The following is a 144,179-nucleotide window of genomic DNA, read 5'->3' on the forward strand; positions in this document are numbered from 1 at the left end:
ACTCCCTACGAGGTTCTCTAGGGTCTCCTTTACCTTTATATTTGTGAAACTTAGGGATATCAAAACTAGGTGGATAAGGAGCCACTGAGAGTGATGGATCAAAATGACGAGGACATATTTCTGCAAAGGTATAAGACTTTTGTGGGTCCCTTCATTTAGGTGTTTAATCATAGCTTTCATGTCTTGGATTTCTTTGTTTAGTTCAGGTGGTTGAGGTTCAAAAACATTTTAGTAATGGATTTGATAGTACCCATAGTTCACATTGGATGTAACTGGGGTTTGTGTAGATATGGGTGGAAGGACACTACTAGTGTATTGGTAGGCAGATGGGGCCACTTGTGAAATGGTGGGAGGACACGAAATGAGTGTGACACTAACAGGTGGCATGCTAGCCTAGATGTAGTGAGTGGAATTTTTCAAAGGTACAAAAGTTGTGGGTGGTTGAATAGTGGGATTGGTGGTTCTCGAAGGTATGGAAGTGATAGGGTTGAAGATTGTGTCGAGGATCATCTATTGACAAATTGCCTTCCACGAGAGTCTTAAGGATATAGCTATCAAAGTCTGGTGGTAGTTTGGCTCCATGTTTTATGAGCTTTGTTAAGAAAGTTCTAGGATCGATTTTTATAATTTTTTCTAGCATCTCTCTATTATATGGATCCTCTATGAAAGTTTTCACATGAGGTGAGTGTTCAGGTTGGTCAACAAAGACTTCCTCTTCTTGAATCTTGTGTTTGAAATAGGCTTTGGGATCGAGAAGCTCATCTCTTTGGGAAGCCATCTTTTTCTTTTGGGCACAAGTGTAGACCATGTACATGTAGTAACTTCAAAATGGTGGAAGGATGGTTGGAATTGATATGGATATGGAAATGCTAGATGGAGGAATATGCGATTTGGACTTAAGACTTAGTGCTTTAATTGAAAAATCTAACCTTTGGGCAGGATTGGATTGTTGGATTGGACTGAACCTTGGTCCTTAGAATAGGATTAGGTTAGATTTGATTAGATTAAAACTCTTTTCTCACTTCAAATAGATAAATTTTCCAAGTGAAATTAGATGAGGTGTAGGGATCAATAAATAGGCTATGAAGCAAGGTAAAATCTAGCTAGGTTGAATCTAGATCCTTTGATTAAGATTGGATTTGTATTAGGTCTTTTCTAAATTAGGATAGGCTCAGTTCCTAAGCAGGATCAGACACTGATAAAGGTTTTGGATCAACCCCAAGTGATTAAAGCAAATTAGGAACAATAATTGAGATAGATAATTTCTCAGGCACTATGCTAATTAGGGGTTTTTTGAAAAGATAAAAGATCTAGAGTATTTTTTGCAAAGTTTTGATATTTGTTTGGGGATTAATGATGATTGGATACAATTTGGTAGATTAGGATCATAAGGTCGATTTTGGTTAATTGCACTAAGTCCACATGGATCATGGAAGATTGGATTCAGAAGATGATGGTCTAAACAATATATTGATAGCAAAAGATGACATGTGATAGATGACTATTAGGTTATCTTTGGATTAGGGAGATGAGATGGCGAATGTGACGATTTCTGTTTATGAATTGAGACAAGACTAGCCTTTGATTGTGGGCTTATGTTCTTGAAGTTTCTAATTCAAACTCATAGGTAAATCAATGGATAAAGTTGTGATATTAGTGTACGAATATGCGATGTTTCAATAGGAGGTTACAGTTTTTGTATATGAAACTTCTTTGCTCTTGGATGACCTTAGGACCAAGCTTCTGCTTTTTGAACTGACACTAGATGAAATTATTGATATGTTTGAGTGACTTGAGGATACGAGGCATTGAAAATAAGGGATCTTGATGTTCAAATTACTAAGGTGGAGATGGTGAAATCACGACAAAAACACTGTTTGACAAACGTAGATAGTGTTTCAAGATCAAAGGTGTTGAAGGACAGGTGAAGACGCTGAAGGATAGTTTGAAGGCACAGATGAAGTGTTTTTATCAATATTATATTTTTTCTCTAAGCAAGAGATATCAAACAATAAAACACATTGGCTAAGTTTAACGCTTGAGCAAGCGCGAGATCTGGCAGGGCCTAAATTAGTCTGATTGTTGCATAACTAGTTTTAATGTTTGCAAGCACTTGAAAATATACAACTTAGGCTATAAAGTGGTTGATATTGCTAAGGCCCTTTCACTATAAATAGCAATACCTTAGACCAAGCAGACACAGAGATATGGTGACATTGGCTCCCCCGCCATGATATTAACACAACAAATCTCTTATGTCAAAGGTTTAGAAACCTTTTGACCGTGTAATTTTGTGTCTCACAATGAAGGGTAGATGAAGGGTTAACTTTAGGATATTATTTACATTACCTCAATTAGAAAATATAGGATTTTTGGCCTTCTAGAACGAAGGTGTTTGGTCAGAATCCAGAGAATGCCAATACCCTGCATGCGCCAAGCCAATCATACTTTCAGTATAAAACTTGTTTCAGATTGACAGAACAATAGAAGCTAATGCCAACGGGTTATGACTTTCGTCTCACCCTTTTTTATATAGTAAACCAGATTAAAGTACCACTTAGATCGTTCCCTCTCACTTGCATAAATGCTTCTTAAGGCAGGCTTGCTAAGGAAATATCATGGTTTATCTTGTACCCAACAAAGGGGAGATAATACCTTCGCAATAATTTGGTATTTAAACCAATAACACAAGGATAGGTTTGTTTTTTTGATAACCCAATCTTGTGCTTTGGGAGAGCATATACTTACTATCCACAAGACACAATGGTGCAATCATGGTTAGGAGGGACCTCAAGGAGATCAATATGAACCGTGCAGTAGGAGTAAAATACAACAAAAACAAGACAAGATGATGGAGACAACGCAAAACTTATTGAATTATATCATGAAAACCAATTACAATCTATTGACAACATGTGAGCTACAATATTCAACTCACTGGCCTGAACACATACACGCTCTAATTACAGTATCGGTCAACTTCGGACCTCTCAATCTCAAGATACATCTTCTATGTTCTAAAAACCTATTTCTAAAAGCTAAATTACAATGATTTATATGATCTGGAGGGATCCGCATCAGCCCAAGAAGAATCAAATACCAATGAACAAAATGAAACGTGTAAACCACCAGGTTGGCCTCCGCCAAAGAAAATCCTCCAGAAAATCCAAAGGATGAAGTGTAGATAAAAGGGAAGGTTGAGCACATGCCAAGGAACATTGTAACAATGCATTGAGGCTCCATAGGCAATGGAAAGGATCCGCAAGATTCACCAATAGCCTGACAGGTCTAAGTTGTTCCAAAGTTCTAAGCCAGAAAACTGTCTTGGAATTCAGAATCAATAAATTGCCAAAAAAAGATCCAAACGTCCCGTGGACCAAGAAAAAGGTAGATGATTATGTCCTTGATCAAAATCCAACTCATAAGAAAATGAAGAAAGAAATGTTGAACTGCAAAACAGGAAATAAACTGAAAAGAAATGTTTTTGATTTATGCAAGATTGCTAAGAACCAGGGATGCTCCTGCATTAGACATCTAGGGTTGATGAAAAAAGTGAGTCCCTCACTTTGTTGGGGTTAGAGGATAACCAAAACAATCTGCCTTTGCCTAAGAAATCCAAGATGAATCTTCCACTAGTCTATTCTTCCACTTCACAAGATACTCTTTGTACTGGTTGTTCTGGGTGTTGCACCCAATCCTATTGTCCAAAATGTCTTCAATCTGATCTGGCTACTTCTAGGGCATCTTCTTCTCCAAGTCTGCAACACTGTCTACATTGAATTTTGATTCATGATACTGATGCAAGTCTGCAATATTGAATATAGGTGAAATACCCAAACTATCCAGTAACTACACTTCATATGCATTTTCGGAATTGAATTTCCTCAAGATCTTACAAGGTCTAAACTTTCTCATCTACAACTTGTTATAAGTTCCAACTAGACATCTTTATTTTCTTAGATACACCATCACTTCATCACCTACATTAAATTTTGTATGTCTCCTCTTCTCATTTGCTTTCTCCTTATACTTGTTGTTCATGTCCTCCAATTGTTGTTTAACCTAAACATGTAAGGTCTTTATATGATTCATAAATTCTTTTGCTTCTGCACTTGTCTTATCTTCACTACTAATATCTCTCAATTCTCATATACCTCTAGGGTGTACTCTAGTAACAATCTCAAAAGGTGTTCTTCTGGTACTCTTGTTCACTAAATTATTATAGGAAAACTCGTCTTGTGTAAGAATCAAATCCCAACTTCTGGTCTTCTCTCCAACTAAGCATCTCAAAAAATTTCCCAAATTCCAATTTACTACCTCTGTCTGTCCATCAATCTGTGGGTGAAAAGTAGAATTGAATTTCAAATCCATCTTCATCTTGTGCCAAAGTGTCCTCCAAAAATAACCAACAAACTTATTGTCTCTATTTGAAACTATGCTCTTAGGCAATCCTTGCAATCTCACTACCTCCTTGAAAAATAAGTTAGCTACATGCACTGCATCTGATGTCTTCTTACAAGGTATGAAATGTGTCATCTTCTATAATCTATCCACTATCACAAATATAGAATCATTTCCTCTTTGTGTCTTAGGCAATCCAAGTATGAAATCCATGCTTATGTCCTCCCAAGGTCTCTCTAGAACTGTCAAAGGCTTATACAATTCAACATCCTAACTACTACCTTTTGCAATCTGACAAAATCTACAACTATGCACATATTCCCTAACATCCTTATGAATATGAGGCCAAAAGTAATATTCACTCACCAATACCATTGTTTTGTCAATGCCAAAGTGTTTGGCTAACCCTCCACTATGCTTCTCTTTTATCAAATTCTCCCTCATAAAACTCTTAAGTATACACAACTAAACTCCTCTAAATAATATCCCATCATGAATGAAATAATCCAACCATTGACTTCTATCCACCATAACCGGTTCTCTACATGATTTCCAAGGTGCTGCAAAATCTGGGTCATCATCATACAAGTTCTTCAATTCCTCAAATCCTAACACTATCACTCTCATCTTTGTCAGCAAATTCCTTCTTCTACTCAATGCATCAAAAACTTTGTTTGACTTCCCTCTTCTATACTTCAACACAAAGGTGTAACTCTGAAAGAACTCTACCCATCTCATACGTCTTTGATTCAACTTACTTTGACTATTCAAATACTGCAAAGCTTGATGATTAGTATACAACATAGACTCCTTAGGCAACAAGTAACATCTCCACTTCTTCAAGACTTGAACTATGGCATAAAATTCCTTATCATACACTGAATATCTCCTTCTTGCATCGTTCATCTTTTCACTGAAATAAGATACTACTCTTCCTTCCCAACTTAACACTACTCCAATTGCATTTCCACTTGCATCACAATCCACTTGAAATAATTTACTAAAATCCAGTAAAGCTAACATAGGCTTCTCAGTCACCTTTTGCTTCAACAATTCAAAACTCTTATTTTCTTTTGTTGCCCATTTGAAATCCTTCTGATCTCCTCTCATTGTCTCAATCATAGGGCTACAAACTGAATTGAAATTTCTGATAAACTTTCAGTAGAACCTAGTCAATCCATGGAATGATCTTTACCTCTCCAATGCTTTCTAATTTAGGCCATTCAACAATTGCTCTTACCTTCTCAAGGTCCATCTTCAATCCATTTGCAGATATCACAAATCCAAAATAGAGTAACTATTCCTTCATGAAACTACACTTCTTAAGATTTACCAACAACTTCTCTTCTCTCAATCTCTACAAAACTTGTTTTAAATGCAACATATGTTCCTCCTTTGTCTTACTAAAAATCATAATGTCATCCAAATACACAATAACAAACTTACCCAAGAATTTCTTCAATACCTCATTCATCAATCTTATGAAAGTACTCGATGCATTACTCAACCCAAAAGGCATCACCAACCATTCATACAATCCTTCATTTGTCTTGAATGTTGCCTTCCACTCATCTCCTTCTCTGATTCTGATATGATGATATCTAGTCTTCAAGTCTGTCTTTATGTAGTATTTGGCTCCACTCAAACAATCCATTATGTCATCCATCCTAGGAAAAGGAAATCGGTACTTCATTGTGGTCTTGTTTATTGCTTTGGAATTGGTACACATCCTCCATTCTCCTTTCTTCTTAGGTGCTAACATTGTTAGTACTGCAAAAGGAATTGAATTCTCTTTGATCAAACCTTTCTTTAGCAATTATTGTACCTGTCTATTCAACTCTTAATTCTCTGTCGGTGTCATTCGGTGTGCTTCTTTATTAGGAAAACTAGCTTCGGGAATCAGGTCCATGCAATGAATGATGCTTCTTACAGGCAATAATCCATCAGGTACATTATCTGAAATGATGTTTTCATATTATGTCAGTAACTCCATTATCTCCTTTGGTTCTTCTTCTTCATGCTCCAAATTCTCAGTCTTCCCAGGAACTAAGGCAAAACACACATTCTCATGTCTCATTCCATCGAGGAATCTCCTTCCATCAACGAAACAAATTCTTGCATTTGTACAAACTTCACTTTTTAGGGGCTCCTCTAATGGTAACAAGGTTTGATTTATCCCATTTGCAATAATAGTGTATATGTTCTTTCTCCCATCATGTATTGCTTGTCTATCATACTCCCAAGGTCTCCCCAACAAGATATGAAAAATATCCATAGACATAATATCACACAAAACTTCGTAATGATAATTCCAATTTTCAATTTCACAAAACATTGCTCACTTACTTACCTTATGATCATTCTGAATCCATGCTATCTTGTAAGGCTTAGGGTGTTTCAATCTTTCCAACTTTAACTTATTCACCATCTCTTCTGAAACAAGATTATCCAAACTACCACTATCAATAATAACTTTACAACACTTACCAGATACCTTACATCTAGTCTTGAACAAATTTCTGCTCTACAAAGACTCTTCATCCTCTCTGGTATGACACAAAGCTCTCCTCATCACCAACAGTTCCCCATCTTCTAGTTTGTTAGTTGATTTGGCAGGGTCTTCTTCTACCAATGTCATTCTCCTATTTTTCTCTGCCTTCCTAAATTCAAATGAATGGCGTCCTTCTCCTACGCACTTAAAGAAAGTTCCTTTAAACACTCTCTTATCTAGTATTCTGTCATCTTTTCCATAACCCTCATTCCGATAGCCATCAAGTTCTCTTCTCCGATGGAAATTTTTGTCATCCTTTTGGTATGAACTATCATCCTTGCTTACTTCCTTTTCCTTGTTATGATCTGCACAGGTTCCTCATCCTTTGAAATATACTCTTCCTCCTTGAAATCTTCCTCCGAAAAACCTTCCACCTCTACCTCTTTATCTCTGCTCATTTCTTTTGTTCAACTTCTCTCTAGCTTTCAGGGCATATTGGTAAGCTTCTTCAACACTCTGCAACTTGATCAAACTGAGCTCGTCTTGTATAGACATCCGCAACCCATTCAAATATCTCACAACTTGTTTAACCTCATCATCGACATGTCTGGATCTGATACTCAACTTGTAGAACACTTCGGTATACTCCTTCACACTAGATTCCTTCTGCTTCAGATTCTGTAATTTCCGAAACAGGTTCACTTGATAATCAATTGACATAAACTTTGATTTCAACTTGGCAACCATCCTCTCCCATGATTTGATCTTTTCTTTACCTCTTCTTTGTCTATCAACTAGCAAATGTTCCCACCAAAGAGACGCATGACCCTTCAACCTAGTATAGGCATATTTCACTTTTTTGTTCTTCCACGGTATTCTCAAAATTGAAATACTTCTCCATCTCTGAGATCCAATCCATAAATTCATCTTAATCCAACTTGCCATCATATTTTGATGGGGTAAAATGTGGTTTGGTGTTTGCCCTACTTAAAACCCTCAAGAACCTCTCTTCATCCGGATTGATTGGCGGTGGATTTGCTACTTGTTCCGCTGGTGCTTCTTCTTCTTCATCTTCACTCACATATTCAATATGTCGACCTCTTCTATGGGTTGTTTCAACAACTTCTAATCAGGGATGCTCCTACATCACATGATGCAAATAGGTTTCTTCAGTCACTATTAAAAATTTAAATGCAGTTAATCATTCACTTAATGATCAAATAATGTCTTGGACAATCGAACCTGTAGGGAAAGACATTAGTAGTTTGCAAAAATCAGTCTTGAACGATCAAAGTCAAGCTGCACAAACAATATTGTTAGCAAAAATAAAAAGCTAGTTTGACTAGGCAGAGATGCCATTTTACTCGACATAGACGTCGGGGTAGAGGCATAAACACCATTAGGTAGGTGAAGATGTTGTTCCAAGAGCACAAAAACTATTTCTTTGGCACATATGCCAATTTAGAGATCTATGAAAAACAGTGAACCTACAAAACAGAATGTTAAACCTTGTAGCAAACCAAAAAACTTGTCAGGTAGAGACGTTGAATTAGAGGTGCAGACGTTGTTTTACAAACCCGTGGAAAATGCTTAGACTCAAAAATTTGAATGTTCAACAATGCTACAAAACAACTAGTTGTTTAAAACACAAAAGTTATTCTATAATTATGGAGATGTTGTTTAAGAGGCAGAGATGTTGTTTCTAGGGAGCAGATGCCATTCCGCACTTATGAATTTTAAAAACACCCAAAATTTAGTGAGTTTTAAAGACATAGGATCCCACCGAGCATACCAAAATGTGAGCTATACAAGGTTTACCAAATTAGTTAGCATGTAGAGCATGCAAATAACACAAAACAATGCAAATAAACTAACAAGCTTATACCTTTCAAGACCGCATCGATAGAGATATGAAATGGAAGTGCCCAGGCTCCATTTGATTTAGGTTTTCTCTTCTAGTTTAATGTGGGATGCTCTCCAAATACACAACAATAGGAGATGGAGATGATTTGATCAAAGATGATGGACTATGATGATGGATTGAGAGTAAATTTGGGCATTATGAGGATGTAATGAAATGGATTATGGATTCAAAATTGACAACATGATAATACAAAGGAAGTGGATGATTTGTGAAGGAGAGGGACTCCAATTTATAGATTTTTAAATTTGGAATGGATTGTTGAGATCAAAAGATGATGAAGGGCCAAGATTGAATGCAAGAGGAGAGGACAAGTGGGAGATCCAAGAGATTTTACCATTTGAAGGCATTCCTTGTCTCCACACTCCTTGAGGACGTAGGGAAGAGGGACAAAGGACACTGGAAAGAGGAATAAGGAATTAAAAATTCCTTGGGAAGAGGAGCAAGGGGATAATAAAAGGATTAAGGAATTAAAAATTCCCTGGGAAGGAGAGCATGGGGAGAATAAAAAGATTTTTAAGTCTCCTTGGAAAGATTAAAGTGGGTAGCATTTAAGGTTGGGAAGTGAGATGAGAAAGTCATTTATGGTAAGGAGTTGATTGATCCCTAACCTTGGAGATTAGGAATGTGCAAATGATTAGTGAGAGGATTAGATGAAATGATGAGAGATTGAGATGCAAGTGGACAAGTTAGGAGGATGTGATGGGTGGAGAGCGAATGAGTGGAGAATTTTAAATTGAGAGAAATGATAATGATGATTAGGCCTAGATTAATTAGGCTATATGACAGGGATTTGGAGGAAGATTTGTAGGAACTAGGATATTAGCTAATTAATTAATTAGGCTTAGAAGAAATAATGTGGAAATTGACTATGGTTGGGGAATTAAATCAATTTTAGAGGAAATGGAGAATTATATAATTAATTGATAAATTAACCATATGGATGAGATGATAAAATTAGTTAAATATAATTAAATTAATCTCAAGAAGAATAACAAACTATCACAATTATTAGAATTAATTATGCGAGACTTGGATAATTAATTAAATTAATTTAATTGATTTTGGGTGTCTACAATTGGATTTGTCATAAGTCAGGGTTCCTATCAATGGTAAAAGTGTGAGGTTGGATAGAGTGAAAAGGTCTCATATTGTAGTTGAGGATCATAAGCTTGTAGAAGTATGTTTTCTTGATGTTGATATTGACAATTTGAAAGTTCAAATCCCTCAATTAGATGTAGAGTCGAAAATTGCATACCTCTTTGCAATTCCACCTACACTTTTGTAGTCACTTTAGTGTCCATTCCTCTATCATTTGAGTAGGTTCATTTCATCCCTTTCATCAACCTTTTCACTCTCAAGATGCTCTGGACACTTTTTTGGTATCTATTCTTCAACTTCTATATTGCGTTAGCCATGAATTTCTCTTGACACTCGTCATTTTTTTAGCATTTTCATTTAGACACTAGCATGCCACACAGATATACGCACATTGTACATTCGTCCTATGACATCTAACGTTCAAATGTTGGTTTTCACATTTTGTCACTTGTCACCTATCTTGGTTGGTGGAAATGACTTAGAATCTTCTAAAACGGCTTGACAACCCTCTCTTTTTCCCTCCTCTTCTCTCTTTTAAATATATCTTTTCTCTCCATCCAATCTCTCTAGATTCTGGACACAATCTCTCTTGTTCTCTCGGCTCTCACAACTTTCTCTTTCTCTCTCTCTCACTTGCTACATAGTCTCTATTTTGTTACAACACTCTCAAGCTCTCGCAATAATCTTCCCAACTCTCTTGGCTTTTTCAAGCCTTGTTGGTAATATCTTTCTTGCATCTCTAAGCATCTTGGGGATTGATCACATCCCTTATCTATCAAATCACTTATCGTTTCTATTTACATTTTTATCTATCTATTTATCTAATTGTTGTGGAGGCAGAAACACCAAGACAAGGACTTGACTGAGGCAAGTCTCCAAACAACCCCAATCATTTTTCCTCTTTGTCTCATGTGTAGGTTTTGTTGGAGGCATAAATTATGGACCAGTTGTAAGATTATTTCCTCACTCTCTTTCATTTATCCTCTTACATTTTTGTAGTTGTTTTTTGCTACATTTTCATAGTTATTTTTTGCTTTTCATTATATGTTCATCTAGTTTTACTTCATTTGGAACACATATCTATCACCCTGAGATATCTATACAAAACTTTGTACCCTGTTCACAAGGACGCTAGTACGTTGTGTTGTCATTTAATACCCGTGCATGCATCCTCAAACAGAGAGTTAGCAGAGGGCATCAAGAAGCCTCTATGGTGCATTTAGTGTTATGTATGAGGTACTTGACAACCTTAGGATTTGTACTCATCTGGAGTGGAGAGGTAGATTAGTAAGTCCTTGAGAGGTTGTTATTTACCCGTCAGTGTGGTTTATTTCCCCCCCTCTACATTAGATAAGAAAAAGTTGGAACCATTGAAAGAAGAAGTTCAAATATTTGCTAAAAAAGATGGTATATTATTAATGCACTTTGATGGAGCATGTTCCAGGGAAGGATCAAGACTAAGAGTAATCCTTCACCAAATGGTAAGTCTTTCAAGCATTTCTTCTCCTTGAAATTTGAGTGCACAAATAATGTTTTAGATTATGAACCATTATTGCTTAGATATTTTTTTTCTAAACATGGTGATTAGAGTTTTAGGTGACTCCGAATTAGTAATCCCATAAGTTAAAGAAAAATATGCATCTAAACACAAGAGACTTAACAAATACAAAGCATTTGTATGAGATATTATAGAGTTATTTGATGCATTCTACATTGATTAGGTAGAAAGTGGAACAAATTCAATGAAAAACTTCCTAGAAAACATAGCCACAAGGGAAGATGATTTTACATTGGTTGGGATTTCCAAGGTAGAGGTAAATACTATACCATATATCCCTAATAACACATGTAGTTGGCAAGTATTCAATGATTACTAGGACTTCCTTAAGTTATTGCATTATGTAGATGAATACTGTAACTAGGATATCGATTTCCAAATTTTTCTTGAAGTTATTGATGAAAAAGAAACAATATTTTGAAATGAGGTAATCTAGTTTAAAACTAATAAACTTCCAAAGGGGATAGTAGCTTTATAAAGAGATTTTGATAGTGTAGATAGATATGTTGCTAAATCACCCCCGTACATGAGAAGGGTATATGGAGGAAATTGATTTGGGTATGCATCCCCTAAAAAGGCGTGCATTAAAAAAAAGTTGAATTCAAAAGTGATAACTATGCTTGTTTCTTTATTTGGGAAATATAAGCACGTGTTTGCTTGGTCCTATGATGAATTAAAGGAATGTAGAGAATATTTATTTCCACTTGAAATCCCTCAAGTAAGCTAAATTCCAAGCCTTTTAATTAAAAATAAAGCCATATAAATCTCACATTGGCACCAAAGATGCATCAAGAACTCATGAAGCTCGAACATGGGAGAACCATCAAACCAAATAGACATTCCACTTGGGTTTATAATTTACTCCCAATGTTGATGAAAATGAGGATATCACACTGTGTGTAGTCTTAAAAAGTTGAATGTGCCATCTCTAAAGGTAAATTATCATTTACTCAACACAAAGGATATGTTGTTGAAAGTAATTGGTTGTGAGTTGTTATCTATAATGGATAGATTCTTAGGATACAACTTGGTGAAGGTAAAGGAATATGAAATGTATAAGTATACCTTGACAACACTTTGTGGTGCATATGTGTATATCAATATTCCTTTTAAACTATCAAATTATGCAGATAAAACTTATTAGAGATAAATGGATGTTGCCTTTTCTAATTTGGTAGACTCTATCATGGTGGTGTATCAAGATGGCATTACAATATTTTCTAAGAAAGTTGAATACCACTGTATGCACATGGATAAAATCTTTACTATAGCTATAGAGTATGGTGTATCCTTGAGTCCCACTTAAAGTGCATGTTTGGAGTGATAAAGGGTGAATTGTTGGGGGGCATATTCTCCAAAGATGGAATTAGAATTGATCTTGAAAGAGTTGCTACTATTAATACAATTCCACATCCTAAAACTATTATAGTCGGGAACAGATGCTTCAAATAAATATAACGAGGATCTAGAAGAACTCTAACAAGCATATCAAACAAGTTTAACACACAACAAACTAAACTAGAAAGAACGACTATGCAAAATTTACATGTAGTGCACCATGAATGGAAATGACCCATTTAAGAAAAATAAGGTTTTAGGAATGGTCCATGTATAGTAGAAATTCTAGAATTTCATCATTCAAACTTTTCAAATAGTATAAATGTTCTTCACGAGTATTACTAATAATCTAAGGATCAACCCACAAAGGATTAAACTTACTATGCTTACCTTTGTCTTGAACTTTGACATTTTACATTGACACAAGAATACCAAATTGAAATTTTGGTCTACACTTTTTTATCAAAAAGATAGCTCATTTGTTGTTGCTTCTTCATGTTGACCTTTTGAGCTAATCTTCTTGATTCATTAAGTTCATCCAACAAGTTATTCTTGCAAGTCATGGCATCACCAATGTCCTCATCATATTTATAAATAAATTTATAAATTGACAACAAATTATTCATTAGCAACCTAACATCGATACCATATACCAATTCATATGGAGATTTCTTAGTGGAATTTTTTATAGCAACCCTATTAGCTTGTAAGGCTACTCTCAACTTTGAATCCCAAAATTTTGGACTTTTTCCTATCATTCCTTTTTACGATCTTCATTTATCTCCTACTACTTGATTCAAAATTTCCATTTTCCTATGGATGACGAGGGAAAAAATGATAGGTTTATTGCATAATCAACATAAACATTGATGAATTCTCCAAATCTGAAACACATTGCATTGTTAATTATCAACTTGACTGGGACTCCAGATCGAGTGATAATATGCTCCATGACAAAATCCATGAGTACTTTTTTTGTTTCCTTTCTAGTTGGAATTGCTTCAATCCATTTATGAAGTAATCCATAGCAACTGGAATCCATTTAAATCCTCCACTAGACTTTTTATGCAATTTCTCCTTTAAAATCAATACCCCATGTAGACACTTAAATTCAGTTAATTAATTTCTCACCAAATTTATTTCGCTTAGCTACTTGTATTAATTAAATAATCAATATTATTTAATTAAATATAGCATCCCTTTTGGCTAAATTAATTTAATTAATCAGGCCATGTCCAATTAATTGGTTAATGTTTTAATTAATTAATGCTCCTTGTCCTTCTTCTACTAAATAAAATAAGTTAATTATTTTATCTAGGTCATGTCATTCTCTTCTTCTTCTTATTTGAATTTAAATAATTCAAATAATTTCTTTTAGTCACATGTTTCCTAACCTTAACTCTCATTTAACCCTTCCTCTAGCCTAACCCACTAACAAATCTGGGTTCCTAACCAACCTCATCCTTCCAACCTCCCTTGTCACACGTGTGCACATTCCTAATTTCTTAAATATTAGGAAAATAAACTAATTTTGGGTGGCTACTTCCCAAAATTGACATGTGTACTTGTTTACACTTGTCATTCCTTGCCATGACATTTGCCCTTTTTGAGGACACTTGTCAATCCTCCCATTGCCACTTGTCCTCAATTGAGACAAGTGGCATATCCTCAAGCATCTCCCTCATCCCATCAAATCCTATTTATACCCCTCATTTTTCCTTCACAAATCATCCACTTTTTCACTCTCATATTGTCATAATGTTAGTTTAGCTACTCACATTCAACCATATTGCATCCATTTTTAGCTTAGTTTATTGCATAAATAATCATCACCGAGCATCTTGGAGCACCCTTGGAAGCATAGATCGAGCACACATCAAAACCAAAGGACAACCAAATCAAGGAAATTGGGTTTGCATTCTATTGTTTTATCATTTGATTTCTTAATTTCCCTTTTTAGCGTCCTAATCATGAGTACAAGCTTGATAATGGTGTAGTTTTTTAGTCTTTGTCCATCTTTTTATATTGGAACAATTTCTTGCTTACTCCCCACTATTGAAATGAAGCTTCAATAGTTATAGTTCTCAAAGGTAATACCTCATAATACTTAAGTTTACTAAATAACCTTTGACATGCATCACATTTCCTTACCATTTTTGTGTGTCAACAAAAAAGGTTAGCCATTGGTATCTTGATCTAAGGATCTTGTGAGAAGTTATTTTGGTCATGAGGTGGCATCCACAAAATCCGCTATGCATTTATCTTAATATATTGCAAAACTATTTTTCAACTATGCATCTTAGCTAGACACCATCTCATTTCTTCCAGTACAAAACACCTTGCAAATAACACACTTGATAGCTTGTAGCTTCAAGGATCTTTTTGAATTTTCACTCATATCTTCAAGCAAGAAATGTCATATTTTTCATTACTTTGACCAATACATAAGCACGTTTCTCCATGATGTCATATTTGATCTCAATTGCTTGAACACATTTGTTGAAGAAAGTAATAGGCTACTCATATATTTCTTCATTCTTATGTAACAAAACAACAACAATAGTGTGGAAGGAAACAAAAGAGAATAATTGAAAAGGCTTTGAAAAGGATATGGATTTAAGCATAGGAGATTTCTTAATAGCATTCTTTATATTCTAAAAATATTATATAACTCCTCTTTCCCAAGAAACCGTTTCTCCTTTATTTAACAACTTAGAGATTGACTTGGTTATTTGAACAAAATTAGCAAAAAACCTTCTAGCAAAATTTAATTGTAAAAAAATAATAAAAAATTTGAACATATTTTATTATTTTCTTTCTATAGATATATGCGACTTCTCATTTTCTATTTACATAATTGCATTTGCACTAGGCTTCTTGGCGAATCAAATCTTTCTATATGCTTTGTTTTTATATAAATAAATTAATTGTTTTTGCTATTTGAATAATATTACTATTATCACAATGTTAACAATGTCACAATATGATTCTTGTTTTAAATATTTTAACATTTTTTAATTAAAATACATGATAACATGTTGAGGTTACTATTGTAAGATTTTTATTCTAAGAAGGGAAACAATATATTATTTCTTTAAAATTTAAATCATAATGTCACTATTAATACTAGAACAATATCATCAACTCAATTTGATTTCATCTATTAAACAAACCCAAGTAAAATGTGAAATCCAATCAACAAAAGATAAATTAAATTATTTTTGAGTGAACTCCCCTCCATAATCAATCATAGATGTTTCAAGAATATAGATCCTTTATTCCAACCTAAACTTCAAAATTGACAAAAAACCAAAAACTCCATGTTTTTCATAAAATAGAACTACATGTTGAAAATAATCATGTATAAGTGCTGTAAGGAAAAAAAATAAAAATGAATTATTGAATTTTCTTAGTCAAATAACATCGATAAATTTTTCATAGGGTGTTCCCTATAACACTAGTATTAGCAAAATGAGGAAATTGTGGGGCATTACATTCTTGATCCCTAAGGAAGTTTTGTCCTTGAATTTTGACTCAAAATATACTTATATAAATATGTTCCATTTCACGTGCACATTTTCATTTTTCTAAATTCAAATTGCATTGCCCCATAGGGCTATAATTTGTTTGATATCACATTATCGATGTAAGATTGTGCTTCAATCTTAAATGTTGGTTGGTTTAGGTTTAAGATATAATCATAATTTCAAGTCTTCTTTGTCCAATTCTAAATCCATGGAAACTTATTAACCAAATTGGAGGCATAAATCAAGTTTGAGCTAGGGTTTGTGTAGCACATAGAATTCACTAACCCACTCTCTATTCCGAATACTCAAGACTTTGAATTTTAGTCAAGCATCCATATTAATTAGCTTTTGACCTAAAAATATAGTTAAACACAATTCAACTAATTTATTGAGAGAAGGTGTTTTAAAATTAAAACCTTCTTTAAATTTTAAATTATCTTCCAAAATCTTCTTAGATGCATAAAATTAGAGCTATGCCAATGTGTCATCATCTTCTCTTTCACATCTACAATAAGTCTAAAACAAAGAAATTGATTATTGCCTCCACTCAAAATAATCAATATAGTAATTATGTATGCATTAATGACCATTGGATTATGTTTCAAATTGCATTTGATTTGAAACTATCAAACACAACTTATATTTAAATCTTATAAGCTTAAGAACACTTTTGATAGACTAATTTAATGTCTCACTAGTAAGAAGGCTTTCTACAAAATCAAAATTTTGTGAAGACAATTATGAATGCAAGGATTTTAAGTATCTCAGTTGTGAGCAAATTAATTTTGAAAAACATAAGCAAAAAATAAGATAAGTGAAAATAAACACATTACTAATCGTTAACTAGAAAATGGTTAATGATTTCATGTTCCAAGTTTGATCAAAGTGTTACTCTCAATTTATTTAGATATCAAAAATACAAAATCATCCTACCAAAACTCCGTAAAAATGTGACCTTGTCATATTATGCTATTGTAATAAATAATGACTTAATGATTATTATTTCAACTTTTTATTTTGTTGTCTTTTATAATTACAATATTATAATAATGATTCGATATTAATAACTATTTTTTAACCTTTTAATGCAAACATGATTTTAATAATTTATTAATATTTTGTTAAATAAATAATTACTTTAGTAGTAATATCTATCCAATTTTTAAATTTAAAAAAAATATAAATATGCTAGTTATATCTCATTTATATTGCCCTTCTTTTAAGATACCCATTAGTATTGAAATGTGATTGCTTTGATATATGCCATAGGGAAGTTTCACCACCACCACCATTCTAATCTACTTATAACCACACCTTATGTCGGGGAAATTCTCTATTATTCCTGTTTTACCATTTGTATGGGGCCATTCATATGTTTTTGGCGCACAGAAAGCGAAATAACGAGGCCAACAGTTTCAATTTCTTACCACGATCTTGACGACCAGGCCTCTACGGCTGCCATGGAGGTCGACGACGGAGATCCGCTGGAATTGATGAACGAAGTGCTTCCTGACAGCAAGCCGTTCGATGCAGTTTTCTTCAATTCATTTGAAGATGATTTTGACGACAATGATATCGCCTGATCAGACCATGCATGGTATGTTCTTGTGATTTTGTGGATACACATGTTGAAATTCTACCTGGAGTTTAATTTAACTGATTTTAGGTGTTAATTCAAGCCTGAACATTTGGAATTTGTGCCATTTACGCTGAAATTTAAATGCTGAATTGGGTTTTTATTACTTTTTGGATTTTCTAACGCCTTACATATATATTTTCTGGCTGCACATGTTGAAAGCTTAATGTTTAATCGAGTTATTGTTCTGGTAGATTGGACAAGGTGAAAATTAGATGGTGAAATGTATCATTTGATTTCGGCATTTGTTGCTTTCCGAGTTCTTAATAGCACGCATTTGTATATTGTGGATATCCAAGTTGAAATCCTCAGCAGGGCTTGCCTGCATTTTAATAATTTTTAATTTGGCATTTTGGAGGTGAAAGGTATACACTGATTTCGTTTTCCGTTTTCTATTACTTTCGAAAATTTATATATTTTCTGCATACTAAGTTTAACCCCTAATTAGGATTTAATTGAGTGTTGGTGATGTGATGGGTGGACGTTTGTGACATTTGGATAAGAAATATATAACTCTGATTAGGTTTCTATTAGTTCCCCAATTCTATAATGCCATCTAAATTTTCTGGATAATTAGGTTCAAGCCCTAACTAGTGTTAATTTGAATTTTAATGTTGTGTTATAGTTTGGAGTCTGGCCCTTGTGACATTAGTAAGTGAAATGTATGTTCCTCTGATTTGGGTCTCTCTCTCTCTCCCTCCCCCTCTCTCTCTCTCTCTATATATATATATATTCTGGATTCTTATATAGAAGCCTTTAGTAGGGTTTAATTGAGATTTAGTGACGCTCTTTGTGAAAAGTGGATCGTGAAACGTATACTCTGATTTAGGCATTTACTACTTTCTGGATTCTCTAATGGCATGCATATATATTGTGGATATCCATGTTGAAATCATAACTAGGTTTACCTGGATTTTAGTATAAAATCAAGCCTAATAACATTTAAATTTGTGGCATTTGGATGCTGAAATGTATACTGTGATTTGGTTTTAAAATTTTTAATGACTTTCATAAATTTCGAATGTCTCATATATTTCTTGCATAGCCATGTTGAAACCCTAAGTAGGTTAAATGGAGTGTTTGTGGTGTGATGGTTGATTGTTATGACCTTTGGATAGGAGTAACTTTGATTTAGGTTTCTGTTACATTCTGAATTCTGTAATGCCATCTATATTATCTGGATGACCATATTCAACCCGCAATTGAATTTTTATGTTATTTAGTTTGGACCTTGTGACATTTGATATGTGAAATCTCTTCTATTTTTTTGTTATGTGGTTATCATATAGATATAAATTTTTGGGTTATGTGGTTGTCACATATGCTTTGATCAAAAAGACTGTTCGGGCAATTCTCTGCATGATATGAAATATGAATATCTATCTCGTTCAAGTAATTTTGGCATTTCCACTATAATAATATATTTTCATGCATTTGAAACTCTAGGATTCATAGTATTCTACAAAGCTACATTGTAAAGCTATTGATTGGTAACTGCAGAAGTGAAATGCTACAATTGATTGTAACCTGCACTATTGCTAAAAGCATTTCACAACAAGTTGTATTTTATTAGTCTTTATTGGTTTTGTCCTTGTCACCCTTAGTTCATCTCTTATAGGCAGAGATTAACGTTTATGCTCTTAGGACTATTTTTTTGGCATTCGTAATGATGTAACATGCTTTTCCTGTCAACTCTTCCACTTCAATATGTCGCATTAGAAGGAAGCAATGCATTTGATTTGCCAACGTTAAGGGCAGATTGGGGTTTAAGGTTTACATCTTGGATGCAAACCAGAATTGATGTTCATGCAGTTTTGTCTACATATTTTTTAACTTTTTTTGTATTTTTTGGAGATTGTTCATGTCTTTCTGATTTGAATACATCATCTTTACAATTCTAGGTATACACTTATATGAGACATTATTGATTATTCTACACTGACATTATCCCTGAATTTATTCTTCTAGTTATCAAACCCTTTTCATTTTACCTAGCATAAACAGCAAGTTGGAGCTATTATTAGATGTCTTCATAATATATTCATGTCGAACATTTTCTCATGTTGAAATTCAACAGTCTTATAAGCTAGTCTTATTACTTGCTGTTCTTGCATTTGTTGAATTCGAAATTACAAATTTTGTTTTCTAATTTCTTAATGGTCCTAATTTCAATGTTTTTTCTTTGGGAATAAATTTTTTTTATAAAGGAACTTTGTAAAAGCTTACAAATCACAGTATTTGAAAATAATTCGACATTCTAAAGATACAAATGCCTAAGAGATATTTTCAAAATTGTGGCTAGTTAGAATTCACTTTCAAAGGAATATTTCGAATGTGGTATTCCAACACATTTTACTCTTGCATAATAATCGGGCTGGAAAAGCATGCTGATGTAGTTAAATGTTGAGCTAAATGAAGGTTGACCACATGCTGGTGTCAGCTTGCAGGGCGTTCAAACCCATGGGCAGGAATACCAAAATTGAAATTTTGCCTCTCAATGGAAAAACTGATTTGACAAACTAAATAACCTATCAATTTAGTTTTCAGCCCTGATTCTCTGATATTTGTAATTTTTTGCCTGTTGCTTGACCTGCATGATCACATTACATGACCAGCAAGAATATGCGTGTAATATTGATTTTCCTTTGAGGAACCATTTGAACTTCTTCAATTGGTCACCAAATTGCCCTTCAATAGCAAATATGTCTTTTCTTTTTTCAGTAAAAACGAAGTGTCTTGGAAATAAGTTGCATTTGCAAAGAGAGGGAGGCATCTTGGAAAAGGAATACCACAGAGAGCAGCAGATGCATTGTGCCCATCATATCAATTAGGTTGCCTTATCAGGGCTTAAGTTTTTAAAGCTCAAAGATGTTATGGACATTTAAAAGTTAATGCTTTTTAACTTTATGAGAATGTAGCAACCTTGTCCCAGTAGATTGCCTTTTCTTACAACATTAGAGTAAGTTTACTCCTGAAGTGTAATGGCAGGTGGAAGTCTAAAGGAATCATATGATGCAAATCAGGTCTGCTGACTGACATAAAAGTGAATCTATAAATATATGTTGTGAGGTAATATTTGGCGCGTTATTTGGACATACAAACAGACTAGGAGAACCCACAAAAGATGCCGTAGTGAAGAAGTGATACATATGCATGTTAGCAGTGGAGACACGGTGAAACATGTTTGCAAGTGGTTACACCTAAAATGAAATTGATTCCATTGCATAGAAAAATTATAAGCTAGCAATATCCATTTGGATTCCAGTTTAAAAATCCTTTGACTGCATAATACATTATCTTTAAAGTTTGCAGCCTGTCTGGGATATTTCAGCCTGAAATAAAATCTTCTCTTCTTCTCCTTCTTCATAGTATGCTTGTATCACCTAATTAATAATATGTTGGTCTTTTTCTCATTTTAATTTGTAATTGTCAAGAATACCTAATCTACAAAATCTCTTAGGTTGTTTATATGTTACATCATAATATATTCCATGGAGTTTCAGAACAGGGGGATAGTATAGACTTGTTGATAAACAGATTTGTCATTGTAGATATCAAAGTGACTTGTCCAACAGACAGTGACAAATGTCCCAACAGTTGGATAAGTTGTTACTCAACAAACAACTTTTCTTTGCATTTGAGAAGGGCAGCTCCCTTGTATGATTGTGTTTTTAGGGCTTTTGTGTACTTTTAATTTGAAAGTAAGAAAAAGGTGAAAAGAGAAAACAAAACAAAGCTGATTAACAAAAACCCCATTGTAGACAAACGAATACCAACTAAAATTTCACAATTTATAACAAATTACAAAAGGGGTTTTATCATCAAGTATGTTTTAATATGCAATGAGGATTGTTGGCAGGAAATAGGGCTGTGAGGCACCACAAATGTCATTTGGGTCATTTATAGACCCATATATCCATTATGTAACCCTTAAGTAACCTTAAAACACCTCTAATATACCTAAATAAGCTGTATAAGTATAAAATATAATAGAATAAAAGGCAAATTCTTGGGAATAAGATAATTAAGAGCTATCATGGAAGGATATGATGGAAAGGCATTATGAAGAGGCATAAAGAAGCTATATAAAGAGGGAAAAGTGGGAGATAAGAGTGTGGAATAGGGTGGAAACATATGTGGAATAATATGAAGTAAATTTATGTGAGAATAAGGAAGTGTGAAATGTATATGTGATATATGTATATATGGATGAAGAATGATGAATGAATTATAAGGCATTGTAAGACCTTAAAGCATAGATGCAAGACTTGCCGAAAACTTGGCAAGTTTTAAAAAACTCGCGAGTTTAACTCAGTAAAAACTCGCATGAGTTACTCGTAGGGTTTTTGGCGAGTTTTTTTTTTGAAAAACTTGTCTGCAAAAAAAACTCAGCCATAGTTGCATAAAAGGCCTGAGACGTCAAAAAGTCAGTTTTAATTCATTTTTTTTTGCTTCTATTTGCTCCTCCAGTGCTAGAGATATGTGTAGGAATTGTTTGTAGGGTGATTGCAGATAATTGGAGCTAAAAATTGAAGATTTGAAACGGATTTGGTTTGATTTTGAAGAGAAAATTGGATTTTCAGGTAGGGTTTTTGATTTTTTGATTTTTAACATTTTGGTTTGTTTTGCTACTTCTAGATTTAACAAAAAACATCAATGCCATGAAGTGAACACTCTAAATCAGATTTAGATTGCAAACAAGAAGATTTTCCACCATTTTTTACAAGTTTTTGCTATTTTTTTTATTGTTTTCACAAATTTTCAAAGTTTCAAACCCTACCAATTTTTTATAGTTTGAATCCTTTTTTTTAAGAAAATGTTTAGAATCTTGTAACATGTATAAACTAGCATCTAAGAATTACAACATTGAATCTAAAAATTAACACTTGAGAATTAAGACAGCATTTTTTTTTTCAATAATTGAAATGAAATTATCAAGAAAGTATATATAACACTTATTCAAGACGATTTGCATAATCATAACAAAACAAAATAAGAAACATAACTGATACATTACTAAAAAGTAATTCAAGAGAAGTTTAGTGTTTACAGCTTCTTGGATTCATCCCGAACCTTTAGATAATCTTTACAGTATTGATAAGAGGGAAAGTATCATTAGGGTGCTTTTTCACCTAACCACGGACTTACTAGTCCCCCCTGTGCCACTTCCAATTGGAAAGGCTTGACCCTTTGCAGGGAAGAAATAGACGTTGGATCTAATGCCATTTGAGATCAGTGTTTGACCCTACACAACCCTAGTTGATCACGCACCATAGGCAACTCCGAACTAGTATGACCTCTGTTTGGGTTGCATATCTGGACCAAATGAACTGACTGCTGCTTACACTTTGTAGTGTCACCTTGGCCAAAGGTTTTATAAGTTGGCAACACGTCAATGCGTGAAGTCAATGTTCATCACCCTCCTCGGCTAGACTTAAGCAAGTGAAGGTTTCCAAGCCATCATATTTGCCTCTTTGCTAACTGCATATTGACTCATTTGAGGCTTACTGGGCTTACTCATATGTTTTAACTTAAGTAAGTATATTGAACAAGATAAGCTCATAGTTTATATTGATTCTTTATGGAGTCACATTTCATTTATTTAATTACTTGGTTGATTTTATTGCTGATTACATACTTGTGCTCATGAGCTAGCATCCTGCTCCCTCGTGTTCACAAGTATGAAATCTTGACCTGTTAACTATGCTGAATTACCTATTCCACATAATTGTGTTTCAGATTCCTCATCAAGTTAGAGTATTTCAATTGGTAGCTGTTATGGTATTTACAATTTTGCAGCAATCATATAACCTTAGATTGTTTTTTAAAGAATTCATAGCTGATAACTGGCCATTATTAAACTATTCAAATTTGATGAATATAATTATGGTTCTAACTAAGGTTAAATTTTCTAAGTCTTTCCTTGCATATATTGCTGTGGCCTCCGCAATGAGTCCTAGCATCTATTTGGTAGAACAATTCTTGTTTTCCATGTTTCTCATTCTAAAATGATAAGTATTCACTCTTTTCATGATAATGAACGATGTTCAATTCATAAGCTTCTCATATATTTCAGGTTTAATGTATTGAATTCCTTAACAAGGAAAGAAATCACTGCTATATTGTCTAACACATTTCAAAGTTACATATATTCAGTCTATTTTCTCAAACTTAAAGCTTTTAGCTTGCATGAGTTATCATGCATATTATCGATTTTGTAAAAGAACTTTCCTTACTATTACTGCATTTCTTTATAAAGAGCTTCAACAATTCAAACAGAGCTTGGAAAATGTAACCTGGCAAAAGATTGCTTAATAGTTGCAGTTGTAAAGAACTCTTCTTGCTTGACTGGAAGCTATGCCTCCCTCTTCTATTGGCTATGGTTTGGATACAGCTGTATGTGCTCTCAAAGCTTTTTACTGTTATACCATGAAGATAATTGAGAACTTCTTCACCTTTGTATATGATAAAATGAACCGTGTTTTTCCAAACTAAAATCCCTTCTGTAATATATCTACGGACTCCAAAATACCCTTCAATTAGTAAATGGAAATCGATTATATCCATTTTGAATTTGTCAAGGCAAATTTAACTTCATTAGCACTGAATTTCATTTTCTTCATCGGATTCTAATTCCGTTCTGTGATACTTCCGATCCCTTATTGTATGAAGAAGGTGATAACAAATTCGGTTTTTAAATAATACTAATTATAACCCACTCATATCAGGTAAGAGCCGATGGCTTTTACTACGCTTGCATTTAAACTTTATTTCAAAGTTTGAAATGTTGATATTATTCAAACTTACTAACATAAAGTAAAGTCCACTCAAGTCTCGGCATGGTTATATTACTATACATACATGTTTATGTGTGGGTAAAATTAGAGTCACACACACACACACATATATAGGCACGTATATGTGTGCTAATTATTATATTGCATTACACACACACATATAACTACATTTCCACATTACTTACATGTAATCATGTATGTATTCATCTTATCATATGAATCATTAAGATTTAAAATAAAGGATCATAATTATTTGTTCGAGTGTTTTAAATTTATAATTTGCTTACAAATAATAACATAATCTAGACAAGGATGAAACAACCCTAACAACTAGATTGACCATCTAGGTTTAACTAGGATAGACACTAAGCCAAAGACACCACTCCCTAACTCATCATAACAAGTCTAAAACTTGCAAGATAGCGTTCCAGATAGCATTAGGTCCTTCATCTATTACCTTCCGTCTTTGATGATACTTTCCTTACCTTCTTTAAGGATGATGATTTCCCTACGTCCACTAAGTCAAAACCATGTAGTTAGTCTGGAATCTTATCATAACTCTAGCATTTGCATACATGATAAAAATTAGCTCATATAAACATAATGATTTAAAACCAAATGATTTGCAAAATATTAGGGCACAAGTGGGATGTTTCTAATCTTAGATTAGAATCAATAGATTAAATTTTTCCTGATTTCATCTCATCTATAATCATTTAAAATAATTTGGTTTGTTTGTTAAATTTTATTAAAATATTAACTTATGCTTGGTATTTGTATGTGTAGGTTAATAGATTTGGATGATATAGATCCTTACAGTGATTGGACAACACAAGATGAGCTTCCATTGTTTACCGATGATGACATCTATGAGTTGGAGAGTTAGGCAATGGAGGAGGGGGGTGGATTTGGATTCACCTTGGATGACATTGAGGAGCATGTGGAGGTTGATGATGATGGGGAGTCATTGCTAGTGCCAACAACATCTGCATCCAAGATGGAGGTCGAGCCATAGCCTGTCATGCCAAGCAAGGTAGAAGAGCCATAGTGGACTCCTAGGATTAGAGATACCTCTCCCCTAGTTTTTACTAGAGCTGGGAAGAGGAAGATGTAAATTGTTTTGATGTAGTGTTTACTTTTAGTTTTATAAGGTCAATTTGCTATTTTCATTTTGTTCAGACTATCAAACATCAACATTCCTCATGAGGATGTGATTTTGTACTCAATTTGCATTTAAATCAATCAAAGATAACTAGACTCAGCTTGTTTCTTTTATCTACTAATTTATTTGACTCATTGGATGCATCTCCTCATTGAATTTTGCCAAAAAAATGCATTTCTAATGAAATTTAAGTAGTTTTTTAAGTTGTCGAGTTTTTTTTTGATTTTTTGCCGTGTTTTTGCCCAGTCGCATTTTTGGGCCTTGGCAAGTTTTTGCTGAGTCTGAGAATTTCAACTATGCCTAAGTATATGAATATATGATGTAATCGATGTGTATATATGAAGGAATGTAATTTATTATAAATTGATTTATACTTATTGCATATCTAAGTTCTCCCTTTTTATTGCATCACACCAAGGTTGACTACACATGATAGAATATTAAACCTTACACTTGGGTCAAGGTTTTTTTGTCAACTTTGGTTTTGTTGTGAGACTTCGGTTGTTGCGTGAGGGAGATTATAGTAAGAAGAAATTAATGTTAAAAATTTGAGAAGAAGTGAAAATTTTGGATTTGTTTTTTCAAGTAAATGTCTTAATAGGGAATATTCAAGAATGAAAACGAGTGTTTAAGGTGTGCAAAAGATTTTTTTAGAGACAAATTGATGAAAGCTAAAAGGTCTAATTCAGAATTTGTAGCAAGGATAGAAGATAATTGCATAATGTTTCTCGATAAGAGCTAGAAAAGGAGAAACATGAATTATTATGTGAAAATAAAAATCTAGAACAAGAATTGAAGGAAGTTAAAATACACAATGAAGAACTACAAGAAAATTTGTATTCACATATTGAGTTGGCTAAAGAGACAATAGAAGTTGTGGTAAAGAAAATGAACATGATTCAAGAGAAAAATTGTTTTTTTAAGGACGAGGAATTAAAATTGAAAGTAGAAAATAATAAATTGAATCTATTGCTTATAGCATGTCAAAAGGAAAATCAATGCCTAAGGTCTAAGCCTACACTATGTAATGCCTCACGTGATACAAATGACTTGTGTTATTCATTTAATGAATCATTTGAGCAACGTGATATAACTAAAACTTCTTTTGATAAAAAGTGCGAGGTTGAAGATAATGATGATTTTGAATCTACAAGTTTTCATATTCATTTAATGAATATCAAAACTTCTGTTGATAAAAAGTGTGAGGTTGGAGATAATGATGATTTTGAATTTACAAGGTTTGATAGTTGTGATGATAATGATAAAGGATGTTCTCCAAAGAATGTTGGTTTTAAGATGATGATCTTACAAGTAAAAATAATGAAGTACATGTAAATGGAAAAGACAATGATCTTACAAGTAAAACAAGTACAAACAAATCTATTCAAGAAATGCAATGTTCTCAAATGAACTCCTTATACAAAAATCAGACTTGGAAATTATGTAAGTTGCCTGGAGGTAAAAAGGATTTACAAAACAAATGGGTTTATAGGTTGAAAGAGGAAGATGAGGTAAGCATAGATTTAAAGCTAGGTTAGTTGTTAAAGGATTTGCAATTTTGCACAGAAAAAGGGCATTGTTTTTGTTGAAATTTTTTCTCTGGTTGTTAAGATGACTTCAATTTGTACTGTTTTAAGTATTGTGGCTGCTGAAGATTTTCATTTGGAACAGCTAGATGTGAAAACTGCCTTTCTCCATGGTCATTTGGAGGAGGAGATATATATGGAACAGCCCCAAGGATTTGAGGTCAAAGGTAAAGAGAAATTGGTGTGTAGATTGCAAAAGAGTTTATATGGCTTGAAACAAGCACCTTGGCAATGGTACTTGAAAGTTGATAGTTTATTGGCTGAGCAAGGCTACAACAGGTGTAATTTTGACCATTGTGTTTATTTTAAGAGGTTGGATAAAGACAGCTACATTATTTTGTGTTTATATGTTGATGACATGCTTGTAGCAGGGTCTAACATGGATCACATTCAAGAGTTAAAACAACAATTAGCAAAATCTTTTGCTATGAAGGATTTGGGGGCAGCAAAACAAATCCTTGGTATGAAAATTTGTAGAGATAGGCAGAACAAGAAATTGACTCTATCACAGGCTGATTATGTTGAAAAGGTGTTGCAGAGATTCCATATGGAGAATGCAAAAGCTGTTAGCACACCTTTGCCTAGTCATTTGAAATTGACTAAGGAGATGTGTCCAAAGACACAAGAGGAGAAAGACAAAATGTCCAAGGTACCATATGCTTCAGTTGTAGGAAGTTTAATGTATGCCATGGTATGCACGAGACTGGATATTGCACATGTTGTTGGAGTCGTAAGCATGTATATGAGTAATCCCGGATTGGAGCATTGGAATGCAGTAAAATGGGTTCTCAGGTATTTGAGAGGTACATCCAATAAACATTTATGTTTTGGGGGCTCTAATATTGATTTAGCAGGTTATGTAGACTCAGATTTGGCAGGGGATATTGATACCGGGCAAAGTACTACAGGTTATGTCTTTACTGTCGGTGGGATAGAGGTGAGTTGGCTCTCCAAGTTGCAAAAGGTGGTTGCTTTATCCACCATAGAGGTTGAGTATGTAGCTGCAACAAAGGCAAGCAAAGAGATTATATGGCTGCAATCTTTCATGGAAGAATTGGGAAAAAGACAGGCTAACAGTTATTTGTTTACAGATAGCCAGAGTGCCATCCATCTTGCAAAGAATTCTGCCTTGCATTCAAAGACAAAACACATACAGTTGAGGTATCACTTCATTTGGTCAGTGTTGGATGATGGACAATTAAGGCTGGAAAAGATACATACAGATGAAAATCCAGCAGATATGTTTACAAAGGGAGTGACAAGGGAGAAGCTGAGCTCCTCTTTAGCTTCGATTGGTCTTCAAGACTAAAAACAATAAAACAAAACAGTAGAGTACAGGGTGTTTCATTCTAGTGGGAGCTACAGGGTTAGCAGTGTTATGATCAGTCTCCAAGTGGGAGATTGTTGTTATATGGAGCCTAATTAGACTCGAAGGTTAAATTTTCTCTACTTCTATCGACGCTGTTTTCCCCCATATTTTTTGACGGGGGTTTGGGGGCAACACCCCAAGGTGGGGTCAAGGGGTAGCGGTATTGAGTTGTAAGGGATTGTTGGTTGTAATCGGTTTTGATTTTCTGGATAATAATATTGGACTCTCTGTTTGGTGGATGTAGCCCGAGATTGGGTGAACCATGTTGAATATTGTCTCTTTGCTGTTAATATTTCTGTGTTTTTCATTCCCTGTGTTTAATATTTATCTGCATATAATTGATATTTTCTGCATGCAATTCCTAACAACAACATTAAAATCTCCCCCAAATACCACATTGCCTAGAAACAGGTTCTTCCTCCCTACAATGTCCTGCCAAGTGGCAAGTTTGTCTTCGTTTATTATGGGACCATACATGTTAAACAAGTCAAATTCCAAATCTTCCTGTTTATTATTCACCTTACACATCATCCAATAGGAAGATGAGTCTATGATAGTAAGGTCTACCTTGTCAGGATTCCAAAGAATACCAAGGCCACCAGCTCGACCCTGGGCCTCCACAAAATATCCCTTCAAAATCTTCAAATCAACAACAAACTTAGTACCAATCTCTATAGAAATTTTGGTCTCCTGAAACATGAAAATTTCCGTCAACATTCTAAACAAATAGTGCTTGACTAAGTGCCTTTTGTTAGGGGCCGAGAGGCCATTGACATTCCAAGAGGCGGCTCCTCTCCCTTGGATCTATTCAGAAATTTCTTAATACTCATGAATCTTTTCTCCATTGCCTCTTCCTCTCTTTTTTGTTTATTGGTTGTCCTCCCTTTATTCTTCCCTTTCTTTTGAAAAAATGATCCTGCAGACTGACGAATGAATCTAGGCTCCACAATATCCAATTCATCTCTACTATCGAACTCTTCATCGGAATCCCATTCCGAGTTGGTTTGTCTATGAATTTCTTCCTCGGATGGCATTGCTTCTTGATTGTTGATGTTTGAAGAGGATGGCTTTGTTTGAATGTCTTCCTCCTTACCCTTACTCTGTTTGGGTTGCTCTGCGAACGCTGGTTCTCTCACATCCTCTTTTCTATCAGTAACCATTTTAACAGTTTGTACATTCAGTTTGGGAATCCATTTTTATTTGGTTTTGGCCTTGACTTCTTGCATTGTGATTCCCAATGATCCTTGGCCCTACACCTCATATGGATCAAAACGGTAGGGGTCAAAATTAGGATGCCATTTCCTCATGTAGACTGTGCTCCCTGAACATTTCCATAAACCTCCCTGTAGAACCGACTCCCAAGATTCCACATCTTCAAAGGTAATAACAAAGAAATTTTTGGGGAAGAATTTAATATTGAAATCTCTTTTCCAAGACTCCCAAGCCCATTTCCAAATGGAATGTCTATCACGTCTTGGGCTGATAATTCTACATATGATGGACAAATGTTCCATAAGATCGCTGTCTAAAGATATTTCTTCAGTGACATCGATCGATGGTAGGGATTTTGTCACAAATCCTTCTCTTCCATCCACGCCAATCTTTGCAACCTCTTCCTGTTCTGCAACTACTCCTCCCTTCATTTTTTTCATTGGGGGTTAAGAGAAAAAGTAGTATAAATTGGTTTATACTTATTACATATATAAGTTCTCCTTTTTTATTGCATCACACTAAGTAAGGTTTTCTATGTATAACAAAATATCAGACCTTACACTTTGGTCATGGTTTTTATATCAACAATGATGAAAGAAGGATAACAAACCTCAACATACAAGGAGATAAGTTACTTCGACGCATTCAAACCAAGATACCGAGACATGAGTGTGTTCATTACACATCAATTGCATGATTGACAAGCATTTCAACATATAATAGATGATTTCCACCAAGACAAAATGGATTACCAATTTGACATATGGAAAATCAGCAATAATAACTCGGAAACACATCTAGGACATATGAACCAAATGCATTCTTTATTATTTTTATGAGATTTTACGATCTCAAAAACACTTTTTGTACAAATGTAACTACAAAAGTCATCAAAAAGTCTCTTTGAAAATTTCTGTTGAGTTTCCCTGTCATGTCCCCTCCTTGATCATTATATATAGCATAATGAAACGCTTATTATTATTAATTAATATGATAATTATTAACGAATGATTATTTGAAATTATTAAATATTTATTTAATAATATTTTTTTTAATCATATAAATGAAATCGGAAAATTGATCATTATATATAGCATAATGAAACACTTATTATTATTAATTAATATGATAATTATTAGCGAATGATTATTTGAAATTATTAAATATTTATTTAATGTTATTATTTAATAATATTTTTTAATCATATAAATGAAATCGGAAAATTGTCTCATTTATGAGACTTCACGATTTTCCTTTAAGGTTGAAGGACGACAAGTAAGGACTTACATATTTATAAATTAGTCTTTCGACCATCTTTAGGGAACAAGGTGATTTCCATGGACTGCTCAATGATCATTGACCAAGAACGTGGTTAGACATAAGAACATTGAAATCAACCAATTCGATCACCTTCATCTACACTAGGAGTGACTACAACAGCATGACCATATGATTATTGCACCAGACGTACCCCATGATGATTATTCGAGGGGTTCCATGTTTCCACCAGGCAATATAAGTCAGTGGCCATTACCACGAAGCATCCAACCAACAATAAGCTTTTAGAGATTCAAGACAATCGTTTATTATTACTTAGCAATCAACATGATGTCCTTAATAAGACCGCCTCCATGGAAGAATGACCATGTATAACTAATCATAAATTAATTAATAATTGGGGTGCGATTACACTATAAGGTGCGATCTCGATTATGAAAAAATGATTATTAACGGATGCAACTCCTTGAATAGGCGCCTCCCTCCATATAGTCGCCACTCTCCAAGTATATGAGAGGATATAAAAGCAAGCATTGAAGGGGAATGAAGGGGGAGATTACTACGGATTATCATAAAGAGTGTAGAGATTAAGGGTTGATACTTGTCAAATCAATCATTATATTTATATACATATTTATGCTCAGCAAGATCAGACAAACATATACACAGATCGAACAGGGAGTTAATGTGACAGTAACACTCTTCACAAGGAATCGATTAAGGGCATAATCTGATATTAAGGGATCAAGGGGAAGAAAGGGAGACGGGAGGATAGCAAGCGAACTATAGTCTAGGAGCTTCAACAATAGACTGCAAACTGTGACAGGTAAGTGATGTCTGCGGTTCACAAAGGATATATATGTGTGTGAACGTGTGTGCCACACACACACATATATATAGTAATGAATATTTTAATACATGTTAATGAATAGTTCTAGATATATGTTAATAAATATTTGTGAATATACATTAATGAATAGTCATGAAAATATGTTAATGAACTTTCCTGAGAACATGTTAATGAATATTTTCTGAATATATGTTACCGAATACATGTTAATATAGGAATATGTAAGTGTAGATTATGGAATGAAAATGATAATGAATTGTAGAATGTAGTATGAATGATGTGGCTATATGATGGAGGCTATTGGGAAGAAATTCCCTTAGTCTAATGCAGGGGTTATGATAATCCCTGGTAGGCAGTATATACTGAGAATCTATATGCATATATGTTATGGCTTGGTTGACCAAGTTCATCCAAGAAGAGACGGATCTGGCCGGTCCAATTTGGTAGACTTGGATGATGAGATGCATCATCCAAGGCAAGGAATTGATCATATATGATGGTCTTCCTTGGTATGGCTTGGGTGTAAGAAATTACATCCAAGACAGGAATTGAATTAACTTTCGATTTCCTGGTATGGCTTGGGCGTAAGAAATTATATCCAAGACAGGAATCGAATTAACCTTCGATTTCCTGGTATTGCTTGGGCGTAAGAAATTACATCCAAGACAGGAATCGAATTAACCTTCGATTTCCGGGTATGGCTTGGAACCAAGATGGGTTCCAAGAAGGCGAGCTTCACAGCCGCCTAAGGACATGTCCCAGTACTGCACTCGTATCCTTTTTATTAAATAAGAATTGAGATTAGTGTTAATTAAGTAATTGAAGTTTAATTGCAAATTAGATTAGTTATATATATATATTTTTTGTATTCTAACAATCTGTTTTGCAGGGTAATGATCTCTAACTAGTAGGGACATTACATTCCCCCTCTATAAAAGTCTATTTTCATTACGAATAGCCTTGCATTTATAGGCTTTTTAGTTTTTTGGATAACCACCTTGTAACTACTCGATAACTACATCCCAATTATCTTGAAATGTAGTAGTCTTAATCAGTTAGGATTTACATCAGTTTTTTGGAGAGAAGATCTATTTTCTAACTTCTAGTTACAATAAGTGACACAAGTCACTTTTACAAAATGAGAATTTGAAATTTGTAACTTTTGGAAGAAAGAACAAGTCATTAGTTTAGTTGAGGAGAGCACTCTGTCTTATAATACCTTATTTCCTTCCATAATGAAATCTTTTGGAAACCCTATGAATTTTCTTGATAAATTTGCCAATACCTCAAATGAAGATCATTGCATAACTTTTAATTGGATCAATATTTTCTCATGAAATTTGGCCACATTGCCAATAATGTTGCCAAAAACCTCCTTGCAAAACCATTTTGTTCTAGCTGCTATGAAAATCTGAATTTAATTATTTCTATAAATAACCTTGCTGAAAAATGAAGTTTTAAATAACCTTGACATGAAAATTTGCCACGTTGGCGGAGATAGCACTAGCAACCTCCCTATAAAAGAATTTTGTATCATCTTGCATTGATTTTGAGATTTAAATTTTTTTGTAATTTTTTTGCATTGTGTGCTAGGAGGAGCAACCTTATTTGTTGTCTGCTTGGCTGCAAAGTGCGCTCATGGTTTATCATGACATTTTGGAAGGATGTTAAAAACTTCATCTTCACTTTGTAGAAATTATATCCTCCTATCCTGGAGAATGGTTTGGTGTGCTGGATCAACCTTTGAGAGAGGTGTTATGGGAGTTTCCTTGCAACAAGAAAATTACCAATATCAACATACTACAATTTTTTTTCAGAAATTGTGTGTAGTGTTCATTTGGAAAATATCTTCTACAAGTGCTCTCAATTCCTTTGATTGTATCCTAGTCAAAAAAATCGCAACAAAATTCTCTCAATCATACTTATTAAGTATAGTTATATAGAACTCCTACAATAAAAACAACCAACAAACTATCCTACCATCTAAAACATTTTTGTCCATAAGATATCTGATGGTAGAACGATTGGTATGTACAAATAATATTATGTTACAAGTTCTTCACAAAATCCCTTATATCTAGGTATGTTTTGCTCTTGGTTCATTTGAAGGTACAGTTCGATTGCAATGTCGACTAGGGTTTTGGTTTCTATCTATGGATATCGCTTTAACAAATCGACAAAATCCATGTTGAACCCAACCAAGTTTTGTAGAATCTCTAGTGAACCCAACAAAAATATACTAGTTTTTGAGGAAAATTGAAATGTTTTTTGACTTTTTTTTTTGCTTTTCCTTGCTACAAACTTTGGCAATCCTAATTTTTTAGGGTTTTTCTTTCTTTGTTGGCAATAATGTTCTTGGGTTGTCTATTGGTGATAGTTGTAATCAAAGCTACATTAAGAAATGCATCGACTATTGGTGATTAGGATTTATTTTTTGTTGATATTGGCTACAATTTCTTGATAAAATCTGATTTGTTGCTTCAAGGAGTTGCTAATTGTAAATATTTATACATTATTGATATTATATTATATTTATAATTGTTTTTTTTGGATATGTTTTGCCAAGGGGACAACTCCCATACATACTAAAACCAAAATCTTAAAGTACATCTACTTTAAGAATGAGCATGCCTCATACATCATGATTATTCAGCTTCCGATAATACATTAGGAAGCGAAGACCCATAGACACCTTAGGTCTGTTAAACTTGTTGGGGAAAAGAATTTTAGGATAATGGTCAATGGAGAAGTTGAAGACCTCCATGTTATTGCAATTGAGTTCTTCTTTGAACAAACATATAGCTTCAATGGCATTTGAGTTTGACTTAGTAGAGTATGCATCAAGCACTGAGGCCAACGAGCCAACATTTGATTTCTTGTTGAAAGCAGAGGTAGTAAAGTAGGCTTGACCTCTTAGATCATTTTTTATGAAAGCATGGGCAAAGAGCTTCCCCTAGCATTTCTTTCCCACTATCAGCACCACATGAGTTAAGAATAAACGATTTCCATGGAGGTGGATGCAAATGAACATGGTGGATCCAATTGTTTGTTTTAAAGCATTCACCATCCCTGCACCCTCAATGTTGAACATTTTTTGTATCTGTGCATTTGAATCCTTAAGAGAATACTTGCAATCACATTTGATATGAATTCATTGTGCTAATTTGAGTGGAAATACTTCCGTTAGAGTTAATATGGGAATAATTACCAAAACAAGCCCAAGAAAGATGAAAGTAGGGGATGCATCAGCAAACCCCATCAGCAAAAATCTTTGCAAATGATTGCAATTCGTCTCATTCGGAGTGGAGATGTCTATTTGCCTCCAAAATAATGTTGAGGCCTGACCGTTGTAGAATTGCAAGAAACTTTAAGTACATTAGTTTGGTCGCCACCTTTGTTAGTCGGAAACTTTTAGACATGGTTAGATTCTCTAAAATTGTGTGATGAAGTATAGTTCTCTAGTGTGTTTAGGAGAGGCCAAATCATATCCACCCATTCTCGTAATATCTAGTTTGATATATTTTTTTTTAATAACACTAATACATATCATCAAGTCTCTTTTGATGTTTATCACATTGGAGTTCTTTTGTTCACATAATTTGAGCCCTTCATACTGTTATCTAAATTTTGAACCATCAAAATTTGATAGGTCTATGATTGGCCTTACGCATCAAATGAAAGAAAGGTACACAATTTGTTTTCTTTATACTTCATCATTTATCAGATTTGAATGTACAAATGAAGAATTCTTTTCAGAATGCAATGTATTTTAGTAATATACTTCTAAAACTTCATATGAAAGAAGCTTTTTCATTTACATAAATGTGTAAGGACCCACACAAGCTGTGGGAATGACTAAGAATGTACAATAAGTAGAATGATATATAAATGTATAAATAGAAAAAAGAGAAAAGGGGATCCGTCATTGCCTTTCAATGACGAACCGTTGATGTAATCAAGCTGCATCTTGTATCTCCATGCTCCTAGCGCTCCTAGAGTGCCTGCAAGAGGTGAAGGACATGCGTGTTAGAGCTCGGGATCTCAGTTTCTCTAACTAATCTACTCATACACATGTATATCAGACTACAGATGGAAAGAATCAAAACAGAACTGTTGGTTGAAAATTTTGTACATTTGGGGAAATATACAAAATTGTGGTTTCAACCACAGCGTGTGAGTAAAACTCTCCTAATTAAGGGAAGGCTCCCCCTATCTAACTACAACTTTCAAAATAAAATAGGATGAGACAACAATCTTTCTTCTTCTTTCAAGAAAGACAATATACAACAATCTTTCTTCTTCTTTCAAGAAAGACAATATCCTTTTCTCTTCACAGAAAATGATAGCGATTTGATATAAACAACGGTAACCACTTTCAAAATGAAATGAGAGAAAGGAAATGAAGTTTCCTGAAAGCGCAAAGACTTCCGTCACTTCCTTCGGGATGGGACATCAATATCAAGCTCAAAGACTTGATTATGTGAAGTCCTATCTACCCTTTTCTATACTAATGCTATAAAGAACAAATTATAACAGCTCAAAGACTGGAATATCTTATTCTTTTCTACTTAAAACAATGGGAAGTAGTGTAAGCTCAAAGACTCACAGCTATTTCTCACAAAATCTACTCCTAAATTTTCCTAAGAACAAGTGAAAGCACAAAGACTTACAACTTCTCTCAACAAAATGTTTATTTTAATCTATATTAACCTCAACTACTTGTAGCACAAAGACTGCAAATCAGATGTGATTAAGCTCTTTAAGAAACACTTGCAAGAAATATAATATAGAACACAAACTCAAGTATGTAGCACAAAGACTCAAAGCTTGAGCAATTTCCTTCTATTCCTTTCAATTCTTGAATTTACACATGAAAGCTCAAAGACTTATTTGCTGTAAATTTGGTAGAGGTTTTGCTTGCTTTCCAAAAGATAAAGATTACAATAGACCCCTCAAGTATTTATAGAAGAGGAGCCATGAGAAAAAGGTGGGAGGATCCTAACTAACTTGAGAGATTCTCTCAACCACCAAGACTTATTCAATAACTAACTAAGACTTCAATAACTAACTAAGACTTATTCCAACTACAGGCCTAATTGAACACAACTTGTAGTTGCTTTACATGTAATTACAAAAGTGCAAGTAATGAGTTAACTTGCATTTTACAAAAAGACTTTTACATGTAACTTGTCAAAAGAAAAACTACAACTAAAGATTACAAATATGGAAAATATACAACTAAGCGTTAAAAACAAAACACTTAAGTTGTAGCACGTGAAGACACGAATCCTTCAAACTTCTGGATGATCATTTGTAGTTCATCGGGATCCGGTTCATGGGTGAACTAAGCGTTAAAAACAAAACACTTAAGTTGTAGCACGTGAAGACACGAATCCTTCAAACTTCTGGATGATCATTTGTAGTTCATCGGGATCCGGTTCATGGGTGTTCTTGGCAACAACCACAGTCTTCACAATAGTATCATGACATCGGAGGAGCGCAGAGCTGTTTTTATCCAGGATGGACTAGATTTCATGCAAAAAGATTTGGTGTTTCATCAACATTTGAATTGAAGCGGCCGAGAATTGTTCGCTTCTCCATTCATTATGTATCCTCATCTGTAAATCAGCAAGAACTTCTTCTTCTGGAATCAGCTCTCCATCCCGACTTAGTATGTTGCAAGAGGCTTTTTCATGATGAGAGACAATATCTCGGAAAACTTCACCCCGTAATCTCATTGTATCACCAATCTCCTCAATGAGGGATTTAAGAACAACGGTCTTATTTTCCAGAAGCTCTTCAAATTCCAAGTACATGACCCTGGAAGAGATGATGGCATGCTCCTGTAGAACACTCAACTGTTGTTGGGGCATGGTACGCCAGATTGTCAAACTATCTTCAACACTTTCCAGATTCTTTTTGAAAGTATCGGAGGTCTGATCCAGTTTCTCTTCAATGGTTTCCAACTTAGACATCATCTGAAAAATGTCTTTCATCACTTGTGCACATAGATCATGAAGCCGATCAACCCAGGAATCCAATGCTTGTATCTTCTGAGCAGCCCTTTCCACTCCACGAATTGATTCTTGGGAACTAGAAGAACCTATGGAGTTACTCCCTTCAGCAACAGGTTTTGTGATTTTATGAACAACTGCCATAAGTTGTCGGTTTTCCTCTTCTAGCTTATCTTTCTTTGCTAGAAGTTCATCACACCGCTGTACCAGTGAAGCTACAGAAAACTGAGCATCATGTTTAATCACCTCATGCGTTTGCTTACCCAATTCTATCCTTGTAACTTTGTAATCAACAACTGACATTTCTTCAAGTGGCTTATTTGCAATGGGTTCGACAATTTCAGTTATCTTCATCTTGTTGCTGTCAACAGTTACTCTGGAGATAGTCTTGGCCTTTTTAGCAACTTTGGATCTGGACGGTTTTAGTTGCTGATAATCAAAGGCATCAGGTGAGATTTCTTACTTCTTCCTCTTTGGAGTAAAAGAACTAAGCCATGGAGGTAAAGCCATCAACTCTCCTTCTGTAGCAGCTGTAGGCAAAGGAGAAGGAGTTTCTGTTTGTATAACCGTGGTCATCCTGGGAGGAATATTTGTTTGGATGGCGACCACGGTTTGCTCAGTAACCAATGGGCATGAAGATTGCCTCATGAATTCTTCAAAACTAGAAGTGGAGGTATCAATTTCTGACAGTTGGACACAAGTAGGAGTATCTTCAGGAACTTCCTGCACATTCTCTTGTTGATGATCAGGAGGTGGCTCGTATGCCGAAATAGGAATGGCATTCTGAGGAGATTCATCAACAAGCAAGTCAGGAGGAGAAAGGGGTGTCTCAATGGAAACTGGGGGAATAATCTCATGAGGCGAATCTGATGCTGAAGACTTGGGAGCATCATTAGATTGCTGCCCTTCTTCTGGATTGTCCAGATCGATCACCTGAACATGAAACCGTGATTTTCCTTCCCACGACGTGTCGCTTCCTTAGGAGGAAGCACTACTGCCCAACAAACTCGCAATTTGATCCTTGTATCCGAAGATGATGCGCCTTCCTTGTTGTCAACCTGAATCTCAGACTTGCGTCCAAGAGGCCCCGTAGAATCATCTTCTTTTCCAATCTTGATTTTTATGAGTCTAACAACATTACTTTTCAGCCAAGCGTTGGTGTTAGCCAAGATAGGCTGAAATCTCTCAAGAATGGATATGCACTCCTTGTGTGACCATTGGATTAAAGGAAGTGGAGCTTCCTCAACTCTTCATGAAATATATTCAAGATCAAGTACGTGCCCATCATCAATCATCCCTTGTGGAATATCCACCAAGTTCAAATTAACAACTTGCTCAACAGTGAGCCTACAGTAATCTATCTTTAGAACCTCGACCTCTGTACGAAGATCTACCCACATATCCTCAATGCGATGCACGTGCACGAAAGATTTTTTGATCTTCTCCTTCATACCCCGGTAATCAAAATCAGCTCTGGACTTAAACCTTTTGAGCTTAATTTCTTGCATTTCGGTCTCCATGGCCTTGGCTTTAACGGATGTGACAAGAGAATACCGGCCAATTTTTAGTGGGTTTGTTGTAGAGATCCCCATTCCAACCTTGTGTCTGGCAGACTGATGAGTATGGACAGCCATGATTTGTTTTCCCAACTCCATAAGAATGATCTTATCAGTTGGGTATCTAGGAAGCATGTATGGCTGCCCACTATAGCATCCGATTCTCATATAGGTGAAGGTAGGGAACTGTAGAAACAAGCATCCATACTCACTCACCCTTTCCCATGCCTCATCTGATACCCTTTGTTCTTCAGAGTTTTGACATGTCTACATGTCCTATCTCTGTATCTCTGATACGATCCAAAGGAGAGGAAACTTGGGAAGGCGCAACTTCGTTTTGGTACTTGTCATATTTGTACTTCATCTTTTTTTGGAATTGGAGATGATGGCAAATTTGACATTGATAGACAACCTGGAATACTGTGATGAAGACTTAAAAGCGTTAAGGCAACATCATATTCAGGTGCAAATAACATTTTTCCTTCTTCAAATGGGAAAAACTTCGACTCTTGAACTTCACGACTTTGTGAGAGAAAGAGGGGAAATAAATGGAAATGGGAGAATCTTGACTTTGACCAATTTCGGATCTTGGGGAAATTTTTGCAAGTATACAAGTTGGAAAGGGCATACATGCAATCGGATTTTTAAAACCTGAATGCAAGTACACTTGTAAATTTGCAAATGGAGAAATGGATGGAAAATGAGAATTAGACTTGCGGAAAATGACGAAAATGGAAAGTACGGATATAGGTGACATGAATGGATAAAAATGGGAAAATCCGGGAATGTCATTTTCATGAAAATGGGAAGAACTTTTCAGCATGTAATCCGGTTCTTAAAACCTGATTTTGAAAGGAAGGGTATTTCACATTTTTTCAACTTGGAATTTTAACCAAAAATGGTTAAATTCTTTAACCGTAAGGGAAGAACAAAGATTTCCAGCCAACTTGTAATCGGGATTTAAAATCCCGAATACAAGTAAAGAGGGAAATGGGGAAGAACAATGCAATCCAAAAATTGCATATCAAGGGTAAAAACTCTCTCACAAAACCAATTTTGGGACAAGAACAACATATTTACAAATTTACAACTAGAAAAGAAAATTAAGAAAACAAGAAAATAAGAAAATGAGACAAGGAAAGAAAAGAAAACATACCTTGTTTCAAATTGAAAATGCCTCTCCAAAAGATGCAACAATCTTGGAATGAAGAAGACAATCCAATAAATAGAGACAATCCACAATGCCAAACCCTAGCTACGTTTTATAAAAACGCCATTTGCATAAAAACGTGGTGTCAAATGCAAGAGAAATGGCATGAAAAGTGGCCAAGACTCTTTCTAACCTCAACGCCTTAGCATACCAAGCCAAAACGATTTAGGAGATTGCTGATTCGTGGCATCCTTGAAGGAGAAAAACGCTGTTTTTGGTAAAAACGTGTTTGCTGTTATAAACCAAGAAACCAGCAATCTTAACCTCCAAATGGCGTGAAAGATGTCTACAAATGCATGAAAATAGGAAGGAATCCTAAACGCCTTCTTCCTTCAAAAATTTCTCCACAAAAACTTGCTTAAAATCCTCAAAAAACATTTTTTTCTTGCAAATCGGGTTTTTTGGACCAAATAGCAAGTTCGAATTTGCATGAAACAATGAAAATCGGGTTTTTTGCATGAAATAACAAGTTTAAAATGCACTTTTTCAACTATAAGGCAAAAATCGGGTTTTTTAGACCAAATAGCAAGTTTAAAATCTGGCTGTTTGGACCAAATAGCAAGTTTTAAATGTCACTTTTCTCATTCTTAGGCAAATTTGGGTTTTGGAGAGAGATGTGCAAGTTTAAAATCACTTGTAAAGGGAAAATAAAATCCCTACAACAAGTTATAATTCACTTGCACACATGTAATAGAGGTTTAAAATCCCTATTACAAGAAAAAACCATTAAAGTAGGGTTTTTAGAAAAGAATTACAAGTTTACTTGTAACTTAACCAAAAAATCCCTATTTTAACTGAAAAAGCCAAAAAATATCAAGGGGGAAATAAAAAACAAATTACAAGTTTTTATTTTTCAATAAAGTGCACTTGTAATTAGCTAAAAATTTCCCTACAAAGACCAAAACAATGGAAATCATTAAAACTTGCAGTTCAAGGAAAATTCTCCACCTGCAGTCAGGGAGAAAAAACCCGAAATTGAAGGAAAGACATAGCAAACGAATCCAGAATGACGAAATTCGAAACGCAGTTCGAGGATAGATTGAGGATTAAGCCAGTTCAAAGATTAGTCGAAATTCTGCCTCGGGAAGCTTGTCATAGAGTAAAATTATCATTTTTTACAAAATTTTTATGTAATGGTCCTTCCTTTTTGAAAACAAAAATGAGGACAACAAATGGCTCTGACTGGGGAATTCTTTCATTTATCCTTCAAGATAGTGAAAGAAAAGAAACCAGAACTCTAAGTGCCTTCCTCTTATCCATTGGGTCACAGAGTCAAATAACGCAAAGACAAACAAACAAAAGACAAAAATCAAACAAGAAAAAGACATTATTTACAAGAAGTTACCTCGAACCTTCATTCAAAGTAATGCTTCAAATGCTGACCATTATAGGGCAGTGCAAGTGGTGTACCATCATGATAAGCCAAGATAAAATTATCTTCTTCAGCAATACGGTGAACAGTGAAGGGTTCTTGCCAAAGAGAATCAAATTTGCCATGTAAACCTTTTGGTTCCCTTCGCTTATCCCAAAGCAAAACACGATCACCAACTTGGAATCCTCTTTGCTTTGCTTTTTTATCAAAAAGAACTTTGACTTTTTGCTGATGCTGAGCAATCCGATCCACCACTTGTGTTCTTTGTTCTTCCAGTTGAGAAAGATACATAATCCTCTTGTCTAAAGCATTCTCAAAAGTTTGATCTTCAATTGCTTTAGCCAACTTAAGAGCAAGAAGTTCCAAAGTGATGGGTTTTTCTGCATTGATCCCATAAAGAAGCTGAAATGGTGACATACCAATAGCCCTTTTGGGTGTGATTTTGTTCGCCCATAAAGCATCAAAAAGAACTTTATGCCAAGACCTTTGATTTTCTTCCACAAGCTTGCGAATAATTGTAATCAAATTTTTGTTACTTGATTTCGCTTGACCATTACCTTGGGGATAATAATCGGATGAATGAGTTAACAAAATACTATATTCAAAGCAAAATTGTGAAATTTCAGAGGAAGAAAAGGTGGCTGCATTATCAGTCACGATTTTGAATGGAACACCAAATCTAGAAATAATATTCTCCTTGAGGAATTTGCACACTATCTCAGAAGTAGCGTTCTTTACTGGTATTGCTTCCACCCACTTGGTGAAATAATCTGTAGCAGTAAGGACATACGAATGACCTGCACTTGAAGAAGGATTGATCACACCAATGAAATCAATGCCCCATTGACGGAAAGGTTCTTCAACAATAACCGACTTCAATGGTAATGCTGCAAGCTTTTGTTTGCCCACAAACTGTTGACAATGTATACATTTACGCACCCATCTAAAAACATCTTGAAAGAGCGTAGGCCAATAATACTTAGCTCTCAAAATTTTGTGAGCAGTCACTGGTGCAGAAAAATGTCCACCACAAGCCTTGTCATGGAAAGATTCCAACAATTTGGTTTGTTGTGCTTTGTCAACACAACGGAGGAAAGTATCATCAATTGCTCTTTTGTACAAACTACTATCTCATAATACAAAGTTCGCAACTTTCAACTTGATACTTCTTTTTTCCTTGAATGACAAATGTTGTGAACATTCACCATAAGTCAAGAAAAATGCTATATTAGAGTACCATTCATCAGTAGTACTTACAAACAACACCTTGAGAAGATCTTCAGAATCATCCAATTCTCGCTCCTCTGGAATCCCTTCCGCCATCAGCTGACAGAGTCCTTTTCCTCGAACAAGCTTTGTAGGCTTAATTTCCAAATCATACTCTTAGATTTTAGCAATTCAATTCCCTCTTTTTGTGCCAAACTCTTGTTATGTTAAGATAGACTTGACTGATGTATTAGGAACTAACATAACGGTATGAGAATTCAAGATGTAAAAACGGAAGTTCTTGACTGCTTTAACAACCGCATAGGCATTCTTCTCAATAGAGGAATACTTGAGTTCATGAGACTTTAAAGGGCAACTCATGAAAGCAATAGGAGATTCAATCTCTTCTGAGTTCTTCTGCATCAGAATAGCCGACATAGTATGTTCGGAAGCATAACTATACATGATGAACTCCTTGGTGTAGTTGGGACATACCAACACAGGTGCATGAGCAATTGCATCTTTGATATCATTGAATGCAGCTTTGCCTTCTGAATTCCAATGGAAAGCAGTCTTTCCTTTCATCATATCCACAATATGACGAGTCTTTTCTGCAAAGTCAGGAATGAATCTCCGTAGAAAATTTACCTTACCAAAGAAGGAATGAACAACAGTCTTATTGGACGACAGAGGAAGAGTTTGAATAGATTTTACCCTTTCAGGATCAAATTTTATTCCTTCCTTGGAAACAATATGACCAAGGAGTTTTCCCTCTGTCACCCCAAAAACTGACTTTGTGGGATTAAGGGAGATGCTGTGCCTGCGACATCTTTCAAGTACATCTTTTAAGTGAAAAAGATGATTCTCACGGTCTTTAGAAAAAACAGTGAGATCATCAAGATATACTACAATATATCTTCCCACAGTACCACAGAAGGCCAAGTCCATAGCTCGTTGGAAAGTAGCTCCTGCATTGATCAACCCAAAAGGCATTCTACGGTAGGCAAATGTGCCCCATGGAGTAGTAAATGCAGTCTTATGTTGATCAGATTCACTAACCTCAATTTGATTGTATCCCGAAAATCCATCTAACATAGATAACATTTCAGAACCTGTCACTGTTTGTAAAACTTGATCCATGATTGGCAATGGATAATTGTCCTTGAGTGACAGTTGATTAAGATTTCTGAAATCAACACATATACGTATTTCTCCATTCTTCTTACACACCAACACTATATTTGCCAACCATGTTGAATGATGGATGGGAAAGATAATCCGGGCATCAAGCATCTTTTGAATTTCAAAAAGAATGGTACCTAAAATTTTTGTTCACTGTGCAGATATAAGACAGGGTTCCATCTCATAAGCATCAAGTATGTGGGTTAAAATGGGCTCCCACAAGGGTTGAGCTCAACATACTAGTCATCACTCACAAGGTGTCATTAATCAGCTACCAAACATGAAACATAGCTGCATCCACAGTCCCATATATTGGCATTCAATGACAGTTTAGACTGCCATCCAATGTCAATACATACAACGATAAATAAAACCATGTTCCCTGATCAATAGGTGACTAAAGTCATCACATGAGCAAAGGCAAGTATACCAACTCAGAATTAACATTATGACAAATAGAACAAGGTAGCAATGTATAAGGACAGTCCTACTCGAGTTACAGAAAATATAAGAGGCAAGAATGATTGATAAATAGTGAACAGAGCATTCAAAGCAAAATCAACATATGACTGTCATAAAGGTGACTCTAGCAATATTGGAGTCTTAGAATTTGTTGTTCAGATAAATACACAGAGCATCGTAAGGATAAGCTTGTGTTTCAAAGGCCCTATGCATTGGAAAATTAAAACAGCCATACCTGTAACATCATTCACAGAGTACTTCTAGAAATACAACTATAACAGTGACAACATTTCCAAAGTCTTATGGTGAGCATTCATAATCAAGCCCAGATACAAGGAGTGCCAGTAGTTACAGCCAATAGATACATGAGCATCATGAGAATCAGGGATTACAGTGATAAGGACAGTGAAAAAACAAATGCCATTCATATCACAGTCAGAATACCCTAGGTTAGAGCCACAGAGAGAGAATATTGAGCAACATCATAGTATCATGTGCATACCTGAGACAGAAGTATACAGTAAAAGAATATTACTGTCATATTAGAACAATTATTCTCCAGCAAGGATGCTCATGAGTACAAAGGAGTATCAGGCCGAAGATCAATTACAAGAGATAATTTAACAATGATCATTAACTAGAGATAAGTGCAGTCATCTCTTAAGAGGTCACAGTCCTCTTGAAGATTCAGTGACCAATCAAGATGCACAGATCATTAGGGATATAATATCCACCTTCTGATGATATTTCAAGAGACAAAAAGAACACTAAGGATAGTGGACATTGTCAAAGGTCATGACGATGCCAGTCAGTTTGTAGCAGTCCTAAATCAATCACAATGGCAGACTTTAGTAAAGTCACAGATTTGAAGAAAGCCGCAATCAGTATGTGACAAGGCTAAAAAAGACATTCATGATCACACAAAGCAGTGAATAAACCTTTGCCATTCACAAGGTCAGTCAAATGACAGTGAGCTTGTAATGAATATATTATGGAGGCATAAGTGCAGTCCAAAGATATCAGCAGTCATGCTAGAAAAGATAGAAACAGTTTAAAGCACAGAGGTTTGCAACAGTGTATAAAGGAGTATTAAGGCAATTATATTTAGCATAAGAAGCAGTGATCAACAAACTTTAGATTTAAGGTATCAAATCAGTATAAGAAGCCAAGAGTAGAGATCACCTTTGGAATCCTATGGACAGCCTAAGAAATAGTCTAGGGTAGCAAAGATCAATCAAAATGGGTATCAATAACAAAGGGCAGTGGTAAAGTGAAGTCATATGCAGAGTCACAGTCTGCTATAGCCACAGTCAGTCATATATAAAATTCTCTGAGGCACCATGATAATGCTTGATAAAAAACTACTACAAAGGCACAAGATCCTCAACTCAAAGTTAGGTATAGAACATCATTGCCTTATATTACTGTCCAAACCAATGATCCAGATGACTGTCATAAGCTTGACAGGATACTAAAGGACAGTGAAATGACTGTCATATGGTAGTGCATGAAGGTCCATCACAAAAGGATAGTCATCAAGATCTTGTCATTAAGTGCAGGCTCAAATAGAAGACTTTTCACAGTCTAAACCAAGGGGATATCTGTCAAGATATAGTCCAAGAATTCACGAGGCGAATACAATCAACTGTCATTAAATGGCAAGAAAGATTTTTTGATAAAGTGCAGAATACAAAGATAGTCATCATCTTGTCACCATTGTTGGCTTGATGATAATTGTAATGTATTCATCACTTGTTGTCATTGATGAAACACTCTCACACACATATATGTTTACTTTGACTATTGGTGTAACTTCAATTGGTTTACACTACCAACCGGTATGTTTAAGGTCTATCTCTAACTGGTACTTTGTGTCAACCGGTATGTGCCTAAGAGATAACTTGTGGTAACACTAAGTCAGCATCAAAGTGAAGATAAAGTTGAAGGTGAAGATCAAGTGGAAGATTCCTGGACAACGATTCACTAGTTTTATTCCAACCGGTATTGATTGCTCTAATCGGTATTTGATTTTGTGATGAGTTACCAGCACCGTTTGTTTGGCGGTCATTTTTGTGATGAGTTATGTTTACTTGTCTAGATACACTGCACCTAGGAAATTGTGTTCCTATGGCCGACATAAGATATGAATGTCTATTTAAAGACATCTTAGTGAATCATTTGAAAATAACACATAGAGAGTTGTTATGTGAAAAAGCTTTTGTTGAAAAGCGATAAGTGTTTAGATGGAGAGCAGTGTTGAATGTACTTAGAATGATCTGATCAAGCAAGTTTGTGCTACTTAGAACATATCAAATCTTTCTTGTTGTTTTCTAATCATTACAACAGAACTAAATCCCCTGACCGGGTAAGCTCTAACAAGCTTCATTGTACAAATCCTCTAACAAGGTGATCCATTAGTTTGGATTCTAAAATCCTCCAACAAGGTTACTCTTAACAGGGTAGTACTCTTAACAGGGTATAAGCTTCTAATCAAGCTTGGGATCTCTAACAAGATTCGCTCCTAGCAGAGCTCTTTGTAAGACCTTAACCGGCCAGTTATCTATTACTGCAGATAGTCAACTTGTGAGTTCCATCTCACTGTGGTTTTTACCTATTTGGGTTTTCCACGTATAAACACTTGTGTTATGGTGGATGTTCTACTTTATGTGGATGCTGTTATTTCATTTTGGATAGCATGTATTTTGTTTAACTGCTTGGTTAAGTTCATCTACTGGTTAGTGTTTAAAGTAGTGTTTGTTTTGGTGTCACTGATTCACCCCCCTCTCTCAGTGCTTTTTAAGTCCATCAATTGGTATCAGAGCCTAACTTCTTTGAAGCCTAACCGCTTGGAAGGAAATCTTGAAACTGCTATGGGGGACAAAAGTTACTTCGAGATGGTTAGAGAGCTAGATGCTAGCAGAAACGAGATTGAATCCCTTAGGGGCAAACTAAAAGTTTCTCAAACCAAGAGGAGAGAGCTATCTGAAAAATTGTTAGAAATATCTGACAATAGTTCTTCAGATGAAGCTAATATTGATGCTTTATCAGAAGAAGTTGAAAAGTTGCAGGGTGAGAAACTGAATCTAAGAAGAGAGCTAGAAGGTCTCACTATCCGCATGAGTCAGGAACTGGAAGCCAGAAGAGTTGCTGAAGATCTTATCAAGGTAAGAGATCAGGAAATCATAAAGATCAAACGGGAAAAAGATACTATACATGAGGACTTAATTGTTGAAACAAAAGAAAAGGAAAACCTAAAGCTAGATCTTGAGTTGGCATCGTCTCTGCAAGAGAACCTGTCTAAGCATAATGAAGATCTTGTCAAAAAGCTTATTGAAGCCAATGAGAAATTGGAGAAGTTCGTCAAAAGTTCTACCATGCCAGAAGAACAAATTCAATCACAAAGAATGAAGGGTGATATCTCTGGACTTGGTTTTCATACAACTGAAAAAGGTGAATCTTCTGGCACAAAGAGCAACAATCCAAAGAACAAAACTGCTTCTAAAGTCAATAAGACTATCGGTAAGAAGGATTTTAAACCTGTCTGCTTTGTTTGCCATAAGCCTAGTCATATTGCAAATGTTTGTAGGAACAAACCTAACAAGAATGCAAGTTACAATACTAATGCTAGGTATGTGTCTAGAAAGTTTGAAGGACATTGCTACACTTGTGGAATGTATGGGCATAAACATATTGAGTGCAGATATGGATTAAACCATATGGTGACCGGACAAGAAATTTTGATAACCGGGTAAACAGGAACTGGCAAAGATCCTATGGCAACCGGTTTAGTCCATTCGAAATGGAAAAGGTAACAAATGTTGTTTGTACCTTTTGTAATAACCTTGGTCATGTGGCTATGAACTGCAAAAAAAGAACAGGAAGAGGAAATGCAGGACCCTGGAGATCATTAGGTATGGTCTGTTACCACTGCAACAAACCGGGGCACCTGACAAAGTTTTGCAGATCAAGGAACAGTAAACTGGTCAACTCTTTCAAGGATTAGAAAGGCAAACAGAAAATTGATGTTGAGGAAACAAGAGAAGATATGAACCGGACTTGGAAGAAGAAAAGTGAACAATTGCCTGTAGAGGAAATCATTCCTTCACCTAGTGAAGAGAATCCAGCACTGATGACTTAAGCCTGTCTAACATGGCTAAGGGGAGCGTAACGGTAAAACTTTTCCGGACCCCTTTTGTAAAATGAGTGGGAAAGAATTTTTTTTGAATTTTGAATTTTGGTGATTTTTGTTGATGTGTTATTAACCGGTATTTCACTTAAGCGGTGAAATTAGGGTTTGTAACCTAAAAGTATGAGCATTTATTGCGGTTGGTAAAAAGGATAAAAACAAGTTTTACCTTATCATTTTTACCCTAACTCTTTCGAAAAAAGAAATTGAAGCGATTGTAGAGTAGAGCAAGATTGTCTTGGTGCGAATTGGCGAATTGCTTTGTGATTAAGAGAAATCAAGTTGAATCGGAAGCTGCAGAGAAGCGAATGGGAGTGCATTTGAACAGTCCAACTGGGAAACGGAGCGACGTGCAAGATTCTAGGTTTTTGTTTGTATACTGCCTCGAAACTTGTTTATGTAGAATGGCATCTACTTCTAAGTCTGTAGGGAGGTTGATGATCACTGCTGAGCCTGAGGAAGCTCTAAAGGCGGATGAAATTATGTCTTATAATGCATTGTCGCAAGTCCCGAGTGGTGTTGTGGTCAAAGGTGATTTGTCCAGCTATATAGATTGCAAAATTGAAGATTTGGGAACTCTTCACATCTATACTCAGTTGAAATCACTCTGTAATAAGGATGGAAAGATTGAAGCTAAATATGCTAGGGTTTTTGAAAAAGGGTTTCATAATGCCGCCTACTTTCTTGAAGACTTTGAGGATGAACACATAAGAATAAGTTTGAGTCGAGTCCACGGTGAAAATATGTATTTGGAGAGGACTCACATAATAACCAAGGAGGCTATTAGGGCTGTAATGGGTTATTGCTCAATCGGTGAAGTTCCTGAGTTGAGGAAAATTTCAAAAGATACTGTCTTCAAGTTAACCGGTTCTACCTTTGATAGGCGTGCTTTTTCTGTCAACAATATTAGAGACCCTGCGGTGAAACTTGCAGTAATGGTGATAGGCTACTGAGTGTTTTACTCCAGTAGACTTAATAGTGTTCCATCCGCAACAATTCATACAACACATAGAATGATAATTGATAATACAGACTATGATATTTGTGAAGCTATCAGAGTCCAGTTATTTCAAAATTTGAAATCCATTAAGAAGGACAATACTTAGAAGTTCAAATATGGTCAGCTGTTAGCTGGGTTATTTTTCTACTTTCTGAACTTTCTACCTGGTATAGGTGACATTGAATGGTCCAAAGAACAACCGGTCAATGCACAGATCAAGAACAACATTAAGGCTGTGAAGAATACCTTTTCAGCTGCCACGAACAGGTACTTTAATGAATTCCAGAAGAAGATGAGCTTGAGAATGAGCTTACTTGAAGATGTGGTAAAACACTTTGAAAAAGACATAATCTTCACGGTTACCACTGACTTTTGATTGATGTAAGCAATTGAACCAAGGAAGGAAGAGATGGAAGATATGAGCTACGAGGTCAATCATGACTTACTGGTTGGCTATGCTAATACTCTGTTAGCATCGTCCAAAGACAAAAAGAAGGCAAAATTGGACATCTTAGTAGTCCAAGCTGCACCAATTGAAACCGGTAGTGCACCAGTAGCAAAAGCCAAAGGAAAGCAAAAGAAATGTGATGAAAAATCTCCTGTGAAGAAGACTACAAGGGTGACTCGGAGTGTTCTAACCAAGAAGTAACCGACACCTAAAATATCTGAGAAGGAGAGTGCACCAAAGAAGAGGAATAGGAAACTGATTTTACAACTAGAGTCTGAGGGTATAGATTCTTCTGAAGAACCTAAGAAGGAAAAAGCAACCAATAGAACACCTAAGAAGGTAAAGGTAGTGCCAAAGGCAACTACACCTATAGACATTGCCACCTACAAACTTGACACAACATTTGAGAGAACAATGAAGTCATTGGGAAGAAACAAGTTTGACAATTTCAAAGAACATTATGATTCTTTTACTGAAGATGAGCAAAAGCAAGTACTTCAACAGGTAATAACCTACTTGGGTCATTACAGTAGATTTCCACATGATTTGGAGCAAGATATTTCAGTCTCTTTATATAATACTTTGTTAGATAAATGGGAAGAAGCCATTCAATTAGAAAAGAAGATTTTTGATGAAGTATTTGTACAGTATTTTCCCAATCTATCATCAAATGGAATTAGTGCTTTAACTGAGGAATACAAAGCATATTTTGATTTTAAAGTAAGAAGACTGAAGCTTCTAAATGGAAAAAGGTCAGTTGTTGAGTCTGAGACACATCAACTAGCCTGTATAATCAAAAAGAGGGAAGATGTCATCCACTCAAGCAGTAAGGATGATACCACAGAAGATGTTCCTCGACCAGAAATGGATGAAGAGGAAATTGTTCAAGCTGACGTTGTCTATCCAACGAAGAAGAAGGATGATTCCATTATTCTTGTTGATGAAGATATTCAGGACACAGTAGACCTATCTGAAGACATTACTGCACCAGATACAAATCCTCCTACAATCATAGAAGTACAGGTTATATCAGGTGATCAACCGGGTAATCAAATAAAAGAGGTCAGTGAACCAACAACTGAACAACTGGAGAAACCCCAATCTCCACCGGTCATTAAGACTACTCAAAAGGAGTCTACTAAGGAAGCCATTACTCAGCAAATAGAAGATACAATGGAGAAGAACACAAAAAGAGCCATCATTAAGAGTACACCCCCTGAACCGGCAAAGCCAAAACTACTTGATGATGATGATGAAGACTCTTTAAGTATTTCAGGACCTATTGACATGAATACCTTGAGTGCATCTGAAATGATGAAGATTGCTAATGTTATGCAATCTCGTGCACACAAGAAGAGGTTGAAAGAGCAAAGAATTGAGGCAAAGACAATCCAAAATGCAATAGAAATTTTGTCTAGATTACTACCGGAAACCTCTGTCGCACATCTTCCTACTCCTATCAACAAACTTGGTCAGTTAGTTGTAGATGCATCTGATCAAATCAAATCGCTTGAAGATGCTGCTCAAATATCTGCTGAGAAGAGCCGCAAGAAGGCATATGGAGATAAACTAGCTAAGCACATTGAAAATGGAAAAATGGCTTTATCTCATAATGGCAGTTTGCTAAAGAAAGCTATTGAATTTGGAGGAAAGTATCTTGCCTCTACCTCCAATATTACTTTCTTTTACTCTGATATTTCTAAGAATCAAGTTGAGACTGAGTAGGAAATAGAAAAGTTATGCAAGGCATATGTCCCAATCTAGGACTCTATACATGCCTTTAACCGGTCTATAGATGGATTGCATGACAAACTGAATAGGTATGATAATGAGAGAGCTAAGAGATTCCAATCTCTAAGAAAGCTCAAGAGTCAACTCACCTCACAGGTTGACATTCTTCAGAGAGCCTACTCCAGTGTAGAAGCTATTCTTGCTACTCCTAAAACCTGCACGCTAGATTCAATGGAAGAATTCTATTCTCAACTGCTGTCTACCTCTGAGTATACGGACAACATATTGGAATCATGGAAGAATGCTCTATCCCAGATGAAGCAAAATTTCAATAATATTTTCATGAGAATATCCAATGCATGAACTTGATTAAAATTGTAATATATGGTGAACACTTTGATACAGATTTTCTATATATATGTATATATTTTACTTTATCATTTTGGCATTGTTGTCAAAGGGGGAGTAATAATATGTATGTGTGTTTTTGAAATTTTGTATTTATGCATGCATTAAGGGGGAGTATTGCATTAAAAGGGGAATATGAGTAAATATGTAAATATGTTGTGTATGCACACTTAGTGGTATTGTATTATTCTAAAATTTTCTAAGTGTTGCCATCAATGCCAAAGGGGGAGATTGTTGGCTTGATGATAATTGTAATGTATTCATCACTTCTTGTCATTGATGAAACACTCTCACACACATGTTTACTTTGACTACCGGTGTAATTTCAATTGGTTTATACTACCAACCGGTATGTTTAAGGTCTATCTCTAACCGGTACTTTGTGTTAACCGGTTTGTGCCTAAGAGATAACCTGTGGTAACACTAAGTCGGCATCAAAGTGAAGATAAAGTTGAAGGTGAAGATCAAGTGGAAGATTCCTGGACAACAATTCACTAGTTTTATTCCAACCGGTATTGATTTCTCTAACCAGTATCTGATTTTGTGATGAGTTACCAGCACCGTTTGTTTGGCGGTCATTTTTGTGATGAGTTATGTTTACTTGTCTAGATACACTGCACCTAGGAAATTGTGTTCCTATGGCCGACATAAGATATGAATGTCTATTTAAAGACATCTTAGTGAATCATTTGAAAATAACACAGAGAGAGTTGTTATGTGAAAAAGCTTTTGTTGAAAAGCGATAAGTGTTTAGATGGAGAGCAGTGCTGAATGTACTTAGAATGATCTGATCAAGCAAGTTTGTGCTACTCAGAACAGATCAAATCTTTCTTGTTGTTTTCTAATCATTACAACAGAACTAAATCCCCTAACCGGGTAAGCTCTAACAAGCTTCATTGTACAAATCCTCTAACAAGGTGATCCATTAGTTTGGATTCTAAAATCCTCTAGCAAGGTTACTCTTAACAGGGTATAAGCTTCTAATCAAGCTTGGGATCTCTAACAAGATTCGCTCCTAGCAGAGCTCTTTGTAAGACCTTAACCGGTCAGTTATCTATTACTGCAGATAGTTAACTTGTGAGTTCCATCTCACCGTGGTTTTTACCTATTTGGGTTTTCCACGTATAAACACTTGTGTTATGGTGGATGTTCTACTTTATGTGGATGCTGTTATTTCATTTTGGATAGCATGTATTTTGTTTAACTGCTTGGTTAAGTTCATCTACTGGTTAGTGTTTAAAGTAGTGTTTGTTTTGGTGTCATTGATTCACCCCCCCCTCTCAGTGCTTTTCAAGTCCATCAACCATAAGATCTAATGAGAACTTATTTGATATTCATGTTGAAATTTATTGACAAGTATAGCTACAGCAGCACCCATAGAGAAATCATGGTCTCAACTCTCAAGGTCCACACTTCAGTGATCATGATGGTACTCATTTCCAAATAAAGGCCTTTCAAGAACAAAGTAATCACAGAAGAAAATATAGTGAGTAGGTACAGTCATATCATCAGAATTGGGAAAAAAGCCTCAAGATATCTGAATAGTGAATCATCATCAGTCAAATTTTACAATCAACGATAATGGATATCATCATAAGATTTAAGGCAATCAGAGAATTTATGAAAGATCAATGTCTATTCAGAGCATAAGTTAAGATGGTATTGATAGAGCATATGAAAGTCAGTAAATAGTTGTTTCAAAGCACAGTTATCACTTTCAGAACAACTTTATTACATTACACAAGGTCACTGTCATAGAATGATAAACAGTTAGTCTCAAGCACAGATTCAGATACACAAGACAGACCTAGGTACACTGAAAAGAACAGTAATATCATTGCTATGAACAGATGCAAAAGCAGTCCCAGGTCTAGAGGGTTAATTCATGCTTTGAAACAATGAAGATAGTTTAAAAGCAGCCCTTATCAGTCTAAACCACAACATGTTCAAGACACAGGGAATCAAAGAATGCTACAGCAAAGCATTGAGTTAACAGTCATTGCCATATGAATACAATTCATTACAATATGATCACAGTCCATGATACCTTGTAAAGAATATCAATGATCAGCACAAAGATATGGCAGTCTTAGGTTTATTGCCAAAAGATGACAGAAGGGGATTCTGCAAATGAACAGTAAAAGACTATTATACTGTTATGATAAGGATACAGTCATAAAAGAAGCAGAATAGAAAGCCTTTACAAAGACAGTCTCTGTTCATCAATCAGCCATTCACAGCCTCTGTAAAGACACTCAATGTATTCATATTGATACCTACATCAAATGCAGTCCTAGCAGCAACATGCACAGAAGATTTAGTCACATAGCAAATATAAGCTTCATGAAGCAGTAGCAGCAATTTTAAGGACCAGCATCATTATGATAATATGATGCACTTGCAATTCCAAAAGATACAGACCAAAATGCGATTCTGAAAATACAATTAAGGGCAGTCCTAAGTGGCCATGCACAAAATAAGCAACCACTGTCAAAGGGTATACTGTTAAACACTGTGTAAAGAATGCAAAGACTTTCACCAAAGGCAAGTGAATAACAGTGATCTTTGGACAAAGACAAAGAATTTATAGGCAGCTACAACCATGAGATGACAAGTACAGTGTTTTAAACGGGTGATCTTCTGTTTAAAAGGGTAATATCTTATTTATAAGTGACAAGGTTACTCAGGACAGTAATACATCAAAGGGCAGTATATGAAAGATATAGAACAACCAGTAAATATTGCATGCACAACAGTCAAAATGAATGTTGACTAAGCTATTTTGAGTAATTACAGTCATCATGACAGAAATAATGTAGTTACAGAGACCGTATTCAGAGATACAATACATTGCCATAAGCCGAGGCATAGTCAACATATTTTGAGAACAGTCTATTTGCACTCAAACATATATGCCTAAATGTAGAAAATAAAGACCAGTGCATGTAATACAAAGAGTGATTTCTTTGATATAACCCAAAAATCATGTAGAGAAAGAAATAATAAAAGATCTAATAGAACATGGATATCCCACAAAAAATCTTTTCCAGAAGAAATAACAAAAGGAGAAAACTGCAATAAAACTACATGATATACATGCCATGGCTCATAGCCGAAAATAACTCCTTGTATGTGTAATGCCGCCATTTTTGTGAGCATCAGAGTTCGAGGGATTAGCCTATTATTTTGACTCTTGTAGGCTAACATGTTCTGGATAGAGAGTCTCAGTGATAGTTCCACTTCTTCAGTTCAGTCTTGGGTTCAGTTCCAAGGCCTTAGCAGTTGGTGTGTGGGCTTAGTTGAGGGATGTACTATTTTTAGTAAGTCAATCTGGCAGTTGTGCTATTTTTAGTCAGGGCACCTGGACACATGGGGGTTATTTAGTATTGACTCCAGTTTCAGACGACACGTCAAAAGACTGAATAATGAAGGATATATTAATATTCTAGTGGCTAAGTTATTTAATTAACCTATATGGTAATTATAAAGTCATAAAGTGACTTTATTAAATTAAAAAGCCACTTAATAATATAAAGTGACTTCTATTAAATCACTTAAATGATTTTGGGCGCCCAATTTGAATATCAAACTATGTAAAGTTAATTAAATACATTTTAATGTATTTAAAATGCATTTGGGCGTACTTAGTGAAAATCATGCCATTTGGGGGTTATAAGGAAATTGGAAGCAATTCAAACTCTACTATTGATTATTTGACATTGCTTGTATTTTCTTTGGGGATTGTTTGAGACAAGGGTTTCAGAGGGTTTGCTATTGAAGAATGTTCATTCTTCATGGATCTGTGATTATGAGGCTGTGAAAGATCAGCTGAATTATTGCAAACTGAGAGGGCTTCACACAAAAGTTTTTAGGTGCTTCATCAGAGGTTATTTGTGTTAGTTATTTGTAGATTTGGAATAAGGAGGCATTTCAGGTTAGACGCCTCATTAGCAGCATAGCATCAATTCAATAACCAGCCGTACAAGTTTTCTTGCTGGCCGTACCATTTCAGCTTAGCACGTGGGGGTCCTAGATTGGGCATTTCTGGCTGGAAGTTTAAACGCCTCCCTTTCTTGTAGTTTAGAGGCACATTCCCCAATGCCTAGCTCTGACAGGTTGATTTGTCTACTTTCTGGCTTGGAGAAATTGCTTTCCAGACTGGTACGGCCATTTTGGTCAGTTTCCTAGTTTTGGGCTGACAAACACCAAATTTCTTCATTTAAAAAAGCTAAGGACCCACGGGTATGCAATTAGCAGTAGGATTTATTGTATCAGGTTTCTTATTCATAATATAGTTGCAGTTGCTCTCAATTTTAGTTCTATTTGGTTTTATGTGCATTTCTTGCCTGGCACGTGTTATTTTATACTTTAAATTTGTTCAAAAACCTTGAAAATCCATTGTGATGAACCCTTGCTGGTTCAATTCTTCAATCTGCTGTAATTTAATATTTTTTCTATGTTTTTGATTATTAGAGATGGCCTTTCAGAATTAGACAGAAGTTGCAGAAGTGAAACTGCCACTGAGACTCTCTATCCCGAATGTTAGCCTACGAGAGTCCAAATAATAGGCTAATCCCTCGAACTCTGATGCTCACGAAAATGGGGACATTACAAACCAAATCATACTGCTACAATAAATCCTACTGCTACTTGCATACCCGTCCAAATAAAATTGCATACATGTTTTGAGGGTGCATACTTTACCTTCTTTTTTGATACCACTGTGATGAACCCTTGCTGGTTCAATTATTCAATCTGCTGTAATTTAATATTTTTTTTGTGTTTTTGATTATTAGAGATGGCCTTTCAGAATTACACAGAAGTTGCAGAAGGGGTTTCTTTAATTTTCAATACATATTGAAAGAATACATGAAATTAATCAGCTGAAACAAGAAATTGGGGAATTTAGAAGCATACCCGTAGGTCCTTAGCCAATTTATTGAAATTAAAAGATTCAAACCAGCAACTTACAAAGTTCTGATTTTTATTCTGAAAACAATTCAGATCTGCTCTTATTTAATAATAAGATGCCCAAACAGTAAGAAGATGGCGCCAATAAGTGAGCAATCTGTGTGTTTGGGAAAGAGACTTCTAAACCACATAAAATTATCAGCAATAACAACGGATAGAAAACCTACGACAAATCTGCTTTGTAAGAAGTCAAATCTGCCCCAATTTGATTCAATTTGACTTCTGAATGAAGCCAACCAAGCTGCAACAATTCGATTGATCTTTCACAATCTCAAAGCTATTGAATTCTAAAGAATGCACGCTCTCCAAAACAGGTCCAAACCCTAGCCGTCATAGCCAAGTGTTTATAAGAAATGTCAAATGCTCAATATCCAATTAATGAGGTCTAATTTTATCTTGTCTGCCTAAATACCCAAATGGTGCGATTTTAGCTTTTAGGGTTTTAAAAATAATAACTTGCTTTTAGGGTTCCCCACTTAACCCTAAAAGGGACATCCAACTTAGGAGATATAAAATTTTCATTTAAATAAATTTAAGTGATGTACTTTATGATTTTGTTTTAATATTTCAGGAGAGTTAGAACCAACAGGGTTCTACTAGTGGTCAGCCGTACAAGTTTTCTTGCTGGCCGTACCATTTCAGCTTAGCACGTGGGGGTCCCTGATGGGATGGGGTTAGGGATGGACTAGCCTAGTCTATGCCCTTGGATCCTTTCCTTGGATTACCTGGTGTTCTCTACACACCCTAGGGTCTCTAGGACTTCCTCTGCTTGAGGAATCCCTTGACCTTGCCCAATTCCACCCACCAATGAGTTGCAATGCTTCTCCTAAGGTCTCACCTGCTCATGAGACTCAAAACCCCTTACTGTGGCAAATAAGGGCTAGGTTTGTTCTACACCTTCCAAGGTCTTAGCAAGGTTGGGACAGGTCTTAAACCATGTTTTACATCCATCCATGCACCCCCAAGAAGTTACAACCTTCATCCCTCCTACCGGTTTCACTATTTTGTGTTTTGCCTACAAAATAGGGCTACAAGGATTAGGACCAATTAGGCCTCCTACCCGGACTTTTAGGGCTCCCTCTCACAATCGATGCACAAACTGCCCAAACTCCCAAAATGGACTACCATTCATTAGGCAAAAGCTCAAGGATTTCTCTGGTTTTGGGCCTCCAAGTGGCCGTATAGTGCCTTGGGTGAATTTTGGGGTTTTTAAGGGTTTTTGTGAGGGTTTTATGGTCTGCCTGGGTCACAGTGAATGTTTTGAGTTTTGGCCACCTTGTTTGGATTGGTGGAGGCTCCTCCTTCACACCAGTGGAGCTTCACACACTCCTCTACACCTCCTCCAAAAGGTGTACTTTGCTCTGACCAACCTTGCTCTCCAAAACCTCTACACCAACAACCATTCCTAACCGAGCATTGTCCAGTCTCGCCTAGGAATGGGTCTTCAAATGGCTTCCTTGCATTTTCAAGGGCCCAACTTGCATTGGACTATAGTACAAGGTCTGCACTCTCATTCCCCATGGTTTCATGGTGGTTCCACAATGGGGAATGGAGTTATGCATCCATTAATACAAACCGGTCCAAAACTAGACAGTGAGAAGACAATTAACAAAATATTTACAAAGACACTCCTTTGGTAAACCAAAACCTAAACTAAGTACTCAAAAAGAAAGTATTTACACCATAGAAGACAATCCACATAGTTTGGCACGAAAATCAATCCATTAACTTGCTCGGTAGCTTCATTCAAGCTGACTGGTAACCAACAAAACAGTCACAGTCAATTGAGTTTGCTTGGGTCGTACAATTTTTGACATTTTTTTATTCAATTAGGGTTTGCAAATACTTATACCACCCTCTCCTCGGTTTGTGTGCCCATTTTAGGGTTGTCCACGCTACAATAAGGGTCTTGACCTTATGGTGGAAAAGTTGCTTGACAACTTTTAAAAGTTGTCATGCAACTTTTGCACCTTTTGAGCAATTTTCCCAATGTTGCATTTCATGACTCCTAGGCCTATTTTGGGCTATCCTAAGGACATCAACACACTATTAAGGACCCCTAAACACCACTAAGGCACACATACCTTCTATTTCCAAAATTACTCAAATTTGACTCATGACCCTAAGAACTCAACTAGGACCCTAACTAGGACCTATGAGCACATGGCTCTTTATTTTATATACAATGGCTTCATAAGAAGCATAGCACCAACAAAACAAAGAAGGAGGAAGAGTTTGGAAGGGTGCTCCTGCACCAGTCCCAGATTGGGCGTTTTTGGCTGGAAGTTGAAATGCCTCCTTTTCTTGCAGTTTAGAGGCACATTCCCCAATGCCTAGCTCTGACAGGTTGATTTGTCTACTTTCTAGCCTGGAGAAATTTCTTTCCAGACTGGTATGGCCATTTTGGTTAGTTTCCCAGTTTTGGGCTGGCAAACACCAAATTTCTTCATTTAAAATAAGCCAAGGACCCACGAGTATGCAATTAGCAGTAGGATTTATTGTATCAGGTATCTTATTCATAATATAGTTGCAGTTGCTCTCAATTTTAGTTCTATTTGGTTTTATGTGCATTTCTTGCCTGTCATGTTTTATTTTATACTTTAAATTTGTTCAAAAACCTTGAAAATCCAAAAACACAACAACAATAGCATTTCAAGAGAGTTAGAACCAACAGGGTTCCTATAGTATGCATCATGAAATCTATTTGAAAGCTTCTTTTTCGAGCAAACAATAGAAGCGCAAAGATGCCTGTACATCGAATTGTAGATTTGAACCAGGTTGAAGGCGGAGAGGCCAAACAGTTACAGTCCCAAGCTCAAACTCCAGCTCAAACCCTACCACAACGGCGGCCAAAGGAGGAGTATTCTCCGAGAAGACTAAAAGATGCAAAGTGCTAATGAAATGTTTTTAGGGTTTTGAAGCTTCTTTTAGCTTTTCTCAATGCCCTAGTTCTTTTTGATTTTCATGGGCTTTGTTTTTACTTTTTAAATAAAAAAGTTGTTGATTAATTGTAATGTGGTGGTCGAGCATGAGCTACCCCACAAGGATTTTAAGTCCTAGTCCTTAACAGCTGTAGGGGGCTTAAAACCCTTTGTTTTTATGATTTTATTATATTATTATTATTATATTTAATTTACTAATAATGACAAATAATAAAAAGAAATATCTGCACATGCCATTATTAATATAATAAATACAATAAAAAATAATTAATTGTTTTATTCATATAAATAGAAGTGAAACAAAAGGTAATATAAAGATTATTATAATATTTATTTAGAAACTTCTATTTACTTAAATAAAATAATTAATTTAAGAGTGGCACTTAAGTTTTTCTAACGCATCTATGCATAACTGAATAAAATAAATATTAAAGTGATAGTATAATGAAATCACTTATAATATTTATCATATAAAATATAAGGGATGAACTACATATATGTAATAAATATTAAAAGTTAAGTCATTATTGACTAACTTTAATATTTAGTCTATTTTCCCCTTATACACACATGCATCAGACAGTGGATCAGTTCAGCAACAGTTCAGAGGTGGTTTGAGGCAGTTATCAGCAGATTGAGGCTATTTTCAGAGTCTTTTTGGGTTACACATTGACTTGAGGATTATTTGGCAGCATTATTACATCTTTTCATGCAAATTTGGCACCTATTTTTCAAGTTTTGTTTTTGTGCTCGGATTTCAAACTGGAGTTCACCTTTTTAGGAGTGCAGTTCATTTTTTTTCAGGGTTTGCATGCCTTATTATTGTATATAGAGGAAAGCTTGTTAGCTTTTTCCTCAATTATTGCCTTTGCTTTTCTCTTGCCTTAAGAGAACTTCAAAGATTTGTGGCTCAGACATTGATATATAGATATTTGCAGTAGTTTTTCAGATATATATTTTTAGCAAGATTCCTTTTATTTGCAGAATTTCATAAGCTTGCTTTGATAATTGTGTTTGTTCATGACAGATTTGATAGGAGTATTTTTGTGTTTCATCTGAAACCTTGAATCTTCTGTTTCCTTAGTGTGCATGCATCATTACTTCTTTCAAAATCACAGGTCTTGGTTTTGTGTTGCCGTTTTTGTTAAATTTGTGTTGAGAAATTAACTTTCCTTCCAAATTTATTAATTACTTAACCTTTATGAGAAATGCTCATGTGAGAGGGGAGTTAATTATTTTGTGTAAGAAGAATTTCTAATAGATTTTTGTGAATCATGACAGTTTTGGTGCATCACCTCCTAGAATAGTCAGTTTTAAGCCAATCCAATTGCTCTTTACTCTTTTCCATACCCATCATTAGTTTTAGGAGGTATTCAAAGGGAGCCGGCCCATAACCCGGAGATTCGTTTCTCTTTCCGAGTTTACCCACAACTTGAGTTTCGTTTCCATGTTGCACAGGATTGCATAAGCACTGGTATTGATTTGCTTTGCAGAAGCGGGTGCATCCTCCGTGACAACACATACAATGCTTCCAATTTTGCTTCATTTTTGTATTGTGTTTGAGCTTCTTAGATAAGGCCTAGATGAGGATTTCCACCTCATTCTTGATGATGCAACTTTCTCTTGAGATTTCGAGATTACCTTTGGCGGCACCATCAAAATTAAGTTTTAGTTTTCCACTTGGGGGGCCTAGCCATTATGCTACTCTCTTTTTCTCTTTTGATTTTGCACTTCTTTTTAATAGAAGTGAGAGGGAAATTTTAAATCAGGCCATTTTTAATCATCTTACTATCCCATTTTGAAAAAATTGAGCGTAGCCTATCTCCAATTTTGACATTGCGCAATTCACATATGGCAAATTCGACCTTTTGGACTATGTACAAAGTATTACACTCATTATCTTTAAATATTCTCTTGTTGTGCTCCTTCCAAATGTGCTAGATTAGCATAGATGGGCAAATAGTCCAAAGACCAGCTCATAGGGTGCTATTGTGGATGTGTGGCCAATTGAAAAAGGCCTTGAACAAATCTGATTGGTGAGCATTCCATTCCAATTTTTCACATAGCCAATTCCAACAATTAGATGCAAAGGGGCAATTCAGCAACAAATGGTCAGTCATTTCCTCATCACTTTTGCACATTGGGAATCTGTAAGGGTCAATACTTGTAAGAATCCTCTTATAAATTGCAATCCATGCAAAGGCTCCAACCTTTTGAAGAATCAAATTGTTCTAGCATAAATCATTTGGCCATTTGATGGATCCAAGAGGAATTGCTTGGATTTGATATTCGAGATTCACTGAGTAGGACTTTGAGTTGGAGCCATTCTAGATTATTTTACCATTTTTTGAATTAACATGATTTTTGTCCAATTCAATTCCTTAGTGATCTTATAGAGGGCTTGATAACATAGTGGGGTGCAATTGAAGTCTTTTCATTCCCAACACAAACTTTGTTAATCTCCCCTTTTTTGTGCATAATTTGCAACTATTGCCCCAAATATTGCCCATGACTTCTTTGTGCTCTCTTAAATCTTCAATTTCCTCTAAAGGAGTAGAACTGTTCCAAGAATCTAAATACAAGCTGGCTGATCTACTATCGTTGATGATCCATGAAAAATGATCTGATTAACAAGTGGCATTCCATCATGAATTTTCAAACATGCAAGCCATTTTGAGCATTTGTGATTGTTGGAATTTTGCATGGGTCATTGTTATCCAAGTACTTATTATGTAGTATTGTACTTATTATGTAGTATTTTGCACCATAGAGCATTTGGAGAGGTGTACATTTACTAGACTAATTTTCCACTCAAAGCAAAGTTATGTTTAGTTAGGTATTTTACACTGACTTCACGAGTAGAATTGTTTGTTTTAGCAATATCCCATTTCACCAAAGGTATTTGTTTTCCCTCATTGGATCTTTCCCTTAGACATTTTTTAACAATCCCATCAAGGCTAGAGGAGGCTCTATTAGTTTTTTGGAAACTCGGCATAAGATAGATTGGGATTGTAGAAAAAACAACCTTAATCACGAAGATTCATCTTGCCAGAGATGACCAACATCCCTTCCAAGTTTCAGCCTTGGATTTGCAAATATCTTTTCTATTCTTCCTGAAGTTGGAATGAATGGCTCCTTTGAATAGAGGGATGCCTAAATACTTGCTTAGGATAGTGTATATGCTGAAGTCCAAATAATCAACAATACTTTCTCAGCATCGATTTCTTAGTGTGGAAGATTTTTTTTTCAGATTTATCATGATTGATTGGTTGCTTGAAACCATCAATATAACTATTAAGAGTTGCCTTCATTTCTTTGGCCACTTCCAAGTTCACGACCCCATACAGAATGGTATCATCAACGAATTGTTGGTGTGTGATTAGATCAATATTTTGTGACCTAAATGCCTTTCCATTGCTCGAGTTCATTGCTGCACTTGATAGCCTTGCCAAGAGCCTCCACCATGATAACAAAATGGAAAGGAGATCCCCTTGTTGAAGGCTGTTAGAACTTTTAGAGAAACCAAAAGGGGAGCCATTTATTAGAATGGAGAATTTGACAAAGGAGATACATTGGAAAATCCACTATAGCAAATCTAGACTGAAACCAAGTTTCTTTAGAACTGACATAAAAAATTGCCATCAGATGCTATCGTGGGTTTTGCTTATATCCAATTTTATCATCATACTCTTCCGGTTTGTGTAGTGTATGGAATGAATTGTTTCATTTGCAATAATAATACCATCAACAATGTCTTTGCTTGGAGTAAAACCACTCTGTTCCACAAAGATAATTTGAGGGAGAATTACCTCAAGTCTATTGGCAATGGCTTTGGAGATGATCTTGTGGATTGTATTGCATAATGAGATTGGCTTGTAGTCTATGAATGTTTGAAAAGCTACTTTCTTGGGGATGAGAGCAATGAGAGCATTATTCAAATCTTCAAACGGTTCCTTTGTTTTTTTGGAGTCTTCATAATTGCCCAAACCTTAATACCTAAGAAATGCCAACATTTGTGAAAAAAGTGGGTAGGGAAACCATCGAGACTTGAGGACTTATCTGGATGTAATTGAAAGACTGTCGCCCTTTACATCCTCTTTAGTAAATGGAGCCATTAACAGATCATCATCTGCATTTGTTATGAGTTGTGGGATGTTGTCAAACAAAGAACCCCCACTAATAGAATTTGCAACATTTGAGGGAGAAATTAGGCCTCGAAGAAACTTGACCGTCTCCTCTTGGATTTCTTCTCTATCTTTTAGTTGATGGCCATTGGGAGAAGAAACATATTCTATGTTGTTTTGGAATCTTCTAATATCTGCAGTGTTATGAAAGAATTTGGTGTTTAGATCTCCCATTGAGAGCCATCCCTCTCTAGCCTTGGATTTCCAAAATATCTCTTCCTTGGCCAAAATCTCAACATGCTCCACCAAGAGTTCTTTTTCCTTCAAATAATAGGTTAAAACATGCCTTGGGAAATGACCACGTTGTTAGATCCATTTTTTCTTGCTTGATGTGCTCCTTTTCCTTTCTCGAAATATTCTTGAAGGAAGAGATCTTCTGTTCCCTCACTTTCCTTTTGATGAAGTTCATTTTCTTCACAAATTTAAACATTTTGTTGCCCTTTTAATTAAGGGTAGATTCCCACCAAATTTGAATTTGATGCCCAAAGTCCTCCCGTCTCCACCACATTTTTTTCAAATTTGAAATACCCCTTTTTCAGTGAAGTCTCCCAAATCAGTAGTTCAACTAGGAAATGATTAGAGCTAGGCACAAGCCAAATATTGGATTTGAGTAAATTGGCATAATTGTACCAATGAGAGGAGTATAGTAATCTGTGCAATCTTTCTAAGAATTAGAAAATCAAGCCCTTCAGTTTGTCCAAGTGTATAGACCATTTTTAGGGATAGCATTTGTTAAATTAGAAGTGCTCACAAAATTGAGCAAATCCTTCATAGATTGGGATTTGATGGAGAGGGCCCTACTTTTCTCATTCAAGTTCAAAATCACATTGAAATCTTCCCCTAGGATAACTTTTTCATTTTGGCATGACAAACTAATAGAATGAATTTTAAACCAGTGATTGGTCTTATCCTCCATTTTTGTAGGACCATTTATATTGAAAAGCATTAAAGCAAGATTAGAATGTGAACTTCTTACCTTGCATAGCATCGATTTTGGTGCAAAGAGAAGGAGATAAATTGCTGCATTATGGGGGTTCTAGAGTATATGAGTTGAGCCTAGAGAATGTTGATACATTGGGAATCAAGTTTCCTCTCTTGTAGCGTGATAATATTGATCAACATCATCTCTATTTGGCACTTGGTTTCATGCCATTTGTTAGGGGTGTTTAAGCCCCTAACATTCCATGTGACAATCTTCATGTCTCTCTATGTGAGGGAAGTTCTGCCATAGATTTCAACATATTCTCCTTGATGTTTGATTGCCCCGTTTCTTGAGCTAACTTCCCCCTTATTTTTTTGCCCAATTTCCTTCTTCTCTTCCTTACTGAGCCAATATTAATGTTCAGAATTTTAGATGGCAATTTATTGATGCATTCTCGATCTATGATTCCAATTCCACCTGCATCTTCCTCTTCTACTTTGCTCCGGTTCTCCAATTCAATCTCCCCATCTTCCTTATGGTGTGGATCTTCAGATGTTGAGTCTTGAAAGTTGAAACAGAACAATTGCTAGGGCAGATGGTGACCTAATATCTGTGCTAGGGTTTGTGGTAAAAGGTGTTGCATCAGGTTTTCCGTCCTCTTTTTTCACCCAATGTTTTAATGGTTTTTGGAGTTTCCATCTTGGGCAATTGGTTTCCAGATGATTGTAGCTTTTGCAGGAGAGACAAGAATTTCTGTACCTCAACTTCCATTGATTGTTGCCACTTACCATTGAGGTGAAAATGGATATTTCCTTCGAGATTGCATAAATGGTTGTGATTTGAATTTTAGCAAATATAATTATATAAATGAACTCCCTTACAACAACATCTCATCTATTGATATGGTTGTGCCTATACTATCCTCAATTTTCCTAAGGTGTTCTTCAGACCAATATTTGATCGGAAGATTATATAATCTAAATCCATACCAGATCAGATGGGGGGCAGCAATCCAAGGGATTCAAATTAGGAATCCATTTTTGTAGATATAAAACTGTATTTTGCATTTTCCAGTATCTATGTTAGAGAATGACATTTTGCATCTCTTCACTTTCAAAAATCACATAGATTAAGCCTTTAGGAAGGAAAGTAAAATGCAAATGCAAATGCCAAGTTTACGAGATCTATTCTTCAATTTGGGTTTAGGTGAATCAACTGGCACAGAATCTTTTGAGGACTGTGCACTCTTTAAAGGTGGGAACAAAAATGCCTTCCTCAAATTCAATGTTGATTAATTGCTTGTCAGCTTCAGTTTTATCAAAGACAATCTACCAGTCCTTCATGCGAATGAAATTTTGGTTGTGAGCCACATCAGCATTCTTAGACTAATCATATCAATATATATTTATATCATTAATGTTTATAATATTAACATATATAATAATATATTATTAATATTTAATATATAATATTATATTTTAAAATATTATAATAATTTGTATATTATAACATATTAATGTTTCTTTATATAAAAAATACCAAGAACAATGTATGTTTTTTTTAATATTCCTACTAACGAAACCTGCAAGTGAAACCAGTGAACCTGAAACCAAACCAGCATCAGGACCAGTAACTTGGCAAAAATATGGTAAGCACCTAAGATTTTTTTCTTTTTTTTTTAACAAAGGGGTAAATGCTTTTAACTCGGAGCTATGAACTGGTGAGGTCACAAAAGTGGGACCTCATCCCCATTTAAACATTCATTAATAGCACCCCAATGGGGTTTGAACCTTGATGGCAAGAACAACAATACCACAACTTAACCATCACACCATGCCACCACAACTTAAAAATAAATAAAATTAGTAAGCTGACCATCCTTTTGATCAAATAGTGCACCCGTTGTAGTATCAATAGTATCAGTATAAATGTGGAACAACTTCCAATCAAGTCCACAAAGAATTGGTTTGGCAATCAACTTTTCTTTCAAACTTAAAAGTCAACCTGGTATGCAGGTGTCCACTTAAATCTAACTTCCTTTGAAAGCAATGTGAATAATGGAGCCACAATTTTGCTTAAATTTTGAATGAATCTTCAATGGTATCTTGCTGACCATAAAAGCTAGGAATAACTTTTTTCTTTGGCAGAATTGGCAAGTCTTGAATTTCCTCAACTTTGGCAGGGTCAACTTTTATTTCTTGTGAGGAGTCGTGATGACCTAGCACCACATCTTTCATCATGAGCATATATCAATTTTCATTGCTGAGGGAAAGGCTAGCATCCTTGCCACCTTTTGAGTACTTTTTCTAGATTCTACATTACTTTCTCAAAAGAATTAGCATAAACAGTAAAATTGTCCATGTATAACTTAGAGCGCTTACATATTAGAGAAAATACTTAGAAGTTAGAACGACTCTTCAGAATGTGGCAGGGGCATTTTATAATCCAAAGGGAAGGACATGATTGTATACCCCCATCACCATGGATAAGCAAATGTGGTTTTATCTTAATCCCTTAGAGCTATATGAGTTTGATCAATGAAAGACAAGGAGAAATGATTTTTCAATGTGGTTAAGTTCTCAGTTGTTGACACATATACACCATTGTCCATCCTTTTTTCGAGCTTGGAACAATAACCAACAGAGAGACCCGTTGACTATCAGAAATAGGATAGATAATGTCAACATTAAGGAGCTTTTGCAACTCATCTTTGACAATTTCGTGTAATGCTGGATTCATCGACTTTGAGGTTGTCTAGTAGGCTACAATCATCTTTAATGTAAATGTGATAGGTGCATTTTTCCAGAGCGATGTGAATATTTATAGGTTTTAATTTTTAGGGCTTTTTGGAATTTAACTTATGTCGTTACAAGTTTTTCAGATCCCCGTCCTTTAATTCTGTGGATATTCATCTTTGAATCCAAACCAGAGTAACTGATTATAAATGTAAGTTATAATTTATCCTGGAAGTTTGGGATTCCTTGTCTCTGTGTTGAAATGTTTCATCTGATTGGTTTTAAAGTATTTTTTGATCCTCTTCTGCCTTAATAAATCAGACTCTTAAGCACTTTTATGTTTCATTTTGGAAACAATATGTTTGTATTGGCTTGCATGTTCAACTGCTTTTACTCTGCACAAACATTATTTTTTTTTCTACCTTTCATTTAGAAAAGTTACAATGTAACTTTTGGATTGATGTGTCTATGTCTGCACATTTGCCTGTTAATATTGTTGACCTATTGATCTGTTACACAAGCTACGGTGAAACTCATACTTGATTTCCAGTGTTAATTCAAACCTGAAGGTTTTCGACTTTGTGAGACCTGCATGGTGAAACTATATATAATATTGTGAGGTTTCTACTAATTTTCTATATACATGGGAATGAGTCCCTGGGTATTTTCAGGGCATCCTTGTCACTGACATGTTTTGGGGATGTCTTGGAAACGTTCCTGGGCCTGACCCTGGGCACTTGGTCAGACCAGAAATGTAAAGGAAATGGTCAGTAGGCATGGTTATTTGGGGATTTCTGGCCATCCTATGTCAGGTCCCCTATGAAAAAAAATATTATCTCCACTGTTAATAGACATGGCTGAATATGTCTGATTCTGTCTGGATATTTAAATTTCTATTGGAATTTTACCGATTTGTTTTAATTTTCTGGATGTCTGAATTCATTTGGGCACTTGATTGAATGGAGTTTTTTAATCCTGGTAACTATTATTATTCTAATGTCAAGGATTAGTTTTCTTATGAATTCTGAACATGAACAAAAATAGAGCTTCAAATTTTTTTTTTTTGTGTTTTGAAGAGATATTTCCTACTAAACGGCAAATAAAAAATGTGCAGTGAATGCAAATTGCATTCCTTGCAGATATTGAGAATAAACCTTCTACCGTTTCTAGGTAATGAATACAATATTAACCTTACATGAATACCCACTGTGCAAACAGCTTTGGGAACCAAAACTAATTGTAAACACTTTTTGAAGTTGAAGGCAGAAATGTTTAAGAACTTTGTAGCAAGCAGCTATTTCTTCAGGAAAATCATGCATATGACCATACTTAGAAGTTAGCTCTGACAAATTAAGCAAGAATGTATTAGAAATTACTGATTTTACTTTATCTGAGCTAAATCACTGGTTCCAGTATGGGTACTGGAACCAATATGGTGGATGGCAATTTTTTTCTTGGTTACTGGTATGGGAATATGTGTGTGCATGGATGTGTGTGTGTGTGTGTGTGTGTGTGCACATGCGTTTTTGTGTGTGGTTCAAAATAATATATTGTAAGAACAGTGATACTCATAATTGCCAATAAATAGAATATTTAATTACCTCGTTTTCATAATTTGCAAAACTGAAAAATACTCTCAAAATGTCATTACACAATGAGATTTCAAAATTACAATCAGTATTTGGTAGTCTTCATATTCTTTTATGGTTATGTCTATTATTGGACATGGCATACTGACAATTCTTACTCAGATTTCATTCTGCCTTTGACTTGCTCATGAAGTGTATCAGCTACTGCTCTATATTTATCTAGTATGCTGAATTCTACCATTCTATACCATGGATTCTAGCTAACATGTCTTAAGGATCTCTCTCATGTTTAATTCCTTTTCTAATAAATTTTAAGAGTGATGCAAGGGTCTATTTGTTAGTGTTTTGGCTTGAAACTTACTTTTTCTTTTGTCTTTTTGTCCTTGTTATTTTAGATTTTTTTATTATCATGCATCTAAATAATTTTGAAGGAGGGATTGACTATATTATAATAATTTGATATTTAAGGGGTTGTGACATGATATTTTTTAAACAAAGGTATGATTAAGCTAGCTGTTGATATTTTCCTTGATAACTTTTAACAAGAGGAGTTTTTTTGGCATCATGATATCTTTTCCTTTTTCTTGTTCAAATAGATCATTTCCATATTATGTTGATTGATATGTTATGAATCTTGTTACTGTTTTTGTTCCTAACTTTTCTGTAATTTCTTTCCATGTTCTTGTTCAAATAGATCTTTTCCATATTATGTTAATTGATATCTTGATGCTATTTTTTAGTTTTGAACTTTACTATAATTTCTTCTGAAATTGATTAGGATTGAGTTTCTTGAAGTATGTCAACATTTTTTGCTTTGCTCTTGATTATTCTTTCTTTCTTTCTTTTTTTCATCCATCAATGGTTCATATCTTTATATCATTACTTTCTCACTATCTAATTCTTTTAGAGCTCTTTCTCTGGCCTTGCATTCTGTCATACCAAGAATGTACTGGGAAGGAATCTTTTGCTTCTCTTGTTGCATCATAATCACAAGTGTGCTACTATTAGTATTCCCACTTTTTACACTCCTGAAATGCTTCATTTTAAATGTTGATTTTCTGTTGATTCTCAGAGTTCCCATTTTACCTTCTCATATTAAGATCTTTTCCTTTAACTAGTAAGCTTTTTACTGACCTCGATTTTTATTCTTTTTAATGTTATTTTTTCCAAATATTTATATTTTATCTACCATAGTCTATTTGATTTTCACCTCCATGTCTATCACATTTTGCAAGCAAGTGACAAAATATATCATTACAGGTATTTTACATTTGTCCAATTTCTACTAAATGCTTATTCCATCTCTATCGCATATGATTAGACCATATAAGCAACAATACTAAGTAGTTCCTCTCTGTAGTGTGTTAAGAGTTATTTTTCCATCTTTTGACAACCTTATCCTTTGTTATTTATCTTCTTGCAGCCACAATGGGTTGTCATCTATGTACTTATGGTGGTTGGAATGTTGTATTCTTTTACCTTGCATTATAGTTCTATTTCCTCTGTGGTTTTGCAGTTGCAATGACTGTCATAATCTAGGTTTGGTTTCTTATAACATTTTGACTTTTGTGAGGCAAAATAGCAAGCTGATATGCAATCGGCCTTCCATGTACAATAATATAATCTATATGTTTTGTTCATGTCCTCTTTATTCCACAAATCGTTCTAGCCTAGGTTTATTTCACTAAGATCATTAATCCACCATGCCATTGACCATTGTGTGTTAAATGGAATTTAGCTTTCTTATTTAGTTATTTTAGATCAGTTCATTATTGATATTGGGCCTTAGATTTTTAGCCATACCTCGTTTCCTATAATTCTCACCTCCAATTTTAAGCACTCTCCCATCTTTATTAGTCTTTGCCTATATAGTCCGAGATCTATATTGTCGCTTGACTAAATGCAAATAGGGTGTTTCTTGGAAACTGTGCCAACACAGGAGGATGAGGGTTTTTCTATGGTATGCAGTGCTTTGATTTTTAAAATTGAATTTTTGCTATTTTTTCTTTTTTTTTTTCATTTGCCTCGAATATTTTTTGCCAGGGCTTTTTTGATTTACAAATTTGGGGAAAAAAATCTTTTGACAAATAAAAAATGAGCAGAGGAATTTTTTTGGTTGGTGTCTAATCTTTTGTGCACTGTGGACGTGTCTTTGTAATGGGCTGCGAGTCTGTTTCGAGGGTTCCCTGGTGGGCATGTATGGAGGCATGTGTTTCCCTGGTGGGCACGTATGGAGGCATGTGTCTATTGTAGGACTTGTATTGATTTTTGCTAGTATTTTCTTATCTAAATGCTCTGTGGAGAAAATCTGAGGGTGTGAACGCTTTTCCAGTCTTCATGTGCAGCTGATTTATGATAGTATTTTCCCATGTGCATGCAAATCACTCACCACTTTGTAGGTTGGATTTTTACGACATACTCCCTTAAATCCCAAAATGTGGCTACCAATTTGCACAGTAATATCACTTGCCTTCTTTCTTTGAGTGCATATCACATTGTTTTTGTTTTAATTAAATCATATCCATCAAGTGCTCTTTTGTTTGTGCTCCCTTTATGCTTTTGATGGAACTCCATAGCCTCTTTCTAAGTTGCCATTTTGGCATAAGGGTTTGTTCTATAAATCATTCTTCAGCCTATGCGAAAATGGCAGCATTGAAACATGGTATCCATATGCATCAAATTGATTTTGCTTGACTAAGCTTAAATACTATGTTTCTTGGAAACTACATCAGCATCGGAGGAAAAAGGTTTTCCTATGGTGAAAGATGCCAAGTACTAATTGAAGCAATCTGATTTAAATTTCTGATTCTGATTTCTTTGGCCAGTGGTAGGGCAATTTGGTTTTATATGTTTGTTTTTGAGGTTTTATGTTTTTTTTTGTGTTTTTGTGCCTTGGGAATTTGACAATGCAATTGAATAACAATGATAAAACATAAACCAATGGCTGGAAATAAATTTTCAGATTGACTGATTTCCTAACAACAATTAACAAATGTCAATAAATAGTGGAATTCAACAATGATATGCCAAAATTGGCCTACCAGGAGTCCAATGCCTTTCCAATGCCTTTCCTGGAGGGCTTCTTTATTAACTTAAATGAATCCAGATGCTATTACAGAAGCTTCCAAGGTGTTCTAACTGTTCCTTGAAATTTTATTCTCCTAAATAATAATTATCAAAAACAAATCTTGCATAAATAGATGAATTGCTGCTATTTCCCTTAGGCTCCCAGGAGACTTCATTGAAATTGGTCAATTTTCCCCATTGATTTTTTCAGATCTCTTTTCAAAGTTGTCATAAGCTTGAAAGAGATTTATTTCTTTATTCCTAATGCTGACAATGAAATTTATGCAAAAGAACCAACTGCAAACCCTTCAATTTTTTTTTAATGAATCCCAGGCAAGAAAAAATGGTACGGCTGCCTTGGTAGGTGTAAATTGGAACTTTGGATGCCACAACCTACTGGAAAATGTCTGAAAACCGCTCAGATCTGTGGAATTAAACCTGCCAAAGCTGCAAATGTCATTTCACCTTCTGAATTATCACTTCAAATGCCCAATTGCTAGTCCCAATGCTGTCGTATAAGAGCTAGAAGTGTGGGGTTTCGTCCACACTACCCAAATTCAGGAGGGATCTCGTCCTCCAATGGTTGCCAAGTTGAATCGTGTTGGTTGTAGACTTCAAATTCTCCAAAAGGAAGCAAATACAATAATCAAGATGTCACAAAATGAATCGCCCTATTCTCTTTGTGCTCTTCCACCCTAGGTCGAACCTCTCAAAAGCATCTTATGAAGATTCCTTGGATTCCTTGGAATCTTTCCTCTCTAGAAAGTGGCCCCATCTTGAAGGGGGTTCTTTGTCATGAAAATTGAACCACTCATTAATTATTGAACTCTCTTAGGGATGTGTGCAAGGGACTATTAATATAAAGTATTTATTAAAAAATAAAGTAACTTATAAGTCACTTTTATTTACTTTTTCCTAATTTAGAAAAAGTAACTTTATAACTTAATATTATAAAGTTTTATTATAAATGGCTCACCAAAGCAAAATTTGTCTAAGTATTGGTCTCCTTTGGCTACCCAATCATCTCCATACTATGAAGTTCACTTGTGGAGATGGGTGTCAGGTGAATTTATACATCTGGATAGTAACTAGAGAAGTGGGGACATTACAGTCCTCCCTTCCCAGGATTGCTTGTCCTCAAGCAATTGAAGAGCTGGATGTTGCAAAATAGCTTCTCCTTTCCAAGTGGCATCCTCTATGGGTAAATCCTTCCATCTAACCAAGTATTCCCTGATCATTCTATTCCTAAAATTCCTCTCACGCCTATTCAAGATCTCAACTAGAACCATAACCGTCTTCCCTTCTTCATCCAAGGGTGCTAACATTGAAGAAGTCACCGTGCCCTGTCCAATTGCCTTCTTGAAGCAAGATACATGGAATACATTATGAATTTTGCTCTCTGGTGGTAGCTCAATCTCATATGCCACTTCCCCAACTCTCCTCAATATATGGTACGGTCCATAAAATCGGGGCTTGAGCTTTTCTGCCTCACTCATTTTCAAAGAACTCTGCCTGTAAGGTTGGAGGTGTAGGAACACCAGGTCTCCAACCTCAAATGTTCTCTCAATTCTATGGCGACCAACATATATCTTTTGCTGATTTTGGGCTCGCTGAATGTTTTCCTTAAGTGCTTTAAGTATGTCTTGACTCTCCTAAAGCCAATCCTGTGCCAATGGTGCTCTATTATCTGCAAGTGCCAAATCCATGAATGTCATAGCATCATAACTATATAGTGCACGAAAAGGGGACATATCAATAGACATATGATGTGTCGTGTTGTAGCAAAACTCTCCTAAATACAACCAACGAATCCATGTACGCTGCTGTCCTGACACATAGTTGCATAAATACCCTTCAATCCATTTATTCACAATCTCAGTTTGACCATCAGTTTGAGGGTGGTAGTTGGTGCTAGGTGTCAACTCTGTGCGAGTGAGTCTAAACAACTCCTGCAAAAAAGAACTCATGAACCTGCTGTCACGGTCACTGACAATGGTCTTTGGAAGACCATGGAGTCGAAATACCTCTGTGAAAAATAGATCAACAACTCGTGAAGCTGTATAATCTGCTGCTATGGGAAATAAATGAGCATATTTTGTCAACTTGTCGACTACTACGTATATGCAATCTTTCCCTTGCACCTTGGGAAGCCCAGTGATGAAATCCATTGAAATTTCTGTCCACTTTTGCTCCAGAATGGGTAATGGTTGCAGCAGACCAGCAGGGTATGTATTTTCAGTTTTATTTTGTTGGCAAGTAATACATTCCCTTACATACTATAAAACATCATCTTTGAGGCCCTTCCCAGTGAACCTCTCTCTAATCTGCCCGTAGGTCTTGTCATACCCTTGGTGTCTTGCTATAGGAGTGTCATGATATGTATTTAAAATCTGTTTTTTAAGTTTAGATTCCAAAATCAAATATATTCTTTCCTTGTAGTAAATCACATCATCAACAATTGTGTACTTGTCATTCGGAATGATCCCATCCATGATTTCACATGCATGCGGATTTTTGGAATATTCAACCAAAAGTTGAGATTTTCAATCAGTTGAAATCTCACTCAATGAACAAAGAGTAGCAATAGATGGCTTCCTAGATAATGCATCAACACCTACATTCTTTTTTCCCTTGACATATTCAATGTCAAAATCATATGCTTGGATCTTATTGACCCATTTTTGTTGCCTTCCATTGAGATCTTTCTGTTCTAAAAAGTACTTAAGGCTATTATGATCAGTTTTAACAATGAATTTCCTTCCCACTAAGTACTGTCTGAATTTTGTGAGAGCATGCATAATAGCCAACATTTCTTTCTCATATGTAGAGTATAATTTCTCATTGTCTTTCAGTTTTCTACTCTCATACACAATAGGATGATGATTTTGCATAAGTACTGCACCCACACCTTCTCTTGAAGCATCACATTCAAGCACAAAATGTTGGGTGAAATCAGGAAGTGCCAACACAAGACAAGTGCTCATTACTTGCTTAAGCCTACCAAATACCTCCTGTGCCTCCTGAGTCCATTTGAAAGCTCCATTCCTGGTGAGATTTGTCAAAGGTGCTACAAGCTGAGAATAACTTCTAACAAGCCCCTTGTAAGAAGCACATAGCCCAAGAAAACCACACAACTCAGAAATGTTCCTGGGAGGTGGCCAATCAAGAATAGCTTGGATCTTTTCTTGATGGACTTTGATTCCAACTCCTATCACATGACCCAAGTATAAAATCTCAATGAGCCCAAATTCACATTTGGACATCTTAGCATATAATGACTGAGATTCCATAATGCTCAACACTTCATCTAAATTCCTCAAATGTTCCTCCCAAGATTTGCTGTAAATCAAGATATCATAAAAAAATACCAAAACAAATTTACGCAGATGCTTATTAAATATATGGTTCATGCATGACTGAAAAGTAGCTGGGGCATTAGTGAGACCGAAAGACATCACTAAGAACTCATAATGACCGTAAAGGCACCTGAAAGTTGTCTTGTGAATGTCTGACTCTCGCACCTTAATCTGATAATACCTCGATCGAAGATCAATCTTTGAAAAACAAACTATGCCATGAAGCTCATCCAACAACTCATTAATGCGAGGAATGGGATACCGGTTCTTAATGGTTTTCTTGTTGAGTGCACGGTAGTCAATACACATGCGTAGAGTCCCATCCTTCTTCTTCACCAACACTACTGAAGAAGCAAAGGGACTAGAACTCGATCTAATGATCCCATGTCCAGAAGTTCTTTGATGGTCTTCTCTATCTCGTCTCTGTAGGCCTTCGAACGACGATAGGGAGTGGTCATGACTGGTTTTGATCCCTCTTCTAACTCTATCACATGCTCAAAGCCTCTATCAGATGGTACACCAGGTGGTATATCATCAAACACCACCCCATGCTTATCTAAGATCTGCTGAATATCTATGTGATAAGTTTTGCCATCTTGAGATGTAGGTGCTTTAAATGAAATAAAACACTGTGTAGCCCAAAGGATGTCTTTATGCCTGATAATAGTCTCCATTATGCGAGAAGAAACCTCTTTGGGGCCTCCATCTGACAACGCCTTCAAAATTCTCTTCTTACCATCAGCTAGAAACTCCAACTGAATCTTGCGGTGATCAATGACATATCTGCCAATTCCTTGTAACCACTACATACCAATAGCTGCATCATAGTCCTCTAATGGCAAAACATAAAAATCATCTGTCAAAGTGTAGTCTCCCATTTGGATACTGAGCCGAGGAATCCTCGTTGTACATCCCAACACTGCACCATCTGCAACCTTCACACCAAATCCTGAAAATTCCTCTGTCTGTAACCCACGTTTCTCTACCAAGTGCTGATCAATAAAACTATGGGTTGCTCCAGTATCTACCAAACACACTACACACTACCCTTGAATAGTTCCCTTTAATTTGAAGGCATGGAACTTAGGATAACTCGATAGAGTGGCCATGGTGACATTGTCCGTAGCCTGTGCATCAATAGAATCAAGCTTTATCTGTGGCGGCTCAATATGCACTCGCTCATCATCAGTGTCCTGTATGTGCTCATCCTCCACATCTGAGCTCACTTTAATGAAGGGCTTTGCCTTTGCCAAGACATTTGTGACCCCGTTCCCAAGGTTCCTTGCAGGTAAAACACAGTTTCTTTCTCCTCAATTCATTTCTAGACTCCTAATCAATCTTAGGAGAAGATGTGTTCCTCTTTTGTAGATTAAAAGGCTTTTGGAAGGGTTTGGAGTTCTTGGGAAAGTGTTTGTTTTGTTGAAAAGTGGAGGGTGGAGGTGTGGTGTCCAAGTCCAAAGTAAGCTGTATAGCCTCCTGCAGAGTCTTAGGCTTCAAAGCCTTGACTAAACCACGATATCTCTCCTGAAGACCCTCTATGAAAAGCATCACTACCCTCCTATCGAGCATCTTAGGCACCATCACTGCTATATGCTGAAATTCATTAATATAAGACTCCACATGTCCCAATTGTTTCAGGAGAGCTAAATCCTAGCAATAAAGTTCAACATCTTTCTTGTCAAACCTGGCAATCTGTCTCTCTGTGAACTTTGGTTATGAATGGATAAGAGAATGATTCTGAGTGACTAATCCATGGTGCCACCAATTGTATGCAACACCCTCCAAATACAGGACAACAAACTGAATGGCTTCATTTTCAGCCATGGGTTTCGAGGATAAGTGATGCAGAGCATCATGAAAAACACCAACCAAATAACCATTATCAAATCTTCTCCATAGATATCAATCCATAATTATTGTAGATCCATATTTTATGCATTAAACCTGAATCATTTAAACCCTTCATCTATTCATTTCTTGCAAATGAAAACCAAGAATTTTCCCAAACTATGAAATTTACTCTATTCTGGTCATGAAATTACAGTCATGAACAGTCATTAATAACTCTTAAAATATTAATCACCAGGACAATCTCTCTGGTTAGATTCTATAAATGCTAGTTATAAAACTTTTCTCCAAGTTATAGAAAGATCCAACGGTTAAATCCAAAGTTATGATGATTTTTCCAAAACTCATCACTGTGAAGCAGGGTTTTGGGTAGTTCCAAACAATTTTCACCAAAACACTCATAACTTTCTCAAAATTGAATGAAATCAACTCAAACCAAAAGCAACGGAAATATGATTCAATATACTACACTATAATTATATAAATACACTTGTTTCCAGGCTGTACATGGTCGTACCAGGCCTGGAAACAAGAGGAAAAACTTTCAAGACCACAAAACAAGAGATTGAAGACAATGAAAATATGATACCAAAATGTTTCCAATGCTTTTCAATTCCTTCTCCAATTTTTACACGCTCTTATAAACGACCATTATAGATGTTTTATAGCCTTTTCATCTTCACATGGAAGTTACAACTACCCAACTTCCTCTTATGACCATACAACTTCTCATTTTGGTCTTTTTACAACTTTTGAAAAGTTGCATTTTACAACTTTTACAACTTTTGACTCAAATGACTTTAAACCTTCAAAAGAACCTTCAAAACATATTAGGATGGAATAATAATGTATTTTTGTCACCATTTTACCCCTCAAAGGTTATTTTATACAAGTTTTACCAAATGACTAATTCAAGACCTTATTAGGACAACTTGGACAACTCATTACAATGGGCTCTTTTAGCCTTACATACTGATTCATATTGACTCAAAATGACATTACAAATGAAAATGCAATTGAATATACTTATGAATTGATTTTTATCCTCTTATATACTCCTTTTGTGCCTTTGTGTTAGGTTCTCCTACACTAATAAGTATATGTCCAACTTATGAGCCCACACTCATGCACTAATGGAGCCACTGCTATCAAAAGTGGATTAAGTCAGCTTATCAATAACTTTCTTCGGATCATTATTCCACTGTTGTCTGGGTCCCTTGTCATTCTGTCTCCTCATAGAATCACGACGTTGCATACAATATTGATGCGAGGGAAATGCATTTCTGACATGCGCTGGAAGTCAAGCCCATTCATCGCTGGCAACCATCATTGTATCTTGGAAAGTGATGGCATTTTGCAGATTAGCCAATAGTGGTTCATCTCTAGGAGTGACCCGAGGGAGCATAGGCTCGTTAGCTGTCCTTGTATGGGTCCTGTCTCTCTGTGGTGAGATGGATGCGCTTCCTAGGGAAGATGGAGTCCTACTGCTGCCACGACTCCCTGCAGCTAAAACTTTCCTGCTACGGCTCCTATGCCTTCCCCTGTGATTTCCCAAATCCATCCTATCCAGTGTGTCTTGTAACCTGTTAATAGCGTGGAGAATTCTTGGCTGCAATCCAACCAAACTCCTCATGATCTCATAAGGATTGAGTGGGTTTTGTCTTTCTTGTCAGGGAGGGCTCCTTTGTCCTTAAGGAATATCACCCATATTAGTCTCAAATGGTGGTTCAGTGACAAAGTTCAAATCCACTCTAGGTCTCCTGCGTGTGTAAAATCTGTAGGTACCAAATCTGCTCAGATGTATATAATTTCTTCAATGACCCTCAGGCTGGCAGGATCATCGCCCTGATACCACTGAAAGATGCCATGTATTGATTGAAGCAATCTGATTTAAATTTTTGATTTTTGATTTCTTTGGCCAGCGGTAGGGGAATTTGGTTTTATATGCTTGTTTTTGAGGTTTAATGCTTTTTTTGTTTTTTTGTAATATATATGCCTTGGGAATTTGACAATGTAATTGAATAACAATGATAAAACATAAACCAATGGTTGGAAATAAATTTTCAAATTGACTGATTTCCTAAGAACAATTAACAAATGCCAATAAATAGTGGAATTCAACAATGATATGCCAAAATTGGCCTACCAGGGGTCCAACACCTTGCCTGGAGGGCTTCTTTATTGACTTAAATGAATCCAAATGTTGCTACAGGAGCTTCCAAGGTTTTCTAACTGCTCCTTGAGGTTTTATTCTCCCAAATAATAATTATCAAAAACAAATCTTGCATAAATAGATGAAACTGTTGCTATTTCCCTCAGGCTCCCAGGAGACTTCACTGAAATTTGTCAATTTTCCCCATTGATTTGCTCATCTCTCTCTGCGAAGTTGTCATAAGCTTGAAAGAGTGATTTATTTCTTTATTCCTATTGCTGACAATGAAATTTATGCAAAAGAACCAACTGCAAACCCTCCAATTTATTTTTAATGAATCCCAGGCAATAAAGAATGTTACGACTGGCACTGGTAGGTGTAAATTGGAACTTTGGATGCCACAACCCGTTGGAAAATGTCTGAAAACCGCTCAGATATGTGGAATTAAACCTGCCAAAGCTGCAAATGTCATTTCACTTGCTGAATTCTCACTTCAAATGCCCAATTGCTAGTCCCAATGTTGTCGTATAAGAGCTAGAAGTGTGGGGTTTCGTCCACACTACCCAAATTCAGGAGGGATCTCGTCCTCCAATGGCTGCCAAGCTGAATCGTGCTGGTTGCAGACCTCAAATTCTCTGAAAGGAAGCAAATACAATAATCAAGATGTCACAAAATGAATCGCCCTATTCTCTTTATACTCTTCCACCCCAGGTCGAACCTCTCAAAAGCATCTGATTAAGATTCCTTGGAATCTTTTCTCTCTAGAAAGTGGCGCCATCTTGAAGGGGGTTCTTCATCATGAAAATTGAACCTCTTTTTAATTATTAAACTCTCCTAGGGATGTGTGCTAGGGACTTTTAATATAAAGTCATTTATTAAAAAATAAAGTAATTTATAAGTCACTTTTATTTACTTTTTCCAAATTTAGAAAAAGTAACTTTATAACTTAATATTATAAAGTTTTATTATAAATTGCCCATCAAAGCAAAATTTGTCTAAGTATTGGTCCCTTTGGCTACCCAATCATCTCCATACTTTGAACTTCACCTGTGGAGATGGGTGTCAGGTGAATTTACACATTTGGATAGTAACTAGAGAAGTGGGAACATTACATATGGTCTGTAGTGCTTTGATTTTTAAAATGGAATTTTTACAACCTAAGCATGTCTATTGCCATTGATTTTTGGAAGCAATTAACTACCATGCCTAGTTATGTCCACTGTATGCATTGCCTTCTAAAGTTTCCAAAGATTTGCAATGGTAATTTTTATAATTGTGTTCAAAGTTTGAAAAATCTATTTATTAGCCTCAGGGGTGTTATGGTCATTTCAAGGACTTGACTGCTCCAGAGCTGGTACAAATGTAATATGGAAGCAAGTACAATTACTGATTCAACATTTTGAATCATATATATATATGCAACTTGGATTAGGCTGTATCCTTCCACCTTTTAGGGACTCCTGCTACACCACAACCCTTGTTTTTGTTGTAGTTGCGTTAGATCTTCATTCAAGTAAATTTGTAAATGTCTCAACTAACCTCTTTTCTTTGTAGTATCCATGTCTTATATTTAAGGCTCGCCATGGCAACTCAAAACATGTATTTTCTTGTAAACACTAATGGCTCTTTGCTCTCTGCATGTAATGGCTCCTTGTATCTGCGTGTTTTTGCACGTAATGGCTCCCTGTATGCTGTGTTTGATGCAACCGTCTCTGTGTCTTTTGTTGTACTGTTCTTGCTGCCCTTGGTCCTATTTCAAATGGGGATACAGGGACTTTGGGCTTGCCCTCAACAACTCCTCCACTGGTGCCTACCCCTCCACCCTCTCCTTAGGCTGTGGGTGGGTCGATTGCTGCTATTGATGGTGGTTTGTTTAGGGCTTCCACTGGTGTTGGGGTTCCCCCTCGTGGAGCTTTTTCCACTGCTAGTGGGTCAAGCTTTGCTTGTGTGGCTAGATCTGTTGTTGCTCATCCTCCCAAGGGGAAATCTCGTCCTCTTCCTTGTGCCAAGACTTCTCCTGTGGTGGTTTGTGACCAAGATGTGGTAGAAAATATTGGTTTCTACCAACACTGTGGGTTGGTGTGTAGATTTGTTGGGTTCTGGCCTTCTTTCACTGACCTCCATCGTTGGGTGAGTGATTCTCGGAAGCCTTTGGTTCTTGGTAGCATTGAGCTTTACCCTTGTGCTAAAGGTTTTTTCATTGCTTCCTTTGCTTCTTCTAATGATCGTGACTTGGTGCAAGGCAAGTTGTGGGCTTGAGGATTTAACTCTCTTTCGGTCCAACCCTAGATACCTTTTTTTAACCCTCTTACCAAACACTCTATGTGTGTTCGATATGGGTTCGCCTTCCCAATCTCCCCTTTCATTTCTTGGAGCATTCTTGTTAAGAGACCATTGGTCACTGTATCAGCCAATTCTTGAAGGTTGATGATTCCACGTCCTCCATGGGTCATTCTACCTTTGCTTGCATTTTAATCGACATTGACATCCCTATGCCTCTCCCTAGGATGTGGTTCTTATGGTTTGGGATAGACCATGGACTTTGTTGAAGATGCTTTTCAATGGGTAACTTAGCTTTGGATTGTTCTCTCACATGCCATAAAGGTGCTGCTACCAAGTGGAAAGACACTACTATTGATATTTTGACTGTCACAACTTTTGATTTTGATGATCCTGATGATTCCTCACATGCGGATGATGACTCCTCGTAGGATGAGGTTGTGCCTCTTACTATTGTTGAGGCCTTTGCTGGCCCCTTGGTTGCTACTGGTGTGGCCTCTTCTGGCCTTGAGGCTTCTACTCCTATTGCTCCTATTCTATAACAATGGTTTGCTCTTGGTGAGTCTGTTCCAGATGTTATTTCGTAGCATTAGTCAGCTCTAGTTGTGGATAGAAACGTTGAGGGGGTCTCCTTGCCTGACTTCTTATGATGTTCCTATTAATAGTATTACCTGGATTGTTGTTTGTTATAGGTGGAAAGGTAAGTCCTCCCCCCAAACTCCTCCGAATCAAGTTTTGGGTGTTTCTCCCCATTCGAGTCGTGTCCTTTTGGGTTGTTGCTGGTTTGGCAGGCCTTTAACAGTGGTCTTCAGACTTGCTTTTAAAGGGTTGTCCGACTTGAGCTTGTTTAGGGTCAACACCCTTGTTTTTCTGCTTTTCGTTTTTGCCGCCTACGAGCTGTTTGTATATAGGGCCAACACCCTTGTTTTACTGCTTATTTTAATAAAAAACGTGTATTTTCTTGTCTTTCTATCATTGATTTTCCAATTTTGTGAGCTTGTTGAATGTCCTTTCCTTGTTAGTTTTGTCTTCGAGGAAATTTGTTGTCAAGTTGCTTGCCTTCATCTTTCCAATAATTTTCACTGCTTTGATGATATCCTCTTTTTACATTGGATGTTTATTACAATGTTTGGTTTCTTAAATTGTTCTCGTTTGACTTGGTTTGCCACTAGCAACATATGCTATGATTATTAATTTTTTTATAATATTTAAAAGAGGAAAAATATCTGAAAACTGTTGTGTCGAAGTGTATGTTATGTTTTTTATATTTTCTCTTAGCCACAAGCTAGAATTATACGTAAATGCACAGTAATGAGAGATCATAGCTGATTAATGGGTTGGATCTAAATGGGGTAAATGTTGAGAAGTTTATTGTAAAAGAAGTCGTATGTTATAAACATTACAAAAGGAAGATAGGTTGGAAAAAAAATTGTTCTTTATTAGAATCACGTGTTGAGGATTTGTCATTATTTATCACTAATATAATGCTTTATAATATCCATTAGATAATGACTGCAAATGAAGAAATAAAAATTCACCAAGAAAATCTTCCAACCTGCAAGGATGATGACCCTCCAATGGTAGAAAGGATGTTGGCAATATATGTTCAATGAGATAGCTTGGATTGTAAATGAGAGGTTTTAGTTTGGTTTTTCAAGAGCTGAGATCTACAACGATTGGTCAGAGAAAAGAACAAATGCACTATACTAGTTGATGCATGTAGTACTCAAGGATTGTGAATGAGAGATTTGCCAGGCCATGAAAATGAGGATGATGTACTGTAGGAATTGTAGGTGTATTCCATTACTTGATCAATCAGTTATGTGGATAACCATATCATTTATGGTGCACTGAATATCTCTTAACAAATATAATAGATTAATAGAAAGTAAGAATCAATCTAATAGTCCTTGAAGTTCTCCGTAAAATACATGATACATAAGGGTGATTGCTTCTTAGGAGTAAAGACCCAAGCACCTTTGATTAATAAATAAGTAAAATGTATTGAATTAGCTACCTTATTTTATTCAAGAAATTGTTTCTATCCGAAATTGAAGAGCAAATGAGATAAATATAATATGTCTCATTTCCATGTCATTATCCATTTGGAGCCTTAAAAAGCATCTTCGACAAACTATCCATTCAAACAGTCAAAAATACACTTTGGTTTTGCTAGACTCAAGTTTGTCGACTTCATCAAAATTCATTTTAATGCATCAAGTCTTCAACAAGTTGCCAAATGATAAAAATTCAAGCTAAGACAATCTATTATTTACTTTGGGCAAGCAAACTGGTACATCAAAAGTGACCGAAGCGCAAATTTTACTAAATCAACACTTTCATGAAACATAAGACCTCTTGAAGATCCTTTGGTTTCTCTTTAACCAAAGCACACACTAATGTACAACATAAAACAATGTTATGAAGGAAACACATAGAAAGTTCCTTTTGGCCTACAACATACATGTTAATGTAGTTTCTCTAGTGAGGCCCAAAACATATTGAAACTTGATAGAACGTCAAGCAAAATATTTTGAGAATAACGACATGAATCAACAAATGATCACAATAAAAAAGGATGCATATAGATGTGCCTTAGAATCCTCTTTTTGCACTTAAATTTTATTCACCATGATTATCCAATCAAATATATTGTAATAAATAAGGGATTGAGAGCTTTAAATTCCAAACAAAATTAATGAAACCGTAAAATCCATAGTTACTAGGCTTGAACTTGAGAGTATTAGACAACCTAAAAAACACTTATTTTTTTGGATTTTTCAAAATGTAAAATATAACTACAAAATGTATCAAAACTGCACAAATTTTTATTGTGCACACCATATTTATAACTTTCGATGTTTATAAAGCTAAAACACAACGTTTTTGAAGTGTTCAACATGCTCAAATAGGGCTTTTAAAGGCATAAAGATACTTGTATGCAATTTTTTTTTTGTTTTCTGCATGTTTTTAGCATGACGGGACAAGCCATTGAGCTAGCCAAATTTTTGACAAGTACTCAAATTTTCATGAATCATCTAATTAAGTTAAAACTTAGAATATGTTATAATAACTTGTCCCTCGTCAAATATTCAACAAATTAATGAACCATAATAATATATATTTCAATATATACATTCCTTAATGGAAACACAAATAATTTCTCTTGTTACCACCATTTGGCATTAGAGCACATTGGCCCGTAAATGAAGAAGTTCCAGAACAAAACATTATTTTTATGAATTGAGTTAAAGATAGCTAGAAGGTGTATGAGCATTAGCAACAAGTAGTGATTTTTTTTTGTCTTTTGCATTTAATAGAGAGAAGCCATAAAACAAAAGACAATGGGCATATATAAATAACGAAGATCTTATCCATATTCTTATCCACTCAATATGTTTGGATTGTAACAGGCATTGCAAAGTTGAACACAACACATGGAATATACAACAAAAACATGTTTTTGTCTTTCTTTGCAAAGCTTCTTTTATTGTATACATACAAAGTGATAGCATAGAACCATTGCGAGGAGTAAAGATAGCCCAACTCAAAGGGCTTTTGAATCCAACAGATAAGACAACCCAAGGGTAGAAGCTTGTAGGAGGAGGGGGACCAATGAAAAGAATTGAGTTAATTTGTTATTCTAATTTAAATAGAGTTGTTTTTCTTTTACATGACTAGAAGAATGCCATCATCAATGTAAGTGTTTTGTTATGGATTTTATGTCTAACAAGAATTATTTGTTAGAGATTTTATGGTTAAGAAGAATTATTTTTTAGAAATTTTATGGTTAACAAGAATTAATTGTTTTTCAAGAATTTGGTTAAAATCAAATTAATTTTATTTTTGGTTTATTAAATCAAAATTTTCATGAAAATTTGTCAATATATGTCAAATCATATCGTGAAACATGATTCAAAAGAGTTTCATTATGACTCTGGTGTTGTGTAAGATTGCTTGATTTAAACATAATAGACTTGAACATTGTGTATGTTCTCAATCATATTTGTTGAGTGATTGGATGTGTTTGTCCCCAATCATAATTGTCATGAGTAGAAGTGTGTGTCTATGTTCATAACTTTGATATTGGGTAGATGTGTCTGTCCCTATCCTTTCATAAGGTTTAGAAGCATAGTGAGTTGAGTTCCATTGTTGTTTATATTGAGTAGATGTGTATGTCCTTATGTTTTGATACACTAATGAATATAGCTATCAACTATTGTGTAATGTCCCCATAATTTTTTTCAATTAATTTCTAGTTACAACACAACAAGAACTCGTTAAGGTTAGGAAATGAAAAGACAATAATGTTGGAATTGTAACCCTTCCACTTTTTGATCATCAAGAGCTCAATCTGGGAGGGTGAGAGCATAAAGTGTTGAGGATCGTTAGATGCAAGAAATTGAAATTGATTACAATGCTTGGGTGGCAAGCCAACCCCTTCCACTTTTGACCGGGATAATGAGAATACTAAAAGATCACTTGGCGGTAAACTAGCCAAGGAGAAGCCAAGAAACTGAAGTAGCAATCACTCAACCGCTTATCTAGTGGGGGGATTATAAATGAAATTACAAATCAACTCTACCGCTTATGCAGTGGGAGAATAGTATTACAATATTCAAAGTAGGCGGCAAAGCCAACCTCTTCCACTTATGTAGTGGGACTAAGAGCAATAATCCAATTAGATAGTTGTTAGTACTACTAACCAGCTTTACAATGCACAATATGGATTGCAAATTAAGAGAAATCACTATCCCAAAGATAGGCGGCAAAGCCAGCCTCTTCCACTTTACAGTGGGTTTAAGAAAGATCAATAGAAATTGCTATTTGTCACGAACCGTATTCTTGATAATGTGTATTTAAGAGATGTAATGTAGGTTTTTATGTATGCATTGAAATTGAAACAGATTTGAGCATTCATTTTTATGATAATTCAGTTGTGAGGAAATGATGTGTGCATTTTATTCATGCAATTTATATGTAATTCGATATCTAGTATTATCTTAATTGAGGATTGCCAATGCTGATGAATTATCAAGTGCAAGTGATGCAATAACATGTGAACGAAGTTGAAGGCGAGAACATGACTCAGGTAGAGTTGTTTTTAACTAATGACTTCGATAGACTAGGGAATCTCACACACCACAATAGGAAATTGTTTGTGCAGATATGACTTTTCTAAAGCATTACTGTTTGAATTGTGACTTTGTCGATGCTTATTTTAAATTGAAATAATTTGAGTAAAAATTAGTCATTATATTTGAAAATGTTCAATAGTTGTAAATTAGGGTTGATTAGTTAATGAGTTAACATTTTTATTAAATCTGATTTGGAATGCGAACTATATGTTGACATGAATTCAATGGTATGAAGTTGATTATTTTGATTCGTTGAGAAATAAGTTTTATGGTCTTGTCGATTAGGTAATTCTATAAATTTCATACGCATATAAATTTGATGATTATTTATAAAAATAATTTGGAAAAGAGTTAGGGATTTAATGACTTAACGTACCTTATATAGAATGATTTATTGTTTTTTGTATAAGAAAATGTAATTTTATTAATGATTGCTTTGTTTATATTGATACAAGTTTATATGCATGGTAGTTAGATAACTACGATTCCATCAGACATACGAACATATATATGTATATTTAGAGGTGAATATTTGAATTAAGCTTATGCGATTATTATCTTATTATACAAACATGATTATTTATAATAATGTATTTATGAATATACATATATAAATTAGGATTATATATTTGATTTCTAAAAAAAATAGACTTTCTTTAATATAATAATGAACAATATATATAATATAGTTGTTTATTATATATATATATATATATATATATATATATATATATATATATATATATATATATATATATATATATATATATATATATATATATATATATGTATGTATGGAAGGTGGTGGGTTTTTGAATAAGACATAGGTTAGCGACTATGTCGCCATGTTAGTTAGGGAGTCGATAAGATGCCGACTAGGCACGTAGACTAACGGTTAACGCAGACATCGACATGACTAATCAAGCATGGACTTGGCGACAAAGGCGATAATCTCGCATATAACAAACACTTAAGTGTTTGAAGTTGTATGCAACATTGTCGATTTCCTCCCCACCGAGCAAACCGTCATCCACGTGATAGCAGACACTCCTCACTCTTGGCTAGTGGCTGGCTTAAACCGACATATGACTCCATCCTCTAATGGTGACTAAAGTCGACAAATAGTTTTCCACGGTGATAACTTGGAAGTAGTCCGCAAATATTTGACATATAACCACAGAGGGAAGAATTAATAGGCACGTGGTGCCATGAAATTAGAGATGCCAATGATAGGAAGCTGCAACTCCTCGATGCATGGTCGACCAAACTGTAGAAGATATAATTAAAATTGCCATCTCTCCAAGACGTGTAGATTGGAGATAAGGTTAAACTGATAGCATAATAAAGAGTTGAGAGAGTTAAGTTGAAGACTCATTGTAATGCAGAAGAAGACTTCAACTTAATAACCTTTACCAAGCCTTAGATTTAGGAGATAGCATGGGGGAATTGAGAATAAATAGAGACATAGGATAGAGAGATGAACACACACACGAAACCTAGGAAAGACACACAGAGAGAGGAAGAAAAGAGATAGAAATAGCAGAGCAAATAGGAAGAAATTAAGATAGTATTGCAGAGAGAGAGAGAGCTGTTTTAGAACAAAATTAGAAGAAGGATAAGAGATCAGTGATAGTTTTTCGAGCAATCAAGGAAGATGTAGATCCATTTAGAGGAAGCACGTCAGAGATTTTTCCAACCAGTTTCAAGTGTAAAGAGGTTAGATCTTCTTTATTTTTGGTTATAATTGCATTAAGGAAGTTAGAAAATTAAAGCTTTATATATAGTATAAGATTTCTTTTATGATTTCCATCTGTTATTTGAATATGTGTTATTATTCTTTGAAAAGATGAAGAAGGAAATCATTAGGAGAAATATATGTTGAAATAATTAAAGAATGTGTTCTCATACTTTATTCCTTATACGAAATAAAATCACACTTGTGTTACACCTTCTTTTACCTTGTATCTATTAAAAAATTGTTGATGAAATTATATTGCTTATGAATTTATATTGCTTTTAAATTTTGAAAGATTGTATTCAATTAGGTGAAATAGAAGAAATAGTGTTTATTTGACGAAAGTAATAGGGAAGATGTTATTTCAAATAATCAAAAGATTGTATTCTTAAATGTATTCTTGTTTGTGGGAACCAAGCTATGGATAGGCTTGTGTATAGAAAGTTACCTTCCGGGACGGGTGTCGAATGTGGAATCTTAGAGAGAGTGGTTGCTTTTTCCGACTATTTATTTTTGCTATGCATGGCATTATACTCGGCCAAGTAATTATTTGAATTATCCATAGAAATAGATGGAATTCTTTATTTTATGCTCTCTACCATATTTTTGATTGATAATGAATGCTTGTTTCTTAAAAGATTTAGAAAAATGAAAATGCTTGTATCATCTAGGCATGCACCAGATTCCCTCTTGCCTTTCAAATTCTTTGGTTAAAACAATTCGTGCAGCGTCGGGTATTCTTGATTGACCAAGAATTCTGGGGAAGCGTAAGCTTCAAGGTTGGGTGGAAAAAATGCTTGAATCTTGTTCTCGTCTTCGTTCAAAGGACTGAAAGGAAGCGACTCAGAATGGAGATTGACGGATGTATCTCACCCTCTTTCTATTTGTATATTATCTAAGGCAATATGAAAGCCTAAGTAGGGAATAGGGATATATATATATATATATATATATATATATATATATATATATATATATATATATATATATATATATATATATATATATATATATATATATATATATATAGAAAGAGAGAGAGAGAGAGAGAGAGAGAGAGAGAGAGAGAGAGAGAGAGAGAGAGATTTGTATATTTCATTTTACATGAAAATTGTATATGTATGAATGTTTTATCAACTTATGGATATTTCCTTATATTATGTATGTAATAGACTTCTTAATTGACCTATGAGTTTATTTATGAATAAGGAACAGATTATGTCTTATAGATTAATTTACCTCTTTACATTTTGGTATCAGAGCCTAGGTTTTATAACACTAGGAGCTATGAGTCACTTCGCAAGTTGAATTTGGAGATTAATAGTTTTGTGTTGAAACTTATAGAGATGGTCCGTACTAAGCAGACAACTCGTAAGTCAGTAGCTGGGTATGCTCACTATCTGAGGGTCAAGAAGGATCCTATATCTTCTGTCATGCCTGTTTTGGAGAACCATCCAAGTGGAGGATGGATTAGTGAAGAGGAAAATGTTCCTTCTGAAGTGAAACCAGTTTTTGAAGAAAAAGAAAGTGTTGAGATAGTAATAGGCCCTACTAAATCCCTTACTGAAAATACTATTCCTATAGAGGAAGAAGATCCTGAGTTAGAATACTCTCCAATTAGGCCAATTGTGATAAGCTCCGATGAGTCCGAGGAATATATCCCACTGAGTGATAATGAATCTGAGGGTTATGGCCCCCCTAAGTTCTAGTGAGTCCGAAGGATATACTCCCATGACTCCTCTAGAAGAGTGATATATTATGTAATAACACTTTTATTATCAATAAGTAAAGATGTCCTTCTTTCTATAATAAATTTGAGTTAAATGTTATGTTTTTGGATGATTCCTATGATGATAAATATGTATTTTGACCTTAGCTTATATTATAAACTTGAATGAAATAGATTTGTAAATTATCTAACTATGCCTTATTATAGTTCTATATTGTTTCCTTCTAGTAGTAATATGGGTATAAATCTCTATACTTATATTGTAAGGATAGATTTTAGGGAGCATTGAATTGATAGAAGTTATGGAAATCATAACCTTGCTAAATATTCTTCTTTTCGCCAAGAAATATCAACATTTCCCTGATGCAGAAATTGTTGAATAACAATGGCCTCAAGAACCACAAGAGCTGGGCCTAGTAATGGGAATGAAAGGTTGGACCAAATCCTTGATTTACTGAACCAACATAGTGCCAAAATGAATGAACTCGAATAGGAGGTTCGAAGGGTTGGAGAAGTCCGACAGGAAGCTCCAAGGGTTGAAGAGCAGCCAGATAACCAAGCAAGGATTGAAGAAGAGCTGACAAAGGATTTGAAAAGAATAGCCCCATCGAAGTTTGATGGAAAAACTATTAGTGATGGTGTAGAGGCATGGGTGATAGAAATGGAAAAATATTTTGGTCTCCGCAACATGTCCGATGAAATCAAGGCAGTTTGAGTTGCTTATCAGCTGTCTGGCAAAGCTGCTACTTGGTGGGATAATGAAAAGTCCGAAAGAAAATTACAACTAAGAGATATCACTTGGGAATTGTTCTTGCAATCCTTTAGGAAGAGGTGGCTTCCTTAGTTATTCTTCGATAAGAAGATGATTGAATTTCAGAACCTAACTCAAGGTGGCATGTCTGTAACTCAGTACTGGGAGAACTTTACCAACCTCCTTAAGTATGTTCCACAATATCATATGGATGAGTGATTCCGCATCCGAAAATTCATTTTGGGTTTGAGAACCCATAGAGGAGCAAAAGTGGATATTCATAATCCACTGACTATGGAGGAGGTATTTGAGAAAGCGACCAAGCAAGAGCAAAAGTTGCAGCAGTTGGGGAACTTCCGTAAAAATGTGAATAACCGACTGAATTTTGGGAATAGGAACTTCCAAAGGAACAACAATGGCAACAATCGGCAGATAAGAAATCTTAAGAGGGGACCCAACACTCAGGAAAGAGGAAGAGTGAATCAGGATGGAAACAAGAGAGCAAACAATAACACCAATGCCCGACAGAATATGGATAGAGTAAGGTCAGTTGGCCATTCTGGACCTAGGGATGGGTGTTACAATTGTGGAGGGAGTCATTACGCCTCAAATTGTCCACAACGCACCCCTGCACAAAGAGGAGCAAATCAACAAGGAGCCCCTCAACATCAGATTCACACTGTAGTCGACAACTGTCAAGCTGATTTCCAAGCCTCACCTATTCAGATGACGGGTAAGCTTCTTGGACAATCAGTTTCTATTTTAATAGATACAGGAGCTACTGAATGCTTTATTGATCCTAAAGTAGTTTCTAGAATATCTGTTAGACTTGGTTATATTTCAAATGGATGGATGGTTCAATATGGAAATCGAGCAGAACAAAGGGTAGATACTTGTCTATTTTACAGTGAATTAGAACTGTCCAGTTTCCAAACCCAGGTTAACCTTTATGTTGCACCAGTAGGATCATATGATGTGATCTTAGGTATCAACTGGTTGACTGAGCATAAAGCCATAGTGAACTGTGAAGATAAGATCATTAGTTGCATTGATGATTTTGGGAATTCCGTTGAAATTTTTGGGTTTGAAAATCCTCTTGAATTGAGGTACATTTTGGCAATGCAACTCAAGAAGGCCCAAAGAAAAGGATGTTCCATCATTGCTGTCATGGTGAATGATTTGAATAATGTTGAGAAAAGTCCTAAGGATTATCCTATCCTTGCAGAGTTCCTAGATGTCTTTCCAGAAGATCTTACCAAGTTACCACCTAAGAGAGAGTTTGATTTTTCTATAGAACTCTTACCTGGAACGAAGCCACAATCTAAGGCTCCATATAGAATGACAACAACAAAACTGTATGAGCTTAAGGCTCAATTGCAAGAGTTGCTTAGGCAAGGTTTTATTAGACCAAGTGTATCCCCGTGGGGTGCACCGGTGATCTTCGTAAAGAAGAAAGATGGTACTTTGAGGTTATGCATTGATTATAGGATGTTGAACAAAGTAACTATCAAAAATAGATATCCTCTACCAAGGATAGATGAATTATTTGATCAAATGAAAGGTGCATCAGTATTCTCCAAGATTGATCTTCGATCAGGATATCACCAGTTAAGGATTAAGGATGAAGACATTCCTAAGACTGCATTCCGAACACGGTATGGGCACTATGAATTCACAGTCGTACCATTTGGTTTGACTAATGCCCCAGCAGCATTCATGAACCTCATGAACAATATTTTTAGAGAATACTTGGATGATTTTGTTTTAATCTTCATTGATGACATTTTGATCTATTCTAAGAATGAAGAACATAAGAAGCACCTGAGGATAGTTTTGCAACGGTTGAGAGATTGTAAGCTTTATGGGAAATTCTCTAAGTGTGCCTTCTTTCAAGAAAAGGTGCATTACTTAGGTCATGTCATAACCGCTGAAGGAATTTCAGTTGATCCTGCAAAGATAGAAGCAATAGTAGATTGGCCAACACCTCAGAATGTTTCAGAAGTTTGGAGTTTTATGGGACTTGCAGGATATTATAGAAAATATGTGCAAGGGTTTTCCACGATAGCAACACCAATTAATTCACTTCAGAAAAAGGAAAAAAGGTTTGAATGGATTGAGAAGTGTGAGGAATCATTTCAACTTTTGAAGTAGAAATTGACAACAACACCAGTATTAACTATACCAGATCCCAATGGACATTTTGTAGTAATTACAGATGCCTCGGGTGAAGGTGTGGGAGCAGTGTTGATGCATGAAGGAAAGGTGGTTGCATTTGAATCACGGAAGTTGAAACAATATGAGATGAATTATGCACCGCATGATTTAGAACTTCTAGTGATTGTACATGCATTACAAATGTGGAGGCATTACCTTTTGGGGAAGCCTTTTGAGCTAAAAACATATAATTTAGGATTGAAGTATATCTTTACACAACCTAATCTTAATGCAAGACAGAGAAGGTGGCTTGAATTTCTAAGTGAGTATGACTTTGGTATTGAATATATCAAAGGGAAGGAAAATAAAGTAGCTGATGCTCTCAGCAGTAGAAGAAGACCCTTATTTGCTATGGTTACAACAAAGACAAACTTGAAACAACAAGTGTTGCAGAACCTTCCAGAAGATGAACATTACCTGAGACTTAAACAAGCCTTGGAAAGAGATTCTTCAGATCATCGTTATGATGGATATGAGATAGAACTTGAAGGTATTTTGAGGTACCAAGGAAGGATGTACATACCTGAAGGGGGAGAGTTGAGGAAGTTAATATTGCATGAGATGCACAATACACCTTATTCAGGACACCCTGGAATAACAAAGATGGTAGCTGATATGAAATCTTTGTATTTCTAGCCTAAACTCAGAAAAGAAGTGGTTGAGTATGTAGCACAATGTTTGGAATGCCAAAGAGTGAAAGCTGAACATGTTCATCCAGCAGGACTTCTATTCCAACATGTTATACCAGAATACAAGTGGCAGGTAATCAGTATGGATTTTATTCAATGAGCAAGAATAAACATGACACTATCTTAGTAGTGGTGGATAAGTTGACTAAAGTTGCACATTTCATACCTGGGAATCTCAAGGATGGATCATTTGTTCTTGCCAAGGAATTTGTGCAAGAAATTTTTCGGTTATATGGTGTTCCACAAACCATAATATCTGATAGGGATACCAGGATGACTTCCAGATTTTGGACAACATTGAATGCAACATTGGGAACAAGACTAAATTTTAGCTCAACATATCATCCTCAGATTGACGACCAAACAAAAAGGGTTAATCAGGTAGTGGAAGATCTTTTGCGGATGTATTGCATGGATCAACAATACAAATGGGAGGAGTACTTGCCTTTAGTTGAATTTGCTTATAACAACTCCTTTCATGCATTGTTAGGGATGGCGCCTTTTGAAGCACTCTATGGGCGAAAGTGTTGCACACCTATCAATTGGGATAGACTAGAAGATAAGATCATTATTGGTCCTGATTTACTTAAGGAAATGGATGAGCAAATGGTGCTGATAAAGAGTAGGTTGAAGGAAACAACTGACCGACATAAGAGTTATGCAGATCGGAATAGGACTTACAGACAATTTGTTGAAGGAGATAAAGTCTTTTTGAGAGTCAAACCTCATAAGAGCTCTATCTCATTTGAAAAATCATTAAAATTGGCACCAAGATATGTGGGACCCTTTGATGTACTGGAGGTTATCAATCTAGTTGCTTATAGATTAGTTTTACCCCCTGCTCTGGGTCAAATCCACAATGTATTTCATGTTTCTTTATTGAAACCTTATCATGTTGATGCATCTCATATTCTTGATTGACAAGCTTTACAGGTACGGGATCCAGGGGTGGTGCTAGTGGAGCCTATCCAAATCCTAGATCAGCGTAGCGTGAAGCTACGTAGTAGAGATTTCACTCAGTATAAGGTCCAATGGGACCAATATTTTGAGGATAGTGCTACATGGGAGGATGCTGAGATGATTGACTGCCATTTTCCTCATTTGCTTTCTTAGGAAATAATTGCTTATTATTTGGGATATCTTTGAAACAATGATTTTAATTATATGATGTAAACTTGGATAGCATGTGTGCTATTGTTATTATTTGAAATTTGATGTATGGTTGACATTTTTATGAGATATAATTGTTATGTGATTATTAATGAGTAGTAAGATATCAAGACGATGTCTTTTCCAAGAGGGGAAGGATGTCATGAACTGTATTCTTGATAATGTGTATTTAAGAGATGTGATGTAGGTTTTTATGTATGCATTGAAATTGAAACAGATTTGAGTATTCATTTTTATGATAATTCAGTTGTGAGGAAATGATGTAAGCATTTTATTCATGCAATTTATAGGTAATTCGATATCTAGTATTATCTTAATTGGGGATTGTCAATGTTGATGAATTATTGAGTGCAAGTGATGGAGGAATAGGTGAACGAAGTTGAAGGCGAGAACATGACTCAAGTAGAGTTGTTTTTAACTAATGACTTCGGTAGACTAGGCGAATCTCACACACCACAATAGGAAATTGTTTGTGCAAATATGACTTTGTTAAAACATTATTGTTTGAATTGTGACTTTGTCGATGCTTATTTTAAGTTGAAATAATTTGAGTAAAAATTAGTCATTATATTTGAAAATGTTCAATAGTTGTAAATTAGGGTTGATTAGTAAGAGAGTTAACATTTTTATTAAATCTGATTTGGAATGCGAACTATATGTCGACATGAATTCAATGGTATGAAGTTGATTATTTTGATTCGTTGAGAAATAAGTTTTATGATCTCGTCGATTAGGTAATTGAATAAATTTCATACGCATATAAATTTGATGATTATTTATAAGTTAAATAATTTGGAAAGAGTTAGGGATTTAACGACTTAACGTACCTTATATAGAATGATTTATTGTCTTTTGTATAAGAAAATGTAATTTTATTAATGATAGCTTTGTTTATATTGATACAAGTTTATATGCATGGTAGTTAGATAACTAGGATTCCATCGAACATACGTATATATATATGTATATTTAGAGGTGAATATTTGAATTAAGCTTATGTGATTATTATCTTATTATACAAACATGATTATTCATAATAATGTATTTATTAATATACATATATAAATTAGGATTATATATTTGATTTCTAAAAAAAATAGACTTTCTTTAATATAATAATGAACAATATATATAATATAGTTGTTTATTATATATATATATATATATATATATATATGCAAGGTGGTGGGTTTTTAAATAAGACATAGGTTAGCGACTATGTCGCCATGTTAGTTAGGGAGTCGATAAGATGGCCGACTAGGCACGTAGACTAACGGTTAATGCAGACATCGACGTGGATAATAAAGCATGGACTTGGCGACAAAGGCGATAATCTCACATATAACAAACACTTAAGTGTTTGAAGTTGTATGCAACGTTGCCGATTTCCTTGCCACCGAGCAAACCATCATCCATGTAATAGTAGACACTCCTCACTCTTGGCTAGTGGTTGGCTTAAACCCGCAGATTACTCCATCCTCTAACGGTGATAACTTGGAAGTAGTCCACAAATCTTTGACATATAACCGCAGAGGGAAGAATTAACAGGCACGTGGTGCCATGAAATTAGAGATGCCAATGATAGGAAGCTTCAACTATTCGATGCATGGTCGACCAAACTACAGAAGATATAATTAAAATTGCCATCTGTCCAAGAAGTGTAGACTGGAGATAAGGATAAACTGATAGCATAATAAAGACTTGAGAGAGTTAAGTTGAAGACTCATCGTAATGCAAAAGAAGACTTCAACTTAATAACCCTTACCGAGCCTCAAATTTAGGAGATAGCATGGGGGAATTTAGACTAAATAGAGACATAGGATAGAGAGATGAACACACACACGAGACCCAGGAAAGACACACAAAGAGAGGAAGAAAAGAGATAGAAATAGCAGAGCAAATAGGAAGAAATTAAGATAGTATTGCAGAGAGAGAGAGAGAGAGAGAGAGAGAGAGAGAGAGAGAGAGAGAGAGAGTTTTCCACGATGATAACTTGGAAGTAGTCCACAAATCTTTGACATATAACCACAGAGGGAAGAATTAATAGGCACGTGGTGCCATGAAATTAGAGATGCCAACGATAGGAAGCTGCAACTCCTCGATGCATGGTCGACCAAACTGCAGAAGATATAATTAAAATTGCCATCTCTCCAAGATGTGTAGACTGGAGATAAGGATAAACCGATAGCATAATAAAGACTTGAGAGAGTTAAGTTGAAGACTCATCGTAATGCAAAAGAAGACTTCAACTTAATAACCCTTACCGAGCCTCAGATTTAGGAGATAGCATGGGGGAATTTAGAATAAATAGATATATAGGATAGAGAGATGAACACACACACGAGACCCAGGAAAGACACACAAAGAGAGGAAGAAAAGAGATAGAAATAGCAGAGCAAATAGGAAGAAATTATGTTAGTATTGCAAAGAGAGAGAGAGAGAGAGAGAGAGAGAGAGAGAGAGAGAGAGAGAGAGAGAGAGAGAGAGAGAGAGAGAGCCATTTTAGAACAAAATTAGAAGGATAAGAGATCGGTGATAGTTTTTCGAGCAATCAAGGAAGACGTAGATCCATTTAGAGGAAGCATGTCAGAGATTTTTCCAACCAGTTTCAAGCGTAAAGATGTTAGAATCTTCTTTATTTTTGGTTATAATTGCATTAAGGAAGTTAGAAAATTAAAGCTTTATATATAGTATAAGATTTCTTTTATGATTTCCATATGTTATTTGAATGTGTAATTATTCTTTGAAAAGATGAAGAAGGAAATCATTAGGAGAAATATATGTTGAAATAATTAAAGAATGTGTTCTCATACTTTATTCTTTATATGAAAGAAAATCACACTTGTGTTACACCTTCTTTTACCTTGTATCTATTCGAAATTTGTTGATGAAATTATATGGCTTTTAAATTTATATTGCTTTTAAATTTTGAAAGATTGTATTCAATTAGGTGAAAGAGAAAAAAGAGTGTTTATTTGACAAAAGTAATAGGGAAGATATTATTTCAAATAGTCAAAAGATTGTATTCTTAAATGTATTCTTGTTTGTGGGAACCAAGCTATGGATAGGCTTGTGTATAGAAAGTTACCTTCCGGAACGGGTGCCGAATATGGAATCTTAGAGAGAATGGTTGCTTTTTCCAACTATTTATTTTTGCTATGCATGGCATTTTACTCTACCGAGTAATTATTTGAATTATCCATAGAAATAGATGGAATTCTTTATTTTATGCTCTCTACCATATCCTTGATTGATAATGAATGCTTGTTTCTTAAAAGATTTAGAAAAATGAAAATGCTTGTATCATCTAGGCATGCACCAGATTCCCTCTTGTCTTTCGAATTCTTTGGTTAAAACAATTCGTGCAGGTTCGGGTATTCTTGATTGACCAAGAATTTTGGGGAAGCGTAAGCTTCAAGGTTGGGTGGAAAAAGCGCCTGAATCTTGTTCTCATCTTCGTTCAAAGGACTGAAAGGAAGCGACTCAGAATGAAGATTGACGGATGTATCTCACCTTCTTTCTATTTGTATATTACCTAAGGCAATATGAAAGCCTAAGTAGGGAATAAGGACATATATATATCGAGAAATTTGTATCTTTCATTTTACATGAAAATTGTATATCTATGAATGTTTTATCAACTTGTGGATATTTCCTTATATCATGTATGCAATAGACTTCTTAATTGACCTATGAGTTTATTTATGAATAAAGAGTAGATTATGTCTTATAGATTAATTTACGTCTGTACACTATTAGTACTACTACCAACATTACAATATGAATCATAGAAGATAAGAATGAAGAACCAACAACTGCAAACAATTACCAAGATCTTTCTCACCACACCAAAGAACCCACACACCCCTAAACCAAGTCCACAAAAGAAGACACTCCAAAACGGAAAATCTCTAAATCTGATATACTCCAAGCATGCTGAAAACACACAGACCAGCAACACCAAATCCCACTAAAACTCACAATTCACCCAATTCTTAACTAAATAACATATAACTGAAAGCATACGATCGCTAGGACGTAGGCGTTCAATCCCAGGACAACAAAAGATGGCAAATTGATCCGAATAATTTATGCATGCATCCCAAAGCACTTAGCCACATGGTACGATCGACTAGGGTATGATTTTGCAAATATAAATTCCTAAACAGCATTTTAGACTCTACAAACTCACAAAATGAATCGTCCAAACCACAAAAAGAAATAGAAGAAATGCCCAGAACGAGAAGAGTGACACTGAGACCTGTAACCAAGAATCTACTTCAGCACACTCCACGAGCAGCAACAAAAACACTCAGAAATCCACACAAATCTTTACCACATTGAGTCCAATCTGCTCTTTTGGATGATAAACAATCATACATTCAGCTAGGCGCTATCTCTCAAGCACGAAACTGAGGCACTAGGAGGTATGCGTTCCTCAAAGTAAGAGTTTGACAACATTTTGGCAACACTTCGTTATCAAAGAAATAATGGATATCGAAAAGAAGAGCCCAACACTCTTATTTATAAATTTTTGACGCTCTGAATTCAAATTCAACTCCATCCAAATTGCCATGAAATGAAATGAAATTACATCCAATTTGGATGCTTGATCAAAAATAATATTTGCCTTTATTTTAAATCATGTATTTTTTCCAAAAGGGACGCCCACTTAACATAAGTCAAATATGATTCTTAATTCTTCAAATGGGCCCCCTCAAGGTAGCAAATATACTTTATGAAATATTCATAAAGTGAGATATGTCGTCCAAGGAAATGAAGTGAATTATTTCATAAATTAACATATTTCTTTCTAAGGTGTCCATCATGCCTTAAAAAAATTCACTTGTAAAATATTTTTCCTCAAGCATAAATCGCCCTAAATAAGCTCCAAAAATGTTGGAAGACAAACTGCTCTAACTGACCTGCTGAAAATAGTCATCTGAATTGGCTTGCGAAACCCCTACTAAAAATAGTGTTGCTAAAAATAACACTTACTAAAAATAGCATACTACTAAAAATTGTAAGTGTTTCTAAAGTGTTTTTAACCATATTATGAGCAACGATCGCAACTTACTAAAAATAGCAAGTCCGGAAAAGTCTTCAGATTCGTTTGCATGTCATAGCATCGCGAGGCTCTCTAAAAACCCAGAAAACCCCCCAAAAATAAGCTTTCTTTGCGCCCACTTACTAAAAATAGTAAGTTCAGAAAAGTCCTCATATTCAGTTGCATGCTACACCATCGCGAAACTCTCTGAAAACCTAGAAGGAATGCAAAATCAAAACTGTAAAACTCCAACATACAAGCCATCAAAACTGCCAAAGCATCCTCCTTGAAAATTGTAATGTACTGTACACGTACGACAATACAAAACTCCCCGTACGGTCAATAGCCTCCACCTCGACAACACACTTCACAACACGGTCCACCTCGTACGGACGACACCCTCCATCATACGGTCAATTGCTACCTCCATCATATGGCCAACACCCTTCACCGTACGGTCAATATTCTCCACCATACGACCAACCCACCGTAAAGCCAACTCAACCCTCGTACACCTTGCAACTTCCACCGTACGACCCTACACTCCGTACGCTCCTGCCTTCAGTGAGTTGATTCTCCTGTGCGGAACTAACAATCTCGACCCTAGAAAGATGGTTATGCAGTATGTTGGTGCTATGACTATGTGAGAGATGTAAAGACAAGCAATGATGTTACGAACAATTACTGGAATATTGGAGTGCTTCGATTATGAATATTATTTAGAATACAATATCAAATATCGCTGTCTAATACAGATTTGTCTTTGAATGAAGACTTCACAAATTTGTAGCATAATACGAAATATCAGAATGATATTTCCAATGACAGACTAGGGTGGTTGTGAACCACCAAAACTGCGATCACAGAATAGGGAGGATCTTGCACCTCTGAAACTGCATAGTGCCAAACTCCAATTGGAATTCACAAATACAAGGAAACATCCAATTCACTATCCTACCTACAACTATGCCAAACTCGGCCTTATAAATGGGCTCTGGGAAGTTTGCTGAAGGGTTACAAACAGTCGACACCAAAAGTTTATTATTTTATTAATTTGACCTCCTTTATTTAATAATTAAATTAATTAATTAAATAAGTCCTTATGATATTATTTAAAATTTAGGACCACTTAATTAATTAACTTAATTAAGTCACTTTATTAAAATTGGGGACATTACAGTCCTCTCGGCTCAAAGATTGCTTGCCCTCAAGCAATCAGTAACTATCTGCCATCTGACAGACCATGCACAGATGCTGGTAGCCGTATTCGTTGAAAGCTTAATGCCACACCATGACTGCGAGCACCACCTGCAAATCCCCAATCAGCTTGCGCTGCTCCACTCTGATATAAACATTGCCCTGCTCGGAGTTGAGAAATAACTCATCAAAATCCATCTTGCTTTTTTCATATAGATGCCACTCACAAGGAGAGATGACAATCATGCACGCCTCATGCCCAACCAAAGGGTAAACTTCGTATTCAACCAATTGTAGAGTTTGCTCCTATAAGGGATCATTGCTAGAGTTCGCATCTCCATGAAGTTGATCAATTGCTGTTGGCTTGACAAAATTGATGCAAATATCTTCAGCCTTGCGGTTGTCATGAAAGTTTAAGTGTTCTCCACTTGAAGGGACAATTGTTGTCTCTGGCTTGTCCATATCTTGTTGTCGCTGGGGTGAACATGTGAACTTGTCTTCATCTTTCTTTGATTTTGATTGAGTTCTTAATTCAGGATCCAACTCCTCTTTTCTTTTCCTTACATAGTACCTATCAAAGGATTCGGTAGCCTTGATCTCCTCAGGTTCACTTGAGTATTCATCAAAGATTCTGATAACCTAATGCACAGGTATACTTTTTCCTGTCAGAACTAGATATTCTTGAAATGTCAGAAGATTCTTTCTCTTTTGATATTTGTTATACCACTTGGTGATTTTATCGGCAACAATTTCATCATCCCTTTCTTCCATTTCTGTAGTCATCCCAAGCATTCCATAGGCTAGCAGGATTTTAGCTCTGATATCATTGTAATGTACCGTACACGTATGACAACACAAAACTCCTCGTACGGTCAATAGCCTCCACCCTGACAACACACTTCACAACACGGTCCACCCTGTACAGACGACACACTCCACCGTACGATCAATTGCTACCTCCATTGTACGACCAACACCCTCCACCGCACGGTCAATATTCTCCACCTTACCCCTTACGACCAGTCCACTGTACAGCCAACTCAACCCCTCTACACCCTGTAACTTCCACAGTACGACCCTACACTTCGTACACTCCTACCTTCAATCAGTTGATTCTCTTGTGCGGAACTAACAATCTCGACCCCAAAAAGAAGGTTATGCAGTATGTTGGTGCTATGACTATGTGAGAGATGTAAAGACAAGTAATGATGTTATGAACAATTACTGGAATACTGGAGTGCTCTGATTATGACTATTCTTCAGAATACAATATCAGATATCGTTGTCTAATACAAATTTGTCTTCGAATGAAGACTTCACAAATTTGTAGCATAATATGAAATATCAGAATGATATTTCCAATGGCAGACTAGGGTGGCTGTGAACCATCGAAACTGCGATCACAAAACAGGGAGGATCTTGCACCTCTGAAACTGCACAGTGCCAAACTCCAACTGGAATTCACAAATACAAGGAAACATCCAATTCACCATCCTACCTACAACTACGCCAAACTCGGCCTTATAAATGGGCTCCGGGAAGTTTCTCGAAGGGTTACAAACAACCGACACCAAAAGTTTATTATTTTATTAATTTGGCCCCCCTTTATTTAGTAATTAAATTAATTATTTAAATAAGTCCTTATGATATTATTTAAAATTTAGGACCACTTAATTAATTAACTTAATTAAGTCACTTTATTAAAATTGGGGACATTACAAAAATAGGAAAACCCTAATTCTGCCTTTGACTGACCAACTGGTCTCGGGATTGGCCAACAGTCCCCAAAACAAACTAGATTGGAAAAGGGGACATTACATATTGTAAGTCCACCTAGCCCCATTTAGGGAATGATGTAATATGGGTGGTGTTGAGAATATTACATCATTCTTGTAGGTTTATTAGTGTGTCATTCAATAATTATTTGTTTGTGTTATGAGCATTTGTTTAAGTTTTTAAAACTACTTTTATATTTAGGAGTTGTTATAGGAGGTATATTATAAATATATAACTTTATTGAACAAAATAAGTGAATAAAAACCATCATCCCTTGTATAATTTTTTATGCTTCTATTTGGTTTTTGCTCAAATTTTCAATAGTCTTAGGGGTATCTGTCATGTTTTTTTCCTTTTTTTTTTCTTTATCTCTAGAAGTGTTTTTAGAGTGGTTGAACAATTTATTGGTGATTGTTTTGGCTTGAAAGTTAATTTATTTTTGTCTTTATGTTTTGTTCTTTTAAATTTTTTTATTATCATGCATCTGAATAATTTTGAAGGAAGGGGTTGATTATAACATGAATTGATATTTAAGAGGTTGTAACATGATATTTTTAAACAAGCGTATGATTAAGCTAGTTGTTGATATCTTTTTCATATTATATTGATTGATATGTTATGATACTATTTTTTGATGCTAAGTTACCAACATTTTTTTTCCACCTTGTTTAAATAGATCTTTTCCATATTATGTTAATTGATATATTGTGATGCTATTGTTTGTTTTGAACTTGCTTCACTATAATTTCTTCCCAAATTGGTTAGCATTGTGTTTCTTAACGCGTGTCAACATTTTTTGCTTTGCTCTTCATTATTCTTTCTTTCTTTCTTTTTTCATCCATCAATAGTTCTTTATATTATTACCTTCTCACTACCTAATTCTTTTAGAGCTTTTCCTCTAACCTTTCATTCTCTCTCATACCAAGAATTGATTGGAAATACATCTTTTGCTTCTTTTGTTGCATTGTAATCTCAAGTGTACTACTATGAATTCAAAAAGTGATATGCTTCCTTGTTCACTTAAAAGCCCCATTAACAATAGTTGTGAGCTAGTAAATGCCATTGCTAAGTGATGCAGAATTCAAGATAAGACAATTTATCATTTACTTTGTCCAAGCAAACTTAAACAACAATTTCATAAAAAATAAGACCTCTTGAAACCAAATCACATATCTTACTACAACAACACTTCCACAAAACATAAGGCCTCCTGAAGCTCCTTTGGTTTCTCTTTAGCCAAAGCACCCACAAGGTACACCATAAAACAATCTTATGAAGGAAAGACATGTAAGGTTTCTTTTGGCCAACAAGATATACATTAACATAGTTTTTCTTGGAAGGCACAAAACATATCAAAACTTGATAGAACAACAAATGAAATATTTGGATAATAAGAACAATGAAGAAACAAGTGATCCGTTGTTTCTTCCTCACAAGAAGAATGATGCATTAAGATGGGCCTTGGAATTCTTTTTTGCACATAAAATTTTATTCACTATGATGAGCCAAACAAATATCTTGCAATAAATACGGGAGGGAAAACTTTAAATTCCAAACGGAATTTATTAGATCGTTAAATCTATAGTTTGCAGACTCAGACTTGGAAAGCCATTTTTTTTTTGCTTTGCAAAATTTGACAACTTAATTTTTGATTTTTTTTTCTTTTTAATTCAAAACATAACTACAAAATGCATCAAAGCCACACCAACCTTTGTGGCACACACCATTTTCATAATTTTTAAAAGGAAAAAATAATACTTATAAAACAAAAAACGGATGTTTTGAAGTGATCAATATTATCAAATAGGATTTTTAAAGACAAAACCCTACATCTTTACAATTGTTTTTTATGTGTGTTTTAACATTACGAATCAAGCTATTAAATTCACCAAAATTTTCACAAATACTTACCAAAAAATTTGAGACCTCAAAAAGATCACAACCAATTTTAAGAAATTAATAGATCACTTACTCCTCTTGAAAAATACATAAACATAAACCGCAGATCGCAGATCTGAAATATTTTCAAGATGTTCATCAGATCTGAGAATACTTATAGAGGTTAAGCATAGATCCAAACCTATTCTAATTTGTTCATGAAAAAAGATCAAAAGATAATAAGGTTCCAAAAGAAATAAATCTAAACTAATCAGACAATTTCAAAATCTGCTTCACTTATAAGATCTGAACGGTGAAATGAGATTCCAAAACTGACATTGTGACAATCAATCAGTATTTCACACAATCAAATGCAACAATAATGCAAACATCTAGCAAAATACATCATAATGAAAGATATTTCAAATTGCATATACAAATCAGATCACCATTTTCATATGCAAATCTGACACGCAAACTCTATGAATAGTATAGTAAGATATTAGATCTCACCAGATTATTAAACTTAAATAAATAAAACAAAACATGCCATCAACCAGATTGAAATCTGAGCTAAATGAATTCAGTAACTATCAAGAATTATAGAGTGAGTTGTATTGTTTGAAGATGAAGATCAATGAAAAATTTGAATCATTCTTAAGACGAGATGTTGTGAGTTTTGTTGGAAGCACTGAGCAATTTATTGATATACACATATTTTTAACTAATTATTTTTAAGAACATTGTGCTTAGCCTACAGGGTCTTTGTGATGTATTTGAAAGCCTCAAATTAGAACCACTTTTGAGCAATTTGTGAATATACTTTAATGAGTGTTAATTTATGAAATTAGAACCACTTTTGAGCAATTTGTGAATATACTTTAATGAGTGTTAATTTATGAAATTAGAACCACTTTTGAGCAATTTGTGAATATACTTTAATGAGTGTTAATTTTTGAAAAGATTATATGAGGATCACATCATAGCCACTGACTAGCTAAGGAAAGAAGCTCCGAGGGCATTATAGTGCACTCCCCCCTACAAATGAGAGGGGAACGACTCTAAAAAATGCCCAAGTTTTTGGAATAACATGCCTAACATGAAATATTGCTGATATAACATTTGTAAATGAGTAATCTCATATAAAAAAGTTGCATGGGCATTAGAAGATGGAAAGAATAAGGGTTCACATGGAAAACAAAAAATTCTAAACATTCAAAACATGATGATATTGTTGAAACAATCTTGCAATGAGTATGCCTATGTCTCCCAAACTCATGAGGAAATTCATTATTTGAGTTCAATTTGGTAAATGGACTAAGGTGCTTCAAAAGACAAGATTCAACTTTTGTGTCATCTAGGACGTTACCATGTCCTACTCTTATCCCGTTGACATGACCATGCACTTGCATCTACTAAATTCAAACTTATCTTTTCCCACCCAAGAACTTGCTATTTTCATATTGTAAAATCTCAATTTGTCTAAAATATCAAAAGAGGGTTACAACTAGTTTAAAATATGAAGTCTAAAGGAGTAAACAAATAAGCACTACACACATTATATTTGAATATATGAAAATATTTTAGGTAGTTATGGCATCCATAAAGTGAACTCATCACAATCCACCATTGTCATTACTTACACTTGAACCTAGGTTTAAATCACACACGTCTAAGTTCACCTCTTCTAATTATTGAATCAACTTATGGATCTAATTGAAGGATATCCATAAATGTACCTTGGGGACCATTTTTAGACATTTTAGCTATAAAATTACTTGCTAGTAATGGTATATTTGTGGAAAAAAATTGGAAAAGCATCTTTACACCCACATAGGATGTTGATGCATCGATAAATGACATGAGCACAGTTGAGTAGACAAGACCTTTCCTACACGTACAATAGTGCACAAAACTAGACAATTATTAAAACTATCATTTATGATAGAATATATACCTAAATATAAAAATAAAAAATAAATCTCAAAAGTGTTGCGTTCATCTTTATCTTCATCGACTATTGAATGTCCATGTCAAACTATAAAAAAACATATACACTTTTAAGTTCTTTTCTTTTTACACATTCTATTTCATTACAACCCTAACTCTATAATTTCTGATCTATTTTATAATCCAAAATGTACTATGAAATATTATTTATGATTATAATAATTTAATTTTAGAGAAAAATAATAACATTTTTTATTTAAACGATAATGACATTATGTTCTATTACTAGATTATAATATCACAAATACCTTCACAACTATTAATACACACTCAACTACCCAATTGTTTCCAAAAATAAATAAAAGATAAAACTTACTTTTATTAGTAGAAACCTCAAGGGAACAAGGATGACATGATAATGGTCCTTTGTGTCATTACTAAGGGTGACCCTTCTTTTGCATTTGTCAACAAACATTTCCAAAATATAATAATGTTTTTCAAACATGTGACACATGTTTTGATACTTTAATAATATAGTACTCCAATAACATCACTTGTGTCATTATTGAAAAAGCAAGTTATGTGGACATGTGATGGGTGGGTGCTACTAATACATATACATTTTTCATATTAGATATTAGATGTGATGTGTTGGACCTTATTCTACTTCCTATGTAAATGGCTATTATATTGCCACGCCTTCTTTTATCATTTTTTTTTTTTTAAAAAAGAAATAATGAGCTTTGGTGCGGAATCCTTGTCCTAAGGCTTATAATGCAATGTGGGACATTCACATTTTAATATATATAACTAAGTACTTTTCACCTTTATGTTTCCATAAGTCTAAATCAAACCATCTAATTAGAAACCACTAAAAAAGTGAATGGGTGTTATATACAATCTAAAATATTATTTCATTGTATGTGTTAAAATGAATTTTTAACTAATTTATTTATTATTTCATTAAAGCCTTATGTATAGGAATAATAATTAATTTTTTATAGTTTGATTTAAGAGAATTAAAACAATAATTATTTAATGATAAAATGTATTTAACTAATATGATAATTATTAGATGAGAATACAACTAACTTTTATTAAATAAAATAAAAATTATGAAAAAATTGTTGTAGTCAATTATATTTAATAAATTTAAAAATCACATAAATATGTAAAATTAAAAAAAATTAATTATATAAAATAATTTTTAACAATCTAATTAACAATCAAAGATTTTTTTTGTTATATAAATGATAATAGCTACAAATTGAAGTGTAAATAATAATTTTTTTTCAATAAATAATGATTCTTATATATCTTATTAAACAAAATAAAAAAATTAAAATAATTTAATAATTTTTTTAATAATAATAATTATTTGATAAACAATAAAATAATATTTAATAAATAAAAACTCTTAATCCTTTGAAGAGTAAAATAGTCTTTAATAGATTAAAACACTTAATAGCACACTACAATTACATATAAACTCTTATTACTTAGAATTATAAAAAAATATTTTAAAAAGAAACACTTATAGTACACTACAACATGAATCCATTATAAATATAGAAATATTAATCATTATAGGTACTAGGTTGAGAAAAATTGTCAACAATTACTTTCATACATGTGCTTAGTACCTAAGTTTACATGTGTTGGGTGTATCATTCATCCTTGTCTAACAAGGATTTAGATGTATAGATACGTATCCAAAATTTTGGAGGTTTGTGGGACATTTGTACAATATTTATCTTTTTTATAACCAATACTTGTACTATACACTAATTGTCTAATATTTGTCTCACATGCACACATTCATATTTGATACTTATTTTAATTTTAGAAAGAATAACAAATATTTGTTTATAAATAGTGAATAGTTCTCAAACAAGAACACAGATTTGTCCATAAAATTTTGTTTCATTACAAAATATATAGATAATGAAATGTTCTATTTAATAGTATGTTTGGAAAAGTATTAATTATATTAGTTAATATTTCAATAAAAGAAATGTTATATAATAATAATATATGTATTCATATTATTGTAATTTGTTTAGTGTATATAAATATATTTATTTATTAATAGTATTATAAAAAAAATATATAATATAAAATTTTAGCTGATAAAAATATCTGATTAAATATATTTTATTGTAATTGTTTAATATAATTTTATAAATTTAAAATATACATTGATAAGAAAACTTAAAGTGTTAAATAATTATTATAATATTTTTTTCATCATAAATAAAGAAAATGAAAGTAATAAGATCCAATAAAATAGACAAAAGATTATCTAGAAATAAAAACTATAAGTATAATCTATTGCTAAGATTATACATACTTAATATTTGAGTAAGTATTCTTCTATTCTTTCTTTAAACTTTATGATGATACACTATTAAATTTTAAATCTTTTAATTTTTTTTTGGAAAGATAAGGCATAAAATAAAAAAATTACTTGTTCAAAAAGTTTAACATTTATCTAGAACTAATTATTATGCAATTATTTAATTTCTTATGTTTATTTATTTTTGATGAATAAGTGTATTAGATTTTATTAATCAGTAGTAATACACATATTCACAAGAAATTGGGTGGCTACAAGATCACACCCTAGAGCTTGAAATGGGCTCAACTAGGTAGTGTTACACCCCCATCTTTAAACTTTGATTCCTTTCCCTCTTGCCAATTTCCAACCTTAGTCTGAAGTATCATTCACAACCTTCTTTAATTTTCCCCCCGATCGCAACTCTTTATCGACGGTCCACATTATTTAGGAACTTACACGCACGGTTCCTCAGTTCCCAAAGTTACTGATCACTCAACTATTCTTCAACATCCCCTACTATGAATGGTTCTTGTCTCCACGGTCGACTAATCAGGGTTTTTTTAGAACTTAGGAACCTATTAACGAGTATGGTTCAAGGCTTTTGAAATCACCCAATGCCTCGACTAAAGGATTTCTCCATCTCTTGAGGCACAATCATTTCAAAATACTCATACACGAGGTGTATTATGGATGATTAGATGGCGAAGAGTTATGGGTTGGTTAGCATGATTTCTGAGATGAGGTGGAGGCATATTTAGTGCCAAAAATTAAATGAACTTAATGTTGCTTTGGAAATAATATCAGTTAAAACATATGAACAATACTGAAACAATATTTGAAAAGGAATGTTATTATTTTAGTGCCGTAGAAAATCAATATCATTTGTCCATAAGTAAAGGGTGGCAAAATCTCTGGGTTTTCTTTTTTTAAAAAGTTAGCCAAAAAGACAGTTACTTGACGAGTTGGCGGCCTTGTGAAAGAGGGAAAGACACAAGATTATTATAAAGATATTTGAAAATGAGTGCAAAAGGAAAAATGTTTTACGTAGGAATCCCATGACTAGAAGCAAATTGTCTCATATTGTAACAAGATTTATCTTGCCATTAGGGAAAGTGCAAGGTAATGAGTCACAAATTTGTAGGAGTCCGCACGTTGGAAAAAATGATCTTAAAAATGGGGGCCCGTTTTCAAAAAATGGGGCCCCGTCTATGCTTTGGGCTCCCGAGCCAAAGGGTAACGGGGGCCCGAAGTGAAAATAAATGGGCCCCCGTTTTGTTCTAAAATGAGGGCCCGCTTTTAAACTAAACAGAGGTCCATTTTTAAAAAACGGGCCCCCGTTTCTAAATCGTATTTTACCCTTTTTTTCCACAAGCCGCCCTTGTTTGAAAATGGGGGCCCGTTCTGTGGAAGTTGATTCCACAACCTACCACTTGGCTCGAGATTAGGCGCGCGAGATAGGCCTGGGATGGCCACACCTAAGACATGGACCTGCAAATTCAAATCTCCATGAATGAAAGCACAAATATGAACTTCTGAAATAGTTTACGTGCCTGTAATTAGAGAATTTTTATACGAAATTAAAACCCATTTCAGATTATACTGTCTAGATTCTAAATATTATATTTATTTAAAAATTGATTATTTTAACTATTTTTCATTTAATTTATACTAAATTGGGTCCATAAACTTGAAATATTAACTAATTTTGTTAATTTAATAACTTTTTTATTTTAATGAATTAAAAAAAAAAAACTATATGTCATCAATCCACACAAAATTATTTTCTATTTTCAAAAAAAAAAGAAATGTTAAACTTTACGTCAAATTATGTGGGCCGTACACATCAAATTTTTAAAAAGATAATTACGGTCATTAAAAAATTAATTAAAAATAAAATATTTAAAAAAAAAAACAGAAAAATATGCTCATCAATCTTCAGTGTGTTACAAACCATTTCCCAAAATGGTTTGAGAAAATAATTTTAATTGTGTCAAAAAGTGTGTGTCGTACACATGCATGGTATGGTCCTGAAATAGACATTTAAAAAAAAAAGTTTTTAGAACTCCATTACAAAAGTTATTTTTTATAATGTGGGTATTAAAATAAATTACATATATGGAAAGTACACTGAGAGGGATATCTTTTATATTACTGACTTTTTTCCAAGATTGAATCTCCAAGTGTTTCAAAATTTAAGCTCAAATGAGACAAAATCTGAAAATCAGGGAAAACACTTCCACTTTTTGGCTAAAAAGTGGACTCAGCTTCTTGCACTGACCCATTAGTTCATAGTAGAATGGTATTACTAGGGGAGGGCCTCGTCCCAGTTATGCAGCCATGGGAAATTATGACGAAGAATCCACATGAAGATATTCTCTTCAGGCTGACTGTCTTAGCCTGGGAATGCCACAATAGTGATAGGGAGTTCGCGATGGTGACTCTGATGTTAGTTGAGGAAGAAGAAAAAGTAGAAATGATTGATGCCTAGATCCAACAAATGATTGAAGAGGCAAGGAAAACTGCACCCCAAGATAGTTAAGATGCGGTGCCCTGTTGATGTTGCAGGTTATCTTTCTATAAGACCTAAGAAGTAAATTGTTGGTTTTTTTTTTGAAAAAGCGGACATTTTCAAAGACTGTTATTTACGAGAACAGTTACAAACTCTTTATGTATATAAAAGTTATAGGCAGAAGAGAAAAAAAAAGACCAATCCCCCTTGTACTTTGATGCATGAGTGCGACTCGATTAGTTAACATTTTTGTGATGATTTTAAGTTAGATTTTGAAAGTGACAGTATGTTTTCTTTTTAGAGACATAATTTTATATGCAAAAAAGGGAGACTTTGTGCGTTTGAATGCGATTCTAAGAATAGGGAGCTATTTGAAGCTTTGCATTTATGCATGTTCTTTTGGTTAGCATTTAATTTGAGATTTGCAATTAGTTCTTTGAATTCATCTGCCTATTATATTATGGATGTATGTGTTTATAGAACTTTGAGTCCTGATGCATTTACATCATCTGGAAGGATATATGTCAGTTTGCTGTAACCGTTTATCATGTATGACGAATGGGTGAACTTTGAGTCACCCATTTTGTGTTATTATCAACCCGCTCTCTCTCTCTCTCTCTCTCTCTCTCTCTTGTTTTATTTTCGTTTTTGCCTTTTTTTCTTTCTGGTTAAAAGCATACCCCCAAAACCCAATTATATCATAAGAGGGAGCAATCTAAAATTCAAAGGAAATTTGCTAATTTAATTAGCAATTTCTCCAACTGTTTGTTACATTTTTGTCTCTAGCAAAGGGGCACAAAGAGTTTTGAATTATATTTTCAAAAGGGACAAATCTGTACGCAAAAACCCAAAAAGCATAAAACAATAATATAGAAAATCACTTAAGCAGCGAGAGCAACTCTAGTAGAAGGCAAAGGATCCTGGTCATCTGGTTTTCCTCATAAACATTTTGGGTCTAGGGTGAATTCACAATGTTGGTTCCCACTTTTTGGTACATCTTGATTTTTGCTGAAATCATACATTTTTTAGAAAATATAATGATTTAAGCTTTAAGAGGTCCCATTTGAAGTAACTAATTGAAGAGAGTTACATCAAAGGGTCTTAGATCAAAATTTCTTAATTTCTTGGATAGAACTTCTCTACTTATAAATCATACTTGCAATGGAATCTCCTTTGCATCTATCAAATGCTGATAAAAAAACCAATTTTACATTAGCTTTTGGGGGGTCAAATGAATTCATTTAGAAGTTTTATTTTTTAAGTATTTAGTTGTTATTATAAGCTTTCCAAATAGTATAATTTTTAATATATTTAATTTCTTATGAATGTAGGTTTTTCATTGAACATGAGCTTCTTTGTTTAATGCATTGGGAAAAATAGTAAACCAATTCAAAAAAATTCTAAAAAATATCTATGCACTATGTATTGATGTCTTCTTTGTAACAAAAAAAATAAAATAAAATTTTGATGTATATAGAACAAGTTATGTGTTCAAACGCAGACCTACATCTCAATTATAATTAGTCGGACTTCAAAACCTAATAAAATGAAAAATATTCAACATATCACTATCAAACCAATTGCATGCCCTAGGTATTGATGTTGCAAACCAAAATTTAAAAGAATTAAATTTTTATCATTTATAAAAAAAAAATATGCGTTTCGAGATGCACATCACTCTTAAAAAATGTTGTTTGCTGTAAAAATCTACTTTTTTAGGGTGATGGAAAAATCAATAAAATTGTATTGAAAAAAATAAAATAAAAAATATTTAGAATCTACAAACAAGATGTTACAAATCACTAGTTTACATCATCTTCAGATTCTTAATGTTTTAAAAGTTATAGGTGTCAGAAAGCAAATGTTTTTTCCAAAATATTCATCTAAGTGTCAAAGTTGGTCAAAAAGTGGGAACCAGTATTGTGAGTTCACTCTCTAGGATGACATCAAGAACATACCAACCCTTATTTTCTTTAACCTATTCATTTTCCTTATCTCTCTCTTCATTTGCAAGTTAGAGAAATTGCCAGAGCCAGTTGAGGGAGCCACTTAGAAGAAGCAAGAGTTGGCCAACCACAATCACTAGTAGTTTGCAACCCCATGCCATCAAAAGCCTACCTAAAAGAAGCATTCCTATGAGGAGGCAAGGCAGAATGTCACCTAGATGAGATGCTCTTACTATTAGGGTGGTGACAGGGAACCTGAGATCTAGGAGACTAGGAGAGATGAGTAGAGAAACTATAGCCTTGATGCCAATCATGAGGTGAAGAGAGGTTGTAAGAGGCATAGGTATTTGTGGGAACCCTGGAAATAGTACACGAGACATTGCCTTAATAATTAAGTAGCCCCTGAAGATGAGCCACCTCCAAAGCCACCTTATTGGATTGAACTTGAATTTGCAACATGATGTTAGAACAAATAGTAGCTTTAGCCTGAGGAAAAACATTTGTATCAAGAGGGTAGTGAGCAAAAAATACAAAATTCCTATCTTTGCATAGGGAAAATAGAATCTCAACCCTGAAAGCATGCCAAATTTGAGTATACTTGAAAGGGATGCAAGGCCAATCCCCAAAAGAACAATATTTTAGGAAAAAGGTTATGGTGGGAATGTTCTTTTTTGGTGAGGATTGTAAACGTTAATTGGTGAAGCCTTAAAGGAAAATGAAATGCCCAAAAACCTAATTTTTTTTTGCATGGTCAATCCACTTCCAAATATAATTGAGAAGACAAGATGATGTAGGAAGAGCAGATTGACGGTAACATTGAGTCTTATGCCATTGAATAACCAAGCCTTGCAGTGGTTTCATATTTTTTATTTGATCCTAATTTGAAGGGATGCAACCTACACAAAAGGTTGTATCCTACCATGGATACCCCCACTTAATTTTTTTACATACCTAATGTTTCCTGTCATTTCACATACCCTAAAATGCAAAATTCCTAAGTCCTACTACACCTTGTTGCAATCATCTTATGTTAACTCACCATTTATAACTTATATGAGAGAGTCTAAGTGTTAGAAATGAAGGCAACCACTACAATATGGAAATTTGATATAACTTAAAAATCTAAAATATAAACTTATAGAAATTATTTAAATTGTAAAGAAATCACACAACTCAAAAGCAATACATATAACACATTGTTTAACATGGAGAAAACCTTTTAGGTAAAAAAATACACCAGAAAAAGAGTGCAAATCTATATTATGCTTCAAATAGATTATATATAACTAATTTTCTCAATCTTGCATTTAATGTGACAACATTTGTGTACTTGTAAAACAAACTTCATACAAACTCCACTTTTAAGGACTTATAATATAGAAAATAATATACCATTAACATTGCACCCAAATTGGTCAAATCCAAATGCCACCACCTTGGAAACATCTTATGTAGCCCATTATATCCTCTTACAAATTCTCTTATAGTTTCCATAAGGCATCTTTCATGCGTGGGCTCCTAAGAATCAATAATATGAGATATGTTGTCATAGTCATCATAAAATCTTATGACAAGAGTTACAAATGTCATAGATGCTCTTACAACTTATGCGAGTTGTAATAACATCCCAAATTATCTAATTCTCAAGTTGGATACCTAGAGTTTCCAACTTTACGTATTTACTATTACTATGATGCCTGGTGACCAAAAAAAGTAACACAGTAACTTCTTGCCAATAATAATTAATTATTGAAGTTTGTAAATAACTACTTTTCATAGTAGTAAAAACATAATTATCATTTTTAGTGAAACCCTTCACCCCTTATGAATGATTTACAAATAATAATAGTAGTAATTAATAATATGAGATTTACAACATTAATGACACTTTAATCTGAATGTTCTCCCACTTGACATCATACATTGTAAATACACTCATAGAGAAACATAGACACAAGTCAAATAAGTATTAGGAACAAGGCACATGGACTTCCTACACCATATACATTTCTTGGTGCTTATAAGTTTAGTAAGTGCATCTACAACATTCCCCCAATTGTCAATTTTCTTCAGCACAATTAGTCTATTTGTAATTAATTCACAAACAAAGTGGTATTGAACATCCATATTCTTAGTCCATGCTGATGGACCAGTAAAGCACTGAGAGGGTGGGGTGAATTAGTGACACCAAAAACAATACTACTTTAAACACTGACCAATAGATAAACTTAACAAGTGTGTTAAACAATAAACATGTAATCCAAAATGATATAACAACATCCACAATAAGTAAAACATCCAGCATAACATAAGTGTTTATACGTGGAAAACCCAAATAGGTAAAAACCACGGTGAGATGTGACTCACAAGTTAACTCTCTACAGTAATAGATAACTGACCGGTTAAGGTCTACAAAGTTCTCTACTAGGAGCGAATCCTGTTAAAGATCCCAAAGCTTAGTTAAAATCTATACCCTGTTAAAGGTAGTACCCTGTTAGGAGTAACCTCAGTAGAGGATTTCTGAATCCAAACTAATGGATCACCTAGTTAGAGGATTTGTACACTGAATCTTGTTAGAGCTTACCCGGTTAGGGGATTTGACTGTTGCAGTGATTAGAAAACAACAGGTATGATCTAGTAGTAGCACCACTTTCTTGTATAGATCCTCTTCTGCGCACTCAATACTTCATTACCAACATACTCTGCAACTTAATACTTCTGCCTTCGCATCAAATCATATCTCCTTTGCTCATACATAATAATTCATTGTGATGTCAATACATAGACATTTAGATTTCATGTCGGCTTCTAGAAATCATAACACAATTTCCTAGGTGCAGTGTATCTAGTCAAACAATCATAACTCATCACAAAAATACCGCCAAAAACTGTCGGTAAGGATAACTCATCACGATTAGTGATAATTCATCACGCGATCAATGAGTACCGGTTGGAACAACAATACCAGTTGGAGTTAAACATATAAATCATTTATCCTTTGATGCTCCTGTGATAATCTCCGCTGGATCTTCAGGTAGATGTCAAGTTATGTATTTACACTGGTTGTCTCCATGTATATACCGGTTGTCACCATGTACCAATTAAATATAAACCTCTAGTATACCGGTTGTAGTGTAAACAACTTTGAAGTCACACCGGTAGACAAATATGAACATATGTGTGTGTATGTGTTTCATCAATGAAAACATATGATGAAGTTATTCATTACAATCATCATCAAGCCAACACATGAATGATTTATGGGGTTCTTTGCTAAGCATATTTTACTTTGGCTATCACAACCACTTTGAATAATCCTACACTCAAAACCAATACTTAAACACAACCTCTATATTAAATTGCTTCCTTAGAAGCATGGGTAGAAACCATACACTCTCCTTCTATGGTAAATAAAGGAATTATTGCGTGCCTTTACTCATATGACTCATTGATCCTCCAAACAAAGTAGATACATACTCATTAGTGGACCTTTGACTATCTAAGTCACCTACCCAGTTTGCATGAACATATACCTATATTTATAATATCTTAAGCACACCACTAGTTAATAAATATTTCAAATAGTAGTTCTAGAAGTAGACTGCAAGTATCTAAATACAATTTTTATATGATTATAATGTTATTTGATATGGTTAGACATAAATCTACTTAAAACTCCCTCTTCTTGTGCAATATTTGGTCTAGTGCAAGTCATTACATACATTAAACTTCCTACAAAACTAACACAAGGAAAATTAGGTATATCCTTTGAATCATCGTTATTCGTAGGACATATCTAAATAAATCTCAGTGCCTTCTTGCAAGGATTTTCTTACCACTTTACAATCTTGCATACTAAATCTAATCAATAGTATCCACATACTTACTCAATGAAGACCAAATTTTTTTAATTTCCCGATCTCTTTTCCATTTTCATACCAAGAATATACGTTGAAATTTCATCTCAATTGTTTCTTAAATTTGAACATTTATCTCACTAATCATTTCCTTGGTGCTACTAAAATATAACATATCATCCATATAGAAGACAACAATAAGAATATGCTCATCGATACATCTAATGTATACATAATGATCTTCTCCATTTATATCAAAACCATTTCATTATAAATGAGTCAAATTTTAAATACCACATCCAAGGTGATTATTTCAAACCAGAAAAAGACCATTGCAACACAAAAACCAAGTCTATTTTTTTTTACCTCAAATCCTTTAGGTTGTTGCATCATTCATGAGTCTCATGAATGGGGTATTCCGCACTTTCCTTGACCGGTTTGTGATTATGTTCCTCGACGACATACTGATATATTCTCGGAATGAGGAGGAGCATGAGGAGCACTTGAGACAGGTATTGCAGTGCTTGAGGGACAATTAGTTATATGGCAGTCTGTCGAAGTGTGCATTCTTCAGCTTAGAGGTCAGATATTTAGGTCATGTTATATCCGGTGATGGGATCTCAGTTGACCCATCAAAGATTAGAGCTATTATGGATTGGCCAACACAATCTAGTGTGACAGAGGTAAGGAGTTTCATGGGTCTAGCAGGGTACTAAAGACGCTTCGTTGATGGATTATCTAGGGTTGCACATCCCATTACATCCCTTCAGCGAAAGGGAAAGAAATTCAAGTGGATAGAAAGGTGTGAGAGGGCCTTTCAAGATCTAAAAAGGGCACTCACTAGTGCACCTATTCTTATTGTGCTAGACCCCTTGGCTGATTTCATGGTATGCACAGATACTTCCTTGGATGGATTAGGAGCAGTCCTTATGCAGGAGGGTCGAGTTATAGCTTATGATTCTAGGAAACTTAAGACTCACGAGCTTAACTGCCCTACGCATGACCTTGAGCTTGCAGTAGTAGTGCATGCACTTGTGAGGTGGAGACACTTCCTTTTGGGTCATCATTTCGAGATTCATTCAGATCATCAGAGCTTGCAGTACATATTCACCTAGTCTAATCTTAATGCTCGCCAGAGGAGATGGATGGAGTTTCTATGTGAGTATGATTTTGATGTTCACTACATCAAGGGGAAAGAGAACATAGTTGCAGATGACTTGAGTAGGAGATGTCATGAGATATGCTCCATGACTATGGACACATATTTGAGAGGTTGTATATTGCAGCAGCTACCAGAGGACGAGCGGTATCTAGAGGTTTGTCAGGTAGTGTGATCTCAAGGGGCCCTGGAAGGGAGATATGCAAACTATTCTTTAAAGTTCGATGGATTGCTATGCCATAGAGGGCACATCTATGTACCTTCTTCTGGAGGATTGCGTGATTTCATTGTGTTAGAGGCTCATAGAGCTCCTTATGCAGCGCATCTCAGAGTTAAGAAGATGCATGCAGATGTGAGACAACTTTATCATTGGCTAGGTACACGATAGTTCATTGCTATACTAGTAGCCCGATGCCTTGAGTGCTAAAGAGTCAAAGCAGAACACCACCATCTAGGTGGGTTGCTCCAGTCTCATGCGATACCAGATTGGAAGTGGGATACTATATCGATGGACTTTGTCATTGGTCTTCCTATGTCAGCACGTCGTCATGATGCCATCATGGTGACAGTTGACAAGTTGACCAAGGTGGCCCACTTCTCACCAATTCGGTCTACCTTCACAGCACCAGTAGTGGCACAGGTATTCTTGTGGGATATCATTAGACTTCATGGCATTCCACGTAAGATTATCTCAGATAGAGACTCCCTCTTTACTTATTCCTTTTGGAAGGTGTTATAGGCAACCATGGGTACCAGACTCAACTTCAGTACAACCTATCATTCAGAAACAGATGGTCAGATAGAGAGGGTAAATCAGGTGTTAGAGGACTTGCTACGCATGTACATCATGGATCATCAGACCAGATGGGAGGAGTACCTTCCTTTAGTAGAGCTTTCCTATAATAATGGGCATCACACTTCTTTGGGGATGTCACATTTTTAGGCTTTGTACGACAAACCTTGCAAGACACCTTTGAGTTGGGACCGTATTGAGGATAGAGTGGCCATAGGTCCTGAGATGGTTCGTGATATGGAGCAGTAGGTGATTTTGATTAGACAACGCCTTAGAGAGGAATTGGATAGGCAAAAGAAGTATGCAGATGCGAAGAGGATAGACCGGAGCTTCATGGTTGGGGACAAAGTTTTCCTGAGAGTGCGACCGCATAAGAGTCCAATCTATTATGGAAAGGGTTCTAAGCTTGCACCTCACTTTGTCGGACCATTTGAGATCCTTGAGATGATAGGACCAGTTGCTTATCACCTAGCTTTGCCACCTAGCCTATCATGCATCCACGATGTGTTTCATGTATCAGTTCTAAGGAAGTACATTTATGATGAGTCTCATATTCTAGATTGGGATGCCTTGGAGGTGGAGTCGGATGGGCAGCTAGCTTTGGAGCCCATCCGCATTTTGGCTCGCCGAACGTTGTCTCTTCAAGATCGAGAGCTGGACCAGGTTAGGGTCCAGTGGGATTGTTATGACGAAGTTACGACATCATGGAGGACGCAGCGCAGATGAGATCTCAGTACTCCCATCTTTTTGATGAACTCTAGGAGGAAGTTCATGCTTAGAGGGGAAGGGTGTGAGGCCCTACCTCGAGCCGTCATAACATTTTTGTTATTTTCATGTTGGACCTATTTTGGATACTATATTGTGATGCATTTTGGACATAGATTTTATATGATCTCGTTTGGTGGATAACATTGATATGATTATGTCATTTACTTTGATTTGTAGTACTTCATTTTATACTAGAAATTATGGATGCATGCTCTATAAATGATTTAATTCCATGTTTATGAGGATGATGCCATTTAGTAGATGATTTTATGTGAATGTTATCAGATAATTGGATATTTGATTTTTATAATTGAAATTTTATGCGATGTCTGAATTGTATTCTTTTGATAATATTATATGTGATTTTTGGAATTACTAATGTGCAAGTGAGATGTGCAGGAAAATTATTCCATGTGACCATGGAAATTATTCAGAGAATAAAGCCTAGGCCTATGTGCGATTGTGAAGCCAGGGGTTGTCTATTTGAAGAGACAACCCCTCGTTTGTAAATGTATTTTAATTTGTAAATGTTATGCTTGGATGAGTTTTTAATTTGATAATTTGTTTAATTTATAAATTTTTAAAATGGGACAATTGCCATGTGTGTATTAGTGATGTGTAATTCTTTTTGTAGTGTCACTTGACACATGTGTTGTAAGTTGAGTTGGCATTGTCATGTCTTTTTTTGAGGAAATTTATTTTACCAATGCATATATTTTCAATTATCCTAAAATGGTCCCTAGTAAACCTAGGATAGGGAGCCATTAGAAGGGTCAACTCAGAGTTGACCCGTAGGTAAACTTTGGGTGGACTTCTAAGGGGTTAAACTAACTCCTGGGGTCAAGTTTGGGGCATTTTTAGTGGGCTATATGATGTACCTATGGATGAAGGCCAAATTTGGCCATGTGTCCACTCCCTAGGACTTGTTTAACCTCCCCAAAAAGTGAGTTTCTCAAGTTGACCGAATTTCATCTTTAGAAAAGCCTTCCTTGGTTAGATAACCCACTTCATGAGTGTCATTCCTCTTCCCCATTCTATTTCCTCTTTTTGAGGTGCCCTGGTTAGGGAGTGTGTAAGGTTTTGGGAAGACAAACCAATGAGCATCCTTCACCCTTCCCAAGTGGGTTGGAAAGAGTGAGGTGTGACTTCATAGGGAATAGTTTGGGAGGGAAGAGTTTGATCACCCACTCTCCATTTTGGAGACTTAGAATTTTCAAAATTTTTGGCAAGTATTGGAAGGATTTTTGGTTAAGTTTGGAAGGAGAAAAGTTGTGGATTTGGGTAGCTCCCCTACAAATTTCCTTACCTTTTTGGTAGATTAAGGTTGGTTGAATTTCTACCTATTGTATGATGTTCTTTGCTTTTGAAAAGATTGTGGTTGTTCTTATTTTTCCTTTGTAGTTTCTTTTTATGTGTAGGAAGGAGTAGAAATTTTTTTTATGTGTTTTTGTTGTGTTTTTATGTCTTTTTTTATGAGAGTTTTCAAGGCCAAAATCACCCTTGGGAGGGTAGAGTGGCCTTGGGGTGAAGGGCTATTTGACAACCTTTTGAGTGAGAGGCTCTCTTTGGAGTTGACCTGTAGGTAAACTTTGGGTGGACTTCCAAGGGGTTAAACTAACTCCTGGGGTCAAGTTTGGGGCATTTTTAGTGGGCCATATGATGTACCTATGGATGAAGGCCAAATTTGGCCATGTGTCCACTCCCTAGGACTTGTTTAACCTCCCCAAAAAGTAAGTTTCCCAAGTTGGCCGAATTTCATCTTTAGAAGAGCCTTCCTTGGTTAGATAACCCACTTCATGAGTGTCATTCCTCTTCCCCATTCCATTTCCTTTTTTTGAGGTGCGTTGGTTAGGGAGTGTGTAAGGTTTTGGGAAGACCAACCAATGAGCATCCTACACCCTTCCCAAGTGGGTTGGAAAGAGTGAGGTGTGACTTCATAGGGAATAGTTTGATCACCCACTCTCCATTTTAGAGACTTAGAATTTTCAAAATTTTTGGCAAGTATTGGAAGGATTTTTGGCTAAGTTTGGAAGGAGAAAAGTTGTGGATTTGGGCAGCTCTCCTACAAATTTCCTTACCTTTTTGGCAGATTAAGGTTGGTTGAATTTCTAACTATTGTATGATGTTGTTTGCTTTTGAAAAGATTGTGGTTGTTCTTGTTTTTCCATTGTTGTTTCTTTTTATGTGTAGGAAGGAGTAGACATTTTTCTTATGTGTTTTTATTGTGTTTTTATGTCTTTGTTTATGAGAGTTTTCAAGGCCAAACTCACCTTTGGGAGGGTAGAGTGGCCTTGGGGTGAAGGGCTGTTTGACAACCTTTTGAGTGAGAGACTCTCTTTGGAGTTGACCTGTAGGTAAACTTTGGGTGGACTTCCAAGGGGTTAAACTAACTCCTGGGGTCAAGTTTGGGGCATTTTTAGTGGGCCATATGATGTACCTATGGATGAAGGCCAAATTTGGCCATGTGTCCACTCCCTAGGACTTGTTTAACCTCCCCAAAAAGTGAGTTTCCCAAGTTGGCCGAATTTCATCTTTAGAAGAGCCTTCCTTGGTTAGATAACCCACTTAATGAGTGTCATTACTCTTCCCCATTCCATTTCCCCTTTTTGAGGTGCCTTGGTTAGGAAGTGTGTAAGGTTTTGGGAAGACTAACCAATGAGCATCCTGCACCCTTCCCAAGTGGGTTGGAAAGAGTGAGGCGTGACTTCATAGGGAATAGTTTGGGAGGGAAGAGTTTGATCACCCACTCTCCATTTTGAAGATTTAGAATTTTCAGAATTTTTGGCAAGTATTGGAAGGATTTTTGGCTAAGTTTGGAAGGAGAAAAGTTGTGGATTTGGGCAGCTCTCCTACAAATTTCCTTACCTTTTTGGCAGATTAAAGTTGGTTGAATTTCTAACTATTGTATGATGTTGTTTGCTTTTGAAAAGATTGTGGTTGTTCTTGTTTTTCCATTGTTGTTGTTTCTTTTTATGTGTAGGAAGGAGTAGAAATCTTCCTTATGTGTTTTTGTTGTGTTTTTATGTCTTTGTTTATGAGAGTTTTCAAGGCCAAACTCACCCTTGGGAGGGTAGAGTGGCTTTGGGGTGAAGGGCTGTTTGACAACCTTTTGAGTAAGAGGCTCTCTTTGGAAGATAGTAATTCTCAAGGGATTTTTGTGGCCCTTGCTGCATATTATTATTTTTATAAAATGGGGGTCATAAGGGGAGTTGTAGGCTTGCATGCCTTGGGGGTCACAAGGAATTTAGGGGACAAGTTTGGAACTTGTGGTTATGTTATATTTGCAACCTTGTTATGGCATTATGTGCACTATTTGCAGAATTCTCCTCAAGGGTATTTAATCCACCTTCACCCCACTTAAAAATTCAAATAAGTGACATTGTTTAAACCTTGGGTTGGGAGTGTTTTTGTTGTGTTTGAGTTTTTGCATGTATGCATTTGTTTGTGTGTTTCTCATCTAGCCCTTGATTCTCCTAGCTCGAGGGTGGCTTCTAGTAAGCCTAGGTTGGGAGGTGAGCCTCCATGGTCACAACCTCAAGTTTTTATTGCAGGTTGCTTTGGAAAAAGATTTAGAAAGGGAAGCTTGGAGATGATCCTAATGCTGATTGTATTTAGTTGCAAAAAAAGAGTTCATTTTTGTATTTTAGATGCAAAAAAAAAAAGAAAGAAAAAAGAATTTTCTATTGTATTTATATTGCATAAAGGAAAATGTAATATTGTCTAAGTTTTACCATGTAATAAATGTATTTTATTTGAAGTGTTGATCCTTTTAATAAAATGAATGCATTTTGGATTATTTTCTGTTTTGTTATAGTTGCTGGAAAAAAATGATTTTATATTCTATTTAAAAATATTAATGTAGAAAGGAATGAAAGTTATTTTCTGTTTAAGTTATTTTTGTTTTCATTCTGAAAAAATAAATATACATGTTAAAAAAAGAAGAAAAATAAATAGATGTTAATACTGCATTTTACCTTACTGTTATAAATCAATGGATTTTAGAAATTGTTAGTTGTAGCTGTAAAATAATTCATTTATGCTAAAGTTATAAATCTGGGAATGCATGTTAGTAGGGAAAAATAAATGAATTTTTTAGAATGAATGTTAGTAATGAATTACATCATGTTATTTAGGGATTTAATGATTTAAAAATAAATAAATTAGTTGCTACTGTAAATAAATAAAACTATCATATTTTTACATTTTATAAAAATAGAAAATAGATCTAGATAATGCCCTAAATGAAAAAAAAGAATTTACTCCTATTGTGTTATTTGAAATCAGCCTGCTAAAACTATTAAAGTACAAATTTGACCATAGAAATTTATATATATAACACACACACACACACACACACACACACACACACACACACACACACACACACACACACACACACACACACACACACACACACACACACACACACACACACACACACACACACACACACACACATGCTGCATTTAAATTAAAACATATGCATTTAATAAAAAATGAGTAAATTGGAAATTTATGATTTCTTAAAGTGTGGAAATTTTTTATATTTCTGGTTCTACTCATTAATCTTTTTGATCTCCTAACAATATATATATATATATATATATATATAAAGAAATGACATAAACTTAAAAAAAAAGAATTTTTAAATAAAAATTTCAAACAAAATTTTTTGATTGCAAAAGAACGGGGGAGTAACCAACCCCCACAGCCCTCGCGAGCATGCAGGGGCGGCTCAGGTCCCCTTTATGGGCTGAAGCCCATAGGGGCTCCTGTGGCGCCACTGCGGGTCATGACCTGTAGGGGCAGCCTCGGCTGCCACTATGGGCCGAGACCCGTAGGGACGTCGCGATGCCACTGTGGGCCGCGACCCACAGGGGTGACCTCGACCGCCACTACGGGCTGAGATCCGCAGGGGTGCCCGTGGTGCCACTGTGGGTGGCGACCCCCAGTGGTGGCCTCGGTCACCATTGCGGGTGGCCACCGTAGCGGCCGCTCCCTGCGGATTCCCCTTTGCCCCTTCCTCCCCCGCCGCTGTGGTTTTGGTTGCCACCGCCTCCCTTTGGCACTGCAGAATTCCCCTTGCCATACCACCGCTGCCTCCTTCGAATCCCTGCACACACAAAACACACACACACCCAAAACCCTAAGCAAAAAGAAAAGAAAATAAGATATGCAACCCTAGCCCATATTCGGGTTAGGGTTAGCATTTAGAAAAGAAAAATGAATTATTAGAATTATTTTTAAAATAAAGTAAAGGGATAACTCAACCCTAATTAGGGTTCATAATTAAATATTATTAAAATAAGAAGAGGGGGAATTCTTTTTAAAATTTAAAAAGAATTTCCCCTCATTTAATTATAGCCATATGTGTGGAATTAATTTAAACTCCTAATATTGACTAGGGAGAAAATGAATTTTAATGTAGCCTTTTTTTCAAGGCATAATTAAAATTGGGGATTAATTTTATATAGATCGCAATTATTGATTTAATTTTATTAACCAGGGTTATTAATGAGGAATATTATATAGTTATTTTCCATATTTAATTAAATATGGATGTTAGGTTAAATTTAATTTGGGGGATTTTTTATTGATAAAAATTATTAATTATTTTATGCGAATTCTAGCTTATTGAGGTCATTATGGGCCAATGATTTAATAGTTGAAATTTAAATGTATTAGGGGATTTAAAATTGACTTTAATATAAATTATATTTATTTGACAATTATCTTCATTGAATTAGTTAACCTTAATGGTTATTTTTAAAAAGTGAATTTGCATGCGCTCAATTAATTAATTTTAATTTGAGATAACATTATCATCATTTTATTTAGCCTTGAGTATTTTAAATGCTATTGAGATATTTAATATCTCTCGATTTTGATTAGAGGAAATTAATTAGATGAATTAGATTAATTAATTAAGTTGCGATGACCCTCTTAGGGAATAATTAGTCGTCTCTAATTATTGTCGCTATATTGATTTAGTTAATTAAATCAACTTTAGTAAATGATTCTATTCAACTTAGAGTTAACCCTTAGTTAAGACAACACTTATTTGATTTCATTTTAATGTAGATTATTTAATGAATTTATGTTGTTTAAAAAAAAAAATTGTTGTTTCGTTTTTGCCCAAAAGTTTGGGCATGACAGTTGCATATAAATTTTCTCTTTGAGATCTATATGAAAAAATAGTCTTTATATCCATTTGTTCAATTAGAAATCCTTAGCAACAATTATTTGTAAAATAAATCTAATATAAGATACTTTTGTAATATGGAGTATATATAGAGTATATTGTTCGCAACAACAATGAAGGAAAACTGAGAGGGGGTGGGGTGAATCAGTTTTCATCGGATTAAACCAATTAAGAACAATCTTAGATTTCAATCAACTACAACAAGAATAAAGATAAACACAATAACAAGAACACACATAACACCAAGATTTTGATGGGGAAAACCCGGTTAAGGTAAAAACCAGGGTGGGAACCTACCCACAATAAGATGATACTCTGTAGTAGTATGTGTAATTGTTACAATGGGGAATGCACATGCATTCAAGCACACTTCCTAGAGCTCACTATTCAAAATATAATGACCCAGAAGGCTCCAACCCTCAAGAAAGGTTCACTACCTTACAATAATGATCGGACTACAATCCAGATTATACGAACTACAAAATAGCATTTGCTAATGCTTGATGATAGTTCCAGTTAAGCTCATTTGTCTGCCTTGCAACAATCTTTGCTCAATACACCATATAGAAGGATAGATTTTCTTATGCACACATACAAAACTCTCTGATAATGCAGACACCACATCGAAACCCAAATTACATGAATTTAACACCTATTTATACAATTCATCAACCTTGACTACAAAGTCAGCCAAACCCTCAATATCAAAATATGATACATAAATAAACCACCAGACCAATACAATGCCATAGATGACATAACATGGATCTAAATCAAATATTCAAACATGCATCACTACCAGAAATCTCTCCATGATCAACCACAATATGCTACACCATCAAAAATATCGTATAACACAAAGAATATCACAAGATCAACAAAATCACCAATACCATGCACAATGATCAATATGGATGAACAAAACAAATAGGACACGATCAAGAAACACCAACAAGCACATTAGAACCATCCAAAATATTGGTATTTGCATGAAGATTGCATTAATTATATGTGTAGCGTCCTAAAATTGCGACACTTACAATTTCGACCGCATTTGGGTCTTCACGATGGCGACGCAACGCTGAACCTGAATGGAGACCCCGAAACTTGTTCATGACATCAAAAACTGCATTTTTCAGCACCCTGGCCTGATCCTCCTTGCACCCTGGTGTCCCTGGAGGTGGGACCATGGCGCCTAGTGCCCTGGTCCTTGGCCCTATTTTTGGGCCCGATCTCTTTTGGGTCTCGGGTCTTTATGTTTGCAAATTGGAAAATAATCTTCCCAGGTCGGCCTAAGGTCGGAAAAATCAGTCTTTTAACCCTAATTGACAAGTATATAAACTACATTTCCTCTCCCATTTTGGTAGATGGAAAAAAAGGTAGAAGCGATATTCAAACATTCAAACATTCAAGCATTCAAGCATTCCTTCAAGCAATTGATCATTCTAGGTCTCCATTCAAGGCTAAGTGTTGCATTCAAGACAAGGATTCAACCATTGAAGAGGAGATCACATACAACATACAACATACAACAAAAATTACACCTTCGCATGTAAGAATACAAACATTCTTACAACAAGGTATTGGTACTTTATTACATTACAATCATTTACATTTATAGCATTTCTCATTTCTTGGTTAATTCCAAAATCGGGGTTTGACCTAAGGGCAAACCCCTAATCCCTAACCCCCCAATTGTCTTCGCTTTTCTGTGTGTAGGTTGTAGGTACGCAGCTGTAATTGAAGATCTGAAATCCTTGTGCAGAGGCGAACAGATCCCCCTTCGTTTCGCGGATTTTTCGGAGGACCGTGTGCACGTCAGGCGCCATCGTCCTATCAACTTTTGCTCAAATTTGCAGGACAACACCGTCTCGACATTTTACTGCTAATTCCAGGTCCGCAACTTCATCCTATATTCCTATCTTTGTTTATAAGTGAATCTTTCTCACTTTTTATGCATTCCTAGCTTAATCATTCTATCTACATTCTTTACAAAAGAGGGTAGCCTTGCTGTCACAACCCTTGAAACTCATTTAGAATCCAATCTTGTATTGTGTTGGATTGGATCTTGTGGGTTTCAACCCCTCTTTTGAATGTAAAGTCTCCCCTAAGTGAAAATCGTCAACCCTAGTGACCCCCTTTCTCTCTCCTTGGAGTGGTGGGGGGAACACTTAGGGTTCGATCACGATTTTTCGCTTTACATTTTGGTGAACCCGATGTGAACATCCTTTCTGATTATTCATGGTTAGATCTAAAAATTGGTTTCATTGATTAGATTTCCATGTTTGATCTTTTGCAAATTTTAGAGGTTGATTGCATAAAAACCCTAAATTTTCTTTTTAGTAATTGAGCTTGCGAAATGTTTAATTATTAATGCTTGTTTCAGATCTACCCTTCTATTACAAATTGTCAATTCATATTTGTGCTTTAATTCTGAAAATTAAGTCGTTAAGTGTCAAAACCCTAATTTTTAAAACCCTCTTTGTTCAACCTTTGACTGATAATTTTACTGATCAAAACATCTCCAAATCGGCTGTAACTTTGGATTCCGCAACAAAATCATAATATCTTTCATCCCTGAAAATTTGGAAAAAAGTTGCGAGGACCATGTGCACCCCGAGCGCCATCGTCCCCTACATTTTTTCCAAAATTTTGGGAGTTAGATCTTACTGTATTTTTCTGCTAAAATCCAGAATTTTGGCTGATTTTATCAATTACAACACTTTCAAAATTAAAGTCAAAATTGGTCTAGTGATTGCTTGGATTAAGGCTCCTAATCATTCAAAAATTGTTGAAATTGAAATTTTGTGTCAAAGTTGTGTTCTTACTGTCCTAAATCTAAAAAGTGTGTTGGTGTTCATTCGAAATTTCAGTGCTTTATTCAAATTTTTGCATTTTGTGACTTTTGAAATTAAATGTTTGATTGGAACAACTTTGATTTCCGCTTTCAAAATTGAATTTTGTGTGAAATTGAGTCAACTTTTAAAATTCAAAGCTTGCATTGCTCTTAGTATTCCCTCTAAAATCATAAAATTCAAAATTTCAGTTTCCCTCTCTTTTTCAAAGTTCAAATTTTGCATTTTCCAACAATCTTGGTACGGTTCAATTTTGAGATTGCAACTTTAATTTGGCCTATCTACAGATTGTAAAATCACTCAATTTTTTCAGATTAGCTTTAAAATCATCATAACTTTCATCCCTGAAAATTTCGAAAAAAGTTGTGAGGACCGTGTGCACCCCGAGCACCACGGTCCCTGACATTTTTTCTGAAATTTCGGAAGATTGTCATGATTGCATTTAACAGCTTAAATCTAGGAGATTGGCTGATTTTATTGAAATTTGCTACCTCTAACTTCAAAATCTTCTCTCCCTCTCTAGTGCATGAGTTTTACAACAATAAGCCCTACTTACACTATTCCCGTTAGACGAAGCTGTAGAATTAAGTCTTTCCAAGGTTTAATTACTGAGGAGATGGAACCTAATTTGAATGGTCTTTTTAACGAGGACACAGGTAATTCCTCTAATCCTCCTAATGATGAAGAAGCTCTCCATGAGGTTTCTGTAGGACAACTTTCGAAATTGGATAACCAATTTGATGATTTTCAGCAATGGATGTCTCAAGAGTATCCCGATAGTCAAGCTCTTTCATTAATTGAGGGTTTAAAACGTATGGTTCAAAGTGATAATAATGGAATTGATATTTTGCATGGTATTGCACACATTGTGGATTCGAATGTGATGCCTATGAAGAGTTGTGCTGAAACTTTAGGTTATAAACAACCTCCTACTCAAGTCAATCATTCTATTCCTTTAACAACTTCTATTGCTAGCATACCTACTTTTACATCAAACATAATGACTACTTCTATACAAGACATTCCTCCTATGATCACTAGTCATGGGGGCAATCCTTCCTCTTCAATTAACCCTCTTCCTTCATTCAATCTGACTTCTTCATTAATTCCTTCAATGAGTGTCCCTATTACATCTCCACAAATGAACATGACACAAGGGGACAATTCATTCAACCATTCCATTCCTCCTTGTAGTGCTCCTCTTTTCCAATCATCTCCTATGACTAACCATCATAGTGTCTCGCCACCTTACTCTCAATCAATACCTTCTTTCAATAACATAATACCTCCATCCCAATCTAACACGTCTAATATGAATTCTTCGACTGAAGCAACCATTAATAATCTTGCACAAACTGTCTCTTCTTTACAGCAACAAACTACCTCTATGAATCAATCTAAGTTTAGTGTGCCCACATTTGATGTTGCGAGCCCACTTTCTCTTGATATTGTTCGAGCTATCCCACCTAAACATGTTGAAATCCCGCATTTGGAGCTTTCTAATGGTAAAGGTGATCCTCTAACACATGTTAAGACTTTTCAAACAATATGTACTGATTTTGCTTATGACCAAAGGTTGCTTGCAAAACTGTTTACTAGGACATTAAGAGATAAGGCCCTACAATGGTATTGCTCGTTGCCTTCTTATTCTATTACTTCTTTTGAACAACTTGCAAATGCTTTTATTCAACAATTTCAAAAAAATATAAGTCCTAAACTTACTTTGATTGATTTAATGCATTGTAAACAATGTGTTAAAGAAAAAGTGACTGATTTCATTGGTAGATATAAGCATTTGTATGCTCAAATCTCTTTTCCAGTGCTTGACAATGATATTCAAAGAATCTTTATTTCTAATTTACAAAAAGATATTCGAGACAAACTTCTATTTTTTGAGTTTACTTCTTTCCAACAGTTGTGTGCAACTCTTCACAATTATCAACTGACTGTGAGTCAAATGGAACAAGCAAATCCTATGGCTCCGAGTGATAAAGGTGATAGTAGTCAACAACCATTTGGGAAGTTTAAACCGAATAGAGAGTCCATTAAATTCAATGAAAACATCATCAACAACAATGTGAATGCAGCATCAGGTGTGCCTCCTATTTCTAAGTTTTTCAAGAAAGAAAGAAAGTTTACTCCTTTGAATGAATCATTGCATATTATTATGAATAAGTTATTGGAACAAAATGTGCTTACTCTCCCTCCTGTAAGGCAAATCGATCCTACAAAGATTAATTCACCCTATTTTGATAACAAATCTTTTTGTCAATTTCATCGTCAACCTGGGCATGATACTGAAAAATGTTTTGCTTTAAAGGGTAAGATTCAAGATTTGATTGATAATAATACTATCTCTATTTCAGGAGTGAATGATAAAGGCAATACAACTGTAGCTCCTCCTAACCAAAATCTTAAGATTTTTACTGATCCATTACCTTCTCATACCTCTAATGTGATTGAGACTAATGATTCCTCTTTCTCATCTGATGGTCTTGTGTCTATGACTCCGAATGTGATTAACTTTGTAGAGCAGCAAGAAAACCCTAAAGAACCTTCCATCACATTTGATTCTAATGAAACTATCAGGGCACCTGATGGTCCTTTATACATAGTTGCAAAAGTCAAGAATACACCTTGCCGTGGACTGCTTATTGATCCTTCTTGCATGGTTAATGTTATTACTGAAGAATTTCTCTTTACTTTACAATTGAATCAAGTGATCTATGACAAAACAGATGTGATTGTGAAATTATTTGATGCATTTTCTTCTCCTGCAATTGGTTCTATTACATTACCTATTGAGGTCCATAACAAATCCCTTGATGTGAGCTTTGCTATTATTCCTTCATCCGAACAATTTCGTGTGAAGCTTGGCTATCCTTGGCTATCTTCCATGAAAGCTATTGCTTCTCCTATTCATAAATGTTTGAAATTTCCCCATAATGGTGAAGTTGTTACTGTCAATCATAGTCTCTGTAAACCAGCTGAAAGAACTTCTAGCGTTCCTATTGATTATTTTTGGCCTAAACAATTCCAATCTCTTCCTCCGCGAAGTGATCATCTTTTCAAGTCTTATCGAAAGTGGAAAACAGATATGATCCTATCTCTAAGTGAACCTAGAACACCCAAACTTGAGATTCCTATCGTTCCTGAGAAGGAAGTTCTTCCTTTGAAAGATAAAACTAATGTCTTTCCTCAAGAAGATTCCCAACCCATTCCTATGGATGTGACTATGTCTATGTCTAATAAACTTTCTAAAAGTAGGCCTATACCTCCTCGTCATGATGGACTTGGTCTTCTTCCTAAACCAAATATTCCTCCTTTATATGGAGCAGTTCCTCCTCCTTCCTTTTATAAAGAAAAGAGACCTTCCTCTTCTCCTATTATCCGGCCTAAGAGACAACAACCTAAACAACCAAGTGATAAGGATGAGAACATTCCTCCTCCTCAATCTTCTCCACTTCCTACTAAGACTAGACGAAATCGTTCTGCGCGTGAACGCTGACGAAAGCGTTGTCTTAGAGCTCAAGCAGCTGCTTCTCAAACTTTGCAATCTCCAAAAACACCTTCAACAAGCATTATTCCATTTTCTCCAAAATCTCCTAAACATAAGATGCATGATGGTTTTGATCCTGTGCGAGTTAAAGATCCTATTTTTATAAATCTTGATGATGATATAGATGAAAATGTTATTCATGATGAAAATGCTACTCCTCTTTCTTCTGATAGTGAATATGAATATGTTGATGTTGATAACCATTTATCTAACGAATTTTCTAAAGCACTTATCCTAGCTCCTAGACAAGAACAACGTGGCTTGGAACATGAACATAGCCCTTGTTTGGATCTTGTGATAGCTCCATCTGTTATGTTGGATGTTCCTCCTCTAGCGTGTCCCCTACCTTCCCGAAACATTGATCAGCAAGATCGGGGGGTAGATGATGTGCTAGACTAGTTTCATTAGCATAGCAGACTCTTTCCTCCTCTCTTTTGTTACTTCTTCTATGTGTTATTCTCATTCTTCTATTTGTTGTCCTTAGTGTTGTCTACTTGAGGACGATGCAAAACATTGAGATCTCTTTTGGTCTCTCTCATGTTGACTCAAAAGACACATGTGTTCCCTTCTTCTAGGTGACCTTCCTTGATTGGGGAATGAAGAACAATTATGCATACATACATATGATATACATGAATTATCATACAACATACTGACCCCGAGGAAAGCAAAGTCACCTCGTGCTTTGTGTTTTGTGTCTATTATCCTTGGGTTTATCTCACACTTGGGGGCTAAATCCTTGTGATAACGTGCTCCTTTCTCATTTCTTATATGTATCACTACCTTAAAGCAATCACCCTCGGTGAGGCATGTGCGATCACTTTAACGTAAGGGGCATACACCCCGTCTATCCCTTCAAGATACTTGAAAACTTCTTGGCGAATTTAGCTTTGCCTTGAAAATTTTTGATATCTTTCTTGCATGACTCATAGTGAGGGAACCTTACTACTGACAGTCATGGTTCTCCCTCGTGATCTTCCCTTTTACTTTGTCAATCGAAGTCGTAAGATCCTTAGTCCACTGGGGGCTTGGTGTGTCTTGCCTTCTTGACGTGGTGAAAGTCTTTCAATGTTGTTTCCTTGTACTTTACCGAAAGTATGAGCGTACGCTTATACTCCCACTAAAGTGGGGGCTAAATGTAGCATCCTAAAATTGTGACACTTGCAATTTTGACCGCATTTGGGTCTTCACAATTGCGACGCAATGCTGAACCTGAATGGAGACCCCGAAACTTGTTCATGACATCAAAAACTGCATTTTTCAGCACCCTGTCCTGATCCTCCTTGCACCCTGCTGTCCCTGGAGGTGGGACCATGGCGCCCAGCGCCCTGGTCCTTCAGGACTAGGGCACCCAGCGCCCTAGTCCCCTAGGACCATGGCGCCTAGCGCCCTGGTCCCTGGCCCTATTTTTGGGCCCGGTCTCTTTTGGGTCTCGGGTCTTTATGTTTGCAAATTGGAAAATAATCTTCCCAGGTCGGCCTAAGGTCGGAAAAATCAGTCTTTTAACCCTAATTGACAAGTATATAAACTAAATTTCCTCCCCCATTTTGGTAGATGGAAAAAAGGCAGAAGCGATATTCAAACATTCAAACATTCAAGCATTCAAGCATTCAAGCATTCCTTCAAGCAATTGATCATTCTAGGTCTCCATTCAAGGCTAAGTGTTGCATTCAAGACAAGGATTCAACCATTGAAGAGGAGATCACATACAACATACAACATACAACAACAATTACACCTTCGCATGTAAGAATACAAACATTCTTACAACAAGGTATTGGTACTTTATTACATTACAATCATTTACATTTACAACATTTCTCATTTCTTGGTTAATTCCAAAACTGGGGTTTGTCCTAAGGGCAAACCCCTAATCCCTAACCCCCCAATCATCCTCGCTTTTCTATGTGCAGGTTGCAGGTACGCGACTGTAATTGAAGATCTGGAATCCTTGTGCAGAGACGAACAGATCCCCCTTCGTTTCGCGGATTTTTTGGAGGACCGTGTGCACGCCGGGCGCCATCGTCCCGTCAAATTTTGCTCAAATTTGTAGGACAGCACCGTCTCGACATTTTACTGCTAATTCCAGGTCCGCAGCTTCATCCTATATTCCTATCTCTATTTATAAGTGAATCTTTCTCACTTTTTATGCATTCCTAGCTTAATCATTCTATCTACATTCTTTACAAAAGAGGGTAGCCTTGCTGTCACAACCCTTGAAACTCATTTAGAATCCAATCTTGCATTGTGTGGGATTGGATCTTGTGGGTTTCAACCCCTCTTTTGAATGTAAAGTCTCCCCTAAGTGAAAACTGTCAACCCTAGTGACCTCCTTCCCCTCTCCTCGGAGTGGTGGGGGGAACACTTAGGGTTCGATCGCAATTTTTTGCTTTACAATATGTTATGTTGTTATTGATGTCAATTAACTGGTAATGATGTTGTTGTTATTGTTGATATTGTCCTATAACCAATAGGATGAGCTTTGTGAAAGAAATTGTAAACCGGTATGTAAGTTTGTGAGTTGAACCGGTAACCGGTAAAAGGGTAAAAGGTTAAACCCTATCTATTTGACGTAATTGGTAAACGCTACCAGTTGTTTTTCCCTAACCGATTAAGGTTGTTGAATTGGTTATGTTGGTTTATGATTTGATGATGAGCGGTAATGATGATGACATGTATGGTCATTGTATGAAAACATTTTCAAAATGTTTTTGGCGCATTGTTGTAACTTCTTTTTGTCTAGGGAATGAGAAAAGTGTATTGCATCAAATGCAAAGCGTGTGATGAGTTACAAAGATCAAAGAGGTGATCAAAGAGCGGTTAAGGCTTTCTTGATTAATTTGCAAAGATTTATATGTAATCCAACGTCATACTTGAATCGACTTGTTTGTAATCTCTATGAGCTTTTTTATTGTGTTATCGACCTAATTGATTTGTTTATAAGGTCGATGAAGTTGTCTTGTGAAACGTGTTGGCAAAGATCAGTTGAGTGTGTGGTTGCTGAGCCAGATAATGTGCCTGTAGTTTGAGTAAAGGCAAATAGGAGCTTAAAAAGGATCTGATCAAGCAAGTGTAGTGCTATTTAGATAGATCAAGCAAACCCCTATTGTTTTCTAACAATTACCGCAGAACTAAAATCTTCTAATTGGGTAAGCACTAACAAGCTTGGTTTCTTTTCAAATCCTCTAACAAGGTGATCCATTAGCTTGGATTTTCAAATCCTCTACCGAGGTTACTCCTAATAGGGTAATTGTTTCTAACAAGGCATTTGTATTCAATCCCTTAACTGGGTGATTCCTAACAGGATCAGTTCTTAACAAGACTTTTCTAAAGCTTTAACAGGCTTGGCTCCTAATAGGGAAAACTTCAGAAGCATTTAGATAGTTATCTTGTGAGTCTCATCTCACCGTGGTTTTTACTTATTTGGGTTTCCACGTCAAAAAATACTCGTGTCATGTGGTGAATGTTTTTGTGGTTATGATCTTATAGTTGATTTGATTAACTAATTAACTATTATTATAAGTCATGATAACCAGAAGCATTGAGAAATAAAGTCTGTTGACATATGATAAAGAATTTGGATGTTTATAAGTTTGATGTTGTTTACTGTTAAGTTGCTGTAATAGTCAACCGGTTTATCTTATGAGTTTTTATCTTGACAGTGGTATTTCATTGATAAGTTTACTTTGTGTGATTGAAATTGAGATTGGAAAGTTTGTATCAATTTTTCTATTCACTGATTCACCCCCCCTCTCAGTAATCTACAAGATACTTATTATTTCATCATACCATCACACAATAGCTACACGAACAACACTTATTCAAATCTTCATCGATCAACATGCTAACTCTCAAGAACACTTAACAATAAAAATTCAGACTAGAAAGATGACTTGCGGAGCACCAAATCACAAATTATCTGAAATGTAGATACACATGAACATCCAAAACACTATCTCAAATCCGTAACTAAAGATATGTTCATACAAGAGCACATTAGATCAAATACTAGAATACTGTAACACTGAACACAAAAGAACAATCTTCATACCAGAATCCACAACTCAACCAAATCACCACATAACATCATGAAATCAATAAAGAATGAAATATCTCCATTTAATTTAACATCCCAAATAGATAAACCAACCAAATCAACTCAATGCAAATACTAAAACACCAAACATAGGAATATGTTGATCCATCAATGACAACAACATATCCTAGCAGAAACAATATCCAACAATCTTCCCCCTTGGCATTGATGGCAATATATGAATGTGAAAAATAGTCAATGCAAAGGAATGAATCAACATGAGCAATCTGCAACAAACTCTCTATAAGATCATGCACACAAAGATCCAAAGGTAAAGTAGTTTTTCACATGCCTCTCTCTCCCTTTGACAACAATGCCAAGACAAAATACTAACCATGCTTCTCTCCCCAAAATGCACCTTCTAAGAAAGAAAATTTATCCCCCCTTAGGATAAATACACAAGTTCTCATCTGAATCACACACTAATTACTTTGGTTGAGTAGTAGCACCAACTCATCAACCTAGATAAAAAGATAAGGCTCTGAAATCCACTAGATTGATGCAACTCCATGCATCTAGTTCTAATCAGGAGGGGCAAAGACCCCTAACTTTTCTCTCAAATAGAAAAATGTATCTGTAGGCAAAGGTTTAGTGAAAATATCTGTAGTTTCATCCTTTGTAGATACATATTCTAATCTGACTTCTTCATCACTAACTTTCTCCCTCAAGAGATGATACTTTATTGATACATGCTTTGTTTTAGAATGTAGTACTAGATTCTTAGAATTATTGATAGCACTTGAATTATCACAATAGATAACAATAGGCTTATCATAAAAAACTCTATTGTCCTTCAACATCTGCTTCATCCAAACTACCTAAGTATAGTTGCTAGCAGTAGCAATGTATTCAACTTTGTCAGTAGATAGAGATACAATATCTTGCTTCTTATTGGACCATGAGACCAACTTATTTCCCAAAAAACAAGTTCCATTGATAGTTCTCTTTCGGTCATCAACATCACCTACCCAATCAAAATCAGTATAGGCACATATCATCATTTTTTGGATACCACAAACCATAATCAACAGTCCCCTTCAAGTATTTGAAAATCCTCTTTACAATAGTAACATGAGTCTCTTTAGGATCAGCTTGAAATCTAGCACAAAGATAAACAACGTGCATAATATCTAGTCTAGTCCGAGTTAAGTACAACAATCCACCAGCCATATATCTATACAAAGTTTGATTAACTTTATGAGATGCATCATTCTTAGACAACTTGCATCCAGTCACCGTAGGAGTTCCAACAGGTTTGGAGTCATCTATCCCAAACTTCTTCAACAATTCCTTCACATACTTAGATTGAGAAATGAAAATACCTTTACTGGTTTGAGTAATCTGCAATCCTAAGAAGAATTTCATCTCACCAATCATAGACATCTCAAATTCCTTTTGCATATCATCAACAAACTTCATACTCAAATCATCATCTCCTCCAAAAATGATTTCATCGACAAAGACTTCAACAATGAAAATGTTATCATTCTCAACCTTAAAGTATAAGTTACTATCAATAATACCTTTACAAAATCCCAACTTCAACAAATACTTACCCAATCTAGCATACCAAGCTCTAGGGGCTTGTTCAAGTCCATGCAGTGCTTTCTTTAATTTGCATACCATATCTCCTTCAACTGATAAAGAAAATCCACCTGATTTCTCAATGTAGACTTCTTCTTCCAAATCTCCAGTCAAAAAGGCTGACTTGACATCCATTTGATATACCTTGAAATTCTTGTAAGCAACATATGCAAGAATCAATCTAACAACTTCAATTCTAGCTATCGAAGCATTAGTCTCCTCATAATCAATACCTTTGATATAAGAACATCCCTTACATACCAATATTGCTTTGTTTTTGACAACTTCACCGACTTCATTCAGTTTATTTTGGAACACCCATTTAGTACTAATTATATTCTTGTCTTTAGGTCTCAGAACAAGCTCCCAAGTGTTATTCTTCTTAATCTGATTCAACTCTTCTTCCATTGATTTTATCCAATTCTTATCTTTACATGCTTCTGCAACATCTTTAGGCTCAATATTTGAAATCAAACATATCTCTTTAGTAGCAATCTTTCTCCTAGTCATCACACCTTTATTATTATCACCAATAATCTGATTTTATGAATGATTCAATCTTACATACCTCAGAGTCTTCTGATTGTTCTAATTGTTGATTGTTAGGCTATTGCACTTCTTCATCGATAACAACAATATCCAGATTGACTGTCTCCAACAGATCATTCTGCTTTAGGATCTCAATCTGCACAGGCTTGGAAACAAAATCTTCATCATCAAATTCATATCCGCATACTTTGATCTTCTTTCCAAGACATTCATCCACCTTCACATTTGCACTCTCTATTATATTTCTTAGTCTCTTGTTGTAACAACGGTAGCCCTTGCTCTTAGTATAATATCCCAAGAAGATTCCTTCATCACATCTTGCATTGACCTTTCCTATATCCTCATCTCTTTTGATATAACATTTACTTCCAAAAAATTTGAAATATCTAACTGTAGGAACATGACCAAACCATAGCTCAATAGGAGTCTTACTAGAATCACCTTTAATATGCACCCAATTGAATGTGTAAACAACAGTGCTAACAACTTATCTCCAAAAGGTTTGTGCAACATTTCCTTTAATCAACATAGTCCTGGCAACATCCAAAATGAATCTGTTCTTTCTTTCAATAACTCCATTTTGCTGAGGGGTTCTTGAAGCAGATAACTACCTTCTAATTCCATTCCTCATAGAATGTATCAAATTCTCCTGATGTAAATTCTCCCCCTCTGTCAGATCTTAGGCACTTTAGCTTTAACTTAGTCTCAGTCTCCACTCTAGCTTTGAATATCTTGAATTTCTCCAACACTTCTTATTTCTCCCTTAGAAAGGTAACCCACATCATCCTTGAATAATCCTCACTTGACAACATGAAATATCTGTCACCCTGCATGCTTCTCACTCTAGTAGGACCACATAAGTCAGTATGCACTAGATCTAACAATCCATTAGATGAATACAACTTACTCTTAAATGAAGTTCTTGTTTGCTTTCCCAACTGTCATTCCTTACATAACGGACTAGAAGGCTTCACAATCTTAGGAAAATCTCTAACAACTTGAGTATAAATTATCCTTATCATGGAATCAAAATTAACATGAGATTTCCTCCTATACCATAACCAACTTTCATCAATCTAAGTAATCAAACAAATTTTCTCACCAACATTGAAGTGAAAGATATTGCCTTTAGTCTTAGTCCTTGATGCAATCTCTATACCGAAGGCATTTAGGATCTTGTATTTTTCATTCTTGAATTACAAATCATATCCCTTGTCAACCATTTGTCCAACACTCAAAATATTATGCTTCAAACCTTCAACGTAAAAGACATCATCAGTATTGTGCTTACAATTAAAAGATATAGAACCTCTACCACGAATCACACAGGCTTTATCATCTCCAAATATTACTATACCCCCATCATACCTTTTCATACTCATAAATTTAACTTTATCACCTATCATATTATGTGAACAACCATTGTCAATTACCCATTCATCTTTCTCTTCAATCTTAGCAGGCAAAGCTTTTTCCTCAACAATGTAGCTTGTAGGATTCACTGGTATCGGATCATCTTCCTTGATAGCAATAAATATAAATTCATCTTCTAAATTCCCATTCTCCGATTCTTCATTTGCCACACCTTCATCAACAACATAATATCATCTCTTCTAATTTTTGTACTTCCTGTAGGGCTTATAGGGCTTATAGGGCTTATCATTCTTATCATGCTTCTCATATCTGTCATACTTATTAGATCTATCATGCCTTTCAAATTTATCATGCTTATCATATATAGACATTCTCTCAGGACACCTAGAAGCAAAATGTCCTATCCTATTACAAGAGGAACATTTCGAAGGTAAATTTCCATCATACTTACCGGCTCCCTTAGGTAATCTCCAAGCAATAAGGGCTTCAAGCTCATCCAATTCTCTTTCTTTCTCTTCCATCTCTCTCTTCTCTCTTTCATATCTAGATACCCAACATGAAATTTCTCCTGGATCATACTTCTGCTTCCTAGATATAGAGGCTCTAAAGGATATATTCACTTATGCACACATACACAACTCTCTGATAATGCATACACCACATCGACACCCAAATTACATGAATCTAACACCTATTTATACAATTCATCAACCTTGACTACATGGTTGACCAAAACCTCAATACCAAAATACGATACATAAATAAACCACCAGACCAATACAATGCCATAAATGACATATGATGGATTTATATTAAATCTCCAAACACGCATCACCACCAGAAATCTCACCATGATCAACTGCAACATGCTACACCGCCAAAATACTGTATAACACGAAGAATATCACCAGATCAACAAAATCACCAATACCGTGCACAATGATCAATGCAAACCAACAAAACAAATAGGACATGATCAGGAAACACCAACAAGCATATTAGAACCATCCGCAATAGCTACACCAACACCACTTATTCAAATCTTCATCGATCAACACGCTAACTCTTAAGAACACTTAACATCATCATTTCAGACTAGAAAGATGACTTGCGGAGCACCAAATCATGACCCATCTGAAATGTAGATACATATGAACATCCAAAACACTCTCCCAAATCCGCAACTAGAGATATGTTCATATCAAAGTACATCAGATCAAATACCAGAACACTGCAACACTGAACATAGAAGAACAATCTTCATACCAAAATCCACAACTCAACCAAATCACCACATAGCATCATGGAATCAATAAAGAATGAAATATCTCTAGTTGATTCAGCATCCCAAATAGATAAACCAACCAGATCAACTCAATGCAAACACCAGAACGCCAAACACATGAATATGTTGACATCAATGACAACAACATACCTACTAGCAACAATATTCAACATATATATCACCAAAACCAATCCCATCTCTCTAGAAGTGGTCCTTGGCTACTAGTATAACTTTTCTCTTCTTTAATGAACCATCTGTTCTAATTTATATTTTGTGGGCCCACTTAAAACCAATGAATTTCCTTCCTTTGAGAAAATAAACAAGATACTACGTATCAATAGTGTCTAAATCCATCATCTCCTCTTGCATGGGTAGTTGACAAGACTCACTATCATCTATAAGAATAGTTTCATAATGGGATCTAGGTTCATCATCAGTACTTAATAAAGAAAATACACAACAAAAATTTTGTGGGCTATACTAGTCAATTGGATTCCGTTGTCTTGTGGATCTTCTTAAAGGTGGAGTAAGAGATTATTCCTCATGTCTTCAATGTGCTAAACTTATATTATAATAGAGTCTTTTTATTAATTTTTTTTTTTACTTTAAATCTCTTCTTCTTTTCCATCACCTGATCCATTATTATGTTCTCGTTGATGTGCATCATCTTGTTGTAAATCAAAATGCACTATCTTTTTCCTTTATTTCTCCTTTGGTTGCAAAAGATTAGAAATAGCTCCAAGTTCACTAAAAATAAAATCTTTAGAATAGACAATTTATTGGGTTAGAGGATTCCAAAGCTTATAAGCATTTAAATTCTCACCATATCTAATAATATTGGATCAAACTTAGCACACTTCCTATTAGGTACATCAAAAATAGCCTCACAACCAAAAAACCTTAAATGTGAAACGAAAGGTTTCTTACTTGTCCACACTTCATAAGAAGAAAAAACAAGAGCCTTATAAGATCTATTAATCAAGT

The 144,179-nt window shown here is 35.2% G+C and overlaps 1 protein-coding gene across 7 annotated transcripts; it reads left to right on the plus strand.

The window, feature by feature from the left end:
- The first annotated feature begins 17,598 nt into the window (after positions 1 to 17,598).
- On the plus strand, positions 17,599 to 99,979 carry LOC131057430 (small acidic protein 1). Of its 7 annotated transcripts, none has more exons than XM_057991615.2 (2): positions 17,599 to 17,934; positions 99,842 to 99,979. In XM_057991615.2, the coding sequence occupies exon 1, from the start codon at positions 17,696 to 17,698 to the stop codon at positions 17,918 to 17,920; it is 225 nt and encodes a 74-aa protein (XP_057847598.2). In that variant the 5' UTR covers positions 17,599 to 17,695; the 3' UTR covers positions 17,921 to 17,934; positions 99,842 to 99,979. The 7 variants fall into 7 exon arrangements, with proteins under 7 accessions (XP_057847598.2, XP_057847596.2, XP_057847600.2 ...); XM_057991613.2 differs by lacking the exon at positions 99,842 to 99,979 and adding an exon at positions 86,461 to 86,793; XM_057991617.2 differs by lacking the exon at positions 99,842 to 99,979 and adding an exon at positions 84,553 to 84,571.
- Positions 99,980 to 144,179: the final 44,200 nt, after the last annotated feature.

This window comes from Cryptomeria japonica, chromosome 5 (genome assembly GCF_030272615.1).
Source record: "Cryptomeria japonica chromosome 5, Sugi_1.0, whole genome shotgun sequence".
Taxonomy (NCBI): Eukaryota; Viridiplantae; Streptophyta; class Pinopsida; order Cupressales; family Cupressaceae; genus Cryptomeria; species Cryptomeria japonica.

Bases quoted from the DNA above. Each gene is read 5' to 3' on its own strand.
- LOC131057430 (XM_057991615.2), top strand. From the start codon at position 17,696: ATGGGGCCATTCATATGTTTTTGGCGCACAGAAAGCGAAATAACGAGG.